This window comes from Bufo bufo, chromosome 8, assembly GCF_905171765.1.
Source record: "Bufo bufo chromosome 8, aBufBuf1.1, whole genome shotgun sequence".
NCBI lineage: Eukaryota > Metazoa > Chordata > Amphibia > Anura > Bufonidae > Bufo > Bufo bufo.
In genome coordinates this window covers 179,621,516-179,765,694 of record NC_053396.1, presented here as the reverse complement: position 1 = coordinate 179,765,694, position 144,179 = coordinate 179,621,516, and the positions used below count along the sequence as shown (strand labels likewise).

The 144,179-nt window shown below is 45.7% G+C and overlaps 1 protein-coding gene across 4 annotated transcripts; it reads left to right on the top strand.

Annotated features, from left to right (window-relative positions):
• The first annotated feature begins 43,856 nt into the window (after positions 1-43,856).
• Positions 43,857-116,593, top strand: CCDC9 (coiled-coil domain containing 9). 4 transcript variants are annotated; one of them, XM_040442172.1, is made up of 15 exons: positions 43,857-43,907; positions 50,643-50,694; positions 51,181-51,285; positions 52,659-52,802; positions 59,124-59,534; positions 60,221-60,304; positions 62,075-62,245; positions 62,330-62,505; positions 62,610-62,662; positions 63,622-63,742; positions 65,688-65,787; positions 68,110-68,599; positions 105,107-105,265; positions 106,185-106,591; positions 113,878-116,593. In XM_040442172.1, the coding sequence occupies exons 2-15, from the start codon at positions 50,692-50,694 to the stop codon at positions 113,905-113,907; spliced, it is 2,454 nt and encodes an 817-aa protein (XP_040298106.1). In that variant the 5' UTR covers positions 43,857-43,907; positions 50,643-50,691; the 3' UTR covers positions 113,908-116,593. The 4 variants fall into 4 exon arrangements, with proteins under 4 accessions (XP_040298106.1, XP_040298109.1, XP_040298107.1 ...); XM_040442173.1 differs by having other exon boundaries at positions 43,860-43,907; positions 50,646-50,694; XM_040442174.1 differs by lacking the exon at positions 43,857-43,907 and adding an exon at positions 47,485-47,510 and having other exon boundaries at positions 50,646-50,694.
• The last annotated feature ends 27,586 nt before the right edge of the window (positions 116,594-144,179 follow it).

The window sequence follows — 144,179 nt, the reverse complement described above, 5'->3', positions numbered from 1 at the left end:
TACTGGAGCTATAACCTGAATTGGCCCTTGCAGATGCATTACCAGCCCCTCTCCCCCAACCCCATATGGAGGGGGGTTGAATTCCTGAGGGGTGGACTTTACTAGAGCACAATAGGGGGACGGAAAGGAAGGGATAGAAGGAGCTGAAAGCACGGTGGGAGTGCAGAGGAGGGGCTGAAAGAAGGAACAATAGGAGTTTTTGTGGAACTACAAGACACAGATTAACCAATGTGGGTTTCAGCAGATTTTGAGAAAGGAGGATGGGATGCCACATGTTTTTTTTCTTTGTTCTCTATGGGATTCAAATCCTCCATCTTGCAATAGAAATACTGATCATTTTTCCCAACTTGCTTTCAGTCACTTCTATAGATAATTTTCACCATAACTCAGCTCCTTTTCCTTCAATACACTTATCCACAAACTTTCATTTAATCTACTGGTTTCTGGCATACCAATTGCACGCATGAACGATTTTAACTTAATAACTGAAACTGTCCCTTCTTATGCAGTTTCGATATGCAGCCTCTAGGGGAAACTAACACAATACTACGTATTTCCGGATAATATCGGATATCTTTGCTACACAGTATCACAAAATGCTTTCAACTTAACTGAAACATTTACCTCTCTTTCTTGCATTAGTTGAGCTGCTGTTAACATCTCACCATTTTCATTATATCCCGTGACATTAGAATTACCTATTTTCTTTATTAATATTTTACTAATATTCCTCCTAATCGGGAAAACCACAATTTTTTTTAACCTAGATTCTTCCTAATAGGGAACCCACAGTTTTTTAAACTAGATACTTCCTAATTGGGAAACAAAAAATAAAATAAAAAATAAAACAAAAATTCATCCAATTAGAGGAACTCAAACCTATATAATCTAGATTCTTCCGATTAGGGAATACAATCTCAATCGGATCCAATTCTACGTCACAGATATCTGACTCAGCTGTCTATCAACTTCCGTTCTGATCAGCACGTCAATACAGCATGAAAAGCCACACAAAGAAGGAATATTTAAATGGGTTCTTTCGTTCTAAAGGACATATCAGCTATAATTTGAACCCTTCTATCGCGATAACACCAATTCAACTCTTGATAATCCACTTGGGAAAAAGGCTCAGAGAAGGCTTTGTAAGAATAAAACTTCTTCTTTGCTGCAGCTTGTGACCTCGTCTGATGGTGGCGTGGCGTTTGAATAGGAAGTTACACAAGCTGTCTGCCCACCCAGGGATACCAAAAATGGCATTGCAATTCATGCAATTCTCATCTTCTTTGTGTGGTGCCAAATCAATTATAAGTATGCACGTGCTATACTGCTTTCATAATAAGACCAGAGGCACAAGTTGGTTCCATGGAAAAGCACTTCTTCATCTCCTTGAGCCAGAACAAGAGAGAGATTTATTATAGTTACATTCACTTAGGGTACTTTCACACTTGCGGCAGAGGAATCCGGCAGGCAGTTCCTCGCCTGGATCCGGCATTCCGGCAAGTATTCCGGATTTTTGGCCGGAGATAAAACCGTAGCCTGCTGCGGTATTATCTCTGTCCTGAACAGTCAAAAAGACTGAACTGAAGACATCCTGCTGCATCCTGAACAGATTGCACTCCATTCAGAATGCATGGGGATAAAACTGATCAGTTCTTTTCCAGTATAGAGCCCCTAGGACGGAACTCTATGCCAGAAAAGAAAAACGCTAGTGTGAAAGTACCCTGAAATAGCAGACAAAACATCACAAAAGGGGTGTTCCTTAAGAAGAGACTAGTGGCTCCTTAACTTGATAGGAGTGGTTTCAGCAACTTCAACTCCGAGTTCATAGGTCGATTTGAAAACTTCAACCTAATCCCCCCATCCCCCTCCCCTAGTGACCGTAAGACAAAGGAATGCACATGTGGCTCATACATCTGGTTTGCGGGCATCTAGTGGACAAAAATGTGTACTACAGAATGTTCACATTATGTATATAGAGAAATAAAACCTCTCACAACTGACACACTACAGTGGAGCAGATCACCGCCAAAATGAACCAGGGGGCTACCAGATGTTTGTCTAACAGTTTAGTGGACCCTACTGCATATGAGGCTCTGAAGCAGATGGATGATCACTGCACCTCTACTAACAAAGTTGTATAGGCAGAAATGGCTTAAATTTTCGTGGCGATATCAGAATTGGACCTCTGGTGATTGTCAAAGGGCTGTTTCTCCGATGAGTCACGTTTTCCACTTCATGGAATGGGTGAATGTTGGCAGAGAACAAACACCCTGCAACCATTGCTGGAAGAACACAAGCTGGTGGTGGCAGCATTAAGGTCTGGAGAAGGATTTGGGGGCATTCTCAGGGCCACTCACCAATGTGAAAGGGACTCTAAACCAATTTGGGTATGAATCCATCCTTGCACATCATGTACACCCATACAGGCTAATTGTCTTCCAACAAAACAAGACGATATGTCAGATGGCTAGAAATGTCCAAACAAGACTTCCAAGTACTACCCTGGCCCCCTAATTCCCCTGACTTGAACCCAATTTAGCATCATTGGGATCACCTGGATCATCGTGTTCATGTACCCTCAATCAGCTGTGGGATGCACTGCAGTCATCATGGCTTCACATACCTGTGACAACCGACCAGGACCTTACTGAGTCACTCCCGGCCCGTCTAGCTGCTGTCCGTGCTGCACTGTGGTCATAATAACGTGAATTGTATTTTTGATGGGGTATTTTGTCTGGAAAATAAAAAACGCTCTTTCGCTGCTGCAAATCATCTATCTGGCAAGAGGCGCACTTGTTTTATGTTCGTGATATTGGTGAACATATGGGCGATATAAAGATGCTAGCGTCAGCTGGCAACATGAATTTTTTTGTTTTGCAGTTTTGGCTAAAAAGAGATATTCTGTGGTCGGTAATAATGGCTCCAAAGAAAAAACATCAACCCACAGAGCTGGAATATTGTAGGGAAAAACACATTACAAACATAATATTAAAGGGGTTGTGCCAAGTTTTAGGTTCCATTCATACATCAACAAAATGGGTCCGGATCCGTTCCTCAACGTTGCGGAACGGATCCAGACCCATTCATTTTCAATGGGGCCGGAAAAGATGCGGACAGCACACAGTGTGCTGTCCGCATCCGCACTTCTGTTCTGCAAAATAATAGAACATGTCCTATTCTTGTCCGCAGAGACGAACAGGAAAAGGCATTTCTATTTAAAGTGCCGGCCATGTGCGGTCCGTGTTTTGCATATCCGCAATTTGTGGACCGCAAAACACTTGCGGACATGTGAATGGACCCTTAAACAGATCATGTGAATCCTTTGTCTCCCCGTATGGCAGAGCATGAACACTCTCTATGTGTAACCGAGTACAATCACCCCCTGCAGTAATTTCTTCTAGAAAGGGAGGGGCTGGAAGAGGAAGCAGAAGGAGCAAGGGTGCACAGAGTGGCTTGGCCCCGCCCTTACTGCACTTAACGGCTCATTTGCATTTGGATTAAAAGCACTTTTTCTCCAGAATGAAGCAACGGATCACTAGGTGAAAAGGGATCATTACATTCAGCTGAGCTAGAACTTCAAGACATTGAGCTTGGTTTATCAGTGAATTTCCTGAGGGGTTGACCGCAAAGATTTATGGTATACACACTGAACTGAAGTGTAACTGTCATATTTTTATTGTATTTGCTAGTTTATTAGAGCTAGGCAAAAAACTACCTGAGTTAGTTAGTCTGTCAATGTTTGTCAAAAGATCTGCAATTACCTCCTCATAACCGCTTTCCTTAACCCCTTCAACCCCGGGCCTGTTTTCACCTTCCTGCCCAGGCCATTTTTTGCAAATCTGACATGTGTCACTTTATATGGTGATAACTTTAAAACGCTTTTACTTATACAGGCCATTCTGAGATTGTTTTCTCGTCACATATCGTACTTCATGACAGTGGTAAAAATAAGTAAAAATAAAATAAAAATTGTATTCATAAAAAAATACCAAATTTACTAAAAATTTGGAAAAATTATCAAATTTCTATTTCTCTACTTATATAATAGATAGTAATACCTTCAAAAATAGTAATTACTTTACATTCCCCATATGTCTACTTCATGTTTGGATCATTTTGAAAATGACATTTTATTTTTTGGGGACGTTAGAAGGCTTAGAAGTTTGGAAGCAAATCTTTTTTCTGAAAAATTTCCAAAACCCACTTTTTAAAGGACCAGTTCAGGTCTGAAGTCACTTTGTGAGGCTTACATAATAGAAACCACCCAAAAATTACCCCATTTTAGAAACTACACCCCTCAAGGTATACAAAACTGATTTTACAAACTTTGTTAACCCTTTAGGTGTTCCACAAGAATTAATGGAAAATGGAGATTAAATTTCAGAATTTCACTTTTTTGGCAGATTTTACATTTTAATCCATTTTTTCCAGTAGCAAAGCAGCCAAATAAACAATATTTATTACCCTGATTCTGCGGTTTACAGAAACATTTCTTTTAGTGTCTCCATAGTCGGAGAGCCATAGCTTTTTTTTTTTTGACCGATTCTCTTAGGTAGGGTCTAATTTTTTGCGGGATGTGGTGACGGTCTGATTGGTACTATTTTGGGGGGCATACACCTTTTTTTTTTTTTTTACAGTGTTCACCTGAGGGGTTAGGTCATGTGATATTTTTATAGAGGTGGTTGTTACGGACGTGGTGATACATAATATGTATATATTTTTTTATGTATTTCACTTTAGCACAATAACAGCAGTTTTGAAACAAAAAAAATGATGTTTTAGTGTCTCCATATTCTGAGAGCTATAGTTTTTTTCATTTTTTGGGCGATTGTCTTAGGTAGGGGCTCATTTTTTGCAGGATGAGGTGACTGTTTTATTGATACCATTTCGTGGGACATACGCCTTTTTGATCGCTTGGTGTTGCACTTTTTGTGATGTAAGGTGCCAAAAATTTTTTTACACGTATTTTTTTTTTTTATGGTGTTTATCGGACAGGGTGGACCATGTGATATATTAATAGAGCCGGTCATTACGGACGCGGCGATACCTAATATGTGTGTTTTTTATTATAAAATAAGGAGAAAGGGGTGTTTTTTTTCTTTTTTACTTTATAAATTTTATTAAAAACACATTTTTTTAACTTTATTTATGACATTCAATTTTGCGGGTCTGATCTGTATTGTAATGCATTGCCTGTTAGTGTATGACACTGAGTCATACACTAACAGGTTGCATAGGAGACCCAGCCTGAGGCTGGATCTCCCCGACACCCGTAGAAGGCAGTTCCCGATGCTGTGCAAGGCATTGGGCAGCCTCTGCACGACATCGGGCTGCCTTGTGTCGCATCGGGTCCCCGCCACAGCATCGCGGGGACTCGATGCGATCACTCACCCGACACAAACCCCTTCTATGTCACGGTCGGCACGGACCGCGGCATAGAAGGGGTAAATAGAAGGGGCTTTTACAGCGATGCCAGCGGATACAGCAGGGGCCCAGCTACCACGGACTTCCGAGCCCCTGCAGTGATCGATCGCGCGCGCACCGCTCCGGTGCCCACGCGATCACTATGACGTACTATTACGTCAAATTGCGGGAACGCAGTGGTTCCCATGACGTAGTAGTACATCCTAGGTCGGGAAGGGGTTAATGTCCCCTTCCACTGATCCCTTAAAAGACCGTTGCTATGACTGGTCTGTCTTCCCTTTAGTGTAAACAGAAGACGGAGGGGCGGTCCTTCACACTGCATGCCTGCATTTTGCTTCAGAGTGAGGAGGTGTGTCTTTCAGTAATCCAATCTGATTGGCTGGCAGGAAGCTGTTGGCTACAGCAAATGTGTATGGGAAGTGAAGGAAGGCAGTTTAGGCCTCAGAGAACTGGCAGAGGGGCCATCTTGAAGAGATCCTCATATTGTAGGGTTCAAAACAGCCGTAAATAAGGGAAAAACTGAAGGAAAACAGTGGTATGTGAAGAAACTAAAGATTGCTTTATGCATAATGGTACAGCAGCAGTAACATATGCTAAAACTGATTTTTTGATGAAAACATCACAGTTACACTTTAATAATTAAACACTATGCACTGCCCCTAGTGGTGGATTTTGATGTCTATATCCAAAAAACAGCTACAAATTCTAAAAATATATTCATCAGTACAGAATACTGAAAATGACATGGTGTTAAAGGGAACCTGTTTCCACAGTCATAGACTATAATTTGCAGTACTTCTTAAGTAGTTCTGCAGGTAAGCAGTACTGCAGTAATGTCCCCTGTTCCTGCTCTGACAGTGCTCAAAGCGGCACTGAAATATATTGTCAGGACTGCTGCGCACATGCAGAGGAGTTCTCTGCATTAGGTCAGAATGGCGCAGCAGTCCTGACTGTGTATTTGAGCACTAACAGCCGAAGAATGGTGGGGCAGTGGGAAAATAAAAAATAGGAATCTGGACTCCTTTTCTGCTCGTGTATTACAGCAGCTAATAGTCCAAGATCGCACTGACGGATTGCCTTTAAAAGGTGTTCATACACAGCTTGATTTATCCGCCTGATTTTATGACTGGGGCAATAAATTGATAGAGTAAGGGGTTACTCTAAAGCAATGAGTATTGTCCCTAAGCAATAGGTAGGACTGATCAGTGCCACCATTCAGCAAGAGTCACAATGATGGGCAGAGGTCTCACCGGTGGTCAATGTAGGGGAGAAATTGGTCTGTCTATAGTTACCTTTAGTCACACAGAAGCCTCTCATGAGGAGAGAAGGTAGGAAATGTCTGGCGATGAGAAAGCTGCCAGCCCCGAATCTCACACACCTCCCTGTGGATTCCACACCAGGTCAGATGTGGGAAGAAACCAGTGTCGGTCAGAGAACAGGTCACTGGATAACATGCCGGCATCTGAAACGATAACCAGAGAAGCTGTAAGTCTGGTCCTCAACGTTGAACCCACAAGAAGCGGACACCAGATAGGGCTGGGTTCAGGGTTTGTGCTGCCCCAGGCACGTTTCGTTGGGATATATCTGCCTACTGACTTGAGGGTATACAGTCACTACATAAAATGATTTTGACCATATCATAGGCTCTTGGTTTGGTTTATGTTAATTATTTATGTTTTATATTCTCTTCTTTTTTTTATTTTATTTGCATTGGACATTATCTAACTTGGAGTTGCTCGTGCGATTCTCGGAGGTGACCTTAATGATGATACGCCTTCCCCTGAAATGCATAGAGAGACATGTTTACCAACCGGAGATCCTTGAGACTGCACAGAATCCATTGTACTCTCCTTGGCTATGACTCAGAGGATGTTTTGCCTTAATAATCTCTCCTGATCATTGTATGTGTACTGTACACTGCGGGCCAGATTTATCATTCGCTCAAGTCAGAATAATGGAGTGAAAAAGTCGCAAAAAAATGCGCATATGCTAAAACTGCGCACAAATTTCTGCTCTGTGCTATGCTCGCCAGTTTTCTGAAAGTGGGCGTATTTTCTTATGTAAATGAATCTCTAGACAGATTTACTATTGGGACTATTTAAAAAGTCGCAAAAAAGTCGCAAAAAATGCGCAATTTCACTCCAGTGAGGACCATGCTTATCTTTCGAGACTTTTTAATAGAACATGCGACTTTTTTGTAAAAACGTGCGACTTTTAGTAAAGATGTGCGACTTTTGTAAAGCTGCTTACTGACGGATAAACTTCTACCGTCAAACCACATTTATTACAGTCTTAAAGGGCCAATCATAAATCTGACTTGGCTAAAACTGACTTTAGCCATATGTGAAAGTGGAGTGAGCTGTCAGAGTAATGATAAATCTGGCCCTGTATCTTTTGTATGTCCTTGTTTTACTGTTATATTTTCTTCTGCAATAAAAAGAGAATACATAAAAAAAATATACCCTTACACAGCAGCCAAAAAAATCTAGACCTATGGCCCCATTCACACGACCCTATTTTTGGTCTGCTGTCCGCAATTTTTGTGGATTGGATGTAGACCCATTCATTTCAATGGGGCTGCAAAAAACATGGACAGCACACCATATGCTGTCTGCATCCGTATGTTCATTCCGTGGCCCCGCAAAAAGGATAGAACATGTCCTATTCTCCTCTGTTTTGCAGGCAAGTCTAGGCATCGTTACAATGGGTTCGCAAAAAAAAAAAAAAAAAAACTGATGCAACACGGAGGTCATCCATATTTTTTGCAGGTCTGCAAAATACAATTGGACATTTCAATGCACAAGTCTAAAGGCAGCTCCATCAATGGACGGTGCATGCTATGAATGGAAAAATGGCAGCATGCACCATCCAGCTGTGATTTTCCTTCAAGATTTATTCACTCAAGTGAAAAACAGACAAGACGTGGACATCATCTATTAGGCCCCTTTCACCCGGGCGAGTATTCTGCGCGGATGGCATGCGTGAGTTGCACTGAATACTGACCCATTTATTTCTATGGGGCTGTTCACATGAGCGGTGATTTTCACGCATCACTTGTGCGTTGCGTGAAAATTGCAGCATGCTCCTCTTTGTGCGTTTTTCACGCAACGCAGGCCCCATAGAAGTGAATGGGGTTGCGTGAAAATCGCAAGCGTCCGTAAGCAAGTGCGGATGCGGTGCGATTTTCACACACGGTTGCTAGGAGACTATCGGGATGGAGACCCGATCATTATTATTTCCCCTTATAACATGGTTATAAGGGAAAATAATAGCATTCTGAATACAGAATGCATAGTAAAATAGCGCTGGAGGGGTTAAAAAAATAAAATTAATAATTTAACTCACCTTAATCCACTTGCTCGCGCAGCCGGCATCTCCTTCTGTCTTCATCTTAGCTGTGTGGAGGAACAGGACCCGTGGTGACGTCACTCCGGTCATCACATGGTCCATCACCATGGTAAAAGATCATGTGATGACCGGAGTGACGTCACCACAGGTCCTGTTCCTCCACACAGCTAAGATGAAGACAGAAGAGAAGCCGGGCTGCGCGAGCAAGTGGATTAAGGTGAGTTACATTTATTTATTTATTTATTTTAACCCCTCCAGCCCTATTTTACTATGCATTCTGTATTCAGAATGCTATTATTTTCCCTTATAACCATGTTATAAGGGAAAATAATACAATCTACACAACACCGATCCCAAACCCAAACTTCTGTGAAGAAGTTCAGGTACCAAACATGCGCAATTTTTCTCACGCGGGTGCAAAACGCATTACAATGTTTTGCACTCGCGCGGAAAAAACGCGCGTGTTCCCGCAACGCACCCGCACATTTTCCCGCAACGCCCGTGTGAAAGGGGCCTAAAGCTTGCAAGCTTAAATGGGTTGTCCGGAATAAAAAAAAAATATTGCTGCTTTCTCCACCACTATCCATGGGTTGTGTCTGGTATTTAAGCTCAGCTCCATTGGAGTCGATGGGGCAGAGCTGCAATACTACACACGACCTGCGGACAAGGGTGCTGCTGTTTTTGGAAGAAAGCAGCCATGTTTTACTAATACTTTTTTCTGACCATCTCATTTGTATGGGGGTGTCCCTGATTCCCCCCTGATGGCAGATGTTTGGGGACAGAAAGAACAGGCATGTTGGATTTGAACATTCCCGATCCTTTTTTTCTCAGAGGACATTGGCTGCTGCCGGATGTGTGTCTGACAGGAGTTATCCCTACTGACAACACACGCATGCTTAGCAGAAGAGTGTGCATGTGTATGAGGGGTTGGGAGGGTAAATGACTTTTAAAGGGGTTTTCCGAGTGTTTAACACTAATGGCCTGTCCTCAGGATAGGTCATCAGTATCTGACACCCAGCACCCCCGCCGATCAGCTGTGGGACTGAGCTGCGCCTAGGCCATGTGACCGCTGAATATGATGCGCCACAACCTCTTCATACAGCTGATCGGCAGGGGTGCCAGTAGTTGGACCCCCACTGTTCAGACACTAATGATCTATCCTGACATTCTCTTTAAGATAACAAGGAATGCTGTGAGATTTCAGCTCTGAAGCCAGCAGAAGTGTGAATGCAGCTCTGAATTTTACCAGATAAGTAATGCAAAGGTTTTTTATGTAGATGCATTTCTTATGTAACCTGTAAAATTGTGCTTACAGGTGACTGTACGCCCCCTACCTCCTCTTCTTGCTGATTTACAGAAGGTGGAAGAGAGGGCAGTTGAGGGCAGTAACAATGACTGCAAGAGCAGACTACAAACAGGATGTATTTATTTACAGTATGTAGCAAAGACGACATAGTTCTGCATAGGAGCCGTGTACATAACACAGTAGGACACGGTCTTAAAGGGAATGTATCATCAGAAAATGACCGAGTGTTTAAATCACGTTTTTATGTTAAAGGGGTTTCCCGAGACTTACTGTAACTACTGATGATGTACTCTCTGGGTAGGTCATCAGTGTCTGATCGGCGGGGGTCCTACACCCAGGACCCCCGCCGATCAGCTGTTTTGAGAAGGCATCAGCGCTTCTGTGATTGCTGCGGCCTTCTCTCAGCTCACCTAGCACGGCGCCGTACGTTGTATAGCGGCTGTGATTGGTATCGCAGCTCAGCCCCATTCACTTTCATTTGATCGATGAACGTGTCGTCGTCGCCGGCCTAGGAAAAGCAGAGTGAAGGCCGCGGCGCTATCGTGAGCTCCTGTGCTTTCTCAAACAGTTGATCAGTTGGGGTCCCGGGTGTCGGACCCCCACCGATCAGATATTGATGACCTATACAGAGAATAGGCCATCAGTATATAAGTCTCGGAAAACCCCATTAAACGTATTTTGAAAGAATTTTTGGCAATATTAATTTAAATATATCTATATTTAAACAAAAACCATAATAACCTGCAGTTTTCGCACTGGCCACTAAGGCTAAAATTGGCGACACTTCTTGGTCTGTAGAGATCACTTTAATGCAGGTAATTGCTTATCATAACAGGTAAGGTCAGAATGACAGATACCACCTCTGTGTATAGATAAGACAGGATCCACCATTCACAATAGGTGATATCACAGCTTATCTTCTCCCTCCTGACCTCTGTGCAGGTCACAGAGCATGCCTAGAAAACTCTCCCATAAAAGTCAACGAGGTCCCCTCCTGACCATTGTGTCTATGGCCCATGACGGCTGCTGTAAAGCATCTCTCTAAATGCTGTTAAGAACAGGTCAGCCAAGATGGCCGCTCCCATAATCATGCTCAGAAAATAGAAGACAGAAATCTGAAATCAGAAAATAAAAACAGATTGCTAACTGGTACAAAACATTTCGGTGGCACATTCGTTTCCTTTAACCAAAAGGATGTGCAAAGATACAAGAGGTGCAGGGATGGCCAACCTGTCGCAAAACTACAACTCCCAGCATGCACAGACTACTTACAGCTATCACCCTATTGCAGGGCATGGTGGGAGTTGTAGTTTTACAACACTTGGAGAACCGCAGGTTGGCCATGCCTGCATTAGTGGATGACACCTGTGTTTGCTCAGTGATTTTTCACTGACCACTGGTAGGAGATTCCCAGGAGAAAAAAAAACAAAAAACGAACGCACGGAACAAACACGGATACTTCACGCACGTCTTTACGGATGAACCACTGTCATCACAGACACGGACGTGTGAAAGAGGCATCATTTAGGGAATGTGTCCACGTGGCGAGTCCACTGTGAAAAGATCTGCTGCAGATCTGGCCAATATCTGCAGGAGCAAAATCTGTACCCAATTGTGCACAAACTTCACCCTCTGGATTGCAATGGGCGTAACCCCTGCAGATATCCGCGCCATCAGCTGGCATGCTGAGGATTTAACATCCGCACCTCGTCTCAAGTCCTCAGAGGGAACATACCCTAAAACTCAAGGCTTTCCTTCCCCTCTTTATCCTGCCAGGCACAGGGTTGTTGTAACCCACGCATATAGGCCCCAAATCTTCAAGAAAGGAAGATTTATCAAATCCGCATCCTAATGAATGCATTTCATGCCCCCCGATCCATCTGAGCGGCTGTTATGTCGCCCGGTTACTACACAAGGAAAGTATCGCCCAGCGGTCTATAGCCTCAAAAGGGATAATCTGGCCAATCACTCTCAGAGATTATCACAGACTGATCTGATAATGAATGATAGGAGACTAAAGCGGATTACGTCTTCCAGTGAATAAGAAAGGACGTGAAGCATCCAGAGACGGCGAGAATTACTGCCCTCACCACTGAATCACATCCAGTCCGGAACTTAAACGCAATGTGTCACCCAAAAAAAATTCTTTAGTTGAAACCAGATAGTAACACATATCTTTTTAATCTGTTTTTATTTTGTATTTATTATTTATTCATTTATTTGTTTATTTTTATATTAGATTTTATTTTCTGATTACAGATTCTTTTTTATTATATTTCCTGAACATGATTATGGGGGCGGCCATCTTGCCTGAGCATTTTTAAAGGGGTTGTGTCACTTCAGCACATGGCATTTATCATGTAGAGAAAGTTCATCCCAGGCACTTACTAATGTATTGTAATGTGATGGAAAAATGAATCCAGCCAGCAAAGGAGGCAATATGGACAATCACAATACATTAGTAAGTGCCTTGTATTAACTTTCTCTACATAGTACATGCCACTTGCTGCAGTGAGACAACCCCTTTAAGAAAACTGCTTCACAGCAGCCCCATGGTCCATAGACACAATGTCCAGGAGGGGACCTCATTGACTTCTATGGTAGAGTTTTCTAGGCATGATCTGTGACCTGTGCAGAAATCAGGAGGCAGTAGATAAGCTGTGATATCACCTATTATTGTGAATGGTGGACCCTGTCTTATCTATACACAGAGGTGGTATCTGTCATTCTAACCTTACCTGTTATGATAAGCAATTAACTGCATTAAAGTGATCTGTACAGACCAAGAAGTGGCGCCATGTTTAGCCTTAGTGCAAAAACTGCAAAGTGCAAAATCTATATACAGAGGTGATCTGTCATTCTAAACTTGCCTGCAATGATGAGTAGATAACTACAGTAAAGTGATCTGTATAGAACAAGAAGCGGCACCTGTTATTAGACCCAGTAGTCAGTGCGAAAACTGGTTTTTGGGCTGAGAAATATTTAGGGTAAACAGGGAAACTTATTTTTGTCACTTTCGTATTTATACCCATCTACGGAAATATAATAAAAGGTATTTTTTAAATTGTCATGTTAGCTTTGAGATATTTAACTTCATTTTTCACGCGATTGATAATTTATCTGTTGGAACATCTAATTTTTGTTCGTTTACGAAAACTGGTTTTTGTTTAAATATAAATATTGACAATGGAAAATTAAATATAACATCAGAAAAAATTCTTTAACAATGTGTTGAACATAAAAACGTGATTTAAACAATAGGACATTTCCTGGTGACACGTTCTTTTTAAAGTTTTTTTGCACCCTAAAGACCTATTCTCCAGGTAGGTCATCAATGTCAGATCTGTGGGGGCCAGACATGCAGCACCCTCACCGACCAGCTGCCGGATATAGAGCAGTCTGCAGATGCAGGCTCCATCCACTGGGCTCAGCTACGACTTATGGGTGTTGGTGCCCCACTGATCTGATACCGATGACCTATCCGTCTCTGCGCAGTGGAAACCCCTTTATTATGGCCAGACACGTGCGGCCTCGTACACATTTCCGTTTTTTGTTTTTTTCTTCACAGACATGTGTTATCCGCATAATAAATAGGTTTGTTCACATTTCCGCGGTCCGTGGTTCCGGAAACAAACTGACGGAGACGTTAACTACTTTCATCCATGTTCTGCACCAAACACGCCTATTCAAGTCTATGGGTCCATGAAAAACCACTGACACAACGCAGATGGCATCTGTGGTTTTTCATGGACCATTTGTAGGAGATGCTCTGGAATTTTTTTTTCAGCTGAGCAGTGTCCGTGAAATATGGATGACCAAAAAAAAAAGACACGTGGACCCAACACGGACTCTTCACGGATAAAACACGGACAGATCTTCCATGGATTTCAAACAGACACAGAAATGTGAATGAGGCCTTAGACTGTTCTTATCAGATCAGCCAGAAAACAAGTACTGGATTAGTTGGATTCTAATGTATTTAAGCCTTGATTCTTTATGGGGATAAGTAGCACAAGATAACAGCCCCTTATCTCCTCCTTCCTATTAGGTTCCCATAGCCCAACTATCGCCCCCCCCCCCCCCAACTTTTTAACGAATCTTTAGAGCAACGTTCCCTAGTTGACTAATGTGGTGATACATCTCACTACTGTATGACCAAATAATTAGGCACCTTTGCCATTCAGGACTCTATGGGAACAATGGGGGTCATTTACGGGAAAAAAAAATGGTGCCATTTTTTTGATATTTTGTCGCACTGCATTTTTGTGCCGTGTGTCAGGGAATGGCGGGTGTCGGGCTGGAACTTTGACTCCGGCAAATTTACTTTCTTTTAGGCTCAGTTCAGACCTGAGCGTTCTGAAAGGAGCGCTCTGTATGCGCGATTGTACGGGCGTTTACAATCGCGCATACAGAGACAAGTGTACACACAGTGTCGCGCGTTCCCGAAAGTCTATGTACGGGAACGCGCGACAAGCGCCCAAAAAAACGCTCCTGTACTTGTTTGAGCGTCGGGCGTTTTACAGCGCGATCGTACGCGCTGTAAAACGCCCAGGTGAGAACCATTCCCATAGGGAAGCATTGGTTTCTCCTTGTTGAGCGTTTTACAGCGCGTAGGAACGTGCTGTAAAACGCTCAGGTCTGAACTGAGCCTTACGCCTGAAATCAGGCATAAAATAGGAGTCGGGAGCTGCACATGCCTCATCATAAATTAGGCAAATCCTCCGGCAGAGCGGGGTGGAAGGAAAAGCCGGTCTTTGCGAATGACCCCCAATATTGCTCAAGATATCTGTATCGCTGTGTATCTATTATTGGAAAAAAATAGGAAACATTTCCTAAGACAGTCTTTTCCGGGGTCGTACCCTGGGGTTGTTCCTGCAAATTATGCACAGCTGTAAGCAAAGGAATGAAAAGAAATGGATCTGAGAACGGCAGCAGTTGCTTCCATATCTGTAGGTGGAACAATTACATCCCACGACAAGCTATGTATTGCTCGCCCACTGCCAGTGTACACCCTATGGTATATCCGCTATACTCCGTACTGCAGAGGTATGTGAGGATCGAGCAGCTGCGTTCCCCCGTCCTCTGCCAGGCCGCCTGCGCAGTCACACTCAGGACTGGCCCCGGAAAAAAAGAAGAAGCCATCCCTCATATAGACAGATGTAGAGAGTTGTTTCCACGCCTGGGGAGGACGCACAAACATTTCACAGCAGATTATAAGATATGACACCTGATACTTGAGAGGAATTCCTCAGCTCTCAAGATCTCTGCTTGCTGTCATTCGATAGAAACTCATCAAGGATCATTTAGTAACATTCCAACGCTAGTTTTTTGGTGTAAAAAAGTTGGAAGACCCCTTTTTGTGACTTTGAAAATGCCCATGCGGCAATATTTTGTCACACGGGCGTTTATACAATGTCCTCGCCACTTTGGCCCTGGTAAATTTACTAACATTTACGCCTGGAAGGTAATACGCTTAGGGCTGTTTCACATTTGCGTTATGGCTTTCCGATTTCGAGATCCGGCAGAGGATCTCAATACCGGGCCAAAACGGATCAGTTTTGTCCCCAGTCATTGTCAATGGAGACAAAACTGATCAGGATGCAACAAACCGAATGAAAATCAATGTAAGTCAATGGTGCCAGATCAGATTTTTTATTTTTTTTTGTAAGTGAAAAAAACGGACCTGGAGCCCATTGACTTGGTTTGTTCAGTTTAAATTTAATACAACTGGATCTGGCGGAAACTGATGCATCCCGATGTATTAAATGGCACGGATCCATTTAATTCCGGTTTTGAGATCCTCTGTCGCATCTCAAAACCGGAAAGCCACAACGCAAGTGTGAACCAGGCTTTAGGCAGTGGAGTAGATTTTTACTCCAGGTGCACAGACTCCCAAGTGGCAACGCAATAAAAACGCCCTTACACATACTGTCGCACAGGTGTTTATTAGTCATTTACAAAAAAAAATCGTCAGGCCTCGTCATAAATTAGGCACACCTCCGGCAGTATGTGCGTCTAGAGTGAAAACTACGCCAAACCCTGACTGGAGTAGTTTTCACTCCTTTTTTATGCCTGTTTTCAAGAGAAAATCTTAGCAAATTTGCCAGACCCCCACCAGTAATTGCAAAAGACTTGCGATGTATGCCACATGCACACGGCCGTTGTTTTGGTCCGCATCCGAGCCGCCGTTTTGGTTGCACGGATGCGGACCCTTTCACTTCAATGGGGCCGCAAAAGATGCGGACAGCACTCAGTGTGCTTTCCGCTTCCGTGGCTCCGTTCCGTGGCCCCGCTAAAAAACATGCGCTTTGCGGACAAGAACAGGCATTTATATTGAAGGCTGTCCGTGCCGTTCCGCAAATTGCGAAACGCGCACAGACGCCATCCGTGTTTTGCGGATCCGCAATTTGCGGACCGCAAAACACACCACGGTCGTGTGCGTGCGGCCTAAGGGTACAGCTACAAAGTGATTTTGAGTGTGACAAGTGTCGGGGTCGCAGCAAATGTGCAAGTCGCGCATCAACCGCATTTGTGCCTATCGCAGCCCTGCGACACTACACGTGTCGTGCCAAAAATTGCCATGTAGTCGTAACCTTACGGGTCACTGAAGTTTTACAAAACTGTTGCTCATAACGACATATAAAAAGTTTGATTGGTGGGGGGTGTAGTGCTGAGACCCCTACCATTCCCTAGAACGAGTCCTCACATAGCATGCGGTCTACAGCGAGGAGAGACTGTACTATGTGAGCACTTCTCTCTCCTCGTTGTAATGATCGGAGACTCCCGAACACTTGGTTTAAACCTGGGATATGTCACTATGACATATCAAAAGTTGTTTTTTTTAAAGTTCAGTGACCCTTTAATTTCCATGCAGAAAAATGCTGCAGCATGCGAATGAGATATATCTCAGCCCCGGGTGCTGTAATCCACTGCAAATGTGCTGGTAAAATTGGCAGCATTTCTGTCTTAGGCCTCATGCACAGGGCCGTCGATCGGCCGTTCCGTGCATTGGGGAATGCAATTTGCGGTCCCCAAAGCACGGGCAACATCCGTGCAGATTCCACGGACAGATCCAGACCCACTCAACTTGAATGGGTCCGTATTCCGTCCGCACCACAAAAAAATTTGTGCATGCACTACTTTTTGGCGGTGCGGAGGCACGGACAGAAACCCCACAGAAGCGCTCCTTGATGCTTCCGTAGTCTTCTATGCCTCCGTTCCGCACCGGACCCATTCAATTGAATGTATCCGCATCCGTGATGCGGGGTGCACACGGCCGGTGCCGGTGCCCATATAGTGCGGACCCGGCCGTGTGTATGGGGCCTAATGCGAATTCCCCCAAAAGGCTCATGCACATCGCCATATTATGGCTTCATTTTCTACCTACATATCCAGGTCCAATTTCATACCCGATAAGCAGAACTTATTTTATTGAATTACGTATGGATAGTGCACTGCTTCTTGTAAGGAATATTTCCATACTTACGGTAAATGATGAAGCATGTACAGCAGCGCACGGAGGTCTTGCCATGACCCTTTCGCTTTATGTAATAACCTAGTGACTATAGACGGTACTTGGTTACGCCAATTTCACGCGAGCATGTCCATCCAAAAACGGCTGCATCTTCCGGACCGGACACTGATGCTCTAACCCGAACTCACAGCATCAAAATGACATGATGCTGCCAGTTCCTCCCTGACCGTAATGCTGTAAGTACAGTAGACACACGGTCAGGCAGGAACTCACAGCATCCTAAGTCATTATGATGCTGCGAGTTCGGGTTAGAGAAGCAATGTTTGGATAATGCGGCCATCTGCGAAACGCGCTCGTGTGAAACTGGCCTTACGCAAGTCAGGACAGCGCGGTATGACCACACAGGGACATCGAGAAACCCGACAAATGTTCTTTTTATTATAGGATGTGACATTGAAGCAGTTTTTGTAGATCCAACTAGCAAAAATGTCCTTAAAACCGCTCCCTATGAAAAGCACAAATGCTACACATTGTGTTTATAGAACAAACAGGAGATATAAAGCAGACAAAGAAAAATGCAACCCTAATGCGATTTCTAATATTCTATTGTCTCCGTCTGCTGCAGTACCCTTCATAGTAGAGCAGAATAACAAACACCGCCCGACTGCGTGGTGTGAACCGGGCGTGAGAGATCTGCGGTGTTGAAAGAGTTAAAAATCGACAGCCCCTAAAAATGGTCTAACGGTAGCCGAGGCGGTGTTTAATGGGAGAGAAAATGCCTGTGTATTTATTATGTATCCCGGTGACCTGGCTGTATCCTGGGACTCAGCAGAGGGAGTCAGGCGCAGCGCTGCCGCTCCTAGAGAGCTGCCAGTAACTCCTTCCCTCCCGGGCACCACTGCCTCGCTGTGCCCGACCCTATAAACACAGCTTGGAAGGAGAATGTGCTCTGGTGGCACCCGTCTAATGCCCTGAGGGGCACATGGCAGTTAGATTAATGGCTATTTATTAGCGCTGCCTTGCCGTCGCTCGCCTGTATGTCGGGTTTGCACACACAATGCGCTGTATGTAGTGTTTGTGTGTTTGTTGCAAGTTCTCCCACCGAACTTATCTCTATCACTACAGAAATTCTGCATCCAATCCCGTCACTCGTCGACGCATGGTGCCGCCGCTATTGGTCGGCCGGCATCCCTCCAGGTGTACGTGTGGCTGAGATGGGCACGCCGATTGGCTGAGGAGGACCCCATGGCATCCAATCAGGCTTTTTACCCTGCCTCGCAACCAGGCTCTGTGTCTCTGCCGCAGATTAGCCTGTTCAGGAATCAGAGCTAATTAGGATAATCCCATTACTGCAGCTCAGCATCTACCAGACCACAGCACAAATTCACCTTCCCGCCCGATGCTGCGAAACGCAGGGACCTGCCAGGAACAGGGGGAGGGGGGGGGATGCTGCAGGGGAAAGTGTGCCCGTCCGCTTTAATTGTCCCTTTAACCCGTGGAATGTGTGGCTTTCTATGGATTCGGTCCCCGCATACAGCCGATCATGTGACTCATTAAACATGTCATTACCATTACCTCATTGTTAAATCGCCGTTAACCCATTACTTACCCTCCCTGCATTTTGTGAGAGACCTACGGATAAAAAAATATAAAAAATAGGGACTATGTTTTCTCATTTTTATAGTTAACATCAAGTTTTATCAAGTCCATTTCACTTCTGTTCACTGGATGAATACAAGTTCTTCACCTATTTGGGTCTTCGAGGCTTGAGGTGGCCATAAACATTCGATACCCACCACCCGAAATGTGTCAGTCGGTAGCTGTCCCCCCCCTAATCCTGAGGAGGGAGGCTGCTAGACAACTCTGCTTCTGCTCCTCTTAGGGGGTGGATGGCTGAGGGGTGTCCGGCAGCCCCCAGTGCACAATGGCTCATTAGATGAACCCACCGTTTTTGGAGGTCATTGATATAAAGCAGAGGATCGCCTTCGTTACACATAGAGGAGATGCGTTTACGGCACTGTTATTACCCGCATCGCTCCCTTTACAAGCTTGTAATGGGGGGGAGTAGGTGTAAGGAAATCAAGTACGCCCAGCGTCCCGGGGCTGTCAGCAGAACACGCTGTAATCTGAATAGGAAGAGAGGAGAAGGCTGTTATAACAGTCCTCCTAGATTACAGGTGCAGGGGACAGACCATGCCATGAGTCGCACCTGTTCATCCACACTATATAGTGGCTTTACACATTTTAAAAAAGCATAAAAATACCCCACTTTCTTACTGCAGTTGTTTTTTTTTTTTTTTGGTTTTTTTTACAGGTTAAAAATGTAAAGCTACTTTCTCACTTGCTGCACAACAATCCGGCCTCGCTGGAGTTCTCCCGGTCCGGCCTCGCTGGATACAGCCGTTCACCACCAGAGCCCATTGACGGAGCCCTGAAAGTGGTGGAGGGCGCACTGCGCCATCCATCCATTTCTATGGGGCTTCCGAAAATAGTCAACCGCTGGCTCAGCTATTTCATAGAAGTGAAAGGGAGCGGTGGCCGGTCATACTCCCATTTACTTCTATGGGGAGGGCGCTTGGTGGTGACCAGACCAGAGTCCTCCAGCCACCACTTTGCGGGGCTCCGTTCTCGATATAGGTGTGGGTCCCACACCTATCAGACAATGGGGGCATATCCTAGCGATATGCCTCCATTGCTTCACCTGTCAAAACTGCATAGGCAATTACCCGTCTCAGGCTTTCATGGTACAGGCTCTGCTCTTTCCATATCTCCCATAAGAGTGAATGGGAGCTGCCCAAACTACGTAACGTTGCAAGTTGTTTTCGGTAACTCGGGAGTTACATAACGTGTAGCCTGCTGTGATACAGTGTTTGCGTAGCTCCCATTTGATGCTACGAGAGTTAGGCCTCATTCACACATCCATGTAAGTGATGACAGCCGTGACAAGATGGTCAGTGGTTCATCCGTGAAGATGTGCATGAAGAATACCTCTTTGGTCCGTTTTTTGCCCTCCGTATTCCATGGACACAGCTGGACTAAAAAAGGAATCTCCAGAGCATCTCCTACCAACGGTCAGTGAAGACCATGGACTAAACACAGATGCCATCCGTGGTTTACGTGGTTTTCACAGACCCATAGACTATAATGAGGCACATTCGCCGATCTTAGTTCTCCCCTTGCACTCCTGTTAGATTTGTCTAATTTATGACAAGGCCTCATCTTAAATTAGACACATCCGTGGCAGTCCTTGCGCTTGGTGTAAAAACTTGTGTAAAACGGCCAGTTAAAAAAAGGGGACTTGTGACTACTTTACAACTAAAAAGTTGCAAATCCCTTAGTAAATGTGCCCCAATGTCTGTGAGGGATCCATAATCACGGACAGCACACGTCCTGGAGACCCCTTTAAGGTGGGTTATGTTACCTACTGAGCCTTTGTGTAGCTGCATAGGTTATATATGTGATATACTATATCTTCTCCTGCTTGTCACAAATCTCTAAATAGAACACCATTAGGGCTTTTTAAGGGTGAAGAGTGATACTTTATTAACAGAGACCTATCACCTGTAATGTACGAAGTGCCATTACCACTCCTTTTGGCGCCTTGCTACTTTCTCCTATGTGCTAATTTATATCACCTAATATGCTTCATGTCATCTCATAATGTGCATATTTATGTTCATGAAACTGGTTATGTTCATGTAATTGCCTGGTCTACCAGCAGATGGTGGCAACATTGGCAAGGTTAGTTTCCCTGGGGAGGAACCTCCTAGTTCCATTCCAGCCCTCTCTAGAGAGGGAGGAGTTTGGTTAGTGAGTAGGTCAGTCTACCCTACCCCCTCGTGGGGAGAGGTTGTGTGAGGAGTTCGTCTGACTTAACCCCAGCTAGGGGAAGGCAGCAGGCCTGGTCCTGTCTGGACAGGTTCTGTTAGTCCTACGCTAGCCTTATCACTGCCGGTTGTGCACACCCAAGCATAAGTGAGCTTGAGGTACTCCAAAGCCAGGACAAGATGTTCTTAGGATTAAAATAAGAGACAGACTACAGCTAAACTAAGTTCCAGTAGAAGAGGAAAGTTCCTATTTACTCCAGCTAGCATAGCAGTGCTGAGATTGTTGCAGAGAAGTATTTACCTGCCAGATTAAGCCAATACCTGCTGATGACCAAGATACCGTTTGGAAGCGGTTTGGATTACCGTTTATGCCAAGTAAAGCGGTGTTCAACGTTACTACAAATCCGGACTCTATTTATTCTACTTTATCATTATCCAAGTTCACCTACCCCTTTTTGCACTTGCTTCACACTACACCACGTCTGGGATCCAAGGATGTCCAGGTAGGAACACCGTGACACGTGTATACAACATCTACAGAGACTGTTTGCCACTCTACACCACTCTGGCAATCCTACCCTGGGTACCAACATTACCATCTACAGAGGGGACTCCATGTCCTCGTTGCTTAACTGCAACTGGCGTCACGATTACTTGCTCTATATAAGAGGGACTTATTTTGTAGAAACCTCCAAAGGGGCAAGAGATCCCCCAGACGCTGGCAGTGGGCCGCTGCACACCTCTCCTGACATGTCTGTTTTAGTAACTGAAACAGATGTGCAATTTCTCTATTATTCCTGTCAGTCGTTTATGAATAAAGTCCAGTCGGATGTTACCAGTTTGGGGGGGTGGTGTTCCTGAACACTCTGATACTGTCCAATCAGTGCTGCCAGTGTCAGACTCTGCAAGGACACCCCCTCCCAACTGATAACACCCTGTTGTACCTTTATTCATAAACTTCTAGCAGGAATAATAAAGGAATGGCACAACACAGAGTCATAAGAATAGATACTCCAGAGTTGCTGTTACATGGGGTGATGTTACTAAGTTACTAACGTTAGTAAGGAGAGGTGACAGGTCCTTCCTAGGTGGTCTCACTTCAGCAAGTGGCATTTATCATGTATAGAAAGTTAGTACAAGGCACTTACTAATGTATTGTGATTGTCCATAATGCCTCCTTTGCTGGCTGGATTCATTTTTCCATCACATTATACACTGCTCGTTTCCATGGTTACAACCACCCTGCAATCCAGCAGCAGTGGTCGTGCTTGCACATTAAAGGAAAAAGCATCGGCCTCTCTGGTGGCTGGGACTGTGGGAGCGCACATAGGATAGTGCTTTTTTTTTCTATAGTGTGCAAGCACGACCACTGGCACTGGATTGCAGGGTGGTGATAACCATGGAAACGAGCAGTGTATAATGTGATTGAAAAATTAATCCAGCCAGCGAAGGAAGCAATATGGACCATTACAATACATTAGTATTAACTTTAGCAAATGTCATTTATCAGGTAGATAAAGTGAGACAACCCCTCTAAGGCCATTGGGGCCTATAAAATATAATTAGTTTGGCGGTTCCTTTTGATGAACACTTATTACTGACTGCGGTGGTTTCTCCAACTTGGAGATTTTAGAGATCACTAAGGGCTACAGTATAGTATAGGTCATTTGGCACCAGGAGAGGTAAAATACAGAGTGGGCTCAGCATGCAAGTGGAACCTGCATTCCCTTAATTTAATGGAGGCCAGTATCGCACCAAAAAAGGTAGTATTTAGCATAGGATTCTGCCCAAAAGAGATCGCCTTGCCGGGGTGGACAGGCAAAAATGATTTTGTACAAAATGTATTTGCCAAGAATCTCACATTTAGGGCTCATGCACACCACCATTGCCTGTTTTCGCGTTCCGCAAAACTTGCATATCGGCTGAGTGCGTTCCGCACTTTGCACAACGGAACGTCTGGCAAATAATAGAACAGTCCTATCCTTGTCCATAATGTGGACAAGAATAGGACATGCTCTATATTTTTGCAGTGCCACAGAATGGACATACGGTGCTGTTCACATCTTTTGCGGCCCCATAGAAGTGAAGGGGTCTGCATCTATCTGACCCACAAAAAATGTGGATTGGATGCGGGAATAAACACGTTTGTGTACATGAGCAAAGCATTAAAGGGGTTCTGCAGTTCTTTCAAACTGACGATCTATCCTCTGAATAGGTCATCAGTATCTGATCGGCGGGGGTCTGACACCCAGGACCCCTGCCGATCAGCCCTTTGAGAAGGCAGCGGCGCTCCAGGAGCACCGCGGCCTTCTCTCGGTTTCCCTCAGGCCCAGTGACGTCACGGCTAGTATCACTAGCCTGGGCGGGGCTAAGCTCTGTTCACTTGAATGGAGCTTAGCCACGCCCAGGACAGTGATACTAGTCATGACGTCACTGGGACTACGGTAAACAGCGAGAAGGCCGCGGAGCTACTGCGAGTGCTGGTGCCTTCTCAAACAGCTGATCGGTGGGGGTCCTGGGTGTCGGACCCCTGCCGATCAGATGCTGATTATCTATCCAGAGGATAGATCATCAGTTTAAAAGAACTGCAAAACCTCTTTAATGCTGTATTGCACAGCCTGATGTGGCAGGCGATCGTCGGTGGGGAAGCGTGCCCTCCCAGCAATCGCATGCTCGCTAGCAGAGGAGACTGCTGCTATCACATGCAGCGTTCTACTGGACACACAACTGGAGCTGTCTGCTCGTAGTCGGGTAGTCGGCCTACAAGCTTAGCCACGGCAGAAAGCAGAGTGTTTATGCTGCAGAATCCACAGCAGATTTTGACAAAGGCAAAATCCGACGTCTGAACAGGGTGCCTGTACACAATGCAGATTATGTGTGGTTTTTTTTCTGCGCAGATTTTCGTGCAGAAAAACTTCAGTATAATACAGTACCCGCAAAGTGAATGAGATTAGACAAATCTAATGGACACTTTTGCTGTGCGGATTTTGATATCTGCAGCTTGTCAATTGTTATGATGTTTTTCTTGTGCGGATTTCACCCCTTTTCAATGGACGGGTTAGATCTGAGAAAAATCTGCATTAAAAAAACGCACAAAAAACGAAAAATAAATAGTGCGGATTTATGTGTTTTTGGTGCAGATTTCATACATATTCTCTACACATAAGCCCTCATGCACACGATCGTTGTGTGTTTTGCGGTCCGCAAAACATACATTGCGTCCGTGTGCGTTCCGCAATTTGCGGAACGGCACGGACAGCCATTAATATAACTGCCTATTCTTGTCTGCAAAATGAGGACAAGAATAGGACAGGTTATATTTTTTTTGCAGACCACGGAACGGAGCAACGGATGCGGACAGCACACGAAGTGCTGCCTGCATCTTTTGCAGCCCCATTCAAGTGAAGTCGCAAAAACTGCAACTCGGATGCGGACCAAAACAACGGCCGTGTGCATGAGGCCTAAGACTACAGGCACACGACCGTATGTGTTTTGCGGTAAGCAAATTGCGGATCTGCAAAAAAAAATACAGATGACATCCGAATGCCATCCGGTTTTTTTGTGGATCCATTGTAACAATGCCTAAAACGGACAAGAATAGGACTTTTTTTTTGCGGGGCTACAGAAGGGACATACTGATGTGGACAGCACATGGTGTGCTGTCCGCATTTTTTGCGGACCCATTGAAATGAATGGGTCCGCATCCTATCCGCAAAAAAAAACAAACGGAACGGACACGGAAACAAAATATGTTTGTGTGCATGTAGCCTAAATCTGCACTTTGTGCTGCCACCCTTAGGGCTCATGCACACGGCCATAGCCGTTTTTGCAGTACGCAAATTATGGATCCGCAAAATACAGATACCGCTGGGTGTGGAATCTCCTGCCCTCTGTAGAACAGTCCTTCCCTTGTCTGTTAAATGGACAAAAATAGGTCATGTTCTATTTGGTTACCGCAGAACGGACCTACATGTGTTGCCCACATCTTTAGCCCCCAATAAAACAAATAAGTCCACATCCAACCCGCTAGAATTGCTGACCAAAATAAGCTTGTGTGCATGAGCCCTGCCTTTCACACAGCCCGATGGAAATTCAAAAGGGGACAAACAACCGCTATTACGATCATTTGTCTCCCCGTCTCTGCATATTGCTGGCAGCACATCCGGTTCACACGGGGCGATGTGCTGCCGACAAATTTAGGTGCAGCATGAAAGCTAGCATCACCCAACAAATAGGTTTTTTTTGCAGGGTGATCGGTGCCACCTTTACCTGTGCCAATTTTTGGGACCGATTCTTTGTATGAACTTGGTGTAACAGGGCTCATACACAGGGTTAGGTACGATCCAGGGTGACATAACCCACAGATGAAAGGCTGATCATCGCTGCTATAAGTGGTGACTGAGGTCAGCAGCGGGAGTAAGTGTTACCCAAACAATATATCCGCCCAGAACATCATTTTCCACATCACAGGTTCCCATCCGGGCAAAAGAGGAAGTGCCGGTCAGTTACTTCTTATTCCTGAGGCTGGGCCAAACGTTTGGCGTCTTCGGAGACCACAGCGACTTGTTTACCAGTGAAATAACATGCAGGGTGGATCGTGAGAAAGGCGCCATCCCAGGGTTCCTTGTATGTATCTTACATGACCCCCCTGTCCAGTCACTCCTTGCTGACTGTCCTGTTCGGTCTTTCCTCGGCAGTACTTAAAGTGACAGTAACCTCAAAAAGTTCACCTGCCTGTTTATGTCTGGCATATAGATATCCTATGGTGGTTTATTTCATGAGCAGTCTAAATTACTCTATTTCTTCACCGTCCTGATCACAATGACAAACACAATGGCTGACACTCGACCGCACTCTAGTTGTAGTGTCCCAAGGACTAAAAGTAAGATAGGAGGAAGTAAAATAGGTGCGGCGAGAAGCAAGATGGTGATGGAAGTTTACAAAACAGCGAGCTTTACAGACGGCCGTCATGGAAAATGGCCTGGGTTTGCAAAACAAGGATATATTTGTACAGGCCTCTCCGCGAGGGGGCCGCTTAGGGCTGACACTTGTGACCATAATACGGCACTCAGCGCGGCACCATGGGTTCATCGTCTGAGGTCCAAATTGTCTGGCGTATATATTCTGTCTTAGAGGGGTTGTCTAAGCATACTCTCCTGCCCGATCTGACATTGGGGATGAGGAGACACGATTGTACACTGGGTAGGACAGTTGCCAAATCAATCAACTATCCCATGGGGCCTATTCTAATTAAAGGGGTTTTCCAGTCTTGGAGCAGACAACCTCTGTGGTCCTAACATACAACCCTTAGGCCTCATGCACACAATCGTATCCGTTTTGGAGTCCACAAAACGGACCACGGCCTCTTCAACCAGATGATCAGCTGGGGTGCCAGGTGTCGGACCCCTGCCGATCTCAGATTGATGACCTATCCTGACTGGGGAAATATCAAACTCTGAGAACCCGACTATACCTACTAGATAGAAATGTAACTTGAGGAGCCTGAGCCCCATTGCAAAATCTGTAATAGGGCCCCCCACCTTCAATGCATTTTCTATCATTCTGATAACTATGTGGCAGAGGGTTTTTTGGTTCTCCTTCAGTTTCCTGGACTCGGAAGTGACTGCTGCCTCTGCACCCCATATAGGTACGTCCTGTTACTTGGAACACATGCACACATTTGTATGGGAGTCTATCGAGTAAATGAAGCCTCCACTTTCACTCCATTGGATGGCGTTTCATCTGTTTTTCCCTAGAATTATTTTTGATGGTTCTTCTATCTATCTAGATTTGGGCTAGACCTAAGCGCATTCTCCTGGTGGTCCCCGGGTATTCACCCATAAACCCCTATATAGGTATCTGGACTTTGCTGAAGGGGAACCACCTGGCTGATACATCTTGGAATAGTCCCAATGTAGTTGGCTGCTGACCCACAGGAGTCAGAAACACTGATGCATGGCACTGAAGGAACAGGCAATATTCGTAGTCAGTAATCAGGCCGAGGTCAGGGCAGGCAGAGTTCGTTTGAATCTAGGAAACAATTCAAAGGTCAGGGCAGGCGGCACAGGATCAGTATCCTGAACATGCACAGTTCTAGAAACAGGCAGACAAATATAATAGCTCTTTTACAGGCTCCAGTTAGATAAAGAGACTTGGCAAGATCTGTTGAGACCAATTGCTCAGGCAAACGCTGAAGGAAACAGCCAGTTATCTATAGGAGCAGCTGATTGGCAGCTCGCAGAGCATGAGATTAACCCTAGCAGCGCTGAAGACAAAGGTACAATGAAAACAAGTCCTAATTACCTCACAGGAAGCCAGCACCAGAGTGTACAGGACAGCAGCGGATATAAACCGCCATTGTAACATTGTATCTACCTATCCATCTACAATGACCTCAGAAAGTCTTTAGACCCTTTCACTTTTTTCACATTTTGTTATCTTGTGGATTTGTGCTAAGATAAAAAAAATAAAAATAATCTCATTTCCCTCCAATCAATCTGTACTCCGTGCCCCATAATGAGAAACTGAAAACTGGATTTTTGCATTTTTTGCAAATTTATTAAAAATGAAAAACTAAAATTGAGCATGGACACAAGTATTCAGACCCTTTATTATGACACAATTTATCTCTGGCCCATTTCTCTTGGTCGCCTACATCTGGAGTCACTTTTGGTAAATTTAGTTGACCGGACATGATTTGGAAAGACACAGCTCTGTCTATATAAGGTCTCACAGCTGACAATGATGATAAAAAAAAAACAAAGCCATGAGGGAGACAGAACTGCCTGTAGAGCTCAGAGATAGGATTGGGTGGAGGCACAGCTCTAGAGAAGGGGACAAAAAAATCTCTGCTGCAATGAAAGTTCCCAAGAGCACATTGGCCACCGCAATTCTTAAAGGGTTTCTACCACCAGAATTACTGTTAAGTAGCTGACTGATATAGAGATGCGCCAATGTCAGCACTACATAACAGTATGTTTTTTTACCTTTCTCCCTGCAGCCCTTCTGCTAAAATACACACTTTTGCAATATGCTAATGAGCCTCTAGGTGCTATGTGGGCGTAGAATAAGCACCTAGAGGCTCCGTCTGCTCACCCTTTATCCCGCCCAGGGCCACTGTTCTGCCCGCCCAGCTTCTCTTGATTGATGTCATGGTTTGGAGCGTCACTGGCGAAATCCCGCGCCTGCGCCGTTTACTATTGTATTTGGCGCAGGCGCAGTGAGTGAATGATGCGCTCCTGGTGCCGGATTCCTCACTGCGCCTGCGCTCACTACGTCACAGTGAGGAAGCCGGCATCAGGAGAGCGGCCTTCACTCACTGCGCCGAAGACAGAAGTGAACGGCGCAGGCGCAGGATTTTGTCAGCGAGGCTGCGAACCGTGACATCAATCAAGAGGAGCGGGGCGTGCAGAACAGGGGACCTGGGCGGGATAAAGGGTGAGCGGCCGGAGCCTCTAGGTGCTGATTTTACGCCCACATAGCACCTAGAGGCTCATTAGCATATTGTAAAAGTGTGTATTTTAGCAGAACGGCTGCAGGAAGAAATGTGAAAAACATACTGTTATGTAGTGCTGAGATTAGCGCATCGCTATATCAGTCAGCAACATAACAGCAATTCTGGTGGTAGAAACCCTTTAAATGGAAAACATTTGTAACAACCAGGACTCTTTCTAGAGCTGGCTGCTCCACCAAACTAAGTAATTGGGGGAGAAGAGCCTTGGTAAGAAAGGTCATTCTGACTTTGTGGCAAAGGGGCCAGAAAAAAAGCCTCTCCTCAGTGAAGGACATTATATATTGGGGGCATTATACTACAGTGGAGGATGGGGGTATTATACTACAGTGGGAGAGGACATTATCTATTGGGGTATTATACAACAGTGGAGGATGGGGTATTATACTACAGTGGGAGAGGACATTATACACTGCTCAAAAAAATAAAGGGAACACAAAAATAACACATCCTAGATCTGAATTAATAAAATATTCTTCTGAAATACTTTGTTCTTTACATAGTTGAATGTGCTGACAACAAAATCACACAAAAATAAAAAAATGGAAAACAAATTTTTCAACCCATGGAGGTCTGGATTTGGAGTCACACTCAAAATTAAAGTGGAAAAACACACTACAGGCTGATCCAACTTTTATGTAATGTCCTTAAAACAAGTCTAAATGAGGCTCAGTAGTGTGTGTGGCCTCCACGTGCCTGTATGACCTCCCTACAATGCCTGTGCATGCTCATGATGAGGTGGCGGACGGTCTCCTGAGGGATCTCCTCCCAGACCTGGACTAAAGCATCTGCCAACTCCTGGACAGTCTGTGGATAGAGCGAGACATGATGTCTCAGATGTGCTCAATTGGATTCAGGTTTGGGGAACGGGCGGGCCAGTCCATAGCATCAATGCCTTCGTCTTGCAGGAACTGCTGACACACTCCAGCCACATGAGGTCTAGCATTGTCTTGCATTAGGAGGAACCCAGGGCCAACCGCACCAGCATATGATCTCACAAGGGGTCTGAGGATCTCATCTCGGTACCTAATGGCAGTCAGGCTACCTCTGGCGAGCACATGAAGGGCTGTGCGGCCCTCCAAAGAAATGCCACCCCACACCATTACTGACCCAATGCCAAACCGGTCATGCTGGAGGATGTTGCAGGCAGCAGAACGTTCTCCACGGCATCTCAAGACTCTGTCACATGTGCTCAGTGTGAACCTGCTTTCATCTGTGAAGAGCACAGGGCGCCAGTGGCGAATTTGCCAATCTTGGTGTTCTCTGGCAAATGCCAAACGTCCTGCACGGTGTTGGGCTGTAAGCACAACCCCCACCTGTGGACGTCGGGCCCTCATATCACCCTCATGGAGTCTGTTTCTGACCGTTTGAGCAGACACATGCACATTTGTGGCCTGCTGGAGGTCATTTTGCAGGGCTCTGGCAGTGCTCCTCCCGTTCCTCCTTGCACAAAGGCGGAGGTAGCGGTCCTGCTGCTGGGTTGTTGCCCTCCTACGGCCTCCTCCACGTCTCCTGATGTACTGGCCTGTCTCCTGGTAGCGCCTCCATGCTCTGGACACTACGCTGACAGACACAGCAAACCTTCTTGCCACAGCTCGCATTGATGTGCCATCCTGGATAAGCTGCACTACCTGAGCCACTTGTGTGGGTTGTAGACTCCGTCTCATGCTACCACTAGAGTGAAAGCACCGCCAGCATTCAAAAGTGACCAAAACATCAGCCAGGAAGCATAGGAACTGAGAAGTGGTCTGTGGTCACCACCTGCAGAACCACTCCTTTATTGGGGGTGTCTTGCTAATTGCCTATAATTTCCACCTGTTGTCTATCCCATTTGCACAACAGCATGTGAAATTGATTGTCACTCAGTGTTGCTTCCTAAGTGGACAGTTTGATTTCACAGAAGTGTGATTGACTTGGAGTTACATTGTGTTGTTTAAGTGTTCCCTTTATTTTTTTGAGCAGTGTATATTGGGGCATTATACTACAGTGGGGGGCATTACATATAGGGGTCATTATACTAGAGCATTATATGTGGGGGCAGTATATTATGGGGGGTAGCAATTATATATTGGGAGCATTATACTAGAGGGAGAGAACATTATATAAATGGCACTATAGGGGGCCTTAATGCCCTATGGGGGCATCATTAATATTGGAGGTACAGTGAGGGCATTATTATTGTGCATTACTGATAATGGGGTTTGCTACTGGGGGTACTGAAGGGGGCACTATTACTATTGAGTGAAGTCTGAGTTATTGGGGGGGACTATTTGAATGACATAATTAGTGTGTGGGGGTATTGGGGAGAACAGCTGGCATAGTATTGGGGGTAGCAGCAGGATGACACTGTTGGGGCACCAGGAGGGAGAGGAGGATGGAAAAGAAATCTAAGATGTCTGTGTGTCAAACGAGACGCGGCTGGAAGAAATCATCATGGCGGTCCGATCTCCGAATGGAGAAGATGAGGAAAGAGAACATCTGTATAAGAGGAGACATCACTGGATGTAAGAGGTATGTGGGGCTGTATTACCCTGTATGTTTAGCAGCGCTGTATGTAAGGTCCATCCACATACAGTATGTCTTTAAGGCCTCGTGCACGCATCCATATTTTTGGTCCGCACCTGATCCGCATTTTTTGCGGATTGAATGCAGACCCGTTCATTTCTAAATCTGTGTGCCTGTGCCTCATTACATGGTGTGGGGCAATGGGGCCAACGGGGGCAACACAGAGACATTTTACTGTATAAGCCCATAAACTATAATGTCTCCTTGTGACCTCCTGGGGCCACAAGGAGACATTATACTGTATGGGGGCCACAAGGAGACATTATACTGTATGGGGGCCACAAGGAGACATTATACTGTATGGGGGCCACAAGGAGACATTATACTGTATGGGGGCCACAAGGAGACATTATACTGTATTCGGCTACAATTTGTAGCCCCCCATAAAGTATAATATCTCCTTTTTGCCCCCGTACAGTTTATTGTCTCCTTGTGGCCCAAAGTGTTTTTTCTTCTAAATGAGTATTTATCGCAATATATATCAATATCACGAAAAAAATGATAATATTGTGGGAATATTTTTGATATCGTCCAACCCTAGGAGAGACCTTAAAATGGCTGTCCACCGACAGTCCTCATCCAACCTGACAGAGCTTAAAAAAAGCGGCAGAAAATCCCCAAATCCAGGTGTGTAAATCTTGTGGCTTTATACCCAAGACGACGGGAGGCTGGAATCGCTGCCAAAGGGGCTTCAACTAAGTCCTAAGTAAAAGGCAGGAATTCTTATGACAGCGATTTTAGTTTTTTTCCTTTTCAATAAATTAGCAAAGATTTCTAACATTCTGTTTTCACTTTGTCATTGCGCGGTATTGAGTGATGGGGAAAACTAGATTTATTTCATTATTTTAGCACAAGGCTACAACCTAACAACATGTGAAAGGATCTGAAGGCTTTCCAAATGCATTATATCTATCTATCTATCTATCTATCTATCTATCTATCTATCTATCTATCTCCTATCTATCTATCTATATCTACGTTCTATCTATCTATCTATCTATCTATATCTATCTATCTATCTATCTAGCTTTAAATCTCTCTCTCTTTAGATGTATATATATATGCATAGTTATGTTAGGGTACTTTCACACTTGCGTTGTTTGATTCCGGCAGGCATATCCGTTGCCTGAACTGCCTGCCTGTATGCAAACGCATTTCATTTTTTCTGACTGATCAGTCAGAAAAATGCATTGCAATACCGGATCCGTTTTTCCAATGTCATCAGGCAAAACGGATCCGGCACTAATACATTCCTACATTCGCCGGAGAAAAAGCCGTAGCATGCTACGGTTTTCTCTTTTGCCTGATCAGTCAAAATGACTGAACTGAAGACATCCTGATGCATCCTGAGCGGATTACTCTCCATTCAGAATGCATGGGGATAAAACTGATCAGTTATTTTCCGGTATTGAGCCCCTGTGACGGAACTCTATGCCGGAAAAGAAAAACGCTAGTGTGAAAGTAGCCTTAAGCTGCCTCCAGTTCACGGTTGTTTACTATGATGTCGTGCAGATTATATGCAAACAGTTTCAGACATGAGCGAGTGGCGGCCGGCCGCAGTCTGTAATTTCCACAATAAAGAGAAGTGTGTCCGCTGCAGCAATGTCACCTGTGTGATCGATTTCCGGATACTAGTGTCATCGTCTGGAGAACGGTTACCCAGTCTAGAACTGGAGAAGAAAATATTTTAGGTACCATTGACACCTAGTGGTCAACTGTAGGAAGTACATAAAATATCCTTTAGGGCTCATTCAGACGGCCGTCTGCTGTCCGCAAAAATGCGGATCCGTTTTTTTGTTGATTAGATGCTGACCCAGTCACTTCTATGGGGTTGTTTTCTTCCATTCCACGGCTTTGCAAAACAAATGAAACATGTCCTATACTTGTCAGTGAAAATCAGGACATGGCCCCATTGAAGTCTATGGGTCCGCAAAAATACTGAATGCTATCCGTTTTCTTGAGGACATGCTGAACTGTCCGCACAAAAATGGATCCGCATTTTTGCGGTAGCATACCTCCGTCTGAATAAGCCCTTAGGGTCCATTCACACGTCCGTGGTGGATTTTATTGCGGATCCGCAATACACCGGGCCGCATATGGCCGGCACTAAATAGAGAAGCCCTATTCTTGTCCGCAGCTGAATAGGAATAGGACATGCTCTATTTTCTTGCCGAGCTGCGGACCAGAGGTTCGGGGCTGCGCTCCGGAAATGCGGATGCGGAGAGCACATAGTGTGCTCTGAATAAATGGGTCCGCACCTGTTCCGCAAAATTGGAACGGATGCGGACCACACTTGCGGACGTGTGAATGGAGCCTTACACTGAGGATAGACCATCAATATCAAAATCCTGCACAGGTCCTTTAAGACGGCATGCTGCCAGGCACACCTAAGGACAGTGAATGTGGTGGCATAGAAATCCAACAGGTTTGGATCTGTTGACTGTTGGGTTGCTGTAAGCTGCAGGTCACAAGTGAACCACATTCACTATCTATAGGGGACATGTGGGAACGCAACATTACTATATTCTAAGTACCAACTCCCCATGGACCCCTAGCCTGATGAAAGCCCACAGTTTCTTCTCTTGCACGCTGCACCTCCACATATCATCCAGGATCCGTGAAGAGTTGTCGCTTCCATAAAACTTTATGGCCACAAAAACTTTATGAATATCAACTTAAAGGGGTTGGCCACTTTGGGTAAAAATCTCTACAGCTTCCTAAACTTAATAAAAGTGTTAATAACAGGCACTCTACCACCCGGAACTGCATTAAAAACAGTATTTTATTGTACAAATAAAATAAACCAAAAAGAAAACTGGTAGTAAAAAGAAATCATAAAATTACAACACTATACACCGCATAAGATGCAGTTCGCGTATTCTCCTATATTCCTTAAAAAGATCACTTAAAAGGTCAAGGTGAGACAGAGAGATACTGCAGATTATGGCCTCATGCACACAACCGTCGTTCGGGTCCGCATCAGAGCTGCAGTTTTTGCGGCTCGGGTGCGGACCCGTTCACTTCAATGGGGCCGCAAAAGATGTGGACAGCACTCCGTGTGCTGTCCGCATCCGTTGCTCCGTTCCGTGGCCCCGCAAAAAAAAATATAACCTGTCCTATTCTTGTCAGTTTCGCGGACAAGAATAGGCATGTCTACAATGGGCCGCCCGTTCCGCAAATTGCGGACCGCAAAAAAAGGAACGGTCATGTGCATGAGGCCTATATAGGTAGATTATTCAATGAATCCGTCACAGCAAGTCCCTCAGAGTTAGAAAAAAGTATCACAGCCCAATATCTTATATGTATCCGGTCCATCCAACAATTACACTGCTCCACTTGATTAGATGATGTTATATCCGAATATCAATTCATAAAAGCTTGCGGTGTCCAAATAATTCATAAAGTGTCATAAAATGTCACTTCCCCACTGTTCGATCAAAACTAGGTCCAATTGTTGAGAGGGGTGAGCCGCTATATACATATATTTTTAGCTTCCTAAACTTGTGAGCAGAACCATAGGAAACCCCAAGCCCCCCCATATCTCACCACAGCGCCCCTGTGCATGGCAATCATGATGGCAGCGTTCAAGTGATTCACCCACCTGACCGCTGCCTCGGACGCCTTTTCTGTGCTGGCGCCGAAGGCATGGTGCGCTGAATGTGGTCAGTGCTGATGCAGAAGATGACGTCCGGGCAGTGGTCACAGGGGTAAAGGATGTGACCACTTCCAACGTCGTTGTCAAGGTGGCAACGGTCGCTGTTTACGGATAGAATAGGGGCGAAGCAGGGGTGCTGTGGTCAGATATGGGGGGTTTTGGATTCGCATTTTAAAATAGGAATCCGAAGTGGTCTTCGGTACCAATGTCCCCGCCAGTACCAAAGCCGACCTCTGATTCCTATTTTAAAATCTTTTTAAAATAAACAGATCGGAATACCGAAGTCATTCACCAAAGTCTCGCACAACTTCGGCCCAGACAACGGTTTCCTACGCGGAGCCCATACGTTTTAATGCAGTTCAGAAACAGCATTTCGAACAAAGTTTTTTTTAACTGATTAACTTCGGATCTGCGATCCGACTCCTACCTGTGACCATAAAGAGGGCTTGGGTGGCCCCCTGGTCATCGGCCCACCGGGTAATTTCCCTGTAGTGTCTATGGCCAATCTGCTCCTGCTCATGAGACTCCATCTGGCATTTTGACAGAAGAAGCTCTGCGTAGAGCGCTATTTTTTTCATCAAATGTGACAGATCTGGTGGCAACTGACAGAGTGTTTAAGGCAAATGTGAACAGAGCAAAGGCTCTGCTCATATCAAGGTAATATCTGAGGCTGGACGTGATCAACAGCGACTGCGGCACCTAGGACATTTGCTTATTATTTTTCATCTTTTTTTTTTTTTTTTTAAGGCTAAATAAGGAGTACATTGTTTGAGGCTTTAGGATCCACATCTTAAAAAAATGGATGGAAACTGCTGATTAAATCCTAAAGTGTCCATGATGCCATAAAAGCATAGACAGATGGAGGTGGCTCTCTTAGTGTGGTCGCGGTGGACCTAACAAAGGCGCCAGGGCTGGAATCACTAACATCTCAGGTCCCAGCATTGGTTGGTGCACCATGATGCTTAGATATGATATGAGCCTAATTCATAGGAGGGAGGAGAGTGATCAGTCTCTATAGATGTCCCCAAACAAGTGTCCCAAATAGATAATTGTGTAACCTTACTAAACGTAGATAAACGGCCACAGTCCGAGCCCCGCGTGATGACTATGAATGATGTTCCAGCCACAACCGCTCTGCCCAATATTGGCCTTCCTGGATAAAAAATTATTACCGTATTTTACACTTGTCAAAAGTGGGGGGAAAATGACAGTGCATCTTATAAAGCAAATACTAGTGAGCACATAAAAAGTGCTCATTAGTATGCAGGCAGCGCAGAGCACGGCGACTGTATCGCTGCTAGCGCTTGCTCCCCTCACCGCTCCCTGTTCTGCATTTTGTCCTCACTGTGTCAGAAAGTAGTGCACATGGATGCAGACTCTGATCTGATGCTGTGTGTCGTCAGGTCACGGTCCTGCACAGGGCCCAGAGGAAGACCAGGGAGCGGTGAGTGTAGTAAGAGCGTGCTATCCGGAGCAGGAGAGGTAAGTTCATTTATTTACCATATTTTTCGCCCTATTAATGCACTTCCATTATGGAGGACCGGGAAGCGGTGAATACAGCGATTCCTGGGCTCTGTAATCACCGCTTCCTGGTCCTTGGCCGCTCGCTGTGGTGTGACTGCGCGCAGCGTGAGGATGTCGGCGCGCTGTGACTTCACGCTGTACATGTGCGGCAGGAAGATCCAGAAGAATAGGAGCTGGATCCCTGGACAGGCGGCGGCGTCCGAGGTAGGAGAGGTAAGTTGATTTATTGTTTTTGTCTGATCTGAGGTCTAACTGGGGGTCTTATTAACACTGGGGGTTTGATCTGAGGTCTCATTAGAGGTCTTATTTCCACTGGGGGTCTGGTCTGAGGTCGGATTAACATTGGGGGTCTGGTCTGAGGTCTGATGAAAAGTATTTTTTTTTCTTATTTTCCTGCTCTAAAACCTAGTTGTGTCTTATAGGGCAAATTACAACGCAACAGCACTCTGCAAACCAAATAAAGTACAAAAAAGTATTCTAATGCTATGCTTATTATGTAAATTTGAGATTCTTGGCAAATACATTTTGGACAAAATTTGGGCCCGTCTGCCACACGTCAAGGCGGGAACCTAACACTAAATTCTACCTGTTATGTGCCATGTCGGCTACCATAAAATTCAGGGAGTGTAGGTTCTACATGCATGCTGGGGCCCACCTTAATTTTTGGTGCTAAAATGGCCTCCATTAAATCCAGGGAATGCAGGTACCAACATGCATGCCAAGCCCACTCCACACCTCTCCTGGTTCCAGATGTCCCCCAACGAATGCAATGAGAGCCCACCCTATGCCTCTCCTGGTTCCAAAAGGTCTGATGAGGATTGGGGGTCTCATCTGAGGTCTTATAAAGATTTTGGTCTCATCTGAGGTCTGACAGATTGGGGATCTGAACTGAGGTCTGATGAAGATTGGGGGTCTTATTTGGGGGAGTCTGATATGAGGTCTAATAAAGATTGGGGGCCTGATTTGAGGTCTGATGTAAAAAAATTTTTCGATTTTCCTCCTTAAAATCCTAGGTGCGTCTTATGGTCAGGTGCATTTTATAACGTGAAAAATATGATTAATGAGAGGAAAAATTACAGAATAAATATTCAATTTTACAAAAACATTAGCACCAAGAAAATCAGAATGCTAAAAATTGCATTACCCGAATTCCATAACCGATCAGATGTTCTACTGAACTAGGCAGCAAGTCCTGATTCTGCAAAAGTATAAGAAAAGAAGGTTATAAAATCAGCAGCACGTACAAGTAACGACCACTGTGTACAGCATCAGACTGGACACCTGGGGGCAACACATTCATTACGTCTGAAATCTGGCTTAAAAATTGCGCAAACAGTTTTGCGCAAAAATGTAGTGATTTTTTTAGATTACTTTGAAATGTGGATGGATAACTTTTTCGTGAGATTTACCAAATGTAAAAAAAGAAAAAAAAAGAAGTGCATTCTAAATCCAGTAGAGGTTGGTGTAAAAAAAACTGGAGCAACATCTGGAATTGATGAAATCAGGATATGTCCTCAATATCAGATTGCTGGGGTCTGACTGCCAGCACCCCACCGATCAGCTGTGCCGATCAGCACTGTGTCCTCTTCACCGTTTACTTGTTCGCCATTGACTTCCCATTCAGTTCAGTGGCAGCTGGAGGCCTGGTTACAGATTTTGTACTAGTACCTGGGAGTTTCACATTACGAATAGTGTTGAGCGAACTTCTGTTTTAAGTTCGGCGTCTAAAGTTCGGCTTCCGGTTAGCGGAGAATCCTGATATGGATTCCGAATTCCGTTGTGGTCCGTGGTAGCGGAATCAATAATCGGCCATTATTGATTCCGCTACCACGGACCACAACGGAATCCATATCGGGATTCTCCGCTAACCGGAAGCCGAACTTTAGACTTAAAACAGAAGTTCGCTCAACACTAATTACGAATCGAGTGGCCTAGGTTATTAAGGGGTCAATATTAGCATCTGTGGTGTTCTACAGCAATAAGGGTTGGTTATGCAGTTTTTTGTGTGGATTTACCAGCTGAAAACCACATGGAATCTTCCTCTCATTGTTGTCGGTGCCATCCATACACCAAGAATTTCCAGACCACATCAAGAGGGGACCTGTACCTTCGTGGTGTGGTTTCTGAATAGAAATCATGGTGAGTGTCCACATGTGGAATAGCACCATTGAATCAGCATTGGACTCTGTAGCAGATTTTCCCATTGGAAGAAATACGTCCTGTAACCATACTGGTGGAATCCATGGGAGAAATCCAAGGCTGAACATTGGAACATTTTGAATGTGACAGATCTGCTCCTGCCTTTAGTCTCATTCAGTGTGGGCACCCACTGCAGTTCCATACAGAAATCCTGCCAAAATCTGTAAGGCCCCTTTCACACTGGCGAGTATTCCGCGCGGATGCGATGCGTGAGGTGAACGCATTGCACCCGCACTGAATACTGACCAGTTGATTTCTATGGGGCTGTGCACATGAGCGGTGATTTTCACGCATCACTTGTGCGTTGCGTGAAAATCGCAGCAAGCTCTATATTGTGTGTTTTTCACGCAACGCAGGCCCCATAGAAGTGAATGGGGCTGCGTGAAAATCGCAAGCAAGTGTGGATGCGGTGCGATTTTCACGCACGGTTGCTAGGAGACACGATCTTTATTATTTTCCCTTATAAGATGGTTATAAGGGAAAATAATAGCATTCTGAATACAGAATGCATAGTACAATAGGGCTGGAGGGGTTAAAAAATAAATAAAAAATTTAACTCACCTTAATCCACTTGTTCGCGCAGCCGGCATCTCTTCTGCCTTCTTTTGTGAGGAATAGGACCTTTGATGACGTCACTACACTCATCACATGGTCCGTCACGTGATCCATTACCTGCAATAGCAATGGGGGGAGCAGCTAATAGCAGGCCGCGATGGGGACAAGCCTTTCTAGATGCTAGGAAGGCTGGTCACCATCATGGCCAGCTATTGGCTGCTCCCCCGTTGCGTGGATCAAATCAGTGGTGCAGTGGTGGCCGTGCAGGGATTCGGAGCGATAGGACATGTCCGATCTTTCTCTGTATGTTGTGTTTTGCGGACCCATTGAAGTCAATGGGAGTTCACACGGCCGGTGCCCATGTATTGTGGACCAACTGTTTGCGGTCTGCAGCATAGGCTCGTCTGAATGAGCCCTTATTCTTATACCAAGGTCATGGTTTGGGGCCCCATGAAAAGTTCCTGCTTAGGTAGCATTTTGACATCATTAGTGACCAGGCTCCGATGATGTCATCATTATGACATTTTCAGTCCACCCCCACCCCAATATCTATGGAACTGCAACCTAACTCCATACGAACGCCCCTGGACCTGTGAAGATTTGTGAACCATGCATTCGCTATGCGTGCAGCGCCCTCTGCAGGCTAAACGATTGGCTTCATAACTGTTAATATCTGCATTAGGGCTCATGCACACAAACGTGCGCCTGCCGGGCCCATGCTGCTTGCACAGGCACCGACTGTAGGGCCGCCGTATGAGGACGCAAGGCCTATTCACTTGAATGGGGTCAGTGATCCGCACCGCTGTTTGCAGGCTGCAATACGGGCAGGGCCGATCCTAGGGTCACAGGCGCCTGGGTGCAGAAATATTTCTGGCGCCCCCACATGGGCGTGGTTATCTTACTAACTCCTCCCCTTTACAATGTTTCTATGGCAACAACTTCAGCCCCACCAATTTGCTTTGACAATAACTTAGTCAACGGCTTTGACAAGTCAAAATAAATGTTTTATTTATTGACAAATCTGTGTCAAGTGCATGTAAATCAAATAGTGCAAATAGTACAAATAGTGTACTTGGACTATAAATATGAACTGAACAATATAACATTTTTGAACAGAAAATGAGGTAGCAGAAAATCTATAATAACAGATGCAAAATATGCAAGATAGATTGATTCTGTACTTTTTACATTTTCAATAAATACAATAACTAAAGTGCAAATAACAGATTCATGCATACAATCAAGTGCAAATATCAATTAAATAAAGTTAAATAAACTTAAAGTGGCTTGCTTCCCGGCCTCCTCCTTAGCAACCAGCTATATACAGTGTGTTTAAAGAGGAAAAAAAAACACAAAATGCATAAAAACTGCATGCAAAAAGGAGGGTTTAAAAACACAAAAAGCACTGCAAAACATGCCTGAAAAACGCATCAAGGCAGCACAGCAGGTATTCAATGAGGGGCATGGCGAGTTCATCGGAAAAAAATTTTTTGGCACAAGTTAGCGGAAATTGATATTTTTAATTTTTTTCTCACAAAGTCTCCCGTTCCGCTAACTTGGGACAAAAATTTCAATCTTTCATGGACTCAATATGCCCCTCACGGAATACCTGGGGGTGTCTTTTTTCCGAAATGGGGTCACATGTGGGGTATTTATACTGCCCTGGCATTCTAGGGGCCCTAAAGCGTGAGAAGAAGTCTGGAATATAAATGTCTAAAAAATTTTACGCATTTGGTTTCCGTGAGGGGTATGGTGAGTTCATGTGAGATTTTATTTTTTGACACAAGTTAGTGGAATATGAGACTTTGTAAGAAAAAAAAATAAAAATTCCGCTAAGGCTACTTTCACACTAGCGTTTAGGTCGGATCCGTCTGGTATGTGCCCAGACGGATCCGCACCTATAATGCAAACGCTTAGATCCGTTCAGAACGGATCCGTTTGCATTACCATGAACAAAAAAAAAATTTTTTTTTTTTTTTTTTTTTTGTTCATGATAATGCAAACGGATCCGTCCAGACTTTACATTGAAAGTCAATGGGAGACGGATCCGTTTGAAAATTGAGCCATACTGTGTCAACTTCAAACGGATCCGTCCCCATTGACTTACATTGTAAGTCTGGACGGATCCGTTTGCCTCCGCACGGCCAGGCAGACACCCGAACGCTGCAAGCTGCGTTCAGGTGTCCGCCTGCTGAGCGGAGCAGAGGACAAACGGAGCCAGACTGATGCATTCTGAGCGGATCCGCATCCATTCAGAATGCATTAGGGCTGGACGGATCCGTTCGGGGCCGCTTGTGGGAGCCTTCAAACAGAGCTCACAAGCGGAGCCCCGAACGCAAGTGTGAAAGTAGCCTAACTTGGGCCAAAAAAATGTCTGAATGGAGCCTTACAGGGGGGTGATCAATGACAGGGGGGTGATCAATGACAGGGGGGTGATCAATGACAGGGGGGTGATCAGGGAGTCTATATGGGGTGATCACCACAGTCATTGATCATGCCCCTGTAAGGCTTCATTCAGACGTCCGGATGCGTTTTGCGGATCGGATCCATCTATCAGTGGATCCGTAAAAATCATGCGGACATCTGAATAGAGCTTTACAGGGGGGTGATCAATGACAGGGGGGTGATCAGGGAGTCTATATGGGGTGATCAGGGGCTAATAAGGGGTTAATAAGTGACGGGGGGGGGGGGGGGGGGGGTGTAGTGTAGTGTAGTGGTGCTTGGTGCTACTTTACTGAGCTACCTGTGTCCTCTGGTGGTGACCACCAGAGGACCAGGTAGCAGGTATATTAGACGCTGTTATCAAAACAGCGTCTAATATACCTGTTAGGGGTTAAAAAAAACACATCTCCAGCCTGCCAGCGAACGATCGCCGCTGGCAGGCTGGAGATCATCATCAACTCTCTTACCTTCCGTTCCTGTGAGCGCGCGCGCCTGTGTGCGCGCGTTCACAGGAAATCTCGGCCATCGCGAGATGACGCATATATGCGTGACTCTGCGCAGGGCTGCCACCTCCGGAACGCGATCCAGCGTTAGGCGGTCCGGAGGTGGTTAAAAAAAAAAAAAAAAGTAAAAAAAAAAAAAGTTCCGGCGGCTCGCTCGGCGCCTTTCGGGTGACAGCGCTGGGGTGCGGGGCACCCACTGCACCCCGTGTAGGATCGGCCCTGAATACGGGCCGATAACAGTCACGTGCATGAGCCCTAAATGAGAGTTCACATCACCATTATTTTTCCATTCTTCTGATCCGTCAGTAGAACAGAAACATAAAAAAAAAAAAAAGAAGGATCCTGTAAAAAACCAAACAAAAAAAAAACCCCAGTTATGCACATTTGACATCCATATGAGCCACTTCTGGAAAAAAAAAAAAAGTCCTTCAAACTGGGGCTCAGGATCAGTGTTTTTTTGTTAAATTTGTGGCTTATTGAAGCGATATTCCATCAATTGTAAGACAGCACAACCCCTTTAGTTCTGAATTCACAGTGTAAGGGCTTGTTCACATGACCGCAAAATGGGTCCGCATCCTTTCCGCAATTTTGCGGAAAGGGTGCGGGCCCATTCATTCTCTATGGGGACGGAATGTGCTGTCCGCATCCACATTTGCGGATCCACACTTCCGCATCCGTGCTTCCGTTTCCGCAAAAAAATAGAACATGTCCTATTCTTGTCCGCAATTGCGGACAAGAACAGGCATATTCTATTATGTCGGCAATGTGCGGTCCGCAAAATGCGGAACACACATTGCCGCTTTCCGTGTTCTGCGGATCCGTGTCTCCGCAAAACACATTGCGGACGTGTGAATGGAGCCTAAGGGCTCGTTCACACGACCGTGCCGTTTTTTTGCGGTCTGCAAATTGCGACTCCGCAAAACACGAATGACCCCCGTGTGCCTTCCACAATTTGCGGAACGGAACAGGAGGCCTATTATAGAAATTCCTATTCTCGTCCACAAAACGGACAAGAATAGGACAGGACTCAACATTTTTGCGGGGCCACGGAACGGAGCAACGGACGGGAACAGCACACAGAGTGCTGTCTGCATCCTTTGCGGCCCCATTGAAATGAATGGTTCCATATTCAGACTGCAGAAAAGAGCCCCGTATACGGAACGCAAAATACGTTTGTGTGAACGAGCCTGGGATTTTAGTACTAAAAACAAAAAGGTCATCTAATCTGGCAACAGGACAAGGTATATGCCGGATTATCAGCCTTTCTTGATTACCGGATGGAGGAAAGGTCCACAATATCTCGTGGTCTGCCATGGCAGGTGGGCCACCACCAGTCATACGCCTCTGCTTTGAACCTAAGCCTCGGTGACAGTGTTCCCATTTACCAACTACGCGGCAACCACAGACTGGCAGCTCCGTGCCCACAATAAACATGTCCGACGCCGGCGCCGCACGTAAGCGTAATCACGTGGGCGCCATTCGAAGCTCCGCCCTTGCACGCTCTGCGTCTGGAGGGGCGTGGTCTAAACAGGAACACGCGTGTTGTTGGAGCAGGAAGGCAGAGCGGGGCTGCAGGTAAGGGGGATTAACCCTTATAGGTCCCGGTGTGTATGGACGGGAATGGCTTGTGGCGCAGCGGGTGAAGCGCTATACGCCAGGGTGTGATGTAATTAGAGGGGTGGACAGGAGGAGGAGGCGGCGCTCATGGTGTACGGGGTTTGCGGAGTCTGGCATGGTGGCGAAGGTGCGGATGGTAAGGCTGGTGGTCTGCCTGGCATCACCATGGGAAGTCTGGTGAGGTTATTTGTCGCACATGCTCTGCGTCTTTCCTGCTGTCTAGGTTGATATTCACACTGTGCAGTGAGTGGAATGTAATGGTCGGATGCTCGTCCACAGGGGTGTGAGTTGTAACTGAAGTTCTGCAACTTTCTAATATGCTTCGTTTTAACTCTTCCCTCCATTCCTCCTTGCTGTCAGTGAATGGAACGCCTGCACAGCCCTGATACTTAAAAGCAGAGTGTTTACTGGGAAAGTTACAGTTGTATCCATAGAGCATCCTGTGAGGTGATCCATTGTATCAGGTCACAGAAGAGTGAGATGGGGGGATTACAGGGGAACCTCCCGGGGGGCTGCTGAACCCTCGCCCGCCCTCCAGCCGCTTAGGCTGCTTTCACACTTGCGTTGTTTTCCGGTATTGCGGTCCGGCAATAATACCATAAAAAAAAGTTTCTGTTTAGTCCTCATTAGTGTTGAGTGAACTGTGTCTAAAGTTCTGGTTACCGAAGAATCGCATTATGGATTCCGCTACCACGGACCGTAACGGAATTTAGAATCCATAATGGGATTCTTCGATAACCCGACGCCGAACTTAAACCACAAGATTCAACACTATTCTGAATGGAGAGGGATCCGTCCAGGACGTCTTCCTTTCCTTCAGCCTTCCGTTTTGTGACGGGGACACAAAACCGCTGTGATTTTGTGTCCGTTCATAGAAACGGATCCGTCACTGAAAATATAAGTCGATGGTGACGGATCCGTTTTTTAAGTTTTGATTACACACAACCGCATCCTAACGGAACGGATGCGTCCTGATGCGCAAAATCAAAACGGAGCCGTTTAATTCCAGTATTGAGATCCTCTGCCGGATCCGGATCACAACGCAAGTGGGAGAGTAGCCTTACATAACCGCCAGATGCTCTCAAGGGGTTAACCAGTAATATAGAAGGATGACCTCTCCCCAGGTCCTCAGCAAATCGAAGCCAAAAAATTGACTTCAGGGAAAAAAAATCTATACGCTACGAAGCCGAGTTTCCTTCGAGCTTCGTGGTGACGAGTCTATTTTTCCTGATATGGCAGTTTAAACAAACAAACAAAAAACGCACCTCTTGATTGATCGTGGCCATCTTGTTTGAAGAAACCGTGCGGAATTCTCGCGCGCAATAACTGAAACAGTTGACCTAACCCCTTTGCCACAATGAAAGAGCTCATGGCCCTTTCAACCCTGATTAACCCCTGAAAAGCCTCAATTTTAATAGCGGATGCCGCGGTCAGCGATGAACGCATCTGAGGCGTTCAATGATGGGGGGGGGGGGCGTTATCACCATTCCCCGTCATTGCCCCAGCTACATACACGGGAATGCGATTTGTGACAAAGTAATTAGTAACTAATCAAATCTATTTTTGATAACTTTGCATGTGACCGATGTACTATGATGTCACATGGCCTAGGAAGAGGCTGCAGCACTCGTGGAGGTGGGGGTGTTGGACCCCCACTAATCAGATACTGAGAGGAGTCCTGTCCCTGACTTATCTCACGTACAGGACTCAGGTTAATTTGCATATGTATCAAATCGTTTTTTTTTACACAATAAAAGCACATAGAGCTATGGGGACTGGGTATTGCGGATGTGCTAGCGGCCATCTAGCAGCCCATGTCCTCCGCTCTATACACAAAATCCCGCTGACAGGTTCCCTTTAAGTTCCTGCTTTAGGCTCCATTCACACTTCCGTAAAGTGTTTTGCGGATCCGCACATTACCGGCACTAATAGAATTTGCGTTCCACAAATGCGGACAAGAATAGGACATGTTCTATTTTTTTTAGGGAACGGAAATGCGGACCTGGAAGTGCGGGATCACCCATAATGCCATGCATGCAGCCAATCAGCAGCCAGCCCTGTGATGTCACAGCCCTATAAATAGCCTCAGCCATCTTGGATTCTGCCATTCACCAGCGTACTTAGTGCAGGGAGAGACGTCAGCAGGCGCTAGGGACAGTGATAGAAAAAACGTCATTGTGCTAAAAAAAAGGATTTACAAGTGCAGGGAAAGGACAGGGAGGAATCATTCCACAGCATTTGTGTAGAACAGGGTTCAGTAGGGGAGGTCGCAGCCTGGGTAATAGGAACAATCCTATTACACCTTGCTGCACTGACTGGGGATCCTAATGGCCATTATACAGCTCTGTAATTCCAGAAAACCGTTCTTATTGAGGTGCAAGTGCTGTGTGATACAGGCATTAACTGGGTTTATTACAGGGAAATATTTCTACGTCTTATTTGCCCTTGTGCGGTGCAGTTATATGTTCTAAAGCATTTTTGGCTTGTATTAGTGGGAAACAAAAGGGCCGTTGTGTGGTGAAGTGCGAAAAGCCCTTTTTTGCGTGTATAGGTGGAAAAAGGAAAATATATCTTTGCCGCTCAGCGGTACAGTGATATATTCTAAAGCCCAGTTTGCCGTGTATTAGTGGTGAATTAAAAATAAATTCGCCGTTCATCGTTGCACTTATCTGTTGAACAGCCTTTTGTGTTTTGTAAAAGTGGGGAAAAATTTGGGCCTAATTGCCGTTCTGCAGTGCAGCGATGTACTCTAAAGCCCAGTTTGCCGTGTATTAGTGGCGAAATAAAAAAGATTTGATCTAATGTTTGATTATTTGATCTAACAGTATGTCAGACAGAGAAGTGCCAGGCCCTGCACAGGGGAGGGGCAGAGGCCTGAATGTTTTTGGCACAGATCACAGCAGAGTAAGGGTCCATTCACACGTCCGCAAAATGGGTCCACATCTGTTCCACAATTTTGCGGAACGGGTGCAGACCCATTCATTTTCAATGGGGCCGGTATGTGCTATCCGCACTTCTGCATCCTTGCTTCCGTTTCCGCAAAAAAATAGAACATGTCCTATTCTTGTCCGCAATTGCGGACAAGATTATGCATTTTCTATTATAGTGTCGGCGGCGTGCAGTCTGAAAATTGCGAAATGCACATTGCCAGTGTCCGTGTTTTGCGGACCCGCAATTTGCGGGTCCTCAAAACACTTACGGACATGTAAATGGACCCTAAGGGAGCGTGGCAGCAGGGGTCGCAGCAAGAGGCCTGAGCTGCCGGTGTCATCTAGTGGTCGTGTCTTGCATGGTCACCCACTTCGTCCCAAGTGACATCAGACACCCCCAGCCAAGAGTTGGTGGGTTCCTCTGACACAAGCCTTAGTTGGCATGGCCCGGGAGCAGGCCCTGTGCCCTCACCTGTCCTCAACCTGCCTCTGTCCTTTTCTGTGCCCTCAGCCAGAGAAGTATTATATGCTGTGGGCTCCGCTCTACTTTTCAGTGAGGAGGAGCTACTAGAGGACAGTCAGCAGCTACTGCCCAGCCAAGATCTGGAGGAGACATCTGCCACTTCCTCCGGTAGGCGGGCAAGTAGTGATGAGGACAGTGGCATGAGAGCTGGTGTTACGAGCGGTCAGGCGCCTGACTTAGAGACGGTTGAGGAGGACATCAGTGACATGTAGATAGTACTTGATGATGATGATGTAGCTGATCGCACTTGGGAGTCGGGTGATGAAGGGTTTTCATCATCGGGAGAAGGGGTGGTAGCTTGCCCGTGAGCCAGCAAGTTCGCTAGCGTGGCCAGGAGTTATCAGGGTGGCAGCAGTGGGAGGTCAGGAGCCAAACGTGCCCGGGGTAGACCACCCTCTTCACAGGAGCCTACCTGCCCGGGAAGTAGTGGTGCAGGGGTTCACGGAAGCATCGGCGGTAGCAGTCAGTCAGTGCAGAGTGTTGGGGGTAAAATCACCCACTCTGCGGCGTGGCAGTTTTTTGTTAAGCCGTCGGAAGAGGTGAACATGGCCATATATAAAATGTGGTCAGAAGGTGAAGCTTTGCCAGGGTGCCAATGTTGGCACTGCGTCAACATATGCAGCGTCACCATAAAGTGGCCTGGGAGAACCGTGGCTCCGATGTGGTGGTCCAGCCTGCTGCAGCAAGTGGCACGCACCCGGTTTAATGCAGTCAAGGCTCCACCACCTCAGCCGAAGGGAGCTGTCTGTCCTTCCCATCTTCTGATGCTCATCCTCCTACTCCTCGTCAGTCATTCCGTCAACAATCGATAGCCGAAGCGATTGCCAAGAGACAACAGTATGCGTGCACGCATCCAACGGCGCAGAAGCTGAACCTGCTCCTGGCCAAGTTGCTGATGCTGCAGTCCCTCCCTTTCCAAGTGGTGGACTCTGCACCTTTCAGAGAACTGATGGTTTGTGCTGAGCCGAGGTGGAGAGTCCGAAGCCGTCATTTCTTTGCCAAATAGGCAGTACCAGCCCCGCACACACATGTAGAACAGAAGGTGGGCCAGTCCTTGAACCTGTTGATGTCTGCCAAAGTGCACGGCAGCGCCGACATGTAGAGCTGGAACTACAGTCAGGGACAATACATGTCCTTTACGGCCCACTGGGTGAATGTGGTTCCTGCACAGCCACACCAGCAACTTGGCCAGGTGATGCCGCTTCCGCCTCCACGTTGTCACGCTGTTGGTCCTGCGACAGTGTCCACCTCTGCCTCCACTGCAGGGACAATTCACAGTGCCCCTCCAGCATGCCACATGCGCAGGGCACGGCGGTGTCACGCTGTTCTGCACCTTGTTTGCTCCATAGACAGGATCTGTTTTTTTGGGGGTTATTGTTCTGACGGATCAGAGGAAGGGAAAAATAATCTGTGACGTCAACACAAACTTACTGCTGACACTCTCTCCACTCTGTCGGGGGGCTCTACTTGTATAAGCGTTTACTAGAACAGGTTCTGTAGACATCTATGTGGAATCAGCGGACGACGGTGTAAAAGGAGTGCGCTTCTTCTTGGCGCTAACATTGACCTGTAAGGCTGAGTTCACACTTGAGTTATCTGGTCAGTTTTGGCCCCGTGACTGCCCAAATAAGTGAAGTGTGCAGTGATTCTAAGAGCGACGCCTGTCATCTGTATGTTCTATAGATTCACAGTATTATTTCACTACCACAGCAGACTCCCTGTGCGTGTTACTGCAAGGTACAGTGTTCTACACCACAATTTTTTCCCCAAAATTCGGCAAATCCGATTTTTAAAAAATTCGCTAGTCTCTAGCAGTGACGTCAAGCAGAGATATTGCAATTACAAGGCATAGTAAAAAAAAAAAGCTCTGTCTAAACATAATGTTTAAGTGGCAGCAATCAGTGGTAGGTACCTGGAGAGGCTCATGTTGCCTCTGATTTGCCTGTGTGGCACCCACTCAAGTCAATGTCAACCCTCTTGTGTTGGTTCTTCGCTCTGGCTTAAAGGGGCAGTGGAGGTATAAAGAAATGTGTTGTCCGAATGTGACAACCCTTTTAAAGGGGGCTTCCTCTTCATAACATTTATCTCGTGTGACCTCGCTCCATTCACTTCTGTGGGACTGAAGGACATGGCCTGCTCTGTGCTATAGAGTGAGTGTTCACATAGAGGACCCTGTTCTTGTGATTGGTGGGGGTCCTAGCATTTGGACCTCCAGAGATCATGCGTTTATCACCCGTTCTTTTGGATAGGTGATAAATGTGTTAAAGGGGTCCTCCTGCATACTGGTATTGATGACTTGCCCTAATATCAGATTGATGGGAGTCAAATACGCGGCACCCCATCTGATCAGCTGTTTTGGGCTGCAGCCGCACGGGATGCTGACAGTGTACGGAGCAGAAGGCCCCATAGAGCGCGTAGTGTCGTACGCTGGCGTACTGCAGCTCAGCTCCCATTAACTTGCATAGGAGCTGAGCTGCAGTACCCCAGCACGGCCACTACACAGTGTACGGCGCTGTCTGCCTCCAGCTCCATATGCTGTATAGTTTCTGGCACTGATGCAGCTGATCATGGGGGTGCTGGGTGTCAGACCCTCACCAATCTGAAATGAATGGGCTATCAATATCGGTATAAGATCTAGTCACATGATTGACAATGCACAGCCATTTAAAATCAAAGATAAAGCAAAAGTGACTGGTGGGGCACGACTGTTAACGGGGTAATAAAGTGCTAGTGCAAAGTTATCCCGGTCAGTAGATACGAAGTTATATGACTAGCTCAAAGCATGCTGTGGGATTTTAATATCTACTATAGCCAAATGTAGTGACTTCTAGAAGCCCGGGCTGAATACATAAATAATGAAGAGATAAATCACGACGGTGAGCAAATAATAAATGCCAAAGCTGAGCCCATAGATAACCTGTAATTGGATCGCACCGGGGGCTATATATACTAGCCAAAGGGGATTCACCAAACTGAATACATAAATAGTATGTGAATAAATCACGGCAATAAACAGAAGATACGTATCCAGATTGGGTTCCTAAATGGCAAGTAGGTAAATCCTAACCGTGAACGATGTATACTGACCCGAGAAAAGACTCGCACCACCAGTCCGCACCCCGGCGCACCATTCGGGTACTGCTTCCTCCCTTGACAACCCCTTTTAAGCGTTTCAATTCCGTGTCTGTTGTATTTTATAGGATTCTTGCTGTATATGTGAAAACTAGTCATTTTGTTTTTCAGAAAGAAGACACCGCTGAGGTTCTGCCCGGCACCTCCGCTTACAGCAATGGTAAAGTTTAGGGACCTATTCTATCACTCTAACCCCCGGGCGCGGGGTGCATGTTCAGCTATATGGTTAACTCTTTGTACAGCCTTTCTCTATTCTGACTCCTATTTGGGGCAATTGAAATTTTCCCCATAGAGGATTTTTGCCTTCCAGTAGATGAACACAATAGGATTATGGGTTGGACTTGATGGACCTGTGTCTTTTTCCAGCCTTACAAACTGTGTATGAGCAGTGGACCCCCTTCCTGATGTCTATACCCCCCTAATAGGGCACATGGAAAGGGGTCGTCAAAGGCGTTGAATATGTGTATCCACTGTTGTGCCCTTGACGATGTATTAGACAGCCTGGTGTATCGGGCGTGTCCTTCACAGGGACCTCCGTACCTTCTTAGTGACTACACGGCACCCAAGTGCAAACCCTTTCCCCATTGTGTCTTGTGATTTTCTTGGTGGGATCTGTTGAATGATGGGAGTGATTGTGTCGTGGCAGGCTTCTGTATTAGACATGAAGTCCAAAGAAGAGAAGGATGCTGAGCTGGACAGGAAGATTGAAGCTCTGCGTAAGAAGAATGAGGCCCTTGTCCGGAGACACCAGGTAGGTATCCCCTGTGTTATGTAACCAGAGCAGGGTGGCGCCGCTCCAGCCTTTAGTGATAATCGTATATTATTCTTCTAGGTGGAGGTTAAGCTAAATAAGCTTTATATAATGTATGTCTATGGCAAAGTGAGTCAATCTTGTTAGCATCCTGGTACCACGTGGCGAGCAGCGTATACTCACTGGCCCTAGGCATCTTCCAAGATTCATGTGTTAAGGTCCCTTTACATGGGATAACAGAGCGGCAGATTGTCGGGAAGAAAGCGTTGCGGCAATCTGCTGCTCAGTGGTGGAGGAGATTGCATTTCACTCATTCATCGGGTAATTGGCAGTACATTTACACCATCAGATCAATCCTCATGAATGCTCGTTAGCAATTATCTTTAGGATTCTCAGTCTGTGTAAAGGGCCCTTTAGTAGCATATGTAAATGGCATGTGATGCCAGCCTGGACGTCTATGCACCGCTTCCTACCCAATCAGGGGGATGTCCCCATCAATGAGATATTTTGCTTAGATGGAATTGGCCAAAATTCTTCCAATTCTATCCAAATAAATCCTGGCTGGTCCTCATAATGGGGTTCTTTCCCGATCACCATTTTTCTAAGACCGTCCTAGTGATATTTTCTTGTATGTCCTATAAGGATCCCTGCTAATGTTGTCCCTGTGTCAGGTAGCGCTTTGCCAGTTCTGCTTGGGATTTCTATTCATTGGTGCAAAGCAGAACTTGTACACTTCTAAGGTATGTTCACACGCGGCGGATACGCTGTGAATTTGCCGTCTTAGATTCTTGTACAGTAAATCCTCAGCATTGTACTGTCGGGAAGTAATAGTTCAATCAAGAATTATTAATTATGGTCATAAAAATAATTAACCATAAAATTTTTTTTTTTAGACGCCGTGACTGGGGGCATATTGGCCACGATTAACCATACAATATATATCTATATAGATACTTGGGCACATCTATATGCATATACTCAATATAAACCTGGGGCATAAATGGGCAGTTATAAGCCCACATATATACCATGCTGACAAGTGTATACATAGACATGTGTGCAATTACAGGGGCATACACACATCTATATATACATACTCACACACCTGGGGCATCACATACAGGGGACATACATATGTCCCCACTTGCCATACAGGGCCAGTGTGTGTATGTATAGATGTATATAAATAGCCAATAGGGATATATTCCCTGTATAGAGAGATAGATAGATATTACACACACATATTAATGAAGGGGCAGATACACACACACACATATATATATATATATATATATATATATATATATATTTTCTCATCTCTATCTCCACCTGACTTCTTTCTACACATATTTATAACTATTTCTGATTCCAAGATGATCGAGGAGGACCGCAGGATGGCTGAACAAGAGGGAATTGCGGTCACCACCCCAAGAAAATCCAAACATCTGGAAAGTGAGCCAGACAAGGCTCGGAAGGAGAAGGAGAATTTCTCAATCACTCTTGAAGTTTCTGCTGGGGTAAGAGTCATTTCTCTGAGGGTGGGTGGGGGTTGGAGTTTGGTGGGAATCCCAGCAATGTAAACCCCACTGATCAGATGCTTATTATGGCACAACACCTTTAAAATGGGTTTTTAACTCATCTGGCTGCCATTTTCACCTTTGGTGTATAAGCTTTAATTAGAGAAGACTTTTAGGGTGCATGCCCTTTCTTAAAGGATAACTGTCACATTTAGACCCTAATTTCAATTTTCATATATGTAGTTACTAATAACATGATACTCCAGAATCAGTTACTATTAGACTGACTTACCCCATATTTAATAAGATTCAGCCCTTAGCAACCAGTCTGCATAAAAATGTAATTTCACTATTCAGGTAAGATGGCCGCCACTGCCCTCCCCCTGAGGCTAATCCCGCCTGCACTCACTTGCCAGTAACAATAGCCCCCCCAAAAGTGTCAGTAACCAGAGCCCTCCCCCCTAAAGGGTTAATCTCCTGCAGCACTCTTACCACAGGTTGCTCTCATTTATACACTGAGCAGACGGCAGATCTCCCTTCCCTGCTCTGCACTGATTCAGCTCTGCATTCAGGGCCGGTGCAAGGATTTTTGCCGCCCTAGGCAAGATAAAAATTGCCGCCCCCTCACCCCCCTTATCAGATAATCTGCCCATATCATGACATCACATATGTTCCACCCCTTTCTCAGCTTTTAAATAAAAAGAACTGCTAGGTTTCCCTTAGGGTTAATCCAGCTTCTTTAAGCTGTCTTTTTTTTGCTGAACGGAATTGCGGACCCATACATTTCTATGGGGCCGCATGACGTGCGGCCCCGATCCGGAATTGCGGATCCGCAATTCCGATCCGGAAAAAAATAGAACATGTCCTATTCTTGTCTGCAATAGCGGACAAGAATAGGCATATTCTGTTAGTGCCGGCAATGTGCGGTCCGCAAAATGCGGAACGCACATTGCTGCTGTCCGTGTTTTGTGGATCCGCAAAACACACACGGACGTGTGAATGGACCCTAAATGTGAGGTAAATTAGTTTCCAATGTAGTATTAATAACTAAACAATTACATAATAAACATATTGCATTGTCTACTTACCACCAGGACAATAAGATGATCTGGTCTCTGGCTGCAGTCTGGCTCTGGGGACTCCCTTGTCACTCTCTTCTCCCCCCCCCCCCCTCCCTTGTCACTCTCATTATTCCCCCCCCCTCCCCCCTCACTCTCATTATTCCCCCCCCCCTCCCTTGTCAATCTCATTATTTCCCCCCCCCTCCCTTGTCAATCTCATTATACCCCCCCCCTCCCTTGTCACTGTCATTATTCCACCCCGACACCCCCCCTCCCTTGTCACTGTCATTATTCCACCCCGACACCCCCCTCCCTTGTCACTGTCATTATTCCACCCCGACACCCCCCTCCCTTGTCACTCTCATTATTCCACCCCGGCACCCCCCTCCCTTGTCACTCTCATTAGTCCACCCCGGCACCCCCCTCCCTTGTCACGGTCATTAGTCCACCCCGGCACCCCCCTCCCTTGTCACGGTCATTAGTCCACCCCGGCACCCCCCTCCCTTGTCACGGTCATTAGTCCACCCCGGCACCCCCCTCCTTTGTCACGGTCATTAGTCCACCCCGGCACCCCCCTCCCTTGTAGCGTGGCTGAGCTCTCTTCGGTCCGCGGTACAGGAGCATTTGTTTCCTGTACCCGGCCGGACTGACAGGAAGTGCACACTAAGTGAGCACTTCCTGTCAGTCCGGCCGGGTACAGGAAACAAAAGCTCCTACCGCGGACCGAACAGAGCTCGGCCACGCTACATTAACAAAAGCACAGAGCTGACACACAGCAGGCGCTGGCTGCGCAGCAATGAGCCGGCGGCCGGAGATTCAAATTAGAGCGGCAAGCGTCCTGAGCGCTTGCCGCTCTAATTTGAATCTCTGGCCCCGCCGGAGATTCAGGAGGCGCAGCATGAGGGGCGCCGCCGGCCGAACTTATATAACCAATTTTATTTTTTATTTTTTTACACCGCAATGGGCGCCCCCTGCTAAATGGCGCCCTAGGCGACTGCCTAAGTCGCCTTACTGGTGACGCCGGCCCTGTCTGCATTCTCCAGCTCTGCTGAGTGAGGGAGCGTCTGCCAACTGCAGGGACAGGGAGAAGTGCACACAGCCCCAGGCACTGTTATCAGCTGCTGGGGAGGACCTGGCTTTAATCATTTACCTACAGTCCCTGGCGGTCAGTAATGTGACCTTGCAGGCTGCGTGCTTCTGTGTCCTTCAACACAGAGGACGGACCTGCATAGCAACCTGATTTTAAGCAGAGGTAAAAGTAGGCTGTACAGGGAACTAAACTGTTGAATTAAGGGGTAATTGAATACACAGTGAAAAGTTTAAATAGGGCCACCAAGGAGATATTAATCACCACAGTCCAATACTCCAGAAAAATAAAAAAAAAGGACAGTTATCCTTTAAAGATGTTTTTTGGTACCCTAATATTGATGGCCTATCATGAGCATAAGCTATCTGATCGTCGTGGTCCAACACCCTGCACTCCTGCCGATCAGTAACTTCAGTGCCAGAAATGCACAGCGCGGTCCATTTCTGTAGTAACCGGAGCTGGTTATTGCAGTGACTGCTGCAGTAACCACCTCCATCTGCTACAGTATCTGACGGAGCTGTGTAGTTCTGGCATCAGAGCTACTGCAGAACAGCAGATTGGTGGGGGTGCGGGGTGTTGCTCTCCTGCCAATCAGATATTGCTGGATTGGCCATCAGTATTAAAGTACTGGAAAACTCTCTTGGCTTGGGAGCTCCCGGCAGATATAATTTGTGGTCAGGCGATGAAGACCTCATGATGACTTTGTTTACGTCGTGTGCAAATGACGCTTATGGCCAATCTGGTAAAGTGGGAGAAGCACAGAGGTTAAGAAATGATAAGCTCAGAGTCCTGTCTACAAATGCTCGCAGTTTAGGTAAAAAAATCAATGAACTTGGGGCAATAATGGCATCTGAGAATATAGATTTAGTGGCTGTTACGGAGACATGGTTTAATGAAAGAAATGACTGGGACATAACCATACCAGGGTACTCTTTATACAGAAGAGACAGAGAAGGCAAGAAAGGAGGAGGAGTGGCCCTGTATGTGAAAGATAGCATTAAATCTAACCTAATACAAGTTGGTGAGGCCAACATAGAGTCAGTTTGGGTTACGTTGCAGTTTGCTAACCATGCAGTAACTCGTGTAGGTGTGATATATAGACCACCTGGTCAAGTTAAAGAACTAGATGATCTACTAGTTGAAGAAATAGCTAAAATGACAATGAAAGGAGAAGTTATCATTATGGGAGATTTCAATCTTCCAGATATAAACTGGAAAACCAAAATAGCAAGTTCTACCAGGAGTACAGATATTCTAAATTCCCTACTGGGGTTATCTCTACAACAAGTGGTTGAGGAGCCAACCCGGAGGGAGGCCATTTTGGATTTGGTATTCACAAACGGGGATTCGGTATATGATGTCATTGTAGGCGAAACCTTGGGATCTAGTGATCACCAGTCAGTGTGGTTTAATATAAGAACTGTGAAAGAGTCCCACCACACAAAAACAAAAGTTTTAGATTTTAGAAAAACAGACTTTTCAAAAATGAAATTAGTCATAAATGAGTCCTTATCAGACTGGAACGGATTACATGGAGTCCAGGAGAAATGGGACTACTTAAAAGGTGCATTATTGAAGGCAACAGAAAATTGCATTAGACTTGTCAGTAAAAGCAAAAAAAGGAGGAGACCAATGTGGTACTCAGCAGAAGTGGCCCAAATCATTAAAAATAAAAAGCTAGCATTTTGTAATTATAAAAAAACCCAGAGCAATGAAGATAAGGAAATCTACAAGATTAGGCAGAAAGAGGCCAAGCAAGTTATAAGAACTTCTAAAGCGCAGGCAGAAGAAAAACTAGCTCAGTCTATGAAAAAAGGGGATAAGACATTCTTCAGATATATAAATGAAAAAAGGAAATTAAAACAAGGAATAACTAAATTAAAAACAAAGGACGGAAGGTATGTAGAAGAGAATAAAGGGCTAGCCGACTGCCTTAATGAATACTTCTGTTCAGTTTTTACAAAAGAAAAAGGAGAAGGACCTCCACTAGAAAGAATGACTATTAAATCGTTTGATGCATGTGTCTTTACAGAGGAAGATGTTCTAAGTTTGCTGTCTAAGGTGAAGACAGATAAGTCACAGGGGCCTGATGAGATACACCCAAAATTATTAAAAGAGCTTAGTGGTGAGCTGGCAAAACCGTTAACAGATTTATTTAACCAATCATTAGTAACAGGAGTCGTCCCGGAAGATTGGAAATTGGCTAATGTCGTGCCCATGCACAAGAAAGGTAGTAGGGAGGAATCGAGCAACTATAGACCAGTGAGTCTGACATCAATAGTAGGCAAATTAATGGAAACCCTATTAAAGGATAGGATTGTGGAACATCTAATATCCCATGGATTGCAAGATGAAAAAGAACATGGGTTTACTTCAGGGAGATCATGTCAAACAAATCTTATAGATTTTTTTGACTGGGTGAATAAAATAATAGACGGTGGAGGTGCAGTAGACATCGCATATCTAGATTTTAGTAAGGCTTTTGACACTGTCCCACATAGAAGACTTATCAATAAACTGCAGTCATTGAGCATGGACTCCCATATTGTTGAGTGGATTAGGCAGTGGCTGAGTGACAGACAACAGAGGGTTGTAGTCAATGGAGAACATTCAAAACAAGGTAATGTTACCAGTGGGGTTCCACAGGGATCTGTACTGGGACCGATTTTGTTTAATATCTTCATAAGTGATATTGCAAAAGGCCTCGATGGTAAGGTTTGTCTTTTTGCTGATGACACAAAGATATGTAACAGGGTTGATGTTCCTGGAGGGAAACGCCAAATGGAAAAGAATTTAGGAAAACTAGAAGAATGGTCAGAACTCTGGCAACTGAAATTTAATGTGGATAAGTGCAAGATAATGCACCTGGGGCGTAAAAACCCAAGGGCAGAATATAGAATATTTGACACAGTCCTGACCTCAGTATCTGAGGAAAGGGATTTAGGAGTAATTATTTCAGAAGACTTAAAGGTGGGAAGACAATGTAATAGAGCAGCACGAAATGCCAGCAGAATGCTTGGATGTATAGGGAGAGGTATAAGCAGTAGAAAGAGTGAAGTGCTTATGCCGCTGTACAGAACACTGGTGAGACCTCACTTGGAGTATTGTGCGCAGTACTGGAGGCCATATCTCCAGAAGGATATAGATACTCTAGAAAGAGTTCAGAGAAGAGCTACTAAACTAGTACATGGATTGCAGGATAAAACTTACCAGGAAAGGTTAAAGGACCTTAATATGTATAGCTTGGAAGAAAGACGAGACAGAGGGGATATGATAGAAACTTTTAAATACATAAAGGGAATCAACTCGGTAAAGGAAGAGAGCATATTTAAAAGAAGAAAAACTACCTCAAGAGGACACAGTTTTAAATTAGAGGGGCAAAGGTTTAAAAGTAATATAAGGAAGTATTGCTTTACTGAGAGAGTAGTGGATGCATGGAATAGCCTTCCTGCAGAAGTGGTAGCTGCAAATACAGTAAAGGGGTTTAAGCATGCATGGGATAGGCATAAGGCCATCCTTCATATAAGATAGGGCCGGGGGCTATCCATAGTATTCAGTATATTGGGCAGACTAGATGGGCCAAATGGTTCTTATCTGCCGACACATTCTATGTTTCTATGTACAGTGGCCGAGAGAGAAGATGTGGTGGTCAAGTCATTTGCACAGACTACAAAAAACGACAGAACTGTGGATTAGGCCCAGGATTACTCATCGGTGCTTCTGAGAGCAGGGGGCGTATACTTTAATACATTTCTTAAACTTTTATAGGAATCTACCTAGATGGCCTGTCCTCAACAATGTTCTATACAATGTATTGCCTTTTCTTTTCACACCTATGTGTCACCATGGTTGCAGACTAAAATAAATCCTGTAGTCGGGTATTACTTTGCTCCCTTTACCCCCAAACAATAGGAAAGGGGGAAGGTGAAAGAGAATAACGTGTAGCTTGAGAATCTGATCACGTTGGGTGGATTGGTTTGCAGTCATGGAGATACATTGCTCGGCATGTCAGCTGTGTACAGGACGGTTTGCATTACAGAAGTACAAAAAAAATGAGTACTTGAGCAGAATACCCTTTAAAATCCTTTAAGGTTGTGATATATCTCTAAATGTCACCTGTCAGAAACTGGGAACTTCTTCCTTCTCACACATTGCATTGCCTCATTATTTCAGGAGAAGAGAGCAGTCAATGATGGCAAATCGCCCAAAGCCTCGCATACCCCTCCTCGCTCTGAAACCACTCCGAGAAGTCCCACGCACAGGACCAGCAGCCGTACAGGTCATTTCTCTGGTGGACGATCCCCGCAAGAGGATAAATATGGGGAACCATTTAAAGGAGAAGGCGATGGTAGTCATCCATCTGAAAGGGCTACCAGGGGAAGACGGAATCAAGTCCCTGAGATGTCTAGAAGAAGTCCAAGGATTCCTAATGATGATTCTCATGGAGAACGATGGTCGGCATCCCCTAGAGGTGCAGAGAGAGGTGGAAGGGGGGGTCCAGGCCGGGGAGGTGGAGTGGGAGGCCGAGGCGGTGGTCATGGAGAACTGGTGGATGGCATCTTAGGACCTGACAGAAAAGTTAAGGTATTAAAATTGAGCTTCTTGTAATTTCTTCTATTATAAAAGATTTATTCTTCCAGGAAGGGCGCCCAGAGCCCCGATGGTTAGCACTGTTGTCGTACAGAGCTGGGTTCGAATCTGACCATGTGCACCATTTCCCAAAACATACTCCCCAAAAAACAACGTACTGAACGGTTAAATGGCGTCTTATAAAATTGGCCCTATTGTGTGCTTTTGAGATGGGGGAAATGTAGAATATGAGTCGCACTGGGAACATAGACTGATGTGAATGGTGGTATCCTCTGTACCGGGCTGCAGAATATGTTGGCGCTATATAAACTAGGAGAAATATATTATTGTGCACATACATTTTCCTGTCTGGCTAAGTGGGGTTGATGCAAATCTGAATAAAATATACATGCTGAAAAATGTGTAACCATATTCAGCCGCTGCACCGCAAATCCAAGTATGATACGGTACGATACATTGGATGTGACTGAAAATGCCAACCACACAATGTGGGGAAAAAGGAGCATGCCACGGGTTTTCAGGCTGCAATGCTTAGTGCCAGAATCTGCAGGGCGTCTGTGTCACAGTCCACAGCACAATCTGCATGTACCCCTTGGGGTTTTTCTATGGAATCGCTGTGGATTTGTGGCAATATTAAAATTCCACAATCTGTGGCTTTACTTGTGGTTTATCTGTTTTAGGAATGGGAAGAGAAGAGGAAGCTGAATATTGAGAAGATGAATGAAGAGATGGAGAAGATTGCAGAATATGAAAGGAGCCAAAGGGTGAGGATCATTTTGGGGCCATAAGGATATGTTATGCACTGATCTGCATAATTAACCCCGTTTTCATTCAGTGGCGCTAATCCTCATGTTTTCCACCAGAAATAAGTGACTGGCTGCACAGCTGGAAAATCACATGGCCATTTTTCATGCACGTGAATAGGGTTGTGAAGACCCCATGCAAATATATGGGATGCAGATTTTGGTGCAGGATGTGATCTAAAATCTGCATGAAAAAACAAACAAACTTTCAATGTACTGAAGTTATACAATGTTTAACCCTATCAATGCCTGCCTGCTGTCTTCTGAAGGCGGGCGGTGCAGGTCTTCAGTGTTTTTGGCATCACTACACTTAAGAAGGGATTAAGTGCTGCCGGAGCACTCCAGCGCTAGTAACTGACTGTTAGGGTCCATTCAGACGTCCGTAGAATGGGTCCGGATCCGTTCCGCAATTATGCAGAACGGGTACGAGCCCATTCATTTTCAATGGGGCCGGAAAAGATGCGGACAGCACCCAATGTGCTGTCCGCATCCGCAGTTCCGCAAAAAAATCTAGCATGTCCTATTCTTTTCCGCAGCTGCGGACAAGAATAGGAATCCTCTAAGTGCCGGCGATGTGCGGCGTCGGTGTTTTATGGTCAGCAATATGCGGACCGCAGAACACTACGGACGTCTGAATGGACCCTTACTAACAGCCTGTATTTCTAGTGCAGGCTCCACTTCACCGCTGGGGTCAGGAAGTTCCGACTCTGGCTGTTAACCTTCTGATTATGCCAAGTGTGAAATAAAGTTATAAAATGGTAATGCCATAATGGGATTGTAAAAAAAAAAAAAGTAATAAATTTGTAATAAAAAAAAAGACCCACACCCCTAAAAAAAAAAAAATCACGATTATTTGTGTAAAATACATTTTATTGTACACATATTAAATAAAATAAAAAACAAGCAAACGCATATTAGGTATCCACACGTCTTTAATAGCCTTCTAAACGGTGTAAAAAATAAATTGAAAAAGCACCAAAATGCTTTTTTCTATTTTTCCACAGCAAAAAAACGTAATTTATATGTACTTCCAAACCATGCCAAAAATAACATTTCTTCAAGCATAAAACAAGATCTCAGACAGCCAGTGGGAAAAAAAGGTTATTGCTGCTGAAATGCAGAGAGGCAAAAATGATAAAATGTTGCTGGTCATTAAGAGGTTAAAGGTGACTGGTTTCTGTAGCAGTCTAAAATCTGCTAGTTATCACTGGAAACAATCAACAAGCTGGTGGTCTGATCCACTCCTTACAGCTTAGGCCTCGTGCAGGACTTTCCTCTCCGCTCAAAAATCATATTCTGAGCGGACACCGAACGGACCCCATTATAGTCTATGGGGTCTTTAGGCTCCGTTACGCTCAGTTATCTGCAGAATCCGTCCTTTCCGTTCTCCTGCTCCTTAACGGAGCCGGAGAACGAAAAGGAGAAACGGTGATGTGAACGAGGCCTTAGCTGAGCTACCATAGTAGTCCTTCCTATACAGTGGCTGGTGTAAAGAAGACATTCCCAAAATACAAGTCACCAGAGCAAGGTCTGTGGTGACTCTGAGTTAACAAAGGATGCTGGGTGATTTCTGCTCTGAAACCTGCATACTTGTAAACGCTGCTCTGCACTAAAGTACCTTAATGCTTTATAACTAACAACGCATCACCATTGCATAGATTACCGGGTACTCACCGGGGAAATCTTTCGTACATATCCTTTAGTACAGCAGAACGTTGATCTTTCTTGCAGGATGGAGTAAGGGAGAAAAATCCAATCCGCAACTTCCTTGATGATCCCAGAAGGGCAGGTCCCGTATTAGAAGTTGATAGAAAGGAGGGAAGCCGCAGGCACATCAGAAATTGGGGTGGCCCTGATTTTGACAAGGTTAAAACTGGTATGGACCGGGAAAAGGAGAGTCACGTAAGTGTCCTTGTCTGAAATGTGCGTTAATTATCGCTGAGCCTCCGCTGCGCCACATACTTATTATTGGCTTTTAATATAAAGGGACGAAGCCCTGGAGGGAAGAATCGGATAGACATGTCCATGACCGGCAAAGAGCGTGCAGAGTATGTACGGTGGAAGCAAGAACGAGACCAGATTGATCAGGAGAGACTGGCACGGCACAGAAAGCCCACCGGACAGTGGAGGCGAGAGTGGGATCTCGAGAAAACCGATTCTATGTATGTAGCCAGAATGAGTGATGTACATGTGCATCATGGTGTATAGTGCACAACCTGTATGATCCTAAACCAATGGCATGTTCTGGCTTTGTGCTTCTTGGCAGGTTTAAGGAGGGTGCGGCACCCCATGTAGAGGAAGAACCATTTAGCAGAAGAGGTGAATATAACTTCATGTTAATTCTAGTTCACGTTTTCTACATCAGACATATTAAAGGGGTTGTCTCATCTTGGACATTGGGGGCATATCGCTAAGATATGTCCCCAATGTCTGATAGATGCGGATCCCACCACCGCATGCGCCTCTGTCCTCCAGTCGTTCCCATTGGGGGTGCTGAAAATGGTCGAGCAGCGCACTTGGCTAATTTCAGAAGTCCCGTTGAAATGAATGGGAATCTCACCGTGCCGGTGCCCGCCCCATTCACTTCTATGGGGCTGACGGAAATAGCTGAGCGTGTCGCTTGGCTATTTTTGGCACTTCCATAGGAATGAATTGAGGGCGGCTGCGTCCCGTTGCAGGCTACATTCTAAGAATAGATGCGGGTCCCACCTCTCTATCAGACAGAGAGGACACATCCTAGTGATATGCCCCCAATGTCCAAGATGAGACGACCCCTTTAAGTGTAAGTTGTCTATCTAACATACTTTGGTTTTCTGAGTTTCACTACTTTTAAGACCTCTACTTGCTGTCATTGCCCCTGCCCCCTTCTTGGGAGGGCAGTCTTGAACAGGCTCTTACCACTGAATAGCAAAGGGAATAACAACAACCTTCTTTCAGAGGCCCCATAATAGCTCTATGGCACATATACCCTTGAAGCAATGCTTCTAGGTGAGAATACCCTTCCATAGCAGCGAAAGACCCAAGGATGTACACACTTTCAGCCTCTGCATACGAGCAAAAATGTTTCCATTCACTGATAGTAAGCAGAGATCTTGAAAATAGTGAAGCTTGACAGCACAGGATGTATTAGAAAGTTGCACTTGTAATTATACGATGAGTAATTCAGAATAAACTTCTACATGATGATCCTGGGGGCAGAACTGCATACGTGATGATGTGACCGATAGTTGTCATGATTCTTCGTTCTATTTAATGCTTTACTTATTTCTCTATCACAGACCAAGGAAAACGAGGGGCTCCCAAAACACCCACTATGGCGGAGTTCCTTCCACAGAGCCTTAAGAGACCAACACAAAGGAGGAATCCGAATAGGGGACGGGCTGGGAATAAGCCTTACAGGTGGGTCCTGCTTAAAAGGGTTCTGTCTCTAGTCACTTTGTTGGCCTAACTTAAAGGGGTTGTCTTATCTGAGAAATTGGCTTATTGCTAGGGTATGCGACCAATGTCAGAGGTGTGGGTCCTAGAGGTTCATGGTCCAGTTTATAGGAAATTAAATGCTGCGTAACTACTGTATCCATATGAGCTGGACGTTTCGGTCCATAGGGACCTTCTTCAGCGACTTGGAGTTTCTGTGGTCACAGATAAAGGGATATCTGATCTGTGCTGTCGCTTCTTAGACTCGGCGTTTCCAGCATGCAGCTTAAAGGGACACTGACAGGCCCAAAAAGCATATTTAGTTATATATATGACAGTACAGGTCTTATAAAGTGTATTAGAATCATCTAAGTATCCCCCCTGTCCACCTTATAAATACAGTAAAATAAAGTTTTATAACCTGCTTGAATCGTGTTCAATCTGCCCAAGGGGCGGCGTTTCATCTCCACTTGCGCCCAGCCAGCCTCGCCCCAACTGCCGTTTGAAGCGCCGCCCAGCTCATCAATATTCACTTCGCTGGGCGGCGTTGCTTTGAACTGTACCCGGCGCATGCGCATAAAGCAGAGGCTGCATCGGCCTCTGAGAATCAGACTGTGCGCAGGCGCGATGCGATCCCGGCCAGTGAGGGTGCCGGGCGCATGCGCTGAAGATGGCCCGGGGACACTAGTAGCCGCCCAGCGAAGTGAATATTGATGAGCTGGGCGTCGCTTCAAACGGCAGTTGGGGCGAGGCTGGCTGGGCGCAAGTGGAGATGAAACGCCGCCCCTTGGGCAGATTGAACATGATTCAAGCAGGTTATAAAACTTTATTTTATTGTATTTATAAGGTGGACAGGGGGGAGACTTAGATGATTCTAATACACTTTTTATAAGACCTGTACTGTCATATATACCTAAATATGCTTTTTGGGCCTGTCAGTGTCCCTTTAAAGATTCATAGATGGTATATGGGATCCGTACTCCCCATGATGGAAACAAAGCCGATGAAACCCAACAGTGTGTCAGAGGTTTAGGCCCCTGTTTTAAATTGGCTCATCCATTTTGATAAAGTCTTCAGCCTTGGATCTGTTCAATACACAGTATGAGCCAATGAGTCCTGATATTCATGAGGACCTGGCTCTCCACAAACCCTGCCGCTGATTGCTATAGATAAAATATGATGTAAACCAGCGGCCGGGGTGGCGAGAGGACTCTATCAGGACTCATCAGCTGCATACTGAGCAGATTCATATTCGAATACATAGTGCCTTCATTATTTTGTGCAGATTTTTTTTTTTTCTACCGCATTTGAGTGGGGGTTCAAATACCCCCATTCACCTGCATTAAATGTGGAATGTTGGTGCATTTAGTCAGGATTTGGGCATAGAATCTGCTCCCTAAATCCACCAGATCCTGAGCATGGCCTGAGATTGCTGAAATGTATTTTCTAAAAGACTGTAGACTGAAAAATTTGATTTGGCTGATTCGCCAAGTTTTACAAAGAAATTCGGTTAGTTACGAAGCGCATTCCTTTGTATGTAGCGGCCGCAATGATGGGAAACGGCGATCACTCCTCCTGCTTCCCCCCCCCCCCCCCCCCCCCGGTCATTGAACACTCAGATGCCGCGTTCATCACTGATCATGGCCTTTCAGGAGTTAATCAGGTTTAAAAAAAACAACATACCTTATCCATTTGCTCACGGAGAGGCTGTCGCGGCCATCTTGATTGAAGACTCCGTGCAAAACTTGTGCAGTGAAGTGATGACATCACACACTGCCAGCACGCTGCCTTGGCGAGGCAAACAAATGGATGAGGTCAGTACGTTTTTGTTTTGTTTACTGCCATTTCAGGAAAAATTGATTTGTTACCATGAAGCGCGAGGAAATTCGGCACATTAGGCTTAAGTAATATTTGTCTTGTTCTCCTACAGTATGCATGACAGCCGGTGGGAAGAGGAGGATGATGATGTTGGAAATGAAGAGGACCATCCTCCATCATTAGAGGAGAAAGAGACTTGTGTAGAGAAAACAGTAAGTTAGGGCTGCAGCTATCGATTATTTTAGTAATCAAGTATTCTACCGATTAATCCAGTTCCCCCTCCCAGCCACAGCGCCAGTGAACTAAAATACTTACCTTTCCTGTAGTGGTGCTGCTGACACTCCAGAGATCTTCTATCCTCCTCTTCACGCTCTGCACTGGGACCTGAAGTCCCACAGCATCAGGTCATAGTTCGTGCTTACGTGCACTACGTCCTGACGATGTGTGTACGTCATAATTCACTGCAGCAATGTGCGGGCAGGCGGGTGACCACGGAGCGCGAGTAAGGGTCCATTCACACGTCCGTAGTGTATTGCGGACCCGCAATATACCCGGCCGGCACCCCCATAGAAATGCCTATTCTTGTCCGCAATTGCAGACAAGAGGAGGACCTGTTCTATTTTCTTTTCCGGTGCCGAGGCCAGGAAGATCGGTGGCACGCTCTGGAAATGTGGATGCGGACAGCACACTGTGTGCTGTCCGCATCCATTCCGTCCCCATAGAGAGTGAATGGGTCCGCACAATTGCGGAACGGATGCGGACCACAATTGCGGACGTGTGAATGGAGCCTAATAGCAAGCTCTTCAATCGCACTCTGTGGTCACATGGCACAAACGAATCATCAGTGCAAAAATTTTGCATCAAGGATTTCTTTGTGTCGAGTTAATCGATTAATTCGAGTGATCGTTTCAGCCCTACAGTAAGTTTTTATCCCACAGAAAGAGTTTCTGGAGCAGCCTAGCAGTGTAAGGGTACGACCACGCGTGGCATATATTCTTTCTCACACAATCGCACAGCAGAAAATCCATAGCGTTTACCGTAGCAGCAATGTGGATAAGATTTTAACAAAATCTCATCCACACACTGCAGCAATTTTTTGCAGTGGAATCTGCACTTGACTTGATCTGCGGTATAGATTTTAAATTTGCAGCCTGTCAATTTATACCAGGCATCCTCAAACTGCGGCCCTCTAGCTGTTGCAAAACTACAACTCCCGGCATGCCCGAACAGCCTACAGGTATCAGCCTACAGCAGGGCATTGTGGGAGTTGTAGTTTTACAACAGCTGGAGGGCCGGAGTTTGAGTGTGTCTGATTTATACTGTCGATTTACACCGCTGATTATACCTTTGGCAGCGCATCAGCATGTAAATTGTGCAGGTTTTACCATTAAATGACAGCGGATGTTCCACAATAAAATCCGTTACATATAGTCGGACCCTGAAAGCAATTTTTCGAGATTTTACATTCAAGTAAATGAGCCTTTAAAGAACTAGGAGAGCTGCACGTGCCTGGATGTCACTGTGGTAGTTAGGTCATCCATGTAGCAAGGACTATTCTATAGGCTTAGAGTTGTAGAGGCTTAGAGTAGCAGGTATGTAGAGGAAATTTTGAGAATCTCTTCCACATGCTGCTCACATTTTCTTTTACAGAAGTTGAGCATTTTGCTTGTTTTGTAACCTGTTGCAGGGGTGAAGTTTGTGGCGAATGCTCTGCATGTTAAACATGTGGATTTGGCCATGGGTTTATAATGCTGAGCTGTTTCCATCAGTCCTATCTGTGAATTGCATGATCCAAATACTGCATCAATCAAATTCCTTTTCCTGGCTTTGGGGAGGGATGGGGACACTAAGGATCTAGCAATTGGAGCAGGTCTATTAGTCTGTTCTTTGCTAATCTAACATTTGCCACCTGTCCAGTGGCTGTGTGATAAATCTCCGACTAGAATAGCTCTATAAAGGGCATCTGTCAGCAGTTCTGTCCCTATGACACTGGCTGACCTTTTACATGTGCTGTTGGCAGCTGAAGGCCTCTGTGTTGGTTTCATGTTCATATGTGCCCGCATTGCTGAGAAAAATGATGTATTAATATATGCAAATGAGCCCCTAGGAGCGACGTTGCCATTACACCTAGAGGCTCTGCTCTCTCTGCAACTGCTCCGTCCTTTCCACTTTGACAGGACCAGGCAGTGAAAACATCATAATGTCTGGCCCTGTCAATCAAAGTGGAGGGGGCGCAGCAATTGGAGAGAGAGCCGAGCCTCCAGGTGTAACGGCAATTCCCCAATTGCTCCTAGAGGCTTATCTGCATATATTAAAACATCATGTTCCTCAGCAATGCGGACACATTTGAACATGGGACCAACACAGATGCCTTCAGCTGCACATGCAACAGGTCAGCCTTTTTTATAGGTACAGATCTGCTGACAGATGTCCTTTTTTAATTTCTACCCAAACTGTATAGCACAGTAGGAAATGTGTGGTTACAAACAGAATGTAATTATGTAAAACTCATTAATCTTGCTTTGATTCCTTAGGAGACTAAGAAGGCAGAGGAGCCACAGACACGAACCCCAGAAGTATCAGCAGCTGGGAGAGATGACAAGGAAAATAAAGGGGAAGATGATTGCGAAGAAGATGAAGAATGGACAGACGCTAGTGAGGATGAAGAGGATGTTGAAGAGGAGGAGGAGGAGGATTCTTTAGAAGGTGAGGAAGATCTTGGTAAGGATCTCGACAAGATGCCTCAAGCCAGTGCTACCCCAAAAGAAAAAAGGCTACCGAAAGATGTGGCGACTCCTAAGCTGACGATGCCTCCACCCGACATGAACACTGATGACCGAGCCGTGGAGACCAAGCCCACCAGTCCTTTCTCCCCAGAAGGACACCGTCCAGTAACAGACTGGGGAGAAGAGATGGAGCTGCTGTCTCCTCCAGGAAGCAGCAGCGAGGACAGTCCTCCTCAGGCGGTTAGTACGAGGGGATTCAGTGAAGACTCAAAATCTCAAGAGAACTCTTCACCCTCAGGTCAGTGAATATTGGGATGTACTGTTACTACCTTCTAGTATCTCATCTCGTGTACACTGGTATGATAGTATATAAGATGCGGTAAAGTGAGTTCACTACGATGGGATAAGTGGATGAATGAAGGCATCACCCTGTGACATTGACCAGCAGTAGGGAACAGTCACGGATAGTGTCCCTTAAGAGGACCTGTCGTCTCTCCTGACATGTCAGTTTTAGTAACTACTTTTATTCCCCATGTAGTAATTCCGAAACATCTATTCTTATAACTCTATGTTGAGCCATTCCTCTGTTATTCCTACTCGTTATAATAGTTGGGGTGTGCCCCTGCACAGTCTGACATTATTCAATCAGTCCAATCATTATTATTCCTTCTAGAAGTGATGAATGAATTGCAAGCAGTTGGTGGGTGGGTGTTACCAGTTGGGGGGGGGGGGGGGGGGGGGGTGGACCCCTGCACAGTCTGAAACTATCCAATCAGTGCTTCCAGTGTCAGACTGTACAGGGACCCCACCCAACTGGTAACACCCAGCTGGACCTTCATTGCAAACTGCTTGCAATTCATTAATGACTTCTGGCAGGATTAATAAAGTAACGGAACATCCTAGGGTCATACGAATAGATGCTCCAGAAGCTCCATGTAAGTATTTACTAAAACGGAGATTTCGGGAGAGGTGAAAGGGGTTCTCTTTAAATAGGGGCATCTAAAAGGTATAAGATACCCTAAGGGTCTGTCAGGACGCTCTCGACATACTGTGATTATCCTCTGTCAGTAAGTGTGTAGGGGCCATCTTTAAGGTGAGCCCCCCCCCCCCCCCCATCGTAAGCAGGATATATTACATAAAAGGAGCTTGGGTAATGCTGACCTGCCACACACTTCTTTAGTGTTGCTTTTTAGTACAGCTCCCTAGCCGCAAAGGACGTCGTCTCTGGTAGTCTTAAAGAGCCCTGGTGTCTTATCATTAGCTCTGCATGGTACTCTACAGGGGCCCCATGTTTTACACTGCTATGTTCTGTGCTCTTTTTGGCTGCTGTGTATAAGTTCAGGCTTAAAAGGATTGTCCCAAGATATAAACATAACCCCTATCCACAGGTTAGTGGATATGTTTCTGATCAGTGGCGGTCAGGCTGCTGGGACCCCCACTGATCACCAGAACAGGGACCCCGAGTCCCCCAAATGCATGAAGCAGCAGGCAGACCTACTGATGCCCCATTTATTTTCTAAATTAAAATGGGCCAAATGAGACAATAAGGTGGGTGCCTGGAGAGGTGTCTGTACAGGCCCGCTACCCAGTTATGAAGATCTGTTATGGGTCTTTAGCTTTCTGCCCCCTGCTGGAGGGAGTCCTGTATGACATGCAGGATTTTCTATCCATGTCTGGATGCAGTGCAATCCACATTTATTGTGCTCTATGTACAGTACATACTGTAGAAGTTTTCTTTAGTGATTGGCGATGTTTTCCTGGACTTAGATACTGATGACTAGGGATGAGCGAACTTGCTTTTTTCAAGTTAGGATTCGGCGTTCGGGTATTTATACAATTCCGTTATGGATTCCGTTATCATGTAATATAACCGAATGCTTTGAGGCAATGTGTATTGCATTCCATCATAATAGAAGTCGGATCCGTTATGCTGCCCATTGACTTCTATTATGACGGAATGCGTCTTAAAGGCTTCTGTGGTGCACTCCGTCAAAGCATTCGGTTATATTACGTGATAACAGAATCCATAATGTAATTGCACAAATACCCGAACGCCGAATCCTAACTTGAAAAAAGCAAGTTCTCTCATCCCTACTGATGACATTATCCTCAGGACAAGTGATTAATATCAGATCATTAGGTGTTTGGCTGTTCCGAGCAGCCCCGGGTGCCACAAACTATACAGTAGATGGAGGCGGAAGCAGAATGCCCCGTCCACTGTGTAGTGGCTGTGCTGAAGTTCTGTAATTCAGCTACTATTCAAGTGAATTGTTGAGTTGCAGTATGCATAGTGGATAGAGCCTTCTGCTTCCGCCTCCATCTTTTGTGTAGTTTATGGCGCTGGCGGCTGCCCAGAACAGCTGATCGGTGGGGGTGCCAGGTCTCGGACCCCTACTGATGTGATATTGATGACTTCTCCTAAAGCTCATCAGTATCAAAGTCCTGGACCCCCCCCCCTTTTTTTTAAGGGTATAGGCTTTATATTTTTTGTTACATGGACTGAAGTTTCTGTTCTTCCCAACCCCGCAGGCTATAACAGGCGACGGCACAAAGTCAGCTATTAACCCTTCAGCTTCCTGCCAGGTGTCCTCCCGCAGCGCTTGTGATTGGATAATGAATGATTAGCCTTGTGCGATTGATCTGCATGGATTATACCCAGAACGCATTCACCTGCATGCATGTCATCACGCGGCTGACGTCAGGGGGCTTTGGTTCCCTCGCCTATCTGTGAATTCTCTTATGCTGACATGATGTAAGCCGTCCACCCCGTGGGCTCAGTATTTGGTAAGGGGCATGTATTAAGCCTGCCTTATCTGCACAAACTATAATCAAGGCTGGAAATTGTTGATCATGTGCAAGTATTTCTTAAAACGTAACATACATAGTATATAAGGCCGAAAAAAGACATTTGTCCATCCAGTTCGGCCTGTTATGCTGCAAGTTGATCCAGAGGAAGGCAAACAAAACCTGTGAGGTACAAGCCAATTTTCCCCACTTTGGCCCTCTACATTTTGTCCTTGGCCTACCCTGCAGCCATGACGTACATCAGTTTACTTACTGCCACCGCTAGACTGCATTGATGGCTTCTCTACTGTGACCTGCTTTCTTTGTCTTCCCACCATAATCGCTGATGGCAAAGTGACTAATTAAATACACAATCACTGTCTGATGATGGTGTTACTGCTTGGACCCACCCTGTCTTGGAAGAGGTGGCAACTCTACAACTTTTGCATGGTGGTGCCACTCCTAACCCTGCTCGTTATCTGGATATGAATCCCTTCCCATCCCAGTGAGCAGGACTTCATTATGGTTCTGACTGCACTGAACAATGGTTCTTTAAGAAAAGTTGTTGCAGGAGTCCTCAGTGGTCAGATGTCATTGTATCCCATTAACGCTTGCATGGTGTGCCCATCTTGGCAAAAAAATTAGCAAATTTGCAGATGGTCTTTGTTAAATAAAAAAAAAATCATGTTCTGAGTCTACAGCTCCTCTGCAGATGTGTTCATCTCCATGGTAACAGACTACAAACAAACTGTGTAGTCTGAATACACCCCTTCCCCTCTCCCCAATCTGTTCCTCTAATTTTTGCTAATATATATTTGGCAGATAAAACAAGAAGGATGCAAATGTAATGTAACGTGACGACAGGATCCGACTACACAGGGTTTCTTAGTCTGTCACCATGGAGATGCAGGAGCTGTAGATGGAAAACTTGCAAAGTTGTCTATTTATTATAGATGCCTTGGAACAATAAAAAGAATTGGTTGTGAAGGTGGATGTAGCTTTAAAGAGCGTCTGTCAACATGATTAAGGCCTAGTTCACACCTCAGTTATTTCCATCAGTTATTGTCAGCCAAAACCAGGTGCGGGTCAAAAACACAGAACAGGAGCAGATCTTTACCTTTATACCTGATCTCGGAGTAGGCTTCAGTACTGGTTTTGGCTCACAATAACTGATGGAAATAACTGAAGTGTGAACTCTGCCTAACCCTAGTAAAGCAGGCATATACTGCCTGGTAGGGTTGAATGTGCCGAGTGCACCACTACGCCTGTGTTGCAGCACTCTGTGGCGACACAGGAGAGGAAAAGGTGAAGCGGTGCTCTAGTGGACTAGGTCAGACACTCGGTGCTCTGAACATCTCATGAACTTAAAAATGAGAATAAAGTATTTGTCTAAAACTACCTCTGATTGCAACAAAGGTGGGTGCACTTAGCAGGATCCACCCTAGCAGGTAATATTCCTGGTTTGCTAACAGATGCTCTTTAAAGCCTGCCCTGGCCTGTTACATTGTGCATCCCTTTGATTGCATTATCTTTATATGTTTCCAAACCCGCTGCACTCTGTATGTGTAACAAATATGATATTGAAGGGGGTACTAACAACGTTAAAGTTCACAGTATTTACTCCTAATTCTAATTCTAACAAATTAAAATCAAGCATGGGCAATTTAACGCTGCCAGCTCATTTGCTATTTTAGACGTAAACCTGTGCAGACTCTGTGCCCAAATGCATTCCCTGCACTATTGCGTCTGAACTAGTGTGGGTGTTTTTTGGTTAGGAGATGTTGCATTTTTTTTGAGGATCTTGGCTTGAAATATTTTAGTGTATTTCAGTAAATAAGGGCCTTAGAGCATAGCTGGGAGGGAGGGGGGTGACGTGTCTTGGGTGCTGGATGCCCCATGTGCTCCCCTTCTGCACAGTTGGTAGGATGGGTTAAGAAAAAGGGATCTTGAAAAAGTGTTGCTTTTGCCCATAGGCTGTACAAGTCAAATCAAAGCCAATTAACTACAGTGGCAAAGAATTCACTTTTTAAAAAAAAAAAAATCCAGTACAACTTGTTTGCCTTATTTACCAAAAAATGAATTTTTTTTTGCAATTTCTTACGTGACACTTTTGTTTTGTAATGAAATTTTGTATTATTGCACAGAATCATGGAAACTCAGTCATGGTAATTACATCTGCCGCTATCATGTTCGTGTTTTTTTTTATTTTTTTTTTTATGGTTTTTATTGAATTTTACACATACATAATGCGTAAAGACCAAAAACAGACCCAAATACAGATTTCCAAATAGAAGAGATGATACATAATGTCAATGAGCCGCTATCATGTTCTCGTATCACCTCCTACAGGGCTGCTTGTTGAGCCTCCTCCATGTGTACTTTTTTAAAATTGTACAACAGTGACACCTGCTGGTTAAACATGACATAACGGGCAACCTCGACCCTACAATACGATACACTTTATTGATTCAGAGGAAAATTTCAGGACAATTGAAAATAGGCAGTGTTAAAGAGGACCTGTCACCGCTCCTGACATGCCTGTTTTAATAGCTTCTTGCATTCCCTGTGTAATAACCGTTCTGGAGCCTCTATTCTTATGGCTCTAAGTTTCTATTGGCCTTCAGTAAGGGTACAGAGCGGAGGTAACCAGTTGGGGGTGTGTCCCTGCCCAGACTGAAAATGGCAGCACTGATTGGATAGAGTGAGTCTGTGCAGGTTCACACCCCCAGCTGGTTACCGCCCCTCTGTACCCTTACTGCAGACTGCTAGCAAATCATAACTTCAAGTAGAAATAATAAAGGAATGGCACAGCATAGAGCTAATAGATGCTCCAGAATTGGTATTACATGGGGAATGCATGAAGCTATTAAAACAGACCTGTCAGGACTCAGGAGCGGTGACGGGTCATTTTTAAATATGTAGTTTTTTTTTATCATTGTATTGACAGAGACTTCCAGTCTAATTGTGAGCCGTGAATCATTTTTCTTGTAATATTGTATTAAAGGAGAACTCCATCCAGTGATTAAATTCTTTCCCTTTTGCTCTCCTATTCCATGTTTTTTTTGTTTTTGTTTTTATTTTATATGGAGCATTCGGTCACTGTGATATTTCTTTCTTTTGTGAAGACTTTGATGGGAAGAATTGCTCTTCATTTTTCATTTACGAATGACGTCCTCCTTTTAACGAAATACTTGGTGGTAAATAAATTAATTTACCCGTTCCCTGAACTGACGTTAAGGTGTAGATTTTTTATTTTTTTTGCATGTAATAATGACAAAAAATTCTCAGAATTATGTATTTCTGGAGGTATAATTAATTTTAAGGTATTTGTTTTATTAGCTGGAACGTATTCCTGAAATTAAATACATTTTTTTTAAAAATAATTGTTTAGTAATTTCTTTTAAATGAAGACCTGATGGGAGAATCTCCATCCATACAAAACCGCTATATTTTGTTACTACTTTTAACAGTATTTTACAGTGTGTGTGGTCCCTGTAGCAGCTATATGAACAGTTCTGTGTCCAGACACCATAACTCGGCTCTCTCTCACAGTGGGAAATCCCAGCACAGTGCAAAGCACCAGCAGCCATGTTACTTCCAGACAAGCTGCTGCATAAAACAGAGCCCTTGTAACAAATTCAGAGGAAACATGTCAGACAAATAAAAAGATGTGGTCGCTGGGTTTCTGGCTGACCCTATCGATTCCAAAAACAAGGGGCTCCATTAAAGTAAGTGGAAGTTCTACAAACATTGTTGAATACATGACCTCTAGAGATGAGCGAGTCTATTCTTACAAGGGGCTGTCTCCGCTGCTGAAGAAGCTCCCACCTGCTGCTTGACTGACAAGCCTGGACATCACACTCTGCCCCAATCTCATGTCAGGGCCACATCTCCGCGGAGGCTCTGTTTCTTATTCCGGAGCAGAGACGCTGGTGGTGTATGCAAAGTCGCTACTCGCGAATGTCCACCTCTTCCTTGAGAACAAGGCATCGTGTCTTCATATAGCCATCGATGGGCACTGGATCTCGGTCAGAAATGTGGTTTCTCGCCCATATTCCTTGGGGGACACAGGAAACCATGGGTATAGCTCTGCTCCCTAGGAGGCGTGACACTAAGTGAAAGCTGTAAGCCCCTCCTCCATCAGCTATACCCTTCAGCCTGGAGAAGAGACTGCCAGTTTTTGCTTAGTGTCCAAGGAGGCAAGACACCCCCTGCTTATGCAGGGTTGTTTTCCTATGATTTTTTATTTTTGCGTTATTTGTTGTTTTTAATTCGATTTTTTTTCTACCTACAGGGACAACAGAGGCGCATTAGACCCCTCTGTTTCTCCCGGGGTTGAGTTGCGCCAGTGCCGGTAATTCCGCACTGCCGCCTCCCCCACAGAAGACAAGGTGGACCAGGGCAGCCTCGCTCCCCTGCGTCCCGCCAGCTCAGGGTCGTCCGCACGCCAAGTCCCTCCCCCGGCTTCCTGCCACTGCGGTGCCAGGAGCTGAAGGGGCGACCCCCGCTGGATGGACTGAGGGCGAAGACAGCGTATGGTGAGAGTGGCTGCTCCAGCCTCCCCTTCCTCCCTCCCACCGCTGCTACAGGCTTCCTGGGCTCCCATGGCCACTGCTACATCCCCCTTGGCCACTGCTACATCGTGCGCCCCCCCCCCCCCCCCCCCGGGCATATCGGGACCGTTACCGGGCAGGGGAGTTTATCTGGGCAAGTCCTTGGCAGGGACGCTGCCTTCAGGGGACGGCTGCAGGCAAAAGCAAGCCGTCTGCCACATCCAGGCGCGGCGGGGGCCGCTTACTTGGCGTGAACGGCGCCATTTCATCTTGGCCGGCACTTCATCATCCTTGGGGGTTAAAATCATTTTGCCGCGCGCGCGCGGCTCTGCTTCTTCTTCAGCGCGGCAGAGGGGGGGCGGAGCTTCCTACATGCGCTCCGCTACTTCCGGTTTCATCGGGCTCCACTTCTCAGTGCTGCGTGGAATCCTCTCTGCCGTGCGATCCTGAAGCCATTCATCTCCGTGCTGCTGCCTCTCCTCCACAGCCTCCTCAGTCTGTTCCCCTTACCGCTGCCACTTGCATCATCCGGGTCTGGTAGGACTGTTAACCCCCTCCGTGCCACCACTTTTCTTGGGGTCCCCCACTTTAAGTGCAACATCTTTTTTTCCACCATGTCAGACCCTTCTGCAGCTGCCAAGCCTTGGTACCATGCCTGTACTGCTTGTAGGGAACCCTTTCCCCGGGGGCAGTCTGATCCGCACTGTACTGCATGCCGAGCTCCACCGCAGCCTCAGTCGCCCGCTGTGTCGCTCCCTGCTTCCTCTGACCCGCCTGACTGGGCTAGATCCCTGTCCCAGGCCGTGGAAAGCCTCACTCATGTCGTGGGCCGCCTAATAGACAGGCCACCTACCCCGCAGGACGCCTCTCTGACTGTCGCGCCCTCCGGGTCCACTGCTTCTGCCGCTGCAGCGGGTTCACTCTCTCTTAGTGACCCCTCCCGAGCTAGGCACTCTCAGAAGCGTATTAGAGTAGAGCGAGCCTCCTCCTCTGAGGCCTCACTCTCCCCGCCACGCGTGCGCACCCAGACGAGCCTCTCCTCTCCAAAGGATTCGCTCTCTGAAGGTGAATTGGCGGTTTCAGATTTGGAAATGGACTCGGCCCTGCCGTCCAAGCTAGCCTCAGCGATGGGTCAACTCATCTCTGATATTCGTGACACCTTTAAGGTGCAGGATGATCCCCCTAGCTCTGACGCAGCTAGCGTCTCCTTTATCAGACCCAGGCAGGCCTCAAAAGTCTTTCCAATCCACTCTGATTTCTCCTCTGTGGTGTCTAAGGCTTGGGCTCGCCCGGACGCCCGTTTTGTCAGCCCCAAGAAGCTGGACATTTGCTATCCCTTTCCAGCCGATGTCGTGGCCACATGGTCTTCCCCACCCAAGGTGGACCCCCCTGTGGCCCGGCTGTCAAAGAACACGGCCATCCCTGTTCCCGACGGGTCCTCTCTTCAGTCAGCGGAGGACCGTCGCATGGAGACCCTTTCCAAGGGCATTTTTGCTGCCTCCGGTTCTGCTCTCCGACCGGTTTTTGCCTCTGCTTGGGCAGGGAAAGCAATCTCTGCTTGGGGTGCGCAGCTGGAACAGGAGTTGGACTCGGACGTCCCCATCCAGGACCTACGTTCCTTGGCCCAGCTTATTATTCGGGCCGGGAATTTTGTTTGTGAGGCCTCCCTTGATGCGGGAGCCCTTATTGCACGCTCCTCCGCCCTGGCAGTTTCCGTCAGGAGGGAGCTCTGGCTGAAGGTTTGGAAAGCGGACGCTGCCTCCAAACGTTCCTTGGCGGGGCTACCGTTTGCGGGTTCCCGCCTTTTCGGGGTCCGCCTAGACGAACTTATTTCGGAGGCCACGGGTGGTAAAAGCACCCATCTTCCTCAACCCCAAGCCAGGGGCGCCCCCCGCGGACGCCCTGGTGCGTCTCGTTTTCGGTCCTTCCGCAGGGCCTCTGGGGCTCCCACCACAGCTGCCGCTTCGGCTCCTCCCCAGGACAAGCGTAGGAAGCCGTTTTTTCGGGCCCAGCCCTCCTGGCGCAAGCCGCAGGCTGCCCGCACACCCGCAGCAAAGCAGTCCTCTGCCTGAAGGCGCGCCCCCACCCACCCGGGTGGGGGGCCGGCTCCTCCTTTTCAGGGACGTCTGGATGGCTCACGTCTCCGACGCCTGGGCCCTCGAAATTGTGTCCTCCGGATACAAAATCGAATTTGCATCCTTCCCTCCAGATCGGTTCTTTCGCTCCCGCCCGCCGCGGGACCCGAAAAGCGCGGCTGCGTTCTCCGCGGCCGTTCAAGCCTTACTGGACAGGGGGGTGATTACCCCCGTTCCTCTAGAGGAAAGGTTCCAAGGGTTCTACTCGAACCTCTTTGTAGTTCCCAAGAAGGGAGGTTCGGTGCGGCCCATTTTGGACCTCAAAAAGCTCAACCGTTTTCTCCTCCTTCGACGCTTTCGGATGGAGTCCCTCCGTTCCGCGGTGGCAGGGAGATTTCATGTCTTCCATCGATATACAGGATGCCTACCTCCATGTTCCGGTAGCCCGGTGTCACCATCGCTTCCTCCGATTCGCCGTGGGGGACCTCCACTTCCAGTTTGTCGCCCTTCCCTTTGGGCTGGCAACTGCCCCCCGGGTGTTCACCAAGGTCCTGGCCCCGGTTTTGGCCTTACTCCGTTCCAGGGGTGTTTTTCTGCTACCGTACTTGGACGATATCCTCATCAAGGCTCCGTCCCTTTCTCAAGCGGTTGCCAGCGTGGATCTCACTCTAGAGACTCTGGCGAGGTTCGGTTGGGTCATCAACTTCCCCAAGTCCTCCCTTCCCCCCTCCAGACAGCTAGTCTTCCTGGGAATGCTTTTAGACACAGGAGCGGCGGAGGTACGTCTTCCCTCGGAAAAACGTCTGACCCTCCGTGGGGCGGTTCGGGGTCTCCTTCTCCACCGTCCTTCCGCTTCTGCATGCGGGTCTTCGGGCAGATGGTTGCCTGCTTCGAGGCGATCCCATTTGCGCAGTTTCACTCCCGCCCTCTCCAACGGGCGATCATCTCCTCCTGGGACAAATCGCCGGAGTCTCTGGATCATCCCTTCCGTCTATCGCCTCCGGTGCGGTCATCTCTCCGCTGGTGGTTACAGTCCCCTCTTCTGGGCAGGTCCTTTCTGCCACTCAACTGGTTGGTGGTTACAACCGATGCCAGTCTCTTGGGCTGGGGAGGCGTGTTTCCTCCCCGATCCGTCCAGGGCATTTGGTCTCCATCGGAGTCCAAACTCTCGATCAATGTCCTGGAGCTGAGAGTGGCCCTTCTGTCTCTACGACACTGGACTCATCTGCTGAAGGGTCATCCTGTTCGTGTACAATCGGACAACGCCACGGCTGTGGCGTCCATAAACCACCAGGGGGGCACTCGCAGCGCTGCAGCAATGCGGGAGGTCACCAGCATTCTCCGTTGGGCGGAAGCCCACGTCCCGGCCCTATCTGCAATTTTTATTCCAGGGGTGGACAATTGGGCGGCGGACTTCCTCAGTCGCACCACCGTCGACCCCGGCGAGTGGTCTCTTCACCCGGAGGTATTCGAGGCCATTTGCCTTCGTTGGGGCATACCGGACGTGGACCTCATGGCCTCAAAATTCAATCACAAGGTCCCCGCCTATCTGTCCAGGGCCAGGGATCCGGGAGCTTGCGGAGCCGACGCCCTCGTTCTTCCTTGGCGAGGCTTCGCGCGCCCATACATATTCCCTCCCATCCCTCTCCTGCCCAAGGTCCTTCGGAAGATAGCGGCGGAAGGCGTCTCGGTGATTCTGGTCGCTCCGGACTGGCCCCGCCGGTCTTGGTATGCCGACCTCATGCTGCTCCTGGCAGACGCGCCCTGGCCGCTGCCCGCCAGGGAAGATCTTCTCTCTCAGGGACCGATCTTCCACCCGCGTTTAGGGTCCCTACGTTTGACGGCGTGGTTGTTGAGACCACCGTCCTGACGCGTAGGGGTTTTTCTGCGGACGTCGTCCGCACCATGATCCGCGCCCGTAAGCCGTCCTCTTCTAGGATCTATTATAGGACCTGGAGGACCTTTTTGGGGTTCTGTGCCGATCTGGGGATTCCTCCGCTCCGCTTTTCTCTCCCCACCGTTTTGTCCTTCCTGCAGAGCGGACTGGCCCAAGGGCTGGGCCTTAGTTCTTTGAAGGGTCAGGTGTCTGCACTGTCCATTTTGTTTCAGCGCCCACTGGCCCCCCTTGGTCCTGTCAAGACCTTCCTTCAGGGCGTGGCTCACGCGGTTCCCCCGTACCGTCCTCCGGTACCGCCCTGGGACCTGAACCTGGTTCTCTCAGCGCTCCAGGCTTCCCCTTTCGAGCCTCTGCGGACGGTTTCCTTGCGACTTCTGTCCTGCAAGGTTATTTTCCTTGTAGCCGTCACCTCTCTTCGGAGGGTGTCCGAATTGGCTGCACTCTCCTGTCTGGAACCTTTCCTAGTGTTCCACCAGGACAAGGTGGTTCTTCGTCCGGTCCCTTCCTTCCTTCCTAAGGTGGTCTCCGCCTTTCATCTGAACGAGGAATCGTTCTCCCCTCTTTGTGTCCTTCCCCTTTCCACCCGCGGGAGAGGAAGCTTCATCGCCTGGACGTTGTCAGGGCGCTCAAGATTTACCTGGAAGTAACCAGCTCTTTCAGGCATACTGACTCGCTCTTTGTGGTCCCGGAGGGGTCGCGCAGAGGGATGGCGGCATCCAAAGTTGCTATCGCCCGTTTTGTCAAGATGGCTGTTACTGAGGCTTATCTCGCCAAGGGCAAGGTTCCGCCCCTTGGTGTTACCGCTCACTCCACTAGAGCGGTCGGGGCTTCCTGGGCTCAGAGGAATCGGGCTTCTACGGAGCAGATTTGCAAGGCGGCCACTTGGTCCTCCTTGCACACCTTCACCAAGTTCTACAGGGTGCATACTCATGCGTCGGCTGACGCTGCTTTAGGCCGTCTGGTGTTGCAGGCGGCAGTTGATTGATGCCTCTGGTGTTGGTTGAGTTTGTTCTGGTCCCTCCCTTCTGGGACTGCTCTGGAACGTCCCATGGTTTCCTGTGTCCCCCAAGGAATATGGGCGAGAAAAGGAGACTTTTGTATTACTTACCAGTAAAGTCTCTTTCTCGCTCTTCCTTGGGGGACACAGCACCCGCCCTTCATTTGGGTTACAGTTGTGGTTCCGGCTTGGTTGCCCCCGTTGGGGCTCGACAGTTCTTTTTCCGGTTGGTGGTTATCTTTCACTACTTGGACACGCAACTGGCAGTCTCTTCTCCAGGCTGAAGGGTATAGCTGATGGAGGAGGGGCTTACAGCTTTCACTTAGTGTCACGCCTCCTAGGGAGCAGAGCTATACCCATGGTTTCCTGTGTCCCCCAAGGAAGAGCGAGAAAGAGACTTTACTGGTAAGTAATACAAAAGTCTCCTTTTTATGGCCGCCTACTGCCATGAATGATATATAGCTCCTGTATCTATTTCTCCTTCCTCCAAGGGATATTCACAAAGATCGTGCCTTATAATAAAATAAGGCTAAATACTGTATTTTGGTTCTGTCCAGGCGGGGCCAGAATCATATATTTATGAGGGGGGGGGGAGGGGGGCTGGTTTATAATAATAATATCTGAAGTCCGTTTTGCTTGAGTATGCACTGGCGTACTTTATACCACATTTATCAAATGTCACATATTACTTGATAAATTTTGATCCTTAAAACGGTTATCCAACATCTATAGTGAATAACTTCGGCCATCGATTTTTAAACTTTAAAACCATTTTAACACATGGATCCAAAAAACTGCTTCGGTACCAACTGGTACCTTAGTACCAAAGCTGACTTTGGATCCATGTTTTAAAATGGTTTTAAAGTTTAAAAATCAAATCCCAAATTCCTGCGAGACTTCGGGAACGAATTTGCTTTGCTGGAGCCCATACATTTGAAAGAATCTCTGTTCGAAACTTTAAATGCTGTACGAAGCGACTTGGGATGCTTGCTTCGCTCAACACTAAACCTAACACTTTTGTCTAGAAAAAGCTAATCCAGTTTTCCTACTCCAGTGTTTTTAAATAATGACTAAAATCTATCTGGAGTGAAGCCCATTAACTTATTCCCACCCATATATCAGAAATGGAGTGAGTGGTGTAAAAATGCTAAAAGTCCCAAAATGTTTGTGCAAGGAAGTCCAAAAGGTTACAAAAGCCCCACATAGAATTATTTTTTATCCCCTCCCCCCCCCCCCCCCCCCCCCCCTCTGGAGTGAAGGCATGGTAAATCAGGACCTGTGTGTTTGTTTACCCTTCCTATTTTTTTTTACCATTTGCTTTTAGTTTTTAATGCAAAAAGTGGCCTGCGGGTGTCATCTTTGCACTCCTCATATATACATCTGCACAATGTGCTGTGTGTACGTATATCTCCTGTTTCTTACATATGCTGTACAGGTTGTCATCAGTTTGTCGCCAGTGGGGCTCACAATGTAATTTTCTTATCCCAGACACATGTGGGGCGGTTTCGTTGGCAGTAAATGAACCTTTATGTACATTTTTGGATTATGTTTACTGTATATTTTATTTATTTTAAAGGGGTTGTGCATTTTTTTTTAAATGGATGATCTGTCCTCAGAATATGTTGTCAAATATCTGATCGGAGGGGGTCTGAGTCCTGGCACCCCCAGCTGTTTAAAATGAGCGCTGCTTCCTCTTTAAATTTTTTAATTTTTTTTTTGCAATGCGCGTCATCTCGTTTGCTGTAGCGGTGCAGTGTCATTACAAGTGCTCGTCCCATTCACTTCAGTAGGTGAGACGACGCTCAGTGCAATTCTCAAGATGAAACGGCGCTAACATGAGCGCCGCCTCCTCAAACTGCTGATCGGCGGGGTTATGGGACTCGGACACCCTCCCATCAGATATTAATGACCTATCCTGAGGACAGATCCTCAATATAAAACCCCTGCACAACCCCTTTAATTGTCCTCACCATTCCATTTATTCTGCAACTGCTAACCTACGCCATCACTTTATGAGCCATCAGGGTCTGCAGTCCTAGTTCACACCCTGCCTATCGAGTTGTGCAGGGAACTGTAGCCAGACCCCATTCATTGAATAGGACCAGCTGCCGTTCTGTGGACGGGCTCGGCTGTGCAGGGACAACGTGGAAGGGGATGCTGCACGGAACCAGCTGTTTGGACCCTTCAGTCTCTGGATCAGTGGGTAATCCCAGAGGTTGGACCCTCACAGATAGAAAGTCATCACACATTCTAGCGATATGCCATCACTTTATAAGAGTAACCATTTATAGGTTCCTTCTGTATATATGCTCCTTGATGAAAACCAAAAACACACGTACACACCCAGATAGAAATGTCAGATTAAAAGCAGTTATGTCCCTGGCGGATATGTAAATGATTACAATTGTGGTCTGATAAGACCCTGGGTCTTGCCACAAGAGGTTGTAAAATTGCTTTCCCATTTGCCCTATAAAAAGGCTCTCAGAGGCTACTTTTGAGTAGTGTACCTCTTGGTGGAAGATCGTTGACTGCTAGACATTCCTCTACAACATGTCAGACATTTTGCCCAGTTTACAGACTATGAGAGGGGGCACATCATTGACCTGAGAGAAGCAGGGTGGTCATTTTGATGAGTTGCCTGCTATCTAGGCTGAAGGTATAGGGAGCAGTGATTACAGGCATGTGCACACACTGTGAACAGGCTCCAGACGGCTATATAGACCACCAGTAGATTGGATTGTTTAATCTGCTGACAACACGAGCGGCTCCCACATTTTTGTTGTCCACCACCCAGACACAGGCAGTTCCGACACACCGCTGTCTCTACCACTTCTAGTCACTTAGCAGAAGTAAATTTGGTGTCGCAGAGCTCATCGCCTTCATTTGCAGTGATGTCATGAACGAGAAACCTAGACTGCTACGGACTGGAAACATATCGTCTTTAGTGACAAATCCTGGTTCAGTTTGGAATTCGATGATCGAGTATAGAGGCCTGGTGGTGAAAACTGATCTGCGGAGCCATCACATACGACTGTCACCCCTTGTAGTGATACGGAGGGCACCAACAGCTCAGTGATATGTGCAAGACATCCTGCGGACACGTGTTCCCCTCATGGCAGGGCTTCCAACTGGCATTTTTCAATAGGACAATGATCCATTCACGCAACTGTTTTTGGTCTGCATCTGATCTGCATTTTTGTGATTCGGATGTGGACTCATTCATTTCAATGGGGCCGCAAAAGATGCGTATAGCACACCGTGTGCTGTCCACATCCATATGTCCGTACTGCTCCTTCCCCCCCCCCCAAAAAAAAATTTCAAAATAAAAATAGAACATGTTCTACTCTTGTCCATTTTGCGGACAAGAATAGGCATTTGTTACTTAGTGCGGGACCTGCAGAAGGGGAAAATGCAGGATGCTGGTATCCGTGTTTTGCATATCTGTGGTTTGTGGTCCGCAAAATGGATACGGTTATGTGAATGCCCCCTTATGCTCACCCACACACATCAAGGATTTCCCTGGAATATCTCTGCCAGATTGTAATACCTCCTTAACCTGCTTGGTCGCCAGATTTATCACCAATCGAGCATTTATGGGAGCAGCTTCACCAACCTACGAGTGTACAGGCCCAGCTGTAACATCTGAGAGCAAATGTGCCGCAGGAAACCATACAGAACCTGTATGCCTCCATGCCCAACTGTATCTCATCTTGTATCCAGGCTAGAGGCCGTATCTAATCTTGTATCCAGGCTAGAGGTTGTATCTCATCTTGTATACAGGCTGTAGTCCATATCTCATCTTGTATTCAGGCTGTAGTCCATATCTCATCTTGTATTCAGGCTAGAGGCCGTATCTCATCTTGTATCCAGACTAGAGACCGTATCTCATCTTGTATCCAGGCTAGAGGCCGTGTCTCATCTTGTATCCAGACTAGAGGCCGTATCTCATCTTGTATTCAGGCTAGAGGCCGTGTCTCATCTTGTATCCAGGCTAGAGGCCGTATCTCATCTTGTATCCAGGCTAGAGGCCGTATCTCATCTTGTGTCCAGGCTAGAGGCCGTATCTCATCTTGTGTCCAGGCTAGAGGCCGTGTCTCATCTTGTGTCCTGCTTAGAGGCCGTATCTCATCTTGTGTCCAGGCTAGAGGCCGTGTCTCATCTTGTATCCTGGTTAGAGGCCGTGTCTCATCTTGTATCCAGACTAGAGGCCGTATCTCATCTTGTATTCAGGCTAGAGGCCGTGTCTCATCTTGTATCCAGACTAGAGGCCGTATCTCATCTTGTATCCAGGCTAGAGGCCGTATCTCATCTTGTATCCAGGCTAGAGGCCGTATCTCATCTTGTGTCCAGGCTAGAGGCCGTGTCTCATCTTGTATCCTGGTTAGAGGCGCAAAACAGGGTCCTAGAGCCTTCTTTCAATTGTACAGTTTTCCCCAATAAACTTCTCCTATCACATATTGTAATCACATGTCATCATTACATTCACACATGGAAAGCTTTATTCAATCCCAACAACTCCCTCTCAGTTCGTAATTTTTTTTTCTCAATGAGTGTGTGTGTGTGTGTATATATATATATATATATATATATATATATAGCACACGTACATGCAGTATTTTATTGTTCTTTTAAATTTATTGACACTTTTTATTATCCTGGAAAAGGTAATGATGATTTATCCTCAGGATAGGTCATCATTATCACAGCAGTGGAGGCGAAGTCCCGGTATCACCGCTGATCAGCTGTTTCAGGGAGTCACTGTGCTCGCCGGAGTTCTGGTGAGCAATGCAGGCTCCTGTGAGCTTTCCAAGGACAGACCTGTACATCGTATATTTTCCTGGATGACTCCTTTAACTACTTACCTAATGCCTTGGAACATCTGGCTGGTCCACATATAGCTCTGCAGGGTCTGAAATCGTACCGGTACAGGTGAGAAGAGCTTTGGCTCCGAAGCAATAAATAGGGGTAATAATTGAGGGATTGAAGAAATAATCGAGTCCAGACCTTATATAAAGTTGAACAGCAGCTTTACTTGAATAAATGTTCATCCAAGACAATCTTCAAGATTTATCTTGGTCCCAGCAGGCTTTAGCATTAAAACTGGCAGGCAAACTCGTCTCTGCTACACTTGTTTCTCTCTGGCTCTGCTGTGCTGACTGTATAACTCAGACTCTCCTGTCTGCTGCACTTCTCTCTTTGTACTCTGACTCTTAAGTTATGCCAGGGAACTATACTCCTGGCTTCTGGGGCTTTAAGCTTTGGCCTCCATGGCCAGCAGAGCTGAGGGTGCTCTGGCTGTCTTGGGCATGTTCAGCAGAGACATGTCCAGCACACGCTCCCTTGGCAGGGGGTAAGCTGGAGCTCGCTAACTTTGGTCCCCACCCTTCCTACAGGAAGTGGGTGAGCCCACTCCTCCACAGAGGGGAGTTAGAATGGAATGGAAAGCTCCATTCTACCTAATTGTAGCTCTGCCGTGTTTGCTGCCACCTGCTGGTGAACCAGGCACATTACATTTGAACATAACAGTTGCAAAACATTAGAAATAGGAATGCACCGTGTAGTGGACCTGAAGTAAATACACAAGATGACATTATATTAGCCTATTAGCGATAGTAGTGGGGTGAAGAAGTGGTAATGCCACTCTGGGGTGTTACACTACTATATCTACGGCAGTTACCGGGGAAATCTGCAATAAAAATGCTCCCTAAGGCCCTTTTCACACAGGCGAGTATTCCGAGCGGGTGCAACGCGTGACGTGAACGCATTGCACCCGCACTGAATCCTGACCCTATCATTTCAATGGGCTGTGTACATGAGCGGTGATTTTCACGCAGCACTTGTGCGTTGCGTGAAAATCGCAGCAGGTTCTATATTCTGCCTTTTTCACGCAACGCAGGCCCCATAGAAATGAATAGGGCTGCGTGAAAATCGGCCCCCATTAAAGTCAATTCACTGTATTATTTTCCATTCTAACATGGTTATAAGAGAAAATAATAGCATTCTTAATACAGAATGCTAACTAAAATGTCCATTGAGGGGTTAAATTTTTTTTTTTTTAAAAACTCACCTCATCCACTTGATCGCGCAGCCGGTATCGTCTTCTTTCTTCTTCTTGCAGGACCTGCGCTGACGTTGTGGTGAGCGCGATGATGTCACCGCAGGTCCTGCAGGAAGAAGAAAGAAGACTATATCGGCTGCGCGATCAAGTGGATGAGGTGAGTTAATTTATTTTTTAACCCCTCAATGGACATTTTACTAAGCATTCTGTATTAAGAATGCCATTATTTTCCCTTATAACCATGTTAGAAGGGAAAATAATAAAATCAACAGAACACCTAAACCAAACCCAAACTCCAGTGAAGAAGTCCGGGTTCGGGTCTGGGTACCACATTCAGATTTTTTATCACGTGCGTGCAAAACGTATTGCACTCGCGCGGAAAAAACTAAACAGCGGAACGCAACCGCGGACAAAACTGACTGAAATTGCGTGCCTACTCGCACGGGTTTGCCGCAATGCACCCACAACGCATCCGGACAAAATCCGTGACGCCCGTGTGAAAGAGGCCTAAGGGTGCATTTACATAACCGTATGTATTTTGAGGGCCACAAAACGATGATCCGTAAAGAATACGGATGATGTCCATGTTGCATCCTTTTTTTGCAGACCCATTATAACAATGCCTATAGAAATGAATAGGTCCATGTGCATTTTTTGCGGATTGGATGCGGACCAAAAATATGGTCATTTGAATGGTGTCCTAAAGTCTCTCATGACCTTAGGGGACACAATGAATATAATAAGATAGATAAATACAAAACTGCAATAAACACAAAGCCCTTCAACTCTTATCAGCTACAGTACGATAGCACCACTTGATGACCCAAATCTGTACTTCCCTTATATCAAAATTGGGGACAAAACTCAAATATGCATTTCACTGCTATGAAAATAAAAAAAACATGTAAAAACAGACACTTGTTTTTTTTATTTTTAATCCCAATTTCATTAAAAAAGGTAAAAGAAATCTAAAATGGCATAAATATAAGACCATGTGCTAACAAAAAAAAAAAGGTGTGTTTACACGTGCTGTATGTAAGTGCAGATTTTTGGAATCCATGTCTAAATCCATGTGAAATATATCAGGAAATATAGAGCGTGTTGCTTATTTCAGCTGGAAAATGCCGAGGCTCAGCCCCATTGAGTGGAGCTAGTCCTTGTGTAAATCTGCGGCATACCGGCAGCAAATCTATAACAGAGATGTTAGGGGACGGTCACGCATTCAGTTTTTGGAGCCAAAAGCTGCTTTTAAACGAGTGTATTTGCAGTCCGTATATGGGCTGGATTTTATGTACCAAAATCCGCTGCTAATGTTAATGATTAGAGCTGTTCACATGGGCGTATAATTTCCGTCAGTATTTGAAATCCGCAGCATGTCAGAGTTTTGTTCAGATTTGTTTCCAAATACGTCTATTACAGTCTATGGGAGAGCATCAAAACTGCAGGGAGGAAAGAATAAAGTATGTAAATCCTGAAGCCGTACGGATGGTATATCATCCAGAATCCGTGCGTATTCCAGAGCCTGAACACTGATGGATTTCAATACGCTCGTGTGAAAGCGGCCAAAACCATGAGTAGATTCAAAAAAGAGGAAAAGTTCTGGCTGTCCTTAAGGCCTCCTGCACATGACCGTATTTTTTCACGGTCCGCAAAACGGGGTTCCGTTGGTCCGTGAACGTTTTTTCGTCCGTGGGTCTTCCTTGATTTTTGGAGGATCCACGGACATGAAAAAAAAGTCGTTTTGGTGTCCACCTGGCCGTGCGGAGCCAAACGGATCCGTCCTGAATTACAATGCAAGTCAATGGGGACGGATCCGTTTGACGTTGACACAATATGGTGCAATTTCAAACGGATCCGTCCCCCATTGACTTTCAATGTAAAGTCAGGAGTTAATATACCATAGGATCAGAGTTTTCTCCAATCCGATGGTATATTTTAACTTGAAGCGTCCCCATCACCATGGGAACGCCTCTATGTTAGAACATACCATCGGATTTGAGTTACATCGTGAAACTCAGATCCGACAGTATATTCTAACACAGAGGCGTTCCCATAGTGATGGGGACGCTTCTAGTTAGAATATACTACGAACTGTGTACATGACTGTCCCCTGCTGCCTGGCAGCACCCGATCTTTTACAGGGGACTGTGATCAGCACAATTAACCCTTCAGGTGCCGCACCTGAAGGGGTTAATTGTGCGTATCATAGCCCACTGTAAGAGATCAGGGGCTGCCAGGCAGCAGGGGGCAGCCCCCCCCTCCCTCCCCAGTTTGAATATCATTGGTGGCCAGTGTGCGGCCCCCCCGGCCCCCCTCTATTGTAATATCATTGGTGGCCAGTGTGCGGCCTCCGTCGGCCTCCCCTCCCTCCCTCTATTGTAATATCATTGGTGGCCAGTGTGCGCCCCCCCCCCCCCGCCCGATCATTGGTGGCAGCGGAGAGTTCCGATCGGAGTCCCAGTTTACTCGCTGGGGCTCCGTTCGGTAACCATGGCAACCATGACGCTACTGCAGGCCTGGTTGCCATGGTTACTTAGCATTATTACAATATTAGAAGCATCATACTTACCTGCTGCGCTGTCTGTGACCGGCCGGGAGCTCCTCCTACTGGTAAGTGACAGGTCTGTGCGGCACATTGCTTAATGATCTGTCACTTACCAGTAGGAGGAGCTCCCGGCCGGTCACAGACAGCGCAGCAGGTAAGTATGATGCTTCTAATATTGTAATATTGCTAAGTAACCATGGCAACCAGGCCTGCAGTAGTGTCATGGTTGCCATGGTTACCGATCGGAGCCCCGGCGATTAAACTGGGACTCCGATCGGAACTCTCCGCTGCCACCAATGATCGGGGGGGGGGGGGGGGCCGCACACTGGCCACCAATGATATTAATACAATAGAGGGGGGGCCGGGGGGGGCCGCACACTGGCCACCAATGATATTCAAACTGGGGAGGGAGGGGGGTCTGCCCCCTGCTGCCTGGCAGTCCCTGATCTCTTATAGGGGGCTATGATATGCACAATTAACCCCTCAGGTGCAGCACCTGAGGGGTTAATTGTGCGGATAACAGCCCCCTGTAAGAGATCGGGTGCTGCCAGGCAGCAGGGGGCAGTCATGTACACAGTTCGTAGTATATTCTAACTAGAAGCGTCCCCATCACTATGGGAACGCCTCTGTGTTAGAATATACTGTCGGATATGAGTTTTCACGAAGTGAAAACTCATCCTCTGAAAAAGCTTTTATGCAGACGGATCTTCGGATCCGTCTGTATGAAAGTAACCTACGGCCACGGATCACGGACGCGGATGCCAATCTTGTGTGCATCCGTGTTCTTTCATGGACCCATTGACTTGAATAAGTCCGTGAACCGTTGTCCGTCAAAAAAATAGGACGGGTCCTATTTTTTTGACAGACAGGAAACACGGATCACGGATGCGGCTGCAAAACGGTGCATTTTCTGATTTTTCCACGGATCCATTGAAAGTCAATTGGTCCGCAAAAAAAAATGGAAAATGGAACAACGGCCACGGATGCACACAACGGTCGTGTGCATGAGGCCTAATACTGTCTCTCCATAAAGAAAAACCGCATTAAAAAAAATCTGAAATTGTGGTCGTACCTAAGGGGGTATAGCCTCGGATTCCTGTTATAGATAGATATATATATATATATATATATATATATATATATTTACATATACACATAAAAGTACCGTCCTAGACTGTTTCACTTCCGAAATCTTGCATAAAAACTTCCAAATGTGTGTCGCAACTTCAGCCACAAGTGTCCCAAGCCGCAGATTGACTCATGTGCTTTTGCAATGTGAGGAAATTAACGTTGCTGAATTAAGATGATATGTAATTTTATCATGGTGTGTCGCCGCACCCTCTGCCTGACCTAGAACGACATAGCGCCACATAATAAATGTCTACGGGGGTCCCGTTTGGTTCAAATTCTAAAGCCGTATTCACAAGTCTATATAAAAGTCTGTGTGGGTGCCATCGCTTTGCTTCCAAAAATGTGAGCAACATGGGCTGCACAATGGTGGAATGCAGCACTCCTCCAAGCATCATGTCTCCTTTATTGGTTACACAGGCACAGCAGCCCCTTTCTGGTAAAGCAGCTCAGTGCAGTGTCCTAAGGATTAGTGTTGGGCGTGAATATTCGAATAGCGAATATCGTCTCTTCGAGAATTTGCGAATATTTAGAATATAGTGATCTAGATTCGTAATTTCGAATATTCTAGATTTTTTTTTTCATCTGTAACCTCCCTTCTTGCTTGTGGGCCAATGAGAAGGCAGCAATATATTTGTCAAAGCTTAGCAACATCCCTAGCAACCAATAGGAAAGTTGCCTACCCCTTACTACAGTCGTGGCCAAAAGTTTTGAGAATTACATAAATATTGGAAATTGGAAAAGTTGCTGCTTAAGTTTTTATAATAGCAATTTGCATATACTCCAGAATGTTATGAAGAGTGATCAGATGAATTGCATAGTCCTTCTTTGCCATGAAAATTAACTTAATTCCAAAAAAACATTTCCACTGCATTTCATTGCTGTCATTAAAGGACCTGCTGAGATCATTTTAGTAATCGTCTTGTTAACTCAGGTGAGAATGTTGACGAGCACAAGGCTGGAGATCATTATGTCAGGCTGATTGGGTTAAAATGCCAGACTTGACATGTTAAAAGGAGGGTAATGCTTTAAATCATTGTTCTTCCATTGTTAACCATGGTGACCTGCAAAGAAACGCGTGCAGCCATCATTGCGTTGCATAAAAATGGCTTCACAGGCAAGGATATTGTGGCTACTAAGATTGCACCTCAATTAACAATTTATAGGATCATCAAGAACTTCAAGGAAAGAGGTTCAATTCTTGTTAAGAAGATTTCAGGGCGTCCAAGAAAGTCCAGCAAGCGCCAGGATTGTCTCCTAAAGAGGATTCAGCTGCGGGATCGGAGTGCCACCAGTGCAGAGCTTGCTCAGGAATGGCAGCAGGCAGGTGTGAGCGCATCTGCACGCACAGTGAGGCGAAGACTTTTGGAAGATGGACTGGTGTCAAGAAGGGCAGCAAAGAAGCCACTTCTCTCCAAAAAAAACATCAAGGACAGATTGATCTTCTGCAGAAAGTATGGTGAATGGACTGCTGAGGACTGGGGCAAAGTCATATTCTCCGATGAAGCCTCTTTCCGATTGTTTGGGGCATCTGGAAAAAGGCTTGTCCGGAGAAGAAAAGGTGAGCGCTACCATCAGTCCTGTGTCATGCCAACAGTAAAGCATCCTGAGACCATTCATGTGTGGGGTTGCTTCTCATCCAAGGGAGTGGGCTCACTCACAATTTTGCCCAAAAACACAGCCATGAATAAAGAATGGTACCAAAACACCCTCCAACAGCAACTTCTTCCAACAATCCAACAACAGTTTGGTGAAGAACAATGCATTTTCCAGCACGATGGAGCACCGTGCCATAAGGCAAAAGTGATAACTAAGTGGCTCGGGGACCAAAACGTTGACATTTTGGGTCCATGGCCTGGAAACTCCCCAGATCTTAATCCCATTGAGAACTTGTGGTCAATCCTCAAGAGGCGGGTGGACAAACAAAAACCCACTAATTCTGACAAACTCCAAGAAGTGATTATGAAAGAATGGGTTGCTATCAGTCAGGAATTGACCCAGAAGTTGATTGAGAGCATGCCCAGTCGAATTGCAGAGGTCCTGAAAAAGAAGGGCCAACACTGCAAATACTGACTCTTTGCATAAATGTCATGTAATTGTCGATAAAAGCCTTTGAAACGTATGAAGTGCGTGTAATTATATTTCACTACATCACAGAAACAACTGAAACTAAGATCTAAAAGCAGTTTAGCAGCAAACTTTGTGAAAACTAATATTTGTGTCATTCTCAAAACCTTTGGCCACGACTGTATATAAGAAACTCCCCAGCAGCCCTTGTATGCAGTATATTGCAGATCTGAGAGAGACAGCAAGGCCATTGCTGTGCTCAGTGCTTTGCTGTGTCATTACATTAGATAGATAGTTAGTTAGCTTATATATATAATACAGATAGTTAGTGGGAGTAAGTCAGTGTAGGTTAGATAGTGATATAGTGTAGCTGATAGGTTCTGCTGTCCATACATACATACACTGAACAAAAATATAAACGCAACACTTTCGGTTTTGCTCCCATTTTGCATGAGCTGAACTCAAAGATCTGAAACATTTTCTACATACACAAAAGACCCATTACTCTCAAATATTGTTCACAAATCTGTCTAAATCTGTGTTAGTGAGCACTTCTCCTTTGCCGAGATAATCCATCCCACCTCACAGGTGTGGCATATCAAGGTGCTGATTAGACAGCAGGAATATTGCACAGGTGTGCCCTAGACTGCCCACAATAAAAGACCACTCTGAAATGTGCAGTTTGATCACACAGCATAATGCCACAGATGTCCCAACGTTTGAGGGAGCGTGCAATTGGCATGCTGACTGCAGAAATGTCTACCAGAGCTGTTGCCCGTGCAATGAATGTTCATTTCTCTACCATATGCCGTCTCCAAAGGCATTTCAGAGAATTTGGCAGTACATCCAACCGGCCTCACAACCGCAGACCACGTGTAACCACACCAGCCCAGGACCTCCACATCCAGCATGATCGTCTGAGACCAGCCACACGGACAGCTGCAGCAACAATTGATTTGCATAACCAAAGAATTTCTGCACAAACTGTCAGAAACCATCTCTGGGAAGCTCATCTGCATGCTCATCGTCCTCATCAGAGTCTGGACCTGACTGCAGTTCGTCGTTGTAACCGACTTGAGTGGGCAAATGATCACATTCGATGGCGTCTGGCACGTTGGAGAGACGTTCTGTTCACGGATGAGTCCCAGTTTTTACTGTTCAGGGCAGATGGCAGACAGCGTGTGTGGCGTCGTGTGGGTGAGCGGTTTGCTGACATCAACGTTGTGGATCGAGTGGCCCATGGTGGCGGTGGGGTTATGGTATGGGCAGGCGTATGTTATGGACAACGAACACAGGTGCATTTTATTGATGGCATTTTGAATGCACAGAGATACCGTGACGAGATCCTGAGGCCCATTGTTGTGCCCTTCATCCACGACCATCACCTCATGTTGCAGCAGGATAATGCACGGCCCCATATTGCAACGATCTGTAAACAATTCCTGGAAGCTGAAAACATCCCAGTTCTTGCATGTCCAGCATACTCACCGGACATGTCACCCATTGACCATGTTTGGGATGCTCTGGATCGGCGTATACGACAGCGTGTTCCAGTTCCTGCCAATATTCTGCAACTTCGCACAGCTATTGAAGAGGAGTGGACCAACATTTCACAGTCCACAATCAGCAACCTGAGATCAACTCTATGCGACCGAGATGTATTGCACTGCGTGAGTCAAATGGTGGCCACATCAGATACTGGCTGGTTTTCTGAACCCCCCCCCCCCCAGTAATGCAAAACTGTGCACATTTCAGAGTGGGCTTTTATTGTGGGCAGTCTAAGGCACAACTGTGCAATATTCATGCTGTCTAATCAGCACCTTGATATGCCACACCTGTGAGGTGGGATGGATTATCTCGGCAACAGAGAAGTGCTTACTAACACAGATTTAGACAGATTTGTGAACAATATTTGACAGTAATGGGTCTTTTGTGTATGTAGAAAATGTTTCAGATCTTTGAGTTCAGCTCATGCAAAATGAGAGCAAAACCAAAAGTGTTGCGTTTATATTTTTGTTCAGTGTATATACAGACATAGTGCTGTGATGTCACAAATTCGCACCAATCACTAATAAGTAGTCAGACCTGTTAAAATGTGAAGTTGCACGTATTATACCAAAATATTTGTATCATTAGTGCCGATTTTGCAATCGCGAATATATTGGAGCACTTGACTCTATCTGCATATAAAGCTATTGTAATATTCTGCCGTGCCAACCATTTTCTCCAGTCTCAGGAAACTTCTAGCAGCTTGAAAAATGTAGCTATAGTGACCCACACCTGTATTTTCCAAGCATTACGCGAATATTACTGTCACGAGGGTATCTAGAGCCACGTCTGACTCCGTTATACTCGGGGTCAGGAGGTCGCAGCGGGTGGCTGCGCGCTCTATATCTAAAGATCACGTTGTTTCTTAGTGATTGTTTTCTGTGTTTGCCTTGCTATCCTTTTTGTCTCAATCAGGGATCCGTAGCTTCTCCTCCTCAGCTGTTTCTTGTCTGCCACTCCCAACCTCCTTATAGTCTCCCCTCACACTTCTCTAGTTGCCAGTTATAGAGCTTCCTGCCTGGACATCTATACTGACCCACTGGAGTTGTGAATCCTGGTTGTCGTTCCAGAGTGCTACCCTCCGGATCCCTGTTGGGCTTCTTGTTGTCTCCTGTTGTCGCCCACCTGGGATTATATGTTGAGTTTGTATTGTCTGTCCTTCCCTTGGTGTTTTCCTTTAGAGCTAGTGGTGCGGACTAGTGTTCCCACCGCCCTGTTCACTATCTAGGGCTCAGCTTAGGGAAAGCCAGGGCTTTAGGCACGTGATCGGCGTACGGGTGAGGAACCCGTCTAGGGACGTCAGGGCAGCCAGGTGCCAGCCGCTAGGTGAGTCAGGGGTCACCACCTTCCCTCTCACTTGGTCAGGGCCTTCCTTGTTCCCTCCCTCTGTGTCACGTATGTGATAGTCACGCCGACCGTGATATTATAACTGGCCTTTACTTTTTGAGAAAAAAAAAAAAAATAAATTTTTTCTTTTTGTTGTTTTTTTTTCTCTACTTAGAATCCAATATGGATCCTATTGCTGCCTTGGCAAAACAGCTTCAAGGCCTGTCTTTGGAGGTGGCAGGATTGAAGGCATCTGTCCTCCAACAACAGCAGCAAATGCAGCAGACCGCACCCCCAGCGGTTGCTATGGGTAACCAGGTTGTTACAGAACCCAAGGTTGTTCTTCCTGACAGATTTTCTGGGGGAAGGGACAAATTTGCAACGTTCCGTGAGGCCTGCAAATTATACTTTAAGTTGCGCCCTTACTCCTCAGGTAATGAAGAACAGCGGGTTGAGATTGTCATTTCCCTGCTTCAGGGGGACCCACAATCCTGGGCGTTCTCGTTACCCCCTGGTTCCCAGGCTCTCCGGTCAGTGGAGGGATTTTTTGGGGCTTTGGGTCTCATATATGAGGACCCTGACCGAGTCGCCCTGGCTGAGTCGAAGTTACGGAGACTCCTACAGGGAGATCGGTCAGCAGAGGAATATTGCTCAGAGTTCCGTAGGTGGGCTACGGATACTCAGTGGAACGACCCGGCTCTCAGGAGTCAGTTCTGCTCTGGGTTATCTGAAAGGGTTAAGGATGCACTGGCGCTGTATGAGACCCCCCTTTCCCTTGATGCTGTTATGTCCCTCTCTATCAGAATAGATAGGCGTCTTAGGGAGAGATCGAAAATTCCTGAGCAATTGGTTACCTCTCCCAAACAACAATTAGTCTGTACTGACTTAGATGAGCCTATGCAGCTAGGCGGAACTTCTCGTCAGGTCCGTCCTCCTGAGGTTCGCCGTAGGGGGGGGGGGCTTGTTTTTTCTGTGGGGGGAAGGGTCATTTCATTAATGTCTGTCCCTCCTTTCTCAAAAACAAAAGACCGTCGGAAAACTACTAACCCCAGGCTGTGCGGAGGATGTCAGCCGGGGGGTATACGTTTCCTCCATACGAACATCTCAATTTGTGTTACCAGCGGTTATTGTTTTTGGTGTTAAGACGGAGTCTATTTCTTTTTTTCTAGACAGTGGAGCAGGGGTAAATTTGATTGATGCCCATTTTGCCCGCACTATGGGTTTGTCTCTCTGTACGCTGCAGAGACCTATTCCCGTATTCGCTATAGATTCGGCTCCTCTGTCTCAGAGAAACCTCACCCACATTGTTCATAATTTACACCTTCGGGTAGGGGACCACCATAATGAGTGTCTTTCATGTTACGTTCTGGAGGGCCTTCCCTCTCCGGTGGTATTGGGTCTTCCCTGGTTGGTAGCGCACAATCCAGTGGTGGATTGGCAGGCCAGGGAGATATTGGAGTGGAGTGAGCATTGCAGAGAGAATTGCTTAAATAACAATTGCTTAATCGCCTCCATAGCTTCCCTACCTACATTTATTTCGGACTTTGAGGACGTTTTTTCTGAAAAGGGTTGTCAGAAGCTACCACCTCATCGTCCTTATGATTGCCCGGTTAACCTGATTCCCGGTGCAAAATTACCCAAGTCCAGGTTGTATAATCTTTCGGGTCCCGAGAGACAAGCCATGAAAGATTATATCTCCGAGAGTCTGGCTAAGGGACACATCAGACCCTCTTCTTCACCCGTGGCTGCAGGGTTTTTCTTTGTTAAAAAGAAAGATGGGGGCCTGCGTCCTTGCCTAGATTTTCGTGAGCTAAACCAGATAACCATCCGAGACCCATACCCTCTTCCTCTCATTCCTGACCTTTTTAATCAGATTGCGGGTGCTAGGTGGTTCTCCAAACTTGATCTTAGGGGGGCCTACAATCTGATTCGTATCAGGGAAGGGCATGAGTGGAAGACAGCTTTTAACACCCCTGAGGGGCATTATGAAAATCTAGTTATGCCTTTCGGTCTGACCAATGCCCCCGCTGTCTTCCAACATTTCGTTAATGATATTTTTAGTCATCTCATCGGCAGGTTTGTAGTCATATACCTAGATGATATCTTAATTTATTCGGCTGATCTGAAAACACATGAGGTGCATGTCAGGCAAGTACTGCAGGTCCTACGGACGAATAAATTATATGCGAAAATTGAAAAATGTGTCTTCGCCGTTCAGGAAATACAGTTCCTGGGATATCTATTATCTGCTTCAGGTTTCCGTATGGATCCTGGGAAGGTCTAGGCAATTTTAGATTGGGATCTTCCTGAGAACCTTAAAGCCCTACAACGGTTTTTGGGTTTCGCAAATTTCTATAGAAAGTTCATTAAAAACTATTCAGTGATCGTTAAACCCCTTACCGACATGACTAGGAAGGGGACTGATTTTTCTAAATGGTCTGACGCCGCTAAAAATGCATTTTCCTCTCTAAAAGAGAGGTTTACCTCGGCACCTGTTCTAATTCAACCTGATGTCTCCCAGCCTTTTATTGTTGAGGTAGATGCGTCAGAGGTGGGAGTGGGGGCTGTATTGTCTCAGGGTCCGTCTCCTGGCAAATGGCGCCCTTCCGCTTTCTTTTCCAAAAAATTATCTTCTGCAGAGAAGAACTATGATGTTGGAAATAGGGAACTGTTGGCGATTAAGCTGGCGCTTGAAGAGTGGCGTCACTTCTTAGAGGGAGCAATCCACCCCGTCACGGTGATTACGGATCACAAAAACCTTCTGTACCTAGAATCGGCTAAGCGTCTCACCCCTAGACAAGCTAGGTGGTCGCTATTCTTTACCAGATTTAACTTTGTAATCACCTATCGTCCTGGGGCAAAAAATACCAAGGCAGACGCGTTATCTCGTTGTTTCCCTGGAGGGGGTAATGCTAGTGATCCGGTACCTATTTTACAAAGAGGAGTGGTTGTCTCTGCTGTACACTCTGTTCTAGAGGGAAAGGTGTTAGAGGCCCAGGGGGACGCCCCGGCCTCTTGCCCCTCAGAGAAATTGTTTGTACCGTTAAACCTGCGTCTTGAATTATTAAAAGAACATCATAATTCGGCACTTGCTGGGCACCCGGGTAGTAAAGCAACTTTGGAGCTATTATCTCGTCGTTTTTGGTGGCCAAGGTTGCGTCAGGATGTAATGGATTTCGTGTCTACTTGCTCTACTTGTGCACGCGCGAAAGTCTCTCATACACGTCCAGCAGGGTCTTTATTGCCTCTTTTTATCCCCAATAGGCCATGGACACATCTGTCAATGGATTTCATCACTGACTTACCGTTGTCTGCGGGTAAAACTGTTATTTTGGTAGTAGTAGACAGGTTTAGCAAAATGGTACACTTTATTGCGCTACCCGCACTTCCTAATGCTAAAACTCTTGCTCAGGTGTTTATCAGTGAAATCGTGAAGCTTCACGGGGTCCCTTCCGATGTGGTTTCGGATCGGGGAACCCAGTTTATTTCTAAGTTTTGGAAAGCTTTTTGTTCCCGTTTGGGGGTACACTTGTCCTTTTCCTCAGCTTTCCATCCTCAGTCGAATGGACAGACTGAGCGTACCAACCAAAACCTAGAAACATATTTAAGGTGTTTTGTGTCTGAAAACCAAGAGTTGTGGTCATCATATTTACCGTTAGCTGAGTTTGCCATAAATAATCATTATCAGGAGTCCACTGGCAAGTCACCATTCCTTGGTGCATACGGTTTTCATCCCCAATTTTGTACTTTCAAAGAGGGGAGGTCTTCTGGGGTTCCCGAAGAGGAAAGGTTTTCTTCATCTCTTTCTTCGGTATGGCAGAAGGTGCAAGTTAACTTGAAAAAGATGAGTGGTAAATATAAATGCATGGCCGATAAGAAACGGTCGCCAGGTCCGGACCTAGGGGTGAATGACTATGTGTGGTTGTCTACTAGGAATATTAAGTTAAAGGTTCCCTCTTGGAAACTGGGCCCTAGGTTCATTGGTCCTTATAAAATAGTAGCCGTCATTAACCCTGTGGCTTTTCGCCTGGAGCTACCTCAGACTTTTAAGATCCATAACGTCTTCCATAAATCGTTACTCAAGAAGTATGTTCCACCTCTAGAACCATCACCGCTGCCACCTCCTCCTGTTATTGTGGATGGTAATCTGGAGTTTCAAATAGCCAGAATTGTTGATTCTCGTCGGGTCCGCCGCTCTCTTCAGTATCTGGTGCATTGGAGGGGTTACGGTCCCGAGGAAAGAATGTGGGTTCCAGCGTCGGAGGTAAACGCCAACAGGTTAATTCAGGCTTTCCATACCTCTCATCCGGAGAGACCTGGTCCTGAGTGTCCGGAGGCCCCTCGTGAAAGGGGGGGTACTGTCACGAGGGTATCTAGAGCCACGTCTGACTCCGTTATACCCGGGGTCAGGAGGTCGCAGCGGGTGGCTGCGCGCTCTATATCTAAAGATCACGTTGTTTCTTAGTGATTGTTTTCTGTGTTTGCCTTGCTATCCTTTTTGTCTCAATCAGGGATCCGTAGCTTCTCCTCCTCAGCTGTTTCTTGTCTGCCACTCCCAACCTCCTTATAGTCTCCCCTCACACTTCTCTAGTTGCCAGTTATAGAGCTTCCTGCCTGGACATCTATACTGACCCACTGGAGTTGTGAATCCTGGTTGTCGTTCCAGAGTGCTACCCTCCGGATCCCTGTTGGGCTTCTTGTTGTCTCCTGTTGTCGCCCACCTGGGATTATATGTTGAGTTTGTATTGTCTGTCCTTCCCTTGGTGTTTTCCTTTAGAGCTAGTGGTGCGGACTAGTGTTCCCACCGCCCTGTTCACTATCTAGGGCTCAGCTTAGGCAAAGCCAGGGCTTTAGGCACGTGATCGGCGTACGGGTGAGGAACCCGTCTAGGGACGTCAGGGCAGCCAGGTGCCAGCCGCTAGGTGAGTCAGGGGTCACCACCTTCCCTCTCACTTGGTCAGGGCCTTCCTTGTTCCCTCCCTCTGTGTCACGTATGTGATAGTCACGCCGACCGTGATAATTACATTGCCGATTTTTCGCGATCAAGAAAATAATCTCGAATTCGCGAATATATGACGAATATTCTACCAAATATTCGCAAAATATCGTGAATTCAAATATTGCCCCTGCCGCTCATCACTACTAAGGATGGGGATATCAATGTTTAAGTCTTGCCAAACTCCCTTTTGTTCTTTTCATGTATAGCCCAGGGACCTGCTCTTTAAAAAAAATAAAAGATTCATCCCAACAGTGTTGTTTTGTTTTGTACGTGTTCACCTTTTGGACACCATTTCACAACGTTGCATATCTTTCGGTTATCCAGAGTTACGGTCTGTACTGTACTCCAGAGCAGCATTTGCAATTCTGCAGGTTTCAGCACTGAGATCTCCCAGCCATCCTTGGTGGCTGAAGGCATGGAGCTTGTTTTGTTAAGATGCATTCTGGGAAATGTAGATTTTATATCATACATCAGGAATCAGCAACCTTCGGCACTCCAGCTGCTTTGAAACTACAACTCCCAGCATGCAAACATGCTTGGCTGTTTTCACAATTCCCATAGAAGTGAATGGAGCATTCTGGGAGTTGTAGTTTCAGAACATCTGGAGTGCCGGAGATTGCTGATCACTGTCATACATTCTACAGTAATCTGATGTAGAAGAATCTCCTACCGCAGTATTGAAGCTCAAATTAAGTTGGTCATACACAGGAGATAATAGACGGCCATGGAGTCTGATTTAAATAATTTTCACAACCATTTTCATATAGCCTTTGGACACCTCTGCACTGATTTTTTTTTTTTTATTGTTCTGTCCTGCCTTCTTCATGCGAAATGAAACAATTTTCTAAATAATCTTCATTAAGGCTACTTTCACACTAGCGTTCGGGTGTCCGCTCGTGCGCTCCGTTTGAAGGGGCTCACGAGCGGTCCCGAACGCATCCGTCTGGCCCCAATGCATTCTCAGTGGAGGCGGATCCACTGAGAATGCATCCGCCTGCCAGCGCTCAGCCTCCGCTCCGCTCAGTGAGCGGACACCTGAACGCTGCTTGCAGCGTTCGGGTGTCTGCCTGGCCGTGCGGAGGCGAGCGGATCCGTCCACACTTACAATGTAAGTCAATGGGGACGGATCCGCTTGAAGATGACACTATATGGCTCAATCTTCAAGCGGATCCGTTCCCCATTGACTTTCAATGTAAAGTCTGAACGGATCCGCTCAGACAATTTTCACACTTAGAAAATTTTCTAAGTTTTAATGCAGACGCATCCGTTCTGAACGGATGCGAACGTCTGCATTATCGGAGCGGATCCGTCTGATGAAACATCAGACGGATCCGCTCCGAACGCTAGTGTGAAAGTAGCCTAACTCAGCCCTATTTCACCTTAAGGACCATGCCATTTTTTGCAAATCTGACCAGTGTCACTTTAAGTGCTGATAACTTTAAAACGCTTTGACTTATCCAGGCCGTTCTGAGATTGTTTTTTCGTCACATATTGTACTTCATGACACTGCTAAAATCAAGTAAAAAAAAATCATTTTTATTTATAAAAAAATACCAAATTTACCCAAAAAATTTAAAAAATTGCAAATTTCAAAGTTTCAATTTCTCTACTTTTTATAATACATAGTAATACCTCCAAAAATAGTTATTACTTTACATTCCCCATATGTCTACTTCATGTTTGGATCATTTTGGGAATGATATTTTATTTTTTGGGGATGTTACAAGGCTTAGAAGTTTAGAAGCAAATCTTGAAATTTTTCAGAAATTTTCAAAAATCAATTTTTAGGGACCAGTTCAGGTCTGAAGTCCCTTTGCGAGGCTTACATAATAGAAACCACCCAAAAATGACCCCATTCTAGAAACTACACCTCTCAAGGTATTCAAAACTGATTTAACAAACGTCGTTAACCCTTTAGGTGTTTCACAAGAATTAATGGAAAATAGATACAATTTCAAAATTTCTCATTTTTTGGCAGATTTTCGATTTTAATAATTTTTTTCCAGTTACAAAGCAAGGGTTAACAGCCAAACCAAACTAAATATTTATGGCCCTGATTCTGTAGTTTACAGAAACACCCCATATGTGGTCGTAAACCACTGTACGGGCACACGGCAGGGCGCAGAAGGAAAAGAATGCCATACGGTTTTTGGAAGGCAGGTTTTGCTGGACTGGTTTTTTTGACACCATGTCCCATTTGAAGCCCCCCTGATGCACCCCTAGAGTAGAAACTCCATAAAAGTGACCCCATCTAAGAAACTACACCTCTCAAGGTATTCAAAACAGATTTTTACAAATGTCGTTAACCCTTTAGGTGTTCCACAAGAATTAATGGAAAATACAAAGCAAGGGTTAACAGCCAAACCAAACTCAATATTTATGGCCCTGATTCTGTAGTTTACAGAAACACCCATATGTGGTCGTAAACCGCTGTACGGGCACACGGCAGGGCGCAGAAGGAAAGGAATGCCATACGGTTTTTGGAAGGCAGGTTTTGCTGGACTGTTTTTTTGACACCATGTCCCATTTGAAGCCCCCCTGATGCACCCCTAGAGTAGAAACTCCAAAAAAGTGACCCCATTTTAGAAACTACAGGATAGGGTGGCAGTTTTGTTGGTACTAGTTTAGGGTACATATGATTCTTGGTTGCTCTAGATTATACTTTTTGTGAGGCAAGGTAACAAAAAATAGCTGTTTTGGCACCGTTTTTTGTTGTTGTTATTTACAACATTCATCTGACAGGTTAGATCATGTGGTAATTTTATAGAGCAGGTTGCCACGGACGCGGCGATACCTAATATGTATGCAATTTTTTTATTTATGTAATTTTTACACAATGATTTTCTTTTTGAAACAAAAAAATCATGCTTTACCCTAAGTTCACACCTGAGCGTTTTACAGCGCGTTCAAACGCGCTGTAAAACGCTCAACACATGAAAACCAATGCTTCCCTATGGGAATGGTTCCCACCTGGGCGTTTTACAGCGCGTACGATCGCGCTGTAAAACGCCCGACGCATAATCAAGTTCTTGAGCTTCTTTGGGGCGTTTTGACGCGCGTTTGTGGCCATAGGACACTGCAGTCAATCACACAAACGCGCGTCAAACGCGCGTTTACTATTGCAAAAAACGCGCATAAAAACGCGCGACAAAAACGCGTGTAAAACGCGCGTTTGAGAAACGCTCAGGTGTGAAAGCAGGGTCAGTGTCTCCATAGTCTGAGAGCCATAGTTTTTTCAGTTTTTGGGAGATTATCTTAGGTAGGGTCTCATTTTTTGCGGGATGAGATGACAGTTTTAATTGGCACTATTTCTGGGTGCGTATAACTTTTTGATTGCTTGCTATTACTCTTTTTGTGATGTAAGGTGACAAAAATTGATTTTTTACACTGTTTTTATTTTTATTTTTTTACGGTATTCACCTGAGGGGTTAGATCATGTGATATTTTTATAGAGCAAGTTATTACGGATGCGGCGATGCCTAATATGTTTACTTTTTTTATTTATGTAAGTTTTACACAATAATATCATTTTTGAAACAAAAAAAAAAATCATGTTTTAGTGTCTCCATAGTCTGAGAGCCATAGTTTTTTTTTTTGGGGCTATTGTCTCATGTAGGGGCTCATTTTTTGCGGGATGAGGTGACGGTTTGATTGGTACTATTTTGGCGTACATACGACTTTTTTTATTACTTTTATTACCTTTTTTGGGAAGTAAGGTGGGCAAAATTTCAATTTCATCATAGTGTTTATTTTTTTAATTTTATGGCGTTCACCGTGCTGGGAAAGTAACATGACCGTTTTAAAGATCAGATCATTACGGACGCGGTGATATCAAACATGTGTAGGGAATTTTATTTTTTCCATTTTTAATCAGTGATAAATGTGTTTTTTTTATTTTAAAATTGTTTTCACTTTTTTTTTACCCAGACCCACTTGGTTCTTGAAGATCCAGTGGGTCTGATGTCTGTATAATACAGTACAGTACACTATATAGTGTACTGTACTGTATTTGCACTTTACAAAGTCTGATCAGCACCATGGACAGCCTCTGATCAGCACCATGGACAGCCGGACACCTGTGAAGGCGTCCGGTTGTCATGGTAACCATCATTCACTGCCACAGCAGAGCAGTGGGTAATGGGGAGGGAGGGGGGCCCCCTCCCTCTCCCATCGGGGGTTGAAAAGGCACAGAAGCCCCCGATGGGAGAGGGAGGGAGCTCCCTCCCTGTTAACCTCTTCCATACAGCGGTCCCTATGGACCGCGGCATGGAAGGGGTTAAACGCCTGACATCTGTGCCAGCACAGATGTCAGGCGTTTCAAGCAGAGTGTCAGCAATGTGCTGACACTCTGCAAACCGCTCGGCCATCCTGAGAGAGGGGGCGGGCGGATGATCGCGGCCCTCCCGCCCGCACTGCCCCACACCTTCCCCCGCCATAACACAGAGGGAGGCATTTTGAAGTTTCTGATCGCCGCGGTCAAAGACCGCGGGGATCAGAACCCTCCCGAAAGTGCTGGAAACCTGAATTGACCTGCGGTTTGTGGCGATCGCCGACACGGGGGGGGGGGGGTCACGGGACCCCCTCGCGCATTTAGCCAATGATTTGATCAGGCACCGGGTTCCGATCACCGCCCGCCGCGCGGTGGTGATCGGAACTACACAGGACGTACAGGTCTGCCCTGTGTCCTTAAGTACCGGGACATCAGGGTGTCCTTAAGCTCATATTATAGTTTCATGTTCTCATTGTAGACATGCTATTATTTTTCAGCAGGAGATCTTGTCTTGTGTGTATAAGTTTTCTAATAAGTCATCTTTTTCGTAATTTATAGGCTCAGCCCAGAACCAAACACCAGCCCTGGATCTGGTGAAGAATTTAACCCCTGTCATAGAATCTGAGTCTGTGCATTGCACTGAAACAAAGACAAACATGGAGACAAAGTCGCCAGAGAGGCTCCCGGAAAGAAATGTGGAGACCAGAACAAGTCCCGGTAACCTGCACTGCTATATTATAGGGGGTGTCTCACTACAGCAAATAGCCTTTATCATGTAGAAAAAGTGAATACAAGGCACTTACTAATGTATTGTGATTGTCCATGCCTGGATTCATTTTCCATCACACTATACACTGTTTATTTCCAGGGGTTATGACCACCCTGCAATCTAGCAGTGGTGTCTGTGCTTGCACACTATAAGGCCTCTTGCACACGAATCTGTGCTGTCCGTGCTGCGGCCTGCAAATTGCGGTCCGCAATGCACGGACACCGACCGTGGGCCAGCCACATGCGAATCTCGACCCCATTCACTTGAATGGGGTCCGCGATCTGCCCGTTCCGCAAAAGTTCTATCTTTTTGCGGAACGGAAGCACAGAACGGAACCCCACGAAAGCACTCTGTAGTGCTTCTGTGGGGTACCGATCAGTGCTTCCGCACCGCATCTCCGGATTTGCGGACCCATTCAAGGGAATGGGTCCGCATCCGTGATGCGAAATGCACACGGCCAATGTCCCATGTATTGCGGACCCGCCTTATGCGGCCCACAATACGGCCACGCGGGACACATGGCTGTGTGCAAGAGGCCTAATTTTTATCTAGTGGCCAGTGTGAGCGCAGGGTTATATTACATAAAATAAATTTAAAAAAAAATAAAATAAATTGGAATAATATTACATAAAAAGTTAAAAAAAATAAAAATTATAAACAAATATGTTTAACATATAACAAGAGTGTGATTGAAACAATAGGTCATTTTCTGATGACACATTCCCTTTAACCATTGCTGTCTCTTCCTGTGTCTCTGCAGTCCATAGCTGTCTCTTCCTGTGTCTCTGCAGTCCATAGCTGTCTCCCTGGCTCGTGGACAGCTTGTACCCTGTTAATATACTCAGATTGTATTACATTTATTTGCAGAAGAGACCTCGCCAGCTGCAGGAGAGACCTCTCCAGTAGAAGAAGAGACTTCTCTATCCCATGAAGTTACCTCCCCAGCTGCAGGAGAGACCTCTCCACTAAAAGAAGAGATTTCCCTATCCCATGAAGTGACCGCCCCAGCTGAAGAAGGGACCTCCCCAGCTGAAGAAGGGACCTCCCCAGCTGAAGAAGGGACCTCCCCTGCTGAAGAATCAAGCTCCTTTCCTGAAACAGTGAATTCTCTAACCACAGAAGAGACCTCACCAGCTGCAAATGAGACACCACCAAGCGCAGAAAATTCATCAACAGTCTTAATTGAAGCTGAAAAAAATGCACAGGAGACCTCTCAAATTGTGGAAGTGCTGGAAGGAGCTGCAAAATCTGTGCACATTGCTGACTATGAAACGGTTTGTTACAGAAAGGGCTCTGTCTGAACGCTCATCTCCTTTCTTGCATCTGTCTCTTGTGTGGAACGTCATCATTCACTGTCGCTGTCCGGGGCTGTATTGCTGCCACTGCTAACCCACCAGCTGTGCTTTCTTTCTGCATGCTTTGTCTAGTGCTAACTCATTACAGTAAGATTGATGGAACCAGTAGCACATTGTGTATGACCTGCCATTAGTGGTGGGGGAAGGGAAGCAACAACTGATAAGAGCAGATTTTTGACGTAGAAGAGTGGTAGTCATTCAAGTCTGATCAGTCTTTGGTTAGTAAAAACTAGATGAATATTTTATTGTACCAGTACTTAATACTGAACCTGCAAACTGTGGACAAGATACGAACTTGTCTGGTGTAGGAAACCCTTTTTTAAATAACCTATTATTAAAAGGGATGGTCCAATCCCACATTTAGCACCCTAATTTTTAAAGGCCGTGAACTCATTTTGGGCTAAAAATCATGTTTTTAATTGGTCTTTATTAATAGATTGTAAACCGTTTTTATCATACAGGGTTACGTTTCAGCATATCTGCAGAGAATGCTGCAGGCAGACTGCTACTCTATGGACTTGACGCATAGCTCTTATGTCGGAACTCATGACAGCTCAAAAACACTCATTTTATCCAAGACTAATACAGACCTCTCAGGGTGGCCGATCTGCAGTGGTGGTTCCACATACCTGGTCCCCACTGCTGGGTTTGGTCTCTGTCACTCCGGGGCCGGCTCTTCTTCTCTCTGCAGCACTGAAATCAACATCTGTTGATGGGGGACATGTAACCGCTGCAGCCGATCACAGGCGGCAGCGGTGACCTGCTCCCCTTTTGTCACACCAACTGGTCACGTGAGCATGATGCCAGGAGAGCAGGTCAAAGCTGGGGCCAGTGGTTGGCTGCAGCAGTCACATGTCCTCCTGTCCACAGATACTGATTCACCTCTGCAGGGAGTGTAAGAGCTGGCCCTGAAGTGACAGAGACCGAAGCCAGGCCCAGAGACCAAGTATGTGCTATCACTACTGAGGGTTGGCCACTCTGGGAGATCTATATTAGTCTTGGATAACCCCTTTAAACCTTATTCCTATCAGTTTAATAAGAATTTAGCTATAATGAGTGTTTATGAGCTGTCAGGAGTTCAGAGATAAGGGCTACACGTCCAACCATCAGAGCAGCGACCGGGTGGGTTTAGTGTCAATGTCTCTTGACCCCATTAGTCTGATTTCAATTACTATTGTATTATATATGGCCCACGTAAATCTCAGGGGTATTATTAAGCGATTCCTTGTGGGATCTATTCATCTCACCTTCTTTAGGTTGTCATCATATAAATCATGTTTTTTTTTATAGATTGCAAATAAATAATTAATCAAACAAACATGTGAATGTAAGTGTTAGCACCCACCTATTATATTAGCCCGCCCATTATACTTGATCCCCATTTATGAGAATGTGAAAATGAGGTGGGATCTGTTAGTCACCATGTGGATCGGTCATGCAGCGTCTTGGCTTCTGTTATAAATGGAAGCCATAATGCCAGTGTGAAAATGGCCTAAAGGTACCATTATCCAACCTGCTGATTTAGGCAGGACCGGACAATATTCTTATGTCTGTTGGGGGTGCCGATACCCCGGTGATGTTTGAGCGAAGTAAGGATTGGACATGGATTTCAGCATGCCTGATCCTTTGTTCTCAAAGGAGAAAAGTCGTTGCCAAGGTCTTTCAGCAATTTAGTTTCCTTTTCTCATTGAAAACACCCGCACGTCTGGCTAAACTAAGCATGCACATGTACCTCCAATGAGGCGAGGTGAGGCAACTGCCTCAGGCGGTAAAAGCTAGAGACAAGTGGGGGCATTGGCAGCGCCATGGAAAATGAGCGCTTCCATTGTGGAAGTGCTCATCTCTCTATGGTCAACTGTATCACAATATGCCTTTAACATTACAGCTGGAGTGGGGCGCCTTTTCAATTTTCGCCTCAGGCAGCAGAAAGGCTAGGTGCCCCCCCTGTGCACGTGTACGAATGAGTCGGGCGGAATAGCTGCCAGCCGAATGACCATTCAGCCGCTATTAAAGGTATACGTCTAACCCCTTTCGGTGGCGTGTAATATTGTATTTCCCCTGCAATCCCGACTTTAGGCTTAGTGACCCTCAAATGATTCCAGCTTATTGGGGGACTCTTTAAGGTGGGATAGATGATTTCAGATTCTTACCACTAATGATGGTAGATCATCATCTGCTGTGGCGCTGCAATGGTTACCGAGTAGTCAGGAAGTGATATTTCCACATTACACATAATTTATGTATTTTCCCTGTTTCTTAAAAGCTGCACAGAGTGAAAGACGCTCAATAATACATGACCAGAGCCGCAGTGTTGACTCCTTCATTGTCCATTAAGGCAGCCTTGTTAGTAATCTGCTTATGTGACGGTGATTACTGTATTGCTGCGGGAGGTGGGTGTACAGTGAGGAACAGAAGTATTTGAACACCCTGCGATTTTGCAAGTTCTCCCACTTAGAAATCATGTCGGGGTCTGAAATTCACATTGTAGGTGCATTCCCACTCTGAGAGACAGAATAAAAATAAAAAAATTCAGGAAATCACGTTGTATGATTTTTAAAGAATTTATTTGCCTTGCACTGCCGAACATATGTATTTGAACACCTGACAAAATCAGTGTTAATATTTGGTACAGAAGCCTTTGTTTGCAATTACAGAGGTCAAACGTTTCCTGTAGTTCTTGACCAGGTTTGCACACACTGCAACAGGGATTTTGGCCCACTCCTCCACACAGATCTCCTCTAGATCTGTCAGGTTTCGGGGCTGTCGCTGAGCAACACGGAGTTTCAGCTCCCTCTAAAGATGTTCTATTGGATTTAGGTCTAGAGACTGGCTAGGCCACTCCAGAACCTTGATATGCTTCTTACGGAGCCACTCCTTGGTTATCCTGGGTGTGTGTTTCGGGTCGTTGTCATGTTGGAAGACCCAGCCACGACCCATCTTCAATGTTCTGACTGAGGGAAGGAGGTTGTTGCTCAAAATCTCACAATAAATGGCCCCATTCATCCTCTCCTTAATACAGTGCAGTCGTCCTGTCCCCTTCGCAGAAAAGCACCCCCAAAGCATTTTGTTACCACCCCCATGCTTCACAGTAGGGATGGTGTTCTTGGGATGCAACTCATCCTTTTTTTTCCAAACACGACGAGTGAAGTTTAGACCAAAAAGTTCTACTTTGGTCTCATCTGACCACATGACTTTCTCCCATGCCTCCTCTGGATCATCCAGATGGTCATTGGCAAACTTCAGATGGGCCTAGACATGTGATGACTTGAGCAGGGGAACCTTCCGTGCAATGCATGATTTGAAACCATGACGGCGTAGTGCTCTACCGACAGTGACCTTCATGTCATTGACCAGCTCCTCCCTTGTAGTTCTGGGCTGATTCCTCACCTTTCTTATCATCAGTGATACCCCACGAGGTGAGATCTTGCATGGAGCCCCAGTCCGAGGGAGACTGACAGTCGTCTTTAGCCTCTTCCATTTTCTAACAATTGCTCCAACAGTTGATCTATTTTCACCAAGCTGCTTTGCAATTGCCCTGTAGCCCTTTCCAGCCTTGTGGAGTTCCATAATTTTGTCCCTAGTGTCTTTTGACAGCTCTTTGGTCTTGCCCATGGTAGTAGTTGGCATCTGACTGACTGTGGGGTGGACAGGGGTCTTTAAAGAGCTCAGACAGGTGCTTCTAAGTTAGATTAATGAGTGGAGTAGAGGTGGACTTTTTAAAGGCACAGTAACAGGTCTTTGAGAGCCAGAATTCTTTCTGTTTCACAGGTGTTCAAATACTTATGTTCAGCAGAGCAAGACAAATAAATTCTTTAAAAAACATACAATTATTCTGTCTCTCAGAGTGGGAATGTACCTACAATTTGAATTTCAGACCCTTCTATGATTTCTAAGTGGGAGAACTTGCAAAATCGCAGGGTGTTCGAATACTTCTGTTCCTCACTGTACAGGGAGTGCAGAATTATTAGGCAAGTTGTATTTTTGAGGATTAATTTTATTATTGAACAACAACCATGTTCTTAATGAACCCAAAAAACTCATTAATATCAAAGCTGAATATTTTTGGAAGTAGTTTTTAGTTTTAGCTATTTTAGGGGGATATCTGTGTGTGCAGGTGACTATTACTGTGCATAATTATTAGGCAACTTAACAAAAAACAAATATATACCCATTTCAATTATTTATTTTTACCAGTGAAACCAATATAACATCTCAACATTCACAAATATACATTTCTGACATTCAAAAACAAAACAAAAACAAATCAGTGACCAATATAGCCACCTTTCTTTGCAAGGACACTCAAAAGCCTGCCATCCATGGATTCTGTCAGTGTTTTGATCTGTTCACCATCAACATTGCGTGCAGCAGCAACCACAGCCTCCCAGACACTGTTCAGAGAGGTGTACTGTTTTCCCTCCTTGTAAATCTCACATTTGATGATGGACCACAGGTTCTCAATGGGGTTCAGATCAGGTGAACAAGGAGGCCATGTCATTAGATTTTCTTCTTTTATACCCTTTCTTGCCAGCCACGCTGTGGAGTACTTGGATGCGTGTGATGGAGCATTGTCCTGCATGAAAGTCATGTTTTTCTTGAAGGATGCAGACTTCTTCCTGTACCACTGCTTGAAGAAGGTGTCTTCCAGAAACTGGCAGTAGGACTGGGAGTTGAGCTTGACTCCATCCTCAACCCGAAAAGGCCCCACAAGCTCATCTTTGATGATACCAGCCCAAACCAGTACTCCACCTCCACCTTGCTGGCGTCTGAGTCGGACTGGAGCTCTCTGCCCTTTACCAATCCAGCCACGGGCCCATCCATCTGGCCCATCAAGACTCACTCTCATTTCATCAGTCCATAAAACCTTAGAAAAATTAGTCTTGAGATATTTCTTGGCCCAGTCTTGACGTTTCAGCTTGTGTGTCTTGTTCAGTGGTGGTCGTCTTTCAGCCTTTCTTACCTTGGCCATGTCTCTGAGTATTGCACACCTTGTGCTTTTGGGCACTCCAGTGATGTTGCAGCTCTGAAATATGGCCAAACTGGTGGCAAGTGGCATCTTGGCAGCTGCACGCTTGACTTTTCTCAGTTCATGGGCAGTTATTTTGCTCCTTGGTTTTTCCACACGCTTCTTGCGACCCTGTTGACTATTTTGAATGAAACGCTTGATTGTTCGATGATCACGCTTCAGAAGCTTTGCAATTTTAAGAGTTCTGCATCCCTCTGCAAGATATCTCACTATTTTTGACTTTTCTGAGCCTGTCAAGTCCTTCTTTGACCCATTTTGCCAAAGGAAAGGAAGTTGCCAAATAATTATGCACACCTAATATAGGGTGTTGATGTCATTGGACCACACCCCTTCTCATTACAGAGATGCACATCACCTAATATGCTTAATTGGTAGTAGGCTTTCGAGCCTATACAGCTTGGAGTAAGACAACATGCATAAAGAGGATGATGTGGTCAAAATACTCATTTGCCTAATAATTCTGCACGCAGTGTATGTGCATTACCTGCTCTTATATACAGATAGACTCTGTGATATTGTAATGTCATATCATATCCTGTCCTCGTGTGGAATGACCTTCTACTCCACATCACTAATGCAATATGTAACCAGGACTTATACGGGGACATTTTTCACGCCAAAAGTGGAGTATAGGTGTCGCACATCTTGCCGGCTTATGTGCGGCAAAACTTGTGACTTTTCTTCTCTCAGGTCCCTTTTTAAAGTAATGAGAAAAGGGAGTGTGACATGAGCGGGGAAGCAGGTGGGTTTTCGGCATGGAAAATGGCTAAGCCAGCAAGAGGGCTGGCGTAGAGGGCAGTATATCGCACGGCCTGCTGGATTAGGTGCCAAAAATTTTATAGAGCTCTGCTCTTCTACCTAATTTTGGCGCTTCCTCCAGCAGCGCAGAGGGACTTGAGACCGGCGTAGAAAACGACGGTCTTAATAAATGTCTCCTATAGTGTCTTATCAATGGTCCAGGGATACAATTTTTTTTATTGTGGTCTTCTAGTGTATTCAAATGCAAAATCTATTCCTTCTAACCCCCTCATACACATGCATGCTTGGTCAAGCATGCATCCGGAGAGTAAGCTAAACTACTTTTCGCCCTTGAGAATAAAAGGATCAAGCACGCCCATTACTTCTGTCCCCTATCATCTGCCATTAGCGGATAATCTGGTGAGCCTCAAACATATAAGATAGTTAGCAAGTCCCACCAAAATCAAAGTGTTGGCCCTTCATTTCATCTAATGTGTATGACCACCTTGAAGGGTACGTCCACATGGGACATAAAACCATCCAATGCAAATGAGTTAGATGCAGATTTTGCCAAGGATTTCAGTCTCTGCATTGCAAAGGGTGAATTCCACAGAGGGAAACTGCAGCATAAATTGATGTGCTGTGGATTTAAAACCCGCACTAGAGGACAGTTTAGGCTGTGGATTTTTTTCTTGCAGTGCCTGAATGAGATTTCTTCAAATCTCATCGGCTTGCCTGATACAATAAAATGCTGCACATTTGTTGCATCACTGTGGTTAATCTGCAGTATTTCCGTCTGGTGTGGATATACGGTATTGCAGCTTTATCTATGAGTTGCATAAGGCGGTGGCAGTATTTGACATGTACTTTTTGAGTTTTTTTTATACAGAACTCCAGATCCCTTACATAGCCACAAATAGTATAACTCTGGCTTCCTGCAGCTGCTACTAGAGGGAGCTTAGGGGTTTTCAACAGTAAGTACTCCCTCTAATGGTGACTGCAGGCAGCCAGATTTTTATCGTTTGTGATGGAGGTCTGTGTCAGAAAAAATGCTTGAAACAAGGCACCAATGTCTGTTATATGTGGTGCTATGAGTGTATACTGGTCATCGTACTGGGAAGATAGTTATGGGACCCACCAACAAGAGATGAAAGAGATCTGCAACCCTGAATGAAAGTGGAATCGCAATGCATGGCCTGGTATATGTTTCCGCTGATATGATTATAGGGCTATTTCGATTTCCTGACCGCATGGGGGCATACATCTCCTTGGCTTTCCTATGCATGCTGTTTACTTTATGCCGTGTTGTCTATATGTACAATGCATGTTCTACTATATACTGTGTTCATGCTTCAACCGTATTATCTATAGCGCCAAGACCTGGTGATCACTGTCCACATGATCATAACAGATCATCTTGTCTTTTTTCTTCCTCCTGTAGCAAATTATGGAGGTTCCACCATCATCCTGACCAAGATCTTCACCGAAACGTTTCTCAGGCATCTCCCCTGTCCAGACATGCATTCACCCACAGCAAGCTTTGGGTTGACGTGAACACTTATGTTCCAGTCCACTACTATATTTATTGCTCCAGGTCATGCCGGTGTTTTTATGGTGGCTAGTAACGCTTGCAGGAAGGGTCTTTGGGGAAGGCTGAGTATCTTCATCTGTGGAGAACCTGCTTACAGGCAATATTAGGCACAGCTGTGTCCATGCACTACAAGTGACATACTAATTATTAGACTCATCCTATATAATATTACTTTGGAAATGCATTTTGGAACGCCTCACTTATTGCCGAAATATTGACTGTGCAATGCTCTGTACGTGTTCTTAAATTCTGTATTCACCAGTAGGCTGCAGCTTTACATGCAGCCTACTGACTGAGGTACACACCTAGAACCCATCTGACAGAAGAAGCTAAAAACGTATAACTTTCTAAGGGCCTGTTCACATGGCGGGTTTTACCGCAGAATTTTAAAGCAGACAGCCATTCCGAAATACATCTTAATGTGAGGCAGCGCTGAGGAACAGGGAGTGGCTGCTGAAAGGCCATGCTGAGAAAGGACATGTTTGTCCTCGGTGGGGCCATGGGTTTAAGCCGCCGCTTTGTGATCCTCTGTGCTGCCTTCCATTGGGATGTATGGGGGACAGAAAGGACACAGACGGGTTTTCAGCAGAATTTTGGCACTTCTGTCGGCATCGAAATTCCGTAGTAAAACACACTGTGTGAACGGGCCCTTAAAGTAAATCTCCCATACCACTGTAGCTCCAGTATGCACTTTTTTTTTTACTTGCCTAGACCTGAGTTTTGTTCTATAGAAACCTCCAAATCTCTTGCATAGCCACAAATGATAATACTCTGGCTGCTTGCAGCGGCCACTAGAGGGAGCTTAGGAGCTTTCAACAGTATACACTAAGTGCTCCCTCTAGTGGTGCCTGCAGGCAGACAGCATTTTATCGTTTTTGACTATGTAAGGGATTGGGAGGTCTTTATCTGAAAAACTGCTTGAAACACTGTAAAGATATATTAGGACTATAATTAATACATCATTTTGAACTAATTTAGGTTAAAAATGTGTTTCAAAGGGTTATCACACAATAATTATTATGGAATTATAGGATATTATAGGATATTTCCTTGAAGAGTGGACATTCACTCTATGTGCATTGTAACCAACAGTCTCAAATTTTCCAGGACTGTCTCTGATTTTCAGAGACAGTCCTGACAAATTTGGACTGTCCCAAGCCAAAAAATGGGTGGGACTTATGCAAGATCCACCCATAAATGGGGGCAGGGCTTACATACCTCAATGTATGTCAATGCTCACAACATTTTTATTTTATTTTCAGCCTTTAGATGGTGGTAAAGAGGTCTTTTCAATAATTGTGCAGTGAATAAGACAGTGATGAAGCTTCCTTATTTACAGTAATATATAGATTTACAGTAATATATATTTATTATATTCTTACTTGGGGAGCGTCCCAGAATCCCCCAATTCATTTTTAATTTATTAATTTTGAAATTTGTTAATACAAATCATTTCTGACAAGTGGATGATCTGGGGAACAATCATGTTCATGATGGAAGCCACTAGAGTCCTTGACTGAATATATTGGGACACAAATAAATCACTAAACATGGAAGTCCATCAAAAATAATATTACAAATGATAGTAATATACCCTTAAAGGGTAGGTTCACCTTTATTCATCATTTTACAGTTTGCCTTTAGCGTTAAATGGATCATTTTGTGTACGGAAACCATTTTTAGATACTCTATTAGGGACAGTCTTTGTTGTCTGTAGCAACCAATCACAGCTAAGCTTTAATTTCTTATAGTGCTCTTCAAAGATGAAAGCTGTGCTGTGATTGGTTGCTATAGGCAACAAAGATGGTTCATCTTTTAGACAGTTTTTAGAAAACCTCCCCCAAATAGTCAATAGACGAGGCCCTAACAGTCAAAGCAGAGAGTGTCTACAAAGAGAGAATTAGCCGTCTGAATATACCCTAAGCTCGGCATTAAAATGCATCTCTGTTATGGCCGAGTGAAACTAGCTTTAGCAATTTAAAGAGCATTGGGGTCATTTATCAAACTGGTGAAAAGTAGAACTGGTTTAGTTGCCCATAGCAACCAATCAGATTCCATCTTTCATTTTTGACAGCTCCTTTAGAAAATGAAAGGTGGAATCTGTTTGGCTGCTATGGGCAACTAAGCCAGTTCTACTTTACACCAGTTTGATAAATGACCCCACATCTGTCAGCTGGATCAAGCCTATTAAATCAGGCATACAGTCTGTTAGGGTTCATCATGCTGAGTGAAATGACCCCCTCCCTTGTTAAAATCCGTCGCCCCATTTTTGAGAAATCTGCTGTTTCATTTATGGGGTAAAGGGGAATTTAGTGCACTGGAAGGTGGGCCTAACTCCTCGAAGCACCCATTCACCACTGCTTGTCCCCTGAGCCTCTCCTTGAGGGAGAGGTCAGTCATCCTCTCTGACTTATTCCCTGTAATGCGCCATTGACTCAGAATTGGGGAAAGCTGACTAAAGATGTATTGCACATGCGCTGTTTGAAGATTAACTGGCGAATGCGCAGGATTACAGGCAGGAAGACAGTGAAGATGTCTGGCCCTGTCTCTTAAAGGGAGGGGGAGTGACTAATGCAAAAGGTAGTGGCGAGGCACTGCTCAGAGGCGCTTAGCTCACCCATCGGTGCACTGAACGCCTCATTAGCGTATGACATAAACTCAAAAATGGGGCCAGTGATTTCAAAAAGAGAGGGGTTGTTTCACTCAGCACAATCAACCTCATTATACCCCACCCCCACCTGCAGGACCTGTCAGGTGAAGCTACTTACCTGCTTCCTGACACTCATCTCCATCTCCTAGGGTCCACCGCTGGCTTCTCCGGACTTCTAGCACCGCTGGTAAACATCCAGCACGGTCGATGATCATGTGCACCCCTACAGCCAATGCGGTGAGGTGTCCCTCAAGTGGCACGTCACATGATAGGCGTAATCCTACTGACAAATACCCTTTATGGATAGCAGTAGTAAAGCAGAATTGTGAAGGACCGCAAAATACATACGGCCGTGTGCACAAGGCCTTAAACTGAGCACATGCAACCAGCTCAGTGAGATGGACAAAAAAATAAGGAAAAGAACAAACAGCAGGTGGCGCAAAACTACCACAAGAGGACACAGTTTTAAATTAGAGGGGCAAAGGTTTAAAAGTAATATAAGGAAGTATTACTTTACTGAGAGAGTAGTGGATGCATGGAATAGCCTTCCTGCAGAAGTGGTAGCTGCAAATACAGTGAAGGAGTTTAAGCATGCATGGGATAGGCATAAGGCCTTCCTTCATATAAGATAGGGCCAGGGGCTATCCATAGGATTCAGTATATTGGGCAGACTAGATGGGCCAAATGGTTCTTATCTGCCGACACATTCTATGTTTCTATGTTTCTATGCTATACAGATACATTTTATTGACTAGCTCACTGGCTATACAAAATTTTTAATGACATGCAATTACAAAAGGATCCAGGTGCTGGATTTGAAAAATGTAGGATATTTTTCGTGACACAACTCCTTTAAAGGGGTTCTGCACTTTGTTTTAACTGATGATCTATCCTCTGGATAGATCATCAGCATCTGATCGGCGGGGGTCCGACACCCGGGACACCCGCCGATCAGCTGTTTGAGAAGGCAGCGGCGCTCCAGTAGCGCCGCGGCCTTCTAACTGTTTACCGCCGGCCCAGTGACGTCACGACTAGTATCAACTAGCGTGGGCGGGGCTAAGCTCCATTCAAGTGAACAGAGCTTAGTTCCGCCCACGCTAGTACTAATACTAGTCGTGACATCAGTGGGTCGGTGGTAAACAGTGAGAAGGCCGCGGCGCTGCTGGAGCGCCGCTGCCTTCTCAAACAGCTGATCAGCGGGGGTCCCGGGTGTCGGACCCCCGCCGATCAGATGCTGATGATCTATCCAGAGGATAGATCATCAGTTAAAACAAAGTGCAGAACCCCTTTAAAGAGGACCTTTCATCGGTCCAAACATTGTGAGCTAAGTATCATGATCTGTACAGCGGCGCCCAGGGATCTCACTGCACTTACTATTATCCCTGGGCGCCGCTCCGTTCTCCTGCTATGCCCTCCTGTATCTTCGGTCACTTGGTTATAGTAGGCGGAAACTGCCCTTGTTCTCGTGGGCGTCTCCTTCTCCCAGGCTGTAGCGCTGGCCAATCGCAGCGCAGAGCTCACAGCCTGGGAGAAGGAGACGCCCACGAGAACAAGGGCAGTCTCCTCCTACCATAACCAAGTCCCCTTTGTCTCCACCTACTATAAACCCAGTGACCGAACATACCGAAGGGCATAGCGGGAGAACGGAGCGGCAGTAAGATCCCCGGGCGCCGCTGTACAGATCATGACACTTAGTTCACAATGTGTGAACCGATAAATGGTCCTCTTTAAGGATCATTTCTTTGTAAGTGAAGCTTTAGGTCCATTTTAAGCGTGAAAAAATCTAGGGACCACCAATATGGCTGCCAGTATAGCTCTCATATGGCTTTTCCACCATCTATGATGTGACAGGGGACTTATTACTACATAATTAAGTAGAATGGTTATTTGTGATTCTAAAAGAAACTGGGTGACCACCCGTGTACCCCCTGCGGTGACAGCCATATTAGTAGTCACTAAGCCTTATCAGAGGCTCGACTTTTAAGTAACTTGAGGATTCAAAGACTCGGATACAGACATTGCTGTCTGCTCAATGTCATTATTATCCCGGACATCTAACGGTATCTGGAGACCCTAGAATTGTGATCTGTATGTTTCAACCCTTCATCATTTGCTATATTGTGTCTGTTCACATAAAATCTATACACTGTGATTATTTTTTAATGTATGGAAATGTATTTATTGCCTACAGCATCCCTGCTCTGTATTTCTGTATATACTGACCTTGTATACATAGGCATCTCTTCTCTTCCATGCTGCATTGTCAGGTTTGCACATTCTCTATGTAGTTTGAGTTGCTCAGCAGCGAACACTGTTAATTAGCTGCAATATACGAGAGTAAGCATACACCGTACCGCTGAGTTGTGTCATTTGTCCCGGGGCTGTGAAAGTGAGTGCGACTAGGTATGTGTGATAACCATGCCCTGATGGGCAGAATGGACACCAGTCATTATCAGGGGTTGTGACTACTTGGCAGTCGATGTCACAAGAGTCTCCATCGCTTCTCTGACCTTGAAATCTCTCTATACACAGACCGTTCTATGGATACAACGATATAAATCCATAGTTGTAGAAATCCCTATGCAGTTGGCTCCCTCTAGTGGTGGCAGCAGGAAGGCAGAATAGCTATCGACCACTATCTCTCCCAACCCCCTATACACATAGATGCTCATAGACTGGGCATTATAACCCCTTTCCTGACCAGGCTTACTTTGCTTCTTTTTTTTTTTTTTTAGCAAATGCGTCTTTGAAACAGTTTTTTCCACTTGGTTAAGTGAATAATTTTTGTGCATTTTTTCGATGATACATGGGGGGCTTTAATTTTATGTAATCTTTAAGTATTTTTTTGTTTTTATTTTTTTACTAGGTGAAGGACCTGGCTTTGCTCAGGTATATTTAATCTATTTCATTTAGGCCTCATGCACACGACCGTTTTTGTGCTCCGCAAAAAATGCGGCTCGGGTCCGGACCCATTTACTTCAATGGCCCCGCAAAAAAAATATAGCATTTCCTATTCTTGTCCGTATTGCGGACAAGAGTAGGCATTTCTACAATGGGCCACCCGTTTCGTTCCGCAAATTGCGGAAGGCACGTGGGTGGCTTCAGTTTTTTGCAGATCCGCGGTTTGCGGACCGCAAAAAACGGCTCGGTCGTGTGCATGAGGACTTAATGTTTGTGTGTGTCGTTAAAAGATATCTAAAGCACCCCGCCCCCTTAACAGTGACCTCCACAGTCCCCCATCCCTTAACACTGACCCCCCCCCTCCCCACAGTGCCCCGTCCCTCCACAGCAGCCCACCCCCTTAACTTTGACCTTTACAGCAACCTTCCCCTTTAACAGTGAGTTTCACAGCACACCACCCCCTTGACAGTGACCTCCACAGGGGCCTGCCCCCTTAACAGTGGCCTTTACAGCAATCTGCCCCTTAACACTGACCTCCATAGCGGACCATCCCCTTAACTGTGACCTCCACAGCAGCCTGCCCCTAGGGTGGTCAGAGGTCCAGTTTTAGGCCTGAGAGTCCGACTTTCAGACTCCCTGTCCTCCGTCTGGCGCAGGGCCTAGACGGACACAAGGATGTCCTGTTGAACAGCTCACTCTCAGACAGCAGCACTGTGCTGTCTGAGTGTGAGCTGCAGGGAGAAAGTCACCCTCCCTCCCACGCCTGCAGCTGACAGAAGTTGATTTTTAACTTGATTTTTTCAATCCCTGTCGGCTGAGGAGTGGGAGGGGGCGTGGCCTAACCAGATCAGGGTGTGGCTTAGCGGGACCTAGAAGTTGATTTTTAACTTCATTTTTTCAATCTCTGTCGGCTGAGGAGTGGGAGGGGACGTGGCATAACCGGATCATGGGCGTGTCCTTTTGAACAGCTCACTCTAAGACAGCAGCACTGTGCTGTCTAAGTGTGAGCTGCAGGAAGAAATTCACCCTCTCTCCCACCTCTGCAGCTGACAGAAGTTGATTTTTACCTTGATTTTTTCAATCTCCGTCAGCTGAGGAGTGGGATGGGGGCGTGGCCTAACTGGATCGGGGTGTGGCTTAGTGAGACCTGGGGGCTAGGTTTTAAGTTCGTCTTTTGAGGGTGGACACATTGTGGCAGGGGGCGTGTCTGGGCTTCTTCCTGCAAGAGTGACGCCCCTCTGGGCACCTTACTGGCTCATTTGCATACCAAATAAACTGGATTTTCAGAGGATAAAAAACATCTATTGCTGGAACAAAGGAACATCTGGAAATAAGGTAATAAGTGCTATTAGGCCATGGCTTTACTTCAATAGCGATTATCCCGGTGACAGATTTCCTTTAAAGCTCTCCTACAACAGTGAAGATAAATGGCTGAGTTGTTATGAAAACCTGTGTCAAACTGTGTATGTGAATGCTAAAGGCCTGCGAAATTCTATTGGCTGATAAGGATCATGTGACCAAGCTTCTATTGGCTAATGCATTTTTTTGGGAATATCTCCGGAACAGTACGTCCTAGAGACCTGATATACCTGTGTGCCAAATTTTGTGATTGTAAATGCGACGGTGCGGATTCCTTCAGCGGACAAACATACATACACATACACTCAACTTTATATATTAAAATGTTCATAAAGTGTAGAAACACAGTCGGCACTGCTCAATGTGGTTTAATGTCCAGCAGGATTCACATCCATACGATCTGTCTTGCAGTGTTTATGGTGGTGCTCAGCTTAATATAATGTTGAATCGCAGTTTTTTTGAAAGAGGAACAGAGAAATAGCCCCACTCACCATATATTTTTATTTCCACTTTCAGCTTTATTCCAGGTTAAAATCACAGCAGATGCGGGTCCCTGCACAGAAGCACAAGGCAACAGCCGTTTTTCGCTAAACAGCACTTTGTCAAGCCTCCCGTGACATGGTGGTGGTGGTGGTGGTGGTGGGGGTAAATACCTCTCTCCCACCACCACGTCAGAGCCAGACAGGTGAAACAATCACATCTACAAACAGTTTGTAAACATTAAGTGAATCAATCATATAAAGACAGTCAGGTCATTCTTATCATTCAAACCTAATGACCCCATGGCATTAATTGTTATAATCTATTCAGCTTCCTTTTGTAATAAGATACGTTTTCTATCTCCTCCTCGCATTGGTAATTTAACTACTTCTATGCCTGCACATTTTAGGACCTCTTGCCTTCCTTGATGCATGTCATGTATGTGCTCAATAAGACGTGTAGCTCCAATGCCGGTTTCTATTGATTTCTTATGCTTCCTAAAACGCACATATAGGGCTCTGTAAGTTTTACCTATGTAGAAACGTCCGCATGGGCAGAAAACAACATAAACAACAAACTTTGTTTTGTCTAACTGTATGTTCCATACTGCCCATTCGTACCTGTGTGCCTCTGTGCATAAAATCACACATAGAGCAGTGTCCAAGCCTAAAATTCCTCCTTGGTCCCCAACGATCTAGCACGGTGGCTCAGGCTGGGGTCCCAGGTTTGAATCCGACCAAGGACAACATCTGCATGGAGTTTGTATGTTTGCAAAGACATACTGATAGGGAACTTGTGAGCCCCATTGGAATATGTCAGTGTGAGTGCCAATGCGTTTTCAAACAGCTGATCGGCGGTGTCCCGGGTGTTGGATCCCTACTGATCATAAATGTCTTGGAAAACCCCTTTAAAGTGACTGTCCAGTCATAACTTCAAAGATACTTTGTAAGTCAGTACCTACAGGGGATGATTACCTCCTCAGATCTTGCTCCTCTGTGGCTTGTCACAACAGTTTAGCTACAGAACCAACAGGGAATGTAAGGTAGTCTGAGACACACCCCTTGGGCAAGATTTATCATTACTCTGACAGCTCACTCCACTTTCACATATGGCTAAAGTCAGTTTTAGCCAAGTCAGATTTATGATCGGCCCTTTAAGACTGTAATAAATGTGGTTTGTCGGTAGCAGTTTATCCGTCAGTAAGCAGCTTTACAAAAGTCGCAAGTTTTTATGAAAAAGTTGCATGTTCTATTAAAAAGTCCTCACTGGAGTGAAATTGCGACTTTTTTGCGACTTTTTAAAAAGTCCCAATAGTAAATCTGTCTAGAGATTTATTTACATAAGAAAACACGCCCACTTTCAGAAAACTGGCGAGCATAGTGCAGAGCAGAAAAAAGTTGCAAATTTGTGCGCAGTTTTAGCGTTTGGGACTTTTTTGGGGACTTTTTGGGGGACTTTTTCACTCCATTATTCTGACCTGAGCTAATGATAAATCTGGCCCCTTGTCTCCTAATTAGTTCAATATGCTGCCCTGACCCGACTCCTTGCAGATGTTGTCCTTGGTCGGATTCGAACCTGGGACCCCAGCCTGAGCCATTCGAACCTGGGACCCTAGCCTGCAGCTCTGCCTCCTCTGATTGGCTGCTGTTTAGAAGCCAAATCTATCAGAGGCTCAGCAGGAAGTAAGTGCAGGAAGAGTGGATTTACATGAAAGAATCATAATAAATACAGATTAAAAAAATACCAGGAGGAAAAGATGATTATCAGGTCATTTCTGCGGGAAAATGAGCCTTGGAAAGGAGAGCCTGGATGGGCGCTTTAATTCTCTCTGTATAAATGTCAGCCTGACTGTTCCCAGCGAACACAGTCTGAGAGCCTCCTGTCAGGTCATCCATTCACTGCCAGAATCAGATTTTCTGTGACATCTCATGTATGGAGTCTGTGGATCCGTAATTATCTGGCAAACGCTACACTTCATCTTCTCTACACAAATCACCCACATATAGTGAGGAACAGAAGTATTTGAACCCTGGGATTTTGCAAGTTCTCCCACTCAGAAATCATGGAGGGGTCTGAAATTCACATTGTAGGTACATTCCCACTCTGAGAGACAGAATGAAAATAAAAAAATCAGGAAATCACATTGCATGATTTTTAAAGAATTTATTTGGCCTGCACTGCTGAACATAAGTATTTGAACACCTGAGAAACACAAGAATTCTGGTTCTCAAAGACCTGTTACTGTGCCTTTAAAAAGTCCACCTCTACTCCACTCATTCATCTAACTTAGTAGCACCTGTCTGAGCTCTTTAAAGACCCCTGTCCACCCCACAGTCAGTCAGACGCCAACTACTACCATGGGCAAGACCAAAGAACTTTCAAAAGACACCAGAGACAAAATTGTGGACCTCCACAAGGCTGGAAAGGACTACGGGAAATTGCCAAGCAGCTTGGTGAAAATAGATCAACTGTTGGAGCAATTGTTAGAAAATGGAAGAGGCTAAAGACGACTGTCAGTCTCCCTCGGACTGGGGCTCCATGCAAGATCTCACCTCGTGGGGTATCACTGATGATAAGAAAGGTGAGGAATCAGCCCAGAACTACAAGGGAGGATCTGGTCAATGACATGAAAAGAGCTGGGGCCACAGTTTTAAAGGTCACTGTCGGTAGAACACTACGCCGTCATGGTTTCAAATCATGCATTGCACGGAAGGTTCCCCTGCTCAAGTCATTACATGTCCAGGCCCGTCTGAAGTTTGCCAATGACCATCTGGAGGATCCAGAGGAGGCATGGGAGAAAGTCATGTGGTCAGATGAGACCAAAGTAGAACTTTTTGGTCTAAACTTCACTCGTCGTGTTTGGAGGAAAAAGAAGGATGAGTTGCATCCCAAGAACACCATCCCTACTGTGAAGCAGGGGCGGACACAGGCAGCAAAGGGCCCCTGTGTAAAGGATGTACCTGGACCCCCCCTGCCCCCAAACCAAAAATACAAATATAAACATATATGTGCAAATAAAAAACATCTTGTGAATATGTTTACAATATGTACAGTGGATATAAAAAGTCTACACACCCCTGTTAAAATGTCAGGTTTCTGTGATGTAAAAAAATTAGACAAAGATATATCATTTCAGAACTTTTTCCACCTTTAATGTGACCTATAAACTGTACAACTCAATTGAAAAACAAACTGAAATCTTTTAGGTAGAGGGAAGAAAAAATATAAAAATAAAATAATATGGTTACATAAGTGTGCACACACTTAAACTAGTACTTTATTGAAGCACCTTTTGATTTTATTACAGCACTCAGTCTTTTTGGGTATGAGTCTATCAGCATGGCACATTTTGACTTGGCAAGATTTGCCCACTCTTCTTTGCAAAAACACTCCAAATCCGTCAGATTGCGAGGGCATCTCCTGTGCACAGCCCTCTTCAGATCACCCCACAGATTTTCAATCGGATTCAGGTCTGGGCTCTGGCTGGGCCATTCCAAAGCTTTAATCTTCTTCTGGTGAAGCCCTTCCTTTGTTGATTTGGATGTATGCTTTGGGTCGTTGTCATGTTGAAAGATGAAGTTTCTCTTCATGTTCAGCTTTCTAGCAGAAGCCTGAAGGTTTTGTGCCAATATTGACTGGTATTTGGAACTGTTCATAATTCACTCTAGCTTAACTAAGGCCTCAGTTCCAGCTGAAGAAAAACAGCCCCTTGGCATGATGCTGCCACCACCATGCTTCACTGTGGGTATGGTGTTCTTTTGGTGATGTGCAGTGTTGTTTTTGCACCAAACATATCTTTTGGAATTATGGCCAAAAAGTTCAACCTTGGTTTCATCAGAACTTAACACCTTTTCCCACATGCTTTTGGGAGACTTCAGATGTGGTTTGGATGTTTTTCTTCGTAAGAAAAGGCTTTTGTCTTGCCACTCTACCCCATAGCCCAGACATATGAAGAATACGGGAGATTGTGGTCACATGTACCACACAGCCAGTACTTGCCAGATATTCCTGCAGCTCCTTTAATGTTGCTGTAGACCTCTTGGTCGCCTCCCAGACCAGTTTTCTTCTCGTCTTTTCATCAATTTTGGAGGGACGTCCAGTTCTTGGTAATGTCACTGTTGTGCCATATTTTCTCCACTTGATGATGACTGTCTTCACTGTGTTCCATGGTATATCTAATGCCTTGGAAATTCTTTTGTACCCTTCTCCTGACTGATACCTTTTAACAATGAGATTTTTGTTTTCTTCCCTCCACCTAAAAGATTTCAGTTTGTTTTTCAATTGAGTGGTACAGTTTATAGGTCACATTAAAGGTGGAAAAAGTTCTGAAATGATTTATCTTTGACTAATTTTTTTTATATCATAGAAACCTGACATTTTAACAGGGGTAGACTTTTTATATCCACTGTATATATATTCTTTTCATACTAGTTCACGCCTCTAACTCTGCCCAAAGCATAACTATACATACCCAGTCCCCTTAATGCTTCCACATAGTAATTATTCCCCCTTTGTGCCAGTACATAGTAGTTATGTCCAGATATGTGCCCCCTCATGGTAGTAATGGTCAGATATGTGCCCCCTTCACAGGAAGTTAAAAAAATATACTCACCTAGTTCCTCAGGATCACAGCTCAGCCGCTGGCGCTCCACAGCAGCAGCAGGATGTAGTGTCTCACATTGCTCTGCTGGTCTGTGTAGGAGGAGGAGCAGATTCCCCGCCGCACCGCTCTTCCTCATACACAGACCAGCAGTGTGATGGGTGACACTACATCCTGCTACTGCTGTGGAGCCAGGTCCATATTTAGATTTGATGCTGCCCTAGGAACTTTAGTGCCAGCTTTCTCCTACCAATGAAGTCCATAGCTGATCGTAAAATATTCCCTAGGCCTTCAGCTATCCCTCAGGACTCCCTCATACCCTTGGACAATTAAAGGACTGACCTGTTATGTGTGCGCTTGGCAGCTCTAGGCATCTGTGCTGGTCCCATGTTCATTGCTCAAAAAAATAATGTTTTATTATATTATATAACTGCCGCGCCCTCTGCACTTTAACATAGCCCGGTGGGATGACATTTTCACTGCCAGTTACTGTCAAAGTAGACAGGGAGCGGCAGTTGCAGAGAGAGCAGAGCCTCTAGGTGTAATGGTAACACCCCTGTTGCTCCTAGAGGATCATTTACATATATTCAAATATATATATTTTTTTTCTCAATAATGCAGGCATATATGAACATGGGCCCAACACTGACCGGCACTGATGGGTGGCTTTAGCGCTGCCCTAGCCATTTTACAGGCTAAGGCAGCGTTAAAGCATGTCCATTAGTGCCAGTGACATCACCAGGCTCACTGCCAGGCGGAAGCCACCCCTAAATAGTATCCCTAGTGGTAATAAGGCTCCCTACAGTGCCCTTAGTACTAATAAAGCCTCCCTATAGGGCACCTCTTATAATCTATAAGGCACTTCTATAGAACACTCAGTAGTAGTAATGCCCTCCACCACTGCCCACAGTATTTATAATGTTCCCTGCAGTGCCCCCTGTAATTATAATACCTCCTGCCGTACCCCCCGGAGTTATAATCATCTCTGTAGTGCCCCCATAAATTATAATGCCCGTCCTCTCCCTCTCGTCTTCTATACCATGCAGTCCCATGTAAATAACACCAGTCGTCTCCCATCAGTCTTCTATATGATACAGTCCCATGTAAATAACCTATCGTCCTTACAGTCTTCTATACCATGCAGTCCCATGAAAAAAACTTCACTCCTCTCCCTTCAGTCTTCTATACCACGCAGTCCCATGTAAATAACACCAGTCCTCTCCCTACAGTCCCATGTAAATAACTTATCTTCCTTACAGTTCTCTATAACAAACATACAGTCCCATGTAAATAACTTAAATCCCCTCCTTCACCCCCCTCCAACACATAGTCCCATATAAATAACATCACTCTTTACTCTCCAGTCTTCTAAAATATCCAGTCCCATGTAAATAACACCAGTCATCTCCCTTTAATCTCTATAACATACAGTCCCATGTAAAAAAACATATCTTTCTTATAGTCTTTTATAACATACAGTCCTATGTAACTGACACCCCTCCCCTCCCTTCAGCCCCTCTAACATACAGTCCCAGTTAAATAACATATTTTCCTCCCACTAAGCAGGGAGGAAGTATAATGGGGAGAACCACATCTCCCAGCATTTCTCTCACACTTACATTCATTCCATGGCATCACAGCTCTCCACTGCTGAGCGCTGCCTCTTTCTGCATTGGTCACATGATGGTGACCTCATCACAGGTCCTACCTCCACTTCCACTGCTGAAAATATCACATGACTATGATGTCATCAAAGGTCCTTCAGCTATGGAGTGTAGACACAAACAGGCCTCCCCCGCCACCCACCCCAAAACTCTGCCCACTCCCAGCCTCCACACCAAGGTGCCCAGGTTAGGGAATTAAAAATTTGATAAGATTAAAAAAAAAACGCCTCTGCTGGCACTGGGATGGGCCCCCTCCCTTGCTGGGCCCCTGACAGATTTAGAGGAGATCTGTCTGGAGGAGTGGGCCAAAATCCCTGTTGCAGTGCAAACCTGGTCAAGAACTACAGGAAACGTTTGACCTCTGTAATTGCAAACAAAGGCTTCTGTACCAAATATTAACACAGATTTTCTCAGGTGTTCAAATACTTATGTTCAGCAGTGCAAGGTAAATAAATTCTTTAAAGATCATACAATGTGATTTCCTGATTGTATTCTGTCTCTCAGAGTGGGAATGCACCTACAATGTGAATTTCAGACCCCTTCATGATTTCTAAGTAGGAGAACTTGCAAAATCGCAGGGTGTTCAAATACTTATGTCCCTCACTGTAAAAATCTTAACAAAGATTTGCCCCAATGTAACTGACCTTTTTTTTTAGCCTAAAAAATATGTTTCTAATCAAACATAAGAATAAAATAAGCATCAGAATTCCTCTAATGCATCATCTGTGGGGTTTTTTAATTTTTTTTTTGGAAGAACATCAGATTGAGATGCAAAGGTATTAGGAATTTGCAAATCAATTCCCTCAGCTTCTGATTTTGTGAAAATCTATATTATACTGCTGGATTATACATTTTTTGATGCCAGGTGCACAGGATGCCAAGTTTATTTCTAATGTATTAATGTTAGACCATTTTGCAGGAGAAGGACTCATCAGATGTTGCTGATTTAGACCATTGCCGTCTATCACTCAGCACAGGGAGAGCATAATGTAGCAGAAAACCTTGTGACGTAAATGTAATTCTCACTTCTCCTCGAGGGTACATCCAGAATAGACCAAATGCATTTAAAGAGCAGGGGGGAAGCTGACAGAAGGCTTGGAAGACTCAGGGTTTCAGAGTGTGATGATGGTGCTGACGAGATTCCAGCCTCTCCCTGGGAATACAGATCAGTGCTTTCATTCTCATCCAGGCAGCTGCACCGATGGTCACTCGCTCCTGGCGTCGCTGATATCCGCTGCATCGAAACAGCCGTCTAGAATGTGGATTAGATAAAGAAGATAATAGTCGAATTTCCCAGCTCTGGAAAAATAATGACGCACCGGGATGTGGATTCTATTACTGTGCCCAACCAGGATCCAAATTATTCAGAGGACAAAAAGGTGAAGACCATACTCAACAACAAACAATGGGTCAGGCTGGCCACCGTCGTGGCCTACTTCTTGTGTGTTTCCCTTGGTGCCATCGTCCTGGCCGTCATCTATGGTCTCTTTTGGACTCCGTCTTTAAACAGGAACAATTCTTTTGCGGGACAGGTGGTTAAGAACTCTCATGGAACCAACTGCTCCAACCTTGTCGCCCAGCCCTTACATATCAAAGAGTCTGATTTGAGCGTTAGATCCAAAAGAGGTTTCAAAAGGTACCTGCTTCAAAGTTCTTCATTGGACATGCAGGGGCCACAGCTTCAGAGGATTCGAAAGAGGATCCCAACTCCTCTCTATAAGCCGGTGGAGCTCAACACCAAGATAGAAGAACAGCCAGCGATATCCAGATGTGGCTCCAAAAGGATAGAGGGCACAGATCGTCCTGGAGGGACCTCAGAAGAAGCCAGTGGTGCTAGACCTGACTGTGACTAATGATGGGTGGCAGGGTATGTGACAAGGAGGAAGCCAAATGAGTGAATTCGATGATTTCTGTCTTAAGACAGTCCTTCTTGACTTGATCAAGTCCCAGTAGACATTGTATACCTTTCTAACACGTCAGGGGAGATGGACAGACGTGCTAGTCTGTAGTCAGCCATAGGTTTACATGCTGCCTCTATGGTGACATGTAATATCCCGTTTCACATATATTACGTACAATGTATATGCATTTCTGTGTGTGAGATGTTTTCACATCTGTAACATACTTTATGTCTATGTATCCAGATGTCCATGTATGAATATTACCTGTACTGAACATAGAGCCATATATTTTACTATTATATAAGATCTGTCATAGAATCATGTAAAGATTACACGGCATAAAGATCACACTTAGCGATGCCATGATATTTCTGTGTCTGCATGCATACGTCCCAGTAAAAGCACACCGATTGCTGATGTCACCTTGTCTCAAGTCATATTTTGTCCTCAAGGGTCAAAGAGCTGCAAAGGTAATATGGAGAGAGCATTGTAGCATGCTGTTAGTATTTCTTTATATACCAGGTCAGTCGAAAATAAGGAACCACCTGTCTGCAATTTAAAGGGGAATTCCATCAAGGATATGCCATTGATGTCTTATTAATGAAGGTATCACCTTTGGACTTCCACTTATTATGACTCCCATATATCTGCATGCATCAGCTTCCTCAAGCGGGTGGAGAAGAAGGAGGCAGCTGCCCAGCATATGTGCAAAGTGTACCCCTAACCCTCAAGTCTGAGGGAGTTATCAAAACCTTTAGATCCCCTCAACCTTAACCTAAGATATGTCACAAATGCCTATTGTCCGAACACCCCTTTAATATTAGATCGATGTCATGACCTCCAACTATGTTCATTTGATATGGTAACTGATGTTATCGCCCTTGCGACTACAACTTAAAACTTTTATGATTTTTTTAGTTTTTTGTAGCCTTAATTTGTGATTAATTGTATGGTATGATTGCTGGGGGTCCATCTGCTGATCACAAAAACAAGGGTCCTGTATCCCCCATTTTGAATGGAGTGGTGGTCCTATACGTGCACTGCTGCTTCATTCAGTGTCTATGGACTGACTGACCCTTGTTCTCAACATCGATGGGGGGTCACATCAGTTAGACCCCCAGCAATTACATATTTATCACTTATCCTGTGCCCTTTTATTCTTCTTTGACTAGGGTAACAGTCAATGCCCCACCAATACAGCGATAACATCACAGTTGCATTGCATTGGGCTTTATGAGGAATGGAACCCAATGCACCGGATTCCTACCGATTTCTAGAAATATCATTTTTATTTATTTTTACTCAATTCAAACAGAAGTGTCATAACTACTCCTATCAAGGGTTGTCACCCAACTTTCCGAGAGTCATGAATAGCAAACCTGTCTACTTCTGTAGTGATATAATACAGCTATGGAATGACCGATTTACCATCAGGGGTCTGGAAGAACTAGATCAAAAGCTAGAGCCATACCAGATATTGGTTGTCATCCAGCTTTCTTAGAAATGGTGATTACAGAATTTAAACCGGCTTAAAACACATGTTACAACCTAAGTGAATGGGAATGAGCAATTTAGTTTATTCACTTAGTTATCTTTATATTATCTTTATATATATATTTACAGCATTGCATTTGTGCCTCTGCGATCGCCCATGGGAGGGCCGCTGCGATCAACCTGGGAGGGGTTGATTGTAATTTTTAGGTATAGTGGATCAAGGGGGCAACTGCCGGGCCAACAAACGTCCCCAAGGCTGTCATGAGCTAATGAGCGTAAAACAGCATTTTACATGCACAGGCAGTAAACAAAAAAGTAAGACAAAAAGATTTAAGTAAACTATAACCAATCAGTCTCCTTCCCATCTGAAAGCTGTAACTGTACTCCCCAGTAAGTTCACAATCAGTTTTTATTTCTCCCTCTGGCAGCTACTGCATATAGTTCCCAACAAGTTCCTCAGTCAGTTGCCTCCCCCCCTCTGGCAGCTATGAATATACTCCCCAGAAAGTTCCCAGTCAGTCTTCTTCCCCCCTCTGGCAGCTGTAAAAATTGTTCTCAGTAAGTTCCGATGCAGAAAGATAAACATTATACTATGGATTCTGAATAGGATTGAGGATCCGGCAGATGGGAAGAATCGCTCAACAAGTGCCTCCAGCAGCACTGAGGTCAGCACATAGGGAAGGAATTTTTTTCCCCCTTAAGTGGGGAAAATTGGCTTCTACCTCACAGTTATTTTTTTTGCCTTCCTCTGGATCAACTTGCAGGATAACAGGCCGAACTGGATGGACAAATGTCTTTTTTCGGCCTTATATACTATGTTACATAGATATACACATTGCTATACATTTTAAACATCAGGTGGCGACATACTTTGTAAATGTAATAACTCCTCAATGTTGGTGGGACAACCTCTTTAAGGGGTTATTTCATGCTATTTCTACCCTTTTCATTGATTGCTCAGCACTATTTAAAATGCAAACATGTTTAGAGGGGTTGTGCCACCATTAAATGTTAATATTACTCAGCATGAAAAACTAGTCATGTTTGTAGTTTACTTTCTGTTACAAAATTACTCCAGTTGTGAGATATTTTCTTTATTTCATTATAATTGCGCCCCCTGGTGTTTAATCTGTATAGCAATGTGCACATTCACCTATGAGGTGGTCGCATGTGCTCAGTTCCATCCTTCAGCTGCTTCCAACCAGAGAAGCTATGACAGTTACAGAGAGAGCTTCAGCAGAAAGGACACGCCCACTGAGCTGTGATAGGGTGAGAGGTCTAACAATAAGGTTTTTAGCCACTTGGCTTGGATGGGTGAAGCACATTGAAGCTACCTTCAGGGATGCCCTACCTGCAGCCTGCCAGCTGTTGCAAAACTACAACTCTCAGTAGCCTGGACAGCCTACAGCTAGGCTCGGACTGGCCCACCGGGGAGGCGGGGGATTCCTCGGTGGGCCCCCAGTCTCCTGCACCCGGAGATAAGACAGAGGAGTAAGTATTTCTCTTGTTTCTCAGGAGAGATAATTATTGTAGCCACTAGGTGGCAGTATCGCACAGTGATGCAGCCTCCTACTGGTGTAAATTGTACAGGAGGCCCCACAGTATCTTCTAAACTTCCTGGCTGCTGGCAGTGAAGGAGGAGAGAACATGTCCAGCTGGGCTGGGCTGGGCTGATTTCTCAGGTGTGTGACAGTAGTGCGCTGTAGGATATTGTAAGGGGGAGATAGAGGATTTGTTTATAGCAGACACAGATCTATGAATGTGTGCTGCTCTCTGCAGAGTTCAGAGTGGCATTGGGGGGACTCTGCCCTAGGATCCCCCAATGCTTCTGCTTTAGGTGCACCCTCATAAGTGCCCCAGCTCCAGATGCCCCCCAATGCCTCCACTCTAAATGCACCCCTAATATTGCCTCTTCTCCAGTTGCCCCCTAATACCTCAGCTCCAGGATCACCACTATTACCCTGCCTCAGGCCTCTGCTTTAGGTGCACCCCCATTAGTTCCCCAGCTCCAGATGCCCCCGATCTAAATGCACCCCTAATATTGCCTCTTCTCCAGTTACCCCTGCTCCAGGATCCCCACTACTACCCTGCCTCAGGTGACACTAATGCCCCTGTTTGAGTTATGACCCTCCGCTTGTGCCCTTTGCTCACGTTGCTCCTCTAGCGCCTTTGCTTGGGCTTTGTTAAAGGTTGTGACCTGCAAAGGGGGTTGGACTTATGACTGAAAACTTCTGCACAGTGCGTCACATTCTCCAGTATTGACACGAATGGTTTACATGGCGGCAGTGATGATATTCCGTATTTACAGTCATCACTGCTGCCATGTAAAGAGATACTGGTGGTGGAGGATTTAAAGGGGTTGTGCAGGTTTTCAAGTTATCCTCTCTACACCATAGGGCATAACTATATGATTAGTGGGGTCCGATTCTGCGCCCCCCCCCCCCTCTGATCCCAGGAACAGGTCCTGTTCCCCCTTTTTGATAGTGTGTCAGGCCACACATATACCCTGCTGCTCCATTTATTCTCTTTGGGACCACTGGAAATAGCCAGCGCTGTACTCTGCCATCTCCAGTGACCCCATAGAGAATGGATGGAGAGGCAGGGCATATGCTCGACCTGCCACTCAATCAAGAAGGGGGATCAGTGGGGGCTCCAGCGTTCAGACCCCCACTTAGTTATCCCCGATCCTGTGGCTAGAGGATAACTAGAAAAGTGGACACAGGCCCTTTAACAGGCGAGCATTTCTATTTTAGTTTGACACATATTTTGGGACAGATTTTTAATTTTAATTTTATTTTTATTTATTTTTACACCCAAAGAAAACCTTTAAAGATAGGGAATGTGAAAAGGTCCAACAGCTATGACATTATAGGTGATAATTGTCTGATTGATGGGGTCTGACTGCTGGGACCCTCATGATCAAGGGAACATGGTCTTTAGACCCTTGTGTACATAGATTGGCGGTAATGTAATTGAATGTCTCAGGACCCCTTTTTTCATGATTAGTGGGTGTTCCAGCAGTCAGAAGCCAGCAATATGATATTTATCACTAGTGTTGGGCGCGAATATTTGAATCGCGAATATTAATCGCGAATATTTAGAATATAGTGATATATATTCGTAATTTCGAATATTCTAGATTTTTTTTTCCCATCAGTAACCTCCCTTCTTGCTTGTGGCCAATGAGAAGGCTGCAATGTCTTTGTCTGAGCTTAGCAACATCCCTAGCAGCCAATAGGAAAGTTGCCGACCCCTTTACTATATAAGAACCTCCCCAGCAGCCATTGTATGCAGTATTTTGCAGATCTGAGAGAGAGAGCAGTGACATTGCTGTGCTCAGTGCTTTCCTGTGTCATTACATTAGTTAGTTAGCTCATATATATAATACAGATAGTAAGTGGGAGATAGTCAGTGTAGATAGTGATATAGTGTAGCTGATAGGTTCTGCTGTCCATACATACATGCTACAGACATAGTGCTGTGATGTCACAAGTTCACAACAATACTTAGTGCACCAATCACTAATAAGTAGTCAGACCAGTTAAAATGTGGTTGCACATGTTGCGCCAAAATATTCGCATCATTAGTGGCGATTTCGCAATCGCGAATATATTGGAGCACTCTATCTGCATATAAAGCTATTGTAATGTTCTGCCGTGCCAATCATTTTCTCCAGTCTCAGGAAACTTCTAGCAGCTTGAATTTTTTTTGCTATAGTGACCCACGCCTGTATTTCACGCGAATTACGTGAATATTACATTGCAGATTTTTCGCGATCAAGAAAATAATTGCGAATTCGCGAATATATTACGAATATATTACGAATATTCTACCAAATATTTGCGAAATATCGCCAATTCGAATATTGCCCCTGCCGCTCATCACTATTTATCACTTATCCTGTAGATAGGCGATAGGTCATTATGGTAGGACAACCCTTTTAAATATACTGTAGATTATGTGCAATCTGAGAAGGTTACAATTTGGTAAATGTCATGCCAGACATTTATGCTTAAAGGGGTTAAAGGGTCTGTCTCACGTCAGTAAATGTCGTTTATCATGCAGTTAATACAAGGCACTTACTAATGTATTGTGATACTCCATATTGCCTCCTTTCCATCACATTATACACAGCACGTAATCCGTGGTTATTACCACCGTGTAATCCAGCAGTGGTGGCCGTGCTTACACACTATAGGGAAAGGCTGGAAGTGCGCATAGGCCAATAGCTTTACCTATAGTGTGTAAGCACGGCCACCGCTGCTGGATTACACGGTGGTAATAACCACGGATACGTGCTGTGTATAATGTGATGGAAAGGAAGCAATATGGACAATCACAATACATTAGTAAGTGCCTTGTATTCACTTTCTCTTCATGATAAATGCCAACTGCTGAAGTGAGACAACCCCTTTAGGTGTGCTACACTTAATAGGGTTAGACATAAATGTCTTGGTGTGTGCATTGTGTGTTTCCTATGTGTGATTGGTGTGTGCTATATATGATATATGTATCAGTGGTGTATGTGCAGCATGTGACATATGCATCAGTGGCATGTGAGCCACATGTGTCCAATGAGTGATTGGTGTGCGCTGCACGTGTCTTGTTTCTGACTGACTTAAGTGCAGGATATCCATATATGTGTAAATTCTGCCACATGTATGTTTGTGCATGTTGCTGTGAATGTCTGCCATCACACTTCATCTTTAATATTTCTGTTATCACTGTAAGGGCTCATGCACACGACCGTTGGATGTTTGGCAGTCCACAAATTGCGGATCCGCAAAACATGGATACCGGGTTTGTGTATTCCACATTATGCGGAACAGAACAGCCCTAATAGAACCGTCCTACCCTTGCATATCCCATTTTGCAGAACGGCAATGCGGACATACAGACACAGAATGCACACTGAGTAATTTCTTTTTTTGTGGCCCCATTGAAGTGAAGGGAACGGTACGACGTTGAAAAAAAAATACGTTTGTGTTCAGGAGCCTTAAGGTGGGCCCCCAGAATCAGTTACACTGGTGGACCCTAAGTACTCCAGTCCGAGACTGCCTACAGCTATTAGGGCATGCTGAGAGTTGTAGTTTTGCAATAGCTGGAGGGCAGCAGCCTAAACCATAAGCCTCTGCATTTACTGTGCAGTTCAGTTGCGGATCCAGGAAGGGGCAGTGGGGCAATTGCCCCCCCCCCCCGAGCTGGCGGCGGCGCACAGGGAGATGAGCGCTTCCATTGTGGAAGCGCTCATCTCCATAGTCATCTGTATCGCCGTCCTCAGGACAGAGATACAGATGACGGTGCTGAGGCAGGGGAGGGAGAGGCGTGTCCCTTTCCCTTCCTCTGATAGGCTGCAGGCACTAGGCCGGCAGCCTATCAGAGGCCAGCGCAGGGGGCGCGATGACGTCATCGCGCCGCCTGAGCCGTACAGTGCGGGACACAGACCGGAAGAGGCCTGCATCGCATCGCTGACATGGAGGTAAGTATAAGTGTTTTTTTTTTTATATACAGTACAGACCAAAAGTTTGGACACACCTTCTCATTCAAAGAGTTTTCTTTATTTTCATGACTATGAAGGCATCAAAACTATGAATTAACACATGTGGAATTATATACATAACAAACAACTGTGAAACAACTGAAAATATGTCATATTCTAGGTTCTTCAAAGTAGCCACCTTTTGCTTTGATTACTGCTTTGCACACTCTTGGCATTCTCTTGATGAGCTTCAAGAGGTAGTCCCCTGAAATGGTCTTCCAACAGTCTTGAAGGAGTTCCCAGAGATGCTTAGCACTTGTTGGCCCTTTTGCCTTCACTCTGTGGTCCAGCTCACCCCAAACCATCTCGATTGGGTTCAGGTCCGGTGACTGTGGAGGCCAGGTCATCTGGCGCAGCACCCCATCACTCTCCTTCATGGTCAATTAGCCCTTACTTTCAAAGTTTTCCCAATTTTTCGGCTGACTGACTGACCTTCATTTCTTAAAGTAATGATGGCCACTCGTTTTTCTTTACTTAGCTGCTTTTTTCTTGCCATAATACAAATTCTAACAGTCTATTCAGTAGGACTATCAGCTGTGTATCCACCTGACTTCTCCTCAACGCAACTGATGGTCCCAACCCCATTTATAAGGCAAGAAATCCCACTTATTAAACCTGACAGGGCACACCTGTGAAGTGAAAACCATTTCAGGGGCCTACCTCTTGAAGCTCATCAAGAGAATGCCAAGAGTGTGCAAAGCAGTAATCAAAGCAACAGATGGCTACTTTGAAGAACCTAGAATATGACATATTTTCAGTTGTTTCACACTTGTTTGTTATGTATATAATTCCACATGTGTTAATTCATAGTTTTGATGCCTTCAGTGTGAATCTACAATTTTCATAGTCATGAAAATAAAGAAAACTCTTTGAATGAGAAGGTGTGTCCAAACTTTTGGTCTGTACTGTATATACAATACTTTTACTGGCACATGGGGGGGCTGTTATTACTGGCACATGGGGGGCTGTTGTTACTGGCACATGGGGGGCTGTTATTACTGGCACATGGGGGGCTGTTATTACTGGCACATGAGGGGCTGTTATTACTGGCACATGAGGGGCTGTTATTACTGGCACATGGGGGGCTGTTATTACTGGAACATGGGGGGCCTGTTATTACTGGAACATGGGGGGCCTGTTATTACTGGAACATGGGGGGCCTGTTATTACTGGAACATGGGGGGCCTGTTATTACTGGAACATGGGGGGCCTGTTATTACTGGAACATGGGGGGCCTGTTATTACTGGAACATGGGGGGCCTGTTATTACTGGAACATGGGGGGCCTGTTATTACTGGAACATGGGGGGCCTGTTATTACTGGAACATGGGGGGCCTGTTATTACTGGAACATGGGGGGCCTGTTATTACTGGAACATGGGGGGCCTGTTATTATTGGAACATGGGGGGGCTGTTATTACTGGCACATGATTGGGGGGTTGCTCTTGTTACTGGCACATTATTGGGGGCACTATATGGGCATCTACTGAGGCCACAAAGAAGGGTTATTTTATATGGGGCGCTTTGTACAGTACAATTTTATACTGGGACACATTATGGTGGGTACTATGGGGCAGGGGGGGTGGAGCATTATGGGGGCATTTACTGGGGGCACTATATAGGGGTATTTTATACTGGCACATTATGGGGGCAGTATGGGGACATTAGCTCATCTGGGGGCATTACAAGGGGGTATTTTTTGCACTGTAACATTATAAGGAGAATTATTTCTCCTGGGGGGGCATTATGGTGGGCTTTATTACTCCCCCATGGTATGACCCCCTAGTAGCAGCACCAGCCTCTATCTGCTCTGCTATCCCTCTGCCCCTTCTCCAAATCCTTATTATGAAATCTTTCTCATTAGGATAAAACACATCAGCTCCACCAAGCCCCCGGTCAAAGTGTGGAAGTGGTGTCCGAGATCCCCAAGGGCCAAGCCAAGTAATTGTAAGTTTTCATGTGTAATATGTTTATGTTATACACATAAAGCCTACACTGTGCCACACAATATACAGTATACCTCTACACTGTGCCCCACAATGTACAGTATACCTCTACACTGTACCCCACAATGTACAGTATACCTCTACACTGTACCCCACAATGTACAGTATACCTCTACACTGTGCCACACAATGTACAGTATACCTCTACACTGTGCCACACAATGTACAGTATACCTCTACACTGTGCCACACAATATACAGTATACCTCTACACTGTGTCACACAATGTACAGTATACCTCTACACTGTGCCACACAATGTACAGTATACCTCTACACAGTGCCCCACAATGTACAGTATACCTCTACACTGTGCCCCACAATGTACAGTATTCCTCTACACTGTGCCACACAATATACAGTATACCTCTACACTGTGCCACACAATATACAGTATAGCTCTACACTGTGTAGTTGTCACGGCTGAGGATGGGGAAAACCCTCAGCCGTGCGGTATCAGCAGATGGAGTGGTCGCTGCTCGACCAGGACAACAGGATTAGGGAGCAGGTGACCTCCTAATCGCATCCCTAACCTGACCCTGACTCCTAGCTACATGAGCCGACCTTGATGGTAGGAGGGCTCATGCTCCGGAACCTTGAAGTCCCTGCTAGCCCTCAAGATGGCCCTAAACTAGGAGCTGGGTAGACAGCCCGTTCCTCCTGGACACGGAGTAACAGGAGTCTAAAGTGGCCAAGCAACACAGACAAGGAAACATAAACAGACATATGGCAGTGACAGGTAAGTGAGCCTAGTACCACACTTACCTGCCACAGACACACAACCTGGAACCCAAGTGCTGCTGTCCACAAACACCAAAGACAGAGCACACAACACACATCACAGGAAACCATATGCTGCAATAAGAAACGACCAAACAAACATCTACCAAACACCATACATGAAGTAAACACACATCTTCATAAACATAGTGAATCACAATTTATGACCACAAGGGTGGCCCACACTGGCAGATGGAAATGTGACCAGGAGAGTTCCTCCAGCTTACAACAAGGCTGGAGTACCCCTCAGACATCAGGTCTTAACTGAGGCTTTATAGCCCATGTAGCCACACCCACAATCGGACACACCCAGTGCACACACACACTAGGAAGGAAGTTAACCCTTCCAACACCAGGGAAGGGAAGACATCAACTTAAAGGGGAAGTGCACACAATAACATAAAACCAAGTGCACACACACACTAGGAAGGAAGTTAACCCTTCCAACACCAGGGAAGGGAAGACATCAACTTAAAGGGGAAGTGCACACATACACACTGTTGCCAGCGGCAACCACAGTGAGGGGAAGATGTCAGTGCACACCAAACATAAGACAGAGTGCACACAGACATACATAAATGCATACATACAGAGACACAAACTCCAAAGGGACCGCACACATACCTGTTGTCCGCGGCAACCGCACTTGAGGCAAATTACATCAAGCCCCAAGCTGCGGTTGAAACAACAACCCAAACCGCGGGCAACTGTATGCGGCTCCCAAGGAGTCACGGCCAGAACCGTGGCCGTGACAGTAGTCTGTTCTATAAGCACCATTGTTTTGTGGCGGCGGACAGAAAATAATCTGGAAGTGCCCCTCCCGAGACCAGGCTCTGGATCCTCCACTGGTGCAGTTAGATATAATTTATGGAGAACAGGGTGACTGTAATGTGGAGTAAGTTGCATTTTTGTCCCACAGATATGATGAACAATATGATTTTCTGCCGTTCACATTCAGGCATAAAAATTATCATAACTTTATATCATATGCAATCAATTATGTTCACACTAACCAACTTCATACCTCCCAACCGTCCCTGGTCCTGTGGGACAGTCTCGGATTGCAGTGGCTGTCTCGCTGTCCAGGTACATGGGAGGTACAGTATGTCCCGCTTTCTGGCAGTTGTTTCTGCATCTATAGGAAGCAGGGACAGTTGCCTGTATTATGGTGAAGCAGAGAGCCGGGATCGACTCCCTGCTTCATCATCCCTCCCCCTGCTGGCTCTCCAAACCTCTGGTCTGTGCAGGGGGCGGGGCCAGCCAGCAGTCAGCCTCGGCTCCGCCTCTTTCACAGACTAGAGCAGCCGATGTCCTGCTGCTGCTGCTGCTGCTTGGAAGAAGGTAAGTATGTGGTGTTTATTTTTTTGCTTTCTGTGAGGGGCACAATGTGGGCATATTACTGGGGGCACAATGTGGGCATGTTACTGGGGGCACAATGTGGGCATATTACTGGGAGGCACAATGTGGGCATATTACTGGGGGCACACTGTGGGCATATTACTGGGGGCACAATGTGAGGCATATTACTGGGGGGCACAATGTGGGCATATTACTGGGGGGCACAATGTGGGCATATTACTGGGGGCACAAAGTGGGCATATTACTGGGGGCACAAAGTGGGCATATTACTGGGGGGCACAATGTGGGCATTTTACTGGGAGGCACAATGTGGGCATTTTACTGGGAGGCACAATGTGGGCATATTACTGGGGGCACAATGTGGGCATATTACTGAGGGGCACAATGTGGGCATATTACAGGGGGCACAATGTGGGCATATTACTGGGGGCACAATGTGGGCATATTACTGGGGGGCACAATGTGGGCATATTACTGGGGGGCACAATGTGGGCATATTACTGGGGGGCACAAAGTGGGCATATTACTGGGGGCACAAAGTGGGCATATTACTGGGGGGCACAATGTGGGCATTTTACTGGGAGGCACAATGTGGGCATTTTACTGGGAGGCACAATGTGGGCATATTACTGGGGGCACAATGTGGGCATATTACTGAGGGGCACAATGTGGGCATATTACAGGGGGCACAATGTGGGCATATTACTGGGGGCACAATGTGGGCATATTACTGGGGGCACAATGTAGGCATATTACTGGGGGGCACAGCTGGGCATATTACTGGGGCCACAGTGTGGGCATATTGCTGGGAGCACACCTGGGCATAATTCTGTGAAGACACAATATGGGCATAAATACTGTGCGGTGGCATGAAGGGGGAATAATTTCTATTTGGGGATATTAAGGGGACTGGATAGGATTAGGTGTATAGTTATGTTTTGAGTGGAGTTAGAGGCGAGGCCTTGTGTGGAAAAAATGTGCGCGCCGCACAATGTGTCCCTCTTTATTCGTTTACAAAGTTGGGAGGTATGCAACTTTATGGTCACTTTGGTGCTCAGTCAGAGGGGTGACCCATTTGCTGGACATTTCTCTTTGTTTCTCTTATGTCTTTTGCCACAGTATTCACACTGGACTGAGCTCGCAGGGAGCCTGCACCTTGCTCTCCCTTTCATAGATATTGCATGTACTGAGGCATCACTGGTGCCCTCCATCATCTTCAGACTGTCTTAAGTCAGATCAGCAGCCCTGCAGATTTGTATACATGTCTCCAAAGCCAGCTCTTCCTCCCTCAGTAATCTGTCTCTGAGGTGAGAATCTCTGATGCCACAGAGACACTATCCTGTCTCTGATGAGGGAGTCCCCTATGTCCCCAAATCCAGAAGTTGCAGCCAGTCTCCTCAGCTCTGTCACATATCTGTCCACACTTTTCCCAACCCTTCTGATTGAGAAGAACTTGTATCTCTCCATTGTCTCATTCTTTTTGGGGTCACAGTGCTTATCACATGTCTGTCAGTGCCAGGCTGTCTGTGCCAGGCTGTCAGTGCTGTCAGTGCCAGGCTGTCAGCATGGTCTGGGCTATTTGTCTGCCTTTTTCCCCAACTAAGTAATAAAATAGCTTTACTTTCCTCTGCTCATCTCTGGGTGCCACTGTCAGATCCACGTACAGAGTAAACTCTTCCTTCCAGTGTCTCCATGTCTGTGAGATATTGGAAGAAGTGACATCCAGTCTCTGAGGGGGTTTCAGGCCACTCTCCATAGTGCAGTATGACAGGGACTCTTGCTGAGGCCTTTCACACGACCGTATGGCTATTTCAGTGTTTTGCGGTCCATTTTTCCCGGATCCGTTGTTCCATTTTTTTGTTTCCGTTGTGTTTTCGTTTCCGTTCTGTTTTTCCATTCCGTTTTTCCGTATGGCATATACAGTAATTACTCAGAAAAAATTGGGCTGGGCGTAACATTTTCAATAGATGGTTCCGCTAAAACGGAACGGATACGGAAGACATACGCATGCATTTCCGTATGTGTTCAGTTTTTTTTGCGGACCCATTGACTTGAATGGAGCCACGGAACGTGATTTGCGGGCAATAATAGGACATGTTTTATCTTTAAGGCTCCATTCACACGTCAGCAACGTGTTTTGCGGATCCACAGAGCCGCGGATCCGCAAAACACAGAAAGCGGCAATGTGCATTACGCATTTTGCGGACTGCACATTGCCGGCACTAATAGAATATGCCTGTTCTTGTCCGCAATTGCGGATAAGAATAGGACATGTTCTATTTTTTGGCGGAACGGAAGTGCGGACCCGGAAGTGCGGATCCGTAATTCCGTGTCCGGGCAGCACGATGTGCTGCCCCATAGGAATGAATGGGTCCGCAATTCCGTTCCGCAAAATGCGGATCCGTGGATCCGCAGCTGCGGACAAGAATAGTTCTATCTTTTGCGGAGCTGCGGACTCGAAGATCGGGGCCGCACTCCGCAAATGTGGATGTGGACAGCACACTGTGTGCTGTCCGCATCCATTTCGTCCCCATAGGAAAAGAATTGGTCCGCACCCGTTCCGCAAAATTGTGGAACGGATGCGGACCCATTTGCGGACGTGTAAATGGAGCCTTAATGGAACGGAAAAATGGAAATACGGAAACGGAATGCATACGGAGTACATTCCGTTTTTTTTGCGGAACCATTGAAATGAATGGTTCCGTATATGGACCGTATACGGAACGCAAAAAATGGCCTGCAAAACGGAAAAAAAAAAACGGTCGTGTGTACAGTTCTAGTGTCACACAATCTGTATTTGTAGACAGCAGACTTGCTGTTCACAGGTCCTGTGCCCAGCTGCCACCATGTTTTATTAGTTGGTCCTGCTCCAGATGATCACACACTGTAGTTAGTAGCAGACATTTTATTAGGTGTACATCTTAGGCCTCATGCACACGACCGTTGTGTGCATCCGCGTCCGTTCCGTCATTTTTCACAGTTTAGTGGAGGTCCCATTCATTTCTATGGAGCTGTGAAAAAAAACTGATAGTCCTCCGTTTTTTCTCCGCGTCCGTGATCTGTGATTCCAGTCCATCAAAAAAATATAACCTGTCCTATTCTTGTCAGTTGAAAACGGAGGTCGGACCCATTCAAGTCAATGGGTCCGTCAAAAAAAACGGATGCACAACTTGTATGTCGTCCGCGTCCGTTTTTTTCTACAAGACCTTGGTGCAATAAAATTACACTTTTCATTAACCTTCCTTTTTTCCCCCTGTCAGACAAAAAAAAGGAAGACGTAAGGAAACACAACTGAAGCAAAATCGGACACGGACCACTGAAGCCAAATCACTGACAGTGAAAAAACACTGTCATGTGCATGAGGCCTTAGCTGCCATTATACATGAGACCCCTAGAGGCCATACACAGCATATAACATATT

Coding starts and splice junctions, on each gene's coding strand:
- CCDC9 (XM_040442172.1), top strand. Junction 52,803..59,123: donor CTCTTGAAGTTTCTGCTGGG/GTAAGAGTCATT, acceptor TCATTATTTCAG/GAGAAGAGAGCAGTCAATGA. Junction 63,743..65,687: donor GCTGGGAATAAGCCTTACAG/GTGGGTCCTGCT, acceptor GTTCTCCTACAG/TATGCATGACAGCCGGTGGG.